At 39.9% G+C, this 121,896-nt stretch overlaps 3 protein-coding genes and 1 pseudogene across 5 annotated transcripts; 3 read left to right on the top strand and 1 right to left on the bottom strand.

The window, feature by feature from the left end:
• Positions 1-27,386: 27,386 nt before the first annotated feature.
• LOC123817548 lies at positions 27,387-29,532 on the top strand (annotated as a pseudogene).
• A 6,363-nt stretch (positions 29,533-35,895) lies between these two features.
• Positions 35,896-52,596, bottom strand: BTG4 (BTG anti-proliferation factor 4). The gene is made up of 5 exons (XM_045840420.1): positions 52,489-52,596; positions 39,801-40,005; positions 39,229-39,366; positions 38,433-38,631; positions 35,896-36,078 (listed from the first exon to the last, which is right to left on the bottom strand). The coding sequence occupies exons 2-5, from the start codon at positions 39,971-39,973 to the stop codon at positions 35,896-35,898; spliced, it is 693 nt and encodes a 230-aa protein (XP_045696376.1). The 5' UTR covers positions 39,974-40,005; positions 52,489-52,596.
• A 1,682-nt stretch (positions 52,597-54,278) lies between these two features.
• Positions 54,279-88,329, top strand: HOATZ (HOATZ cilia and flagella associated protein). The gene is made up of 6 exons (XM_045836583.1): positions 54,279-54,504; positions 55,347-55,385; positions 55,855-55,916; positions 85,590-85,649; positions 86,233-86,285; positions 88,266-88,329. Exons 1-6 carry the CDS (start codon positions 54,279-54,281, stop codon positions 88,327-88,329), a joined length of 504 nt encoding a protein of 167 aa, XP_045692539.1.
• A 3,450-nt stretch (positions 88,330-91,779) lies between these two features.
• LAYN (layilin) lies at positions 91,780-112,731 on the top strand. 3 transcript variants are annotated; one of them, XM_045838865.1, is made up of 8 exons: positions 91,780-91,992; positions 92,621-92,644; positions 95,105-95,402; positions 100,920-101,077; positions 103,985-104,017; positions 104,607-104,690; positions 106,646-106,748; positions 110,401-112,731. In XM_045838865.1, exons 1-8 carry the CDS (start codon positions 91,908-91,910, stop codon positions 110,756-110,758), a joined length of 1,143 nt encoding a protein of 380 aa, XP_045694821.1. In that variant the 5' UTR covers positions 91,780-91,907; the 3' UTR covers positions 110,759-112,731. The 3 variants fall into 3 exon arrangements, with proteins under 3 accessions (XP_045694821.1, XP_045694827.1, XP_045694822.1); XM_045838871.1 differs by lacking the exon at positions 103,985-104,017; XM_045838866.1 differs by lacking the exon at positions 92,621-92,644.
• The last annotated feature ends 9,165 nt before the right edge of the window (positions 112,732-121,896 follow it).

Consider the following 121,896-nt stretch of genomic DNA (forward strand, 5'->3'; position numbering starts at 1 on the left):
GTCCCTGTGCCCAAATGTGACTCTCCTCCGCCCTCACTAAGTCCCAGGATTTTCTCCTGGGCACCTCTCCCCTCAGTTCCAGCTCCCAGACCCCAGGGGGCTGGGAGCCCCACTCCTACACCCACCCCTGGGTATTTCTCTCCCCCTTTGCCACTGCTCCCATGCCTGCCCAGAATGTCCTGGAGTTCCCAACAGAAGCTGAGTGTCCGGTCCCGGAGGCTGCTGTCGCTGGCAGCTGTAGCTCCTGCAGGTAAGCCTGTGGGGTTATCTCTGACCCCAGGCTGCTGAAGCAGCGGCCAGGGCTGCGGAGGAGGAGGCCAGGAGAAGGCGGCACCTGGCTGGCGAGTATGCAGCAAGCCTTAGTCACCAACTGAAGCTCCTTCGCCAAGACCTTCGTGCCAGGCAGGAGCAGTGGGCCTCTTTCTGCTCAGCACTGCTGGCGGCTCAGCGGCTGCTGAAGGCACAGACAGGCTCCTGGCCTGCGAAATCCTCCCAGGCTGAGCAGAACCCAGCAGGGTGTGTACCTGGTGAATCTGAGTCAGACTTAGGGAGATATGCAGCAGGGGAGGAAAGAGTATGGTTTCATGGGGTCCTGGAACTGACAACAGCAAAGTGCACTTTGCCCATTGGGAACTGTCCCTCCCCCTGATTTCCTCCATGTCACTGCAGGGAAATCTCTCAGCTGGACGCTGTGCTGAGCCACCTGTCCTGGGTCCTGCTGCAGGAGGGCCACCGCACAAAGGCCTGGGGTGTCCTGGGCACAGGCACGGGGGCGGAGCTGCTGCAGCCAGGTGAGCCCTGCTCAGCCTCAGGCCAGGGGCCCCAGGAAACCTGGCCCTGCGTTCTGGGTGATGGGTCCTGGAAAAGCTTGAGTTCCACACCCAAGACACTGCAAAAGAGGAAAGGAGGAGGAGGACAAAACAAAGTGGAAACCCCCAGGATTGGGAGAGGCTTCCTGTGCAGTACTCTGCATGAGTGTCTGTGTTACAGAAGAAGGAGCCTCAGAAATGGGAGGAACAGAGAAGGAAACAAATCAAACCATCACAAATTATAAAAATTATAGCTTTACATGCAAGGTAATGCTTCCTGAGAGTAAAAGCTTGATGGATGAATGCAAAAGGGCACATCTGGAAATGCTGGACTTGCCTGGAAAGGGAAAGTGGGAGAAGGACCCCCTGGGGCACCCTGTGGGTATGCTGAGTTCAGGGAGTTCCCCCATCACATCGGATACCACCATCTCCCAGGCTTCTCCAGCTGCTGCCAGGCTGCAATATGGTGTCAAGTGTCATGCTTCGATGTGGAGTCCTGCCTTCAGGAGCACCTGCTATGGGGGCTGTGGTGGGCTTCTTGCCAGTCACCATCCAAGCTCTGGCCTGCCTCACTGGCCGCAGAATGTGTGTATGTGGTAGGGGTAGGGTGTTGAGCAGGCCTTTTCTTTCCTGCAGCTTCAGCAAGCCCTGAAGGGGGTGCTGATGACATCAATGTGAATCCCATCACCAAGTTGAAGGTCCCCGGCCCCAAGTGCTCAATGCTTCCAGCCAGCGGCCACAGAGGGTCCATACCCTCTGGCTACTTCATTCACCCTGACACAGGGCGGGTGCTGCCAGAGGCCGGGAATCTGGGATACGATCTGCAGGCAGCTACCCTGGTGCCCACCGCTGACTTCGGTTCCGGTAAGACTCTGATGACTTAGTAGCCCCAGCCACACCCAGAGCTCACTGGGGCCGTCTGGGGTCCCCTAGGGGCACAGCACAGGAAGCAGGGCTCTCTCCGTGCACAGTGGGGCTTGGTCACTAACAGAGCAACAAACGCCTTCTCCCCCTTCTTCACTGTAACATTCTTGCTGCAGAGGGCACCATGTTGCAGGGAGTAGCTAGGTGAAGAAAGCAGACACCCAAGGCCACTCTCTGTCCCTGCTCTGCAGGGGAAAGGAGGAAGGCTGGCATGTCAAGGGTATCAACATCTCCCTGTCTCCTTGTCCAGGTGGTGTCCGAACATCAGAAGCTCCCATTCTCCCCTATGTGCCCTATCCCACCTGTCCTGCCACAGGCTCCCTTCCAGCCACCTGTCTGCCTGTCCTGCAGCCAAGAAGGACCTCACAGCTTGGAGCTGTCATGACAGACCCCATTACCGGTATCGAGGTGCCTGTGCTGGCTGTGACTCTTCACCCCCAAACAAGGCAGTGGCTCACTCTTGGGGGCACGTACTGCAATCCCCTCACCAAGACCTTGGCTCCTCTAGAGCTGGGGGGCCCCATGGAGGATCCAGTCACAGGAGGCATCGCGCCAATCCTGGGAGTCGGGCTGGATGAAAACACAGGTCTCCTGACAGCCCTCGGTGCTGTCCTCCCACCTCTCCTCCCTGCCAGCCTGGCTCCCCAATCTCCCCCTTGCAGCTCCCTGGTATTCTGGTACAGGCTTCAAACTCCACCCCCAGCCCCACCTTTCCATCCACCATCTTCTGTCTGCCTCTTATCCCCACCTTCCCTCGCCTTCCTTGCTCCCCTCACCCCTTCCTCATCTCAGGTACAGTGCCCCAGGAAGGAAAAAGAGAACTGAGCCAGTTCTGCCATAGAACTAAATCAATGTCTTCAACCAAGAGGGGGCATCATTTCTCTTTCTGCCACCACCGTGTACTGCCCATCTGCTCTCTCCCTCCTCTGTTACTCACTCCGCCCACAGGCCCTGGATCTCCCTCCTGCCTCACCTGTCTGCAACTCTGTTGCATCCCCTTCCCACTTCTACCTCTCGGGTTCCCCCTTTCAGGTCAGGTGCTGGCACTGGGAGGGCTACGAGATGCCTCGGGAAACCTCATGCTGCCTGGTGACAACTTTGTGGAGCCGCTGAGCAGGAAGACAGTCCGGCTCCAGGGGGCTTCCCAACAGGAAGGCCAGACAGTGCCCCATATGGGAGGGGCACAGGCCCTGCTGGACACCAATGTGCTGGTGGCCCAGAGGCAAGTGATTGCAGTGCTCCAGTGGTGCCAGCAGAGGCCAGTATCAAGGGCACAGGGGCTTCTGGAGGCTGCCATCAAGGACATGAGACAGGCACTGGCCTTGAGCCTGCACCATGTCCTGCAGCAGGCTCGGAGACTGGAGAGACAGTTGGAGACAGCACATGGCATCGAGGCCAGTGGCGGCAAAATAGGTACATGTTGACCTGGGCCAAACGCTGACAGGTCCTGAAGTCCCAGGCCAGAACGACCTGGTGCTTCAGTGACCCCCAGCCTGTAAGCTCAGGGACAGGACTGCAGCCCCACACACCTGTAGCCCACACAGGGAAAGAAAGAAGGAATTCAGTGATTCCACGCCTGACCCCATGAATACTTGGCTGTATCCCTGTCCCTTAATCCCTTGCCAGTGTTATTGGATCTTACACTTTATGTTTGTAAAGTGCATATTCTCTTATTCCATAGGCTCCCCAAACCATAATAGGTACCCATTTTACATTGGGGAATCTGAACTTCAGGGAGTCAGTGAGTTGCCACGGTCCGTTTGCCAGGCCTAAAGCCTAAGTCCCCTGAGTCCTCAACTTTCTCCTCACTTTTACTCCTACAACAGCCTTCAGCTTCCCATTAAGACACTCAGGAATGGAGCCCACCCAACCTCTCTAGCTCTCCCACACTCTAACACAAGGAAGGCTGGGGATAGGAAGTGGGAGTGGCACCTTCCCAGAGCTTACTTCACTAGCTCTTTCTCCATGCTTCTGTCTGTTCAGGGCATGACAAAAAGATCCACAGTTTGGGGTCAGAACTGACATCAGTTTGAAGAACTGCCCCACTATCTATGAACTCTTTGACCTTGGGCAAGTTACTAAACCTCATTCTGCCTCTGTTTTACCATATTTAAAGTGAAGATTAAAATACATACTCTACAGATTGAGTGTGGGACCAAAGAAAATATAATTGGACCAAAGAAAATATAATTGATATGGAGTTCTTAGCTCAGGCTCTTTGGCACATGGTCAGTGCTCACAAATGTTTGTCCTCTTTTCTTTCACCTTTTCAATGTGGCCTAGAAATTGTTCTCTGTTTCCTCCAAATCCTGAGGCTGTTTAGTTCTTCCCTTCTGAATTTAAATTGCTAAGCTGAACCCCAAAGGAAACAATGGCAATAGTGGCAAGAAGGTGCTCTGGTCAGGGTTGTAGCCCTTTGAACCTGGACAGACCCTCCATGTGGTACTTAACCCTCAACTTCTCCTCCCTGTGCCCCTGCCCCCTGTGTTAGGAATGATGTGCTATCCTGGAACAGAGCTGTGGGTCCCAGTCCTGTATGGGATGGAGATTCCAGACCCTGAGGGCTCAGGGCTCATGGTGCCCATCCTGGGCATAGAATGTGATAGAAATGCTACTGATGTCACACCCCTGGCAGGTTCGATGGAAGATGCCACTGGCAAAGGTAGGAGGAAATTTGGGGCCTCTGAAAGCCCTAGGAATGTGACTTATTCCTGGGACAGAAAACCCAGTAAATCTCAGGAGACCTACACCCAGTCTATTCTTTCCCTCATGAGCCAAGAAATGAGGTTATTCTGATGCTTCTGCTAGGGCTGTTGCAACCCAGAATAAAAGTGTTCAGAGATTCCAGAACCCAAGGACCCCAAGCTGTTAATTCCCCACTGAGAAAACTGGGTCCTTTTAAATACCAGCACTACTGAAACTCAGCACCCAGCCCCACGTTCAGGGTCTGTGGCCACCAGAAAGCACTTCGATCCAGCTCAGAGGCCCTCAATGGGTAAAAGCAGTTCTAAGGGCTTCCTTAGCTTCCTCGCAGCCATGTTTCTCTCTTCCAGTAACTGTCCCTTCCTTCTTTCCCCATCACTGGCTACTAAAGCCAGTGGTGGGCTTGGCATCCCACAGGTCTTGTTCCAATCTCAATTGGGGCTCAAGCCATAGACCCCTTGACTGGGGAACCTGGTCCTGTCATTGGAGCTCACACAGATCCCTCTACCCGAGTGGTGGTGCCCATCGTCCAGGTGCTGGAGGCCCTGCCTCGGGGAGTGAGAGACCCAGGGCTGGTATGTAGGAGAAGTTCGTTCTACTCACTTAGCAACTACATGTCAAGAGTCTTCTATGTTCCCACACTGTTAGGTACTGAGATGGAAAGACAGCTAGGCAGGGCTCCTACCCCCAGGAACTGACTGGCCGTAGGTTCTTTCTGTGATCGCAGTTTCCAGCAGTATTAAGGGAGCACTGATGAGGGCCATCTAAATGGATCACGTGGAGGGGAATTCAAGGAAGGTCCCCTAAAGAGGCAACACTTGGGCTGAGACTTGAAGAAGGCATCAGAGAAAGGCCTCAGGGACTAGCACGTGCCAAGGTGGCAGGAGTAAGACCACAGATGTTCTGGGAGAATGAGGAAGGTGTAGGGGCAAAGGCAGCAGGTGAGGCCAATGAGGAAGGCAGGCAACAAATCGGAAACAACCCTGTGCGTGTGGCTGAGCCCAAGACAGGACTCTTTTCATGAAAGCCATGGGAACTATTGAAGGGTTCTAAGTAGACCTGGGATAGGATCAGACATGAATGTTTTTAAGACTTTTAAATTTGGAAAATATGGAAAAATACAAAAAGAAAATAAATTTTCCACAATCCTACTACATTTTTAAAGTATGTAAATGAAGAAGCAAAAGCTCCTTCTTCCCCATTCCTCACTCCATCTGCCATCAACATCCCACATCATGCTCACGAGCCAGATAGCACTCACCTTTCCTCCCGTCTCTCCCAACAAATGCAGTCTCTATCAACAGATTGGCACACCTCCTCTCAGACATCTCTATGCTTATGTAAGTGCACAAATAATCAGCATTCTAGAAAGTTCCCTCTGGCAGTGGTGCAGAGGATGGATGGGAGCTGAGCCAGACAAGCAGGAAGCCCATCAGGGGGCTTTTGCAGTAATTCAGCCCTTGGCACATCTCCAGGAACGGAAAATGATGTAGGGTCCTCACATAAGTATTCAGTCTGATTACAGCTTCAGAAACAAAGATGGATATGTTGTAAAAGTTCTCATTAAAAGCCAAGAAAGTTAAATTCTAGCCCCAACTCAGTTTCACAGATGAAAATGAAGGGGCCATGTGAGGAGGTGAGAACAGTTTCCCACAGCCATGTGCCCTTCTCCCCTGGCCTCTCAAGGAAAAGGTGGGAAGAGAGCAGAGGGACAGATGACTCTGGGGAATCCAGGTATTAGAAGGGAGGAAGGCAGGCCTGGGAGCTTGCAGAAGGTTCATCATTATTATTTTTTCATTTACAAAAAAGTCAACTGCCTCACCAAGTTTAGTCATGAATGCCCAGGGTGGGGGACAGCCATATCTTTAGCAGCTATGGGGATCTTCAGCCAGACCACATAGGGCTGTGAGGAGAAATAGCTTATGAGCACTAAACAAACTGAATGTGGTAGCTGGACACCCTGGAACGGGAGCTGAGAGCCCGGGAGCAGTACTGGCACCACCAGGAGCAGGAAGAGATGCGGCTAGCAGAACACTTGGGGGACCTCAGCCGGGAGCTCCTCTCCACTCCAGGCAAAGATGCCAGGCAGCAGGTGAGTCAGAAGCACCACCTCACAGTCTCCACCCACCTGTCAGGTCAGACTGAATACCTTACCCTTGGAAATGTGGAGCCCTCCTCTTCCCCTGACCACAGAAATGCAACCCGCATCTCAGGACAGACAAGTTCCAATGTTCTGCAGATCCAGGCCTTAGATTTCAGTCACACCTGAGTATCTCAGCAAGATGGAAGAGGGGAGGAAGGGCCAACATGAGATGACCCAGCCACCCCAGAGTTCCTGCTTTCCCTTCTATGGCCCAATCTTTTGTGCTTCCTGTCCTGTATAGCTGAGGGCCGCTGAGGACACCTGTGTGGCCCTGGAGTCCTGCTGCCTGCAGGAGACCCAAAGGAGAACCAGAGCCCTGAGCATGCACAACGGCCCGGAGCGGGGCCTGCTATCCCAAGGTGCAAAAGCATCCCCTGGGCCCAGATTGCCAAAGAGGAAACCTTCTGGGAGGGGTGTTACCATCCACAGCTGCCCAGTGAGGAGTGCCTTCTGCCCTGGGAATGTGCTCATTTCCCCGGCTTCCAGCCCAGCCCTGGTTCTGAGCTGGCAGGCTCCCCTGACTCTGACAAACTACTGTCTTTTCTTCTCCTTTCTACCTCCAGAGGTGGCCACTACCATGCAGCCTTTTTTTTTCCTGCCCTTGCAGTAGACAGAGAGGAGTGGGAACAGGAGGCACAGGTGGCACTGGGTTTGTGGAAAGTCCTGCAGAGTTTAAGACAGGCAGCAGAAAAGCTCAGACAAGCAGTTGGCCACCTGCAGGGCCAGGAAAAGGAGATATGGCTAGAGCAGAGCCCACAGGTCTGGAACCTACAGAACCATCACAGGAAGGTGAGTCTCAGAGGCTAACAAGAAGACCCATGTGGAAAGAGCACAACTTCCCACGTCATCAGATGTGGCTCTTTAGGGTGATGTAATACTCAGGGATAGGTGGGCCCAAGACACAGTGGATGGGCTGGGAAGGGCGTGGGAGGAAAGAGAAAGAAGCTCCATTTTAATTTGGGCATTACATTTCCTGAGTTCTAGGTGGTTCAACATCTCTCTGATGAGTTTCAGGCAGTGGTAAGGGAGAGACAGAGCTTCCTGGATAGGGCCCTCAGTCAGTTGCAGTACCAACGGGAGCTGAGCCGCCTCCAGCTCTTGCATACCCAGGTACTGACCTCTGGACATGGCCCAAGAGATCTGCATGTCTGCCTCTGATGGGGGTTTCAGAGGGAAGCTGCCAATGAAGCCACACAGGACAGATATGAACCAAGCGCACAACTCAATTCTATTTCATCCTAGATTGTTGCCTCAGGAACCCCTGTGTGTTTGGAGAATTACCCTGGAAACAGATTTTATGGATCAGTCACCACTTCTCTCAGGGGCCAGGCAGCTGCCTGCTCACTATTGATCCCATTCCTGAAGAAGCTCACTGCAGCAATAGTGGAAGCTCAAGGCCAAGGTCTCAGGTTGGAGGACCGGAGGCCAGGAGCAGGTAAGGCTGCTGCCAGTCTTGGTTATGTTTTGATAAGTTTTAACATTACAATTAGGGCTTCAGGCACCATAAGAGTGTGGCCAAGGTAGTTCTTTTGGAAGAACATAGAGAAACCCAATGTATTATACATTGCTTCATAAAAAAGTAATACAAAATTCTGTGGCTTAAAACAACAAATATTTATTACCTCACTGTTTCTGTGACTCAAGAATCTAGGTGCAGTTTAGTGGGAGCCTCTGGCTCAGGGTCTTATACAGGCTACATCAAGGGATCGGGCCAGGGCTGAAAGTCATCTCAAGGTTTAACTGGGGGGTCCAAGTTCACTCCTGTGGCTATTGGCAGACCTCAAGTCTTCACTGGCTATTGGCCAGAGACTTCAATTCCTTGCCACATGGACTTCATAGGGCAGTTCACAACATGGCAGTCACCTTCCTTAAGAGTAAGCAAATGAGAAAGGGCAAAAGAAAAAAAAGGAAGCCACAGTTTTGTATGCTGATCTTATCACCCTTGATTTACTCTGTTCATTAGAAGTGAACCACAGATCCAACCCACACTCAAGGTGGGGGGATTACACAGGGGAATGGATACACATGGGGAGATCATGAGGGCCATCTCAGAGACTGTCTGTCATACCTGATGACATGTCTGGCTCTTCTAGACTTTGGCCACAATTCTATGCCCTTACTTAAACAGTTATTTTCTCCCCTTCTGTTCAGATGCAGATAAGGTTGACATTATGTTGACCTTACCCCTCTTTTCTGTCCTCAAGAAACTAGACATCCAACCCAAAGCCTACAGAGAGGGAGCTGAACTGCAAGGACAAGGGCATCACAAACTAGGTAACCACCTTTTCCTGGTAGCCCATTTGGAGGTATCATGGCACACTGAAGGTAATCAGTGGTATAACCCCCAGGGACTAGGACCCCCAGAATCCTGCCTTGTCAATCATCCTGTTCTCCCCACCCCACCCTAAGATTCCCAAGGGACTTTTCCATATAAGGAATAACAAATGGGAATCAAAGTCCACTGTAATAATAATTTGGCCGATTCTCCAAAGGGAATTCCTAAAGGCCCTTTACAGCCCCACTAAACACTAAATCTAAATTTTGGGATTCTATCCCATTCCAGTTAGCCATATGTCATGAGAAATTAATGTAAAAAAAAAAAACAATGTGAGACACAGGGATAAAGAAAGAGGAGACAAAGAGAGAGAAGACCTTGTCCCCCAAATGGGACCCCAGAACACATTACCAATAGCACTCCTTGGAACTGTGAGTCAAACCAGAATGTGGCTGGCCTGCCCTGAAGAGTCAGGTCTATTCCAACTCACCCATCTCCCAAGTAAAAGAGGACTAATGGAAAATGAGTACCTTTCTTTCAGTTGACTATGATGTAGGCCCCTGCTAAGTACAACTCCATGGACATCCTTGAACTTGATTAGGGGTCAGCAAACTATGACCCACAGGCCAACTCCAGACTTCTATCATTTTTTTGTATGCTCCATAAGCTAAAAATGGTTTCACACTTGTAAATAATTACAAAAAAAGTCAAAAGAAGAATAACATTTCTATGGAGTGCTGTACAATATGCCATGTGCTATTATTCTAAATCTTTGCATATGTTAACACATTTAATCTTTACAACAACCCAGTGAACTAGATACCATTACCCATTTTATAGATAAGGAAAATGAAGTTTCTGAATAACTCAAGCAAGTAGTCAAAATTATATTGCTAATGAGGAGTTCAGCTGGATTCAATCCCAGGGAGTCTTACCCCTGAGCCCGTGCTCTCAACCTGCTTCCCACAGGACAAACTGTCCACACTATAAAGGCAGTGCCAAAAGGGAGATGCAGACCCTCTATTCTGGTGAGTTCCCGGGAAGGCAGATCACTGTGTATCAAAGAAGCAGGGGAAGGTTTTATAGGAGAATGAGGTCACATGATGATAGGGAACAATTAAACCCCAATTTTGCCTCTTGGCTGGCACAGCCTAACATATTTACTCTCTGACCCTTTACTGAAACAGTTTGCTGACCTCAGAACATGCCCAATCTTAGAATTAATTCTGTCAACCTGCGGAGGAAACTAATAAGAGAATAGGCATAGAGATAGCCTCTCCTTCAAGAGCTCCCACCACTACTTCAACCTTCTTTGTCTTACAATTACACTGACTTTATTATGTTTAAAACAAATTTAAATACACTGTGTTGCTTACTCTCAGAAGCTTTGTAAGACAGTGTAAGGTTATTAACTTATTTTTTAAGTAGATAAGAGAACTGATGTTCAAAGAAGTGTCTTCCCCAGGGTCTTACAGAACCTAGACCAAAACTCAGGTCTTCTGATTCATCATTCATCATTGTTTCCCACGCCATGCTACCCATGCCTTTTGTCATTGTCCTCTCAAAAACAAAATGACAACAAAAAATGTTTAAAGCACCAAGGCCCATTAGAGACAATTTTGTGGAGAATACTCCCAATATAGCTAACATTTACTGAGTACTTGCTGTGCACCAGACACTGTTCTAAATGCAATACATTTAATACCTCAAACAACCTTATGAAATTAAAGAAAATCTGTTCCTATTTTTTTGGAACCTTCACTCTATTGTTCTGGCTCCTCTGTACCTGTTGAATGAGACTCAACCACTTTTCCACGGAGATGGGTGGGAGAGCCTGAGTTACAGTGCGCACATACCACAGGATGATGGATGGGTGGTTGGATGGATGGATGGACAGACATAGAACTTTTCCTAAGATGAACTGTGTTGTGGTCATTGTTGTTAGTATATCATTACTGTATAGAAATCAGTGAAATCGTTGCTGGTTTCTCTTGATCTCGGTAGCCCCAAAAGTCCCTTTGCAAGATCTTCCAAAATCTCAGATAATGGAAAAGGAAGAACTGATAACTGTGCAACCCATGGACCTTTCTGGCAGAGAGTTTGTGGTTTACCAGTATGGCCTCTCCATCCTGCACCTCCTCATCCCCCAGCTGCATGTAAGTGTGGTTTCTCGCCCCTCTGTGGTGCAGTCACCATCGGAGCCAAGAAAACCAGGGTGACCAGGAAGGAGGGTTTGAGGTGATAGATATTCCTTAGGATTAAGCACCTAGAGCAGGGAATTTTCTAGTCTCTCCTTTAAGGGAGATAGGAGTTATTTTACCAATCTAAAGTCTAATCTCTCAAATGATATTAGTAATGCAATAAATTAAGCACTCAGTACATGCCAGAAAATGTTCTAATAATTTGCATGAAATAACTCTTTTAATTTTCACCAAAAAACTCCATGACATAGATATTGATACTATTATGTTTTTCTCATTTTTAAGTTAAGGGGGAAAGATACGCAATGGTTGAGTAAACCTACCCAAAATCACACAACCAAAAGGTTAGAGCCAGGTTAGAACCCAGGCATCATGGTCTGAGAGTCCTGATGCCACTCTAGCCTACCTCTACTTAGAAAAGTAGTAAACTAATTCCTGTAGTTGGCATAAATATCTAACACATTAAACATTATTTCCACTTTCCTATAGTGTATACTGAATCAACTTATCCTGTTACAATTTAAATTGATGTCCAATGCATCTACTTCCTATTGATTTGGTGGCGTTATGTAGCATGAGAATTTTTTAACAAAATGATGGATTTTATTTTTGTTTCTTCTGTCTTTTTTTCTTTTCAGACTCCAGAAGTTACCCTGCAGATTGCTTCTTGTCTCCCTGCCATGGAAACCTCAGACAATGCCTTCCAAGGTTCCTTCTTCTATCAGGTGCTGAAAATTGAGTCCCAAATGTAGGGTTTTAGAATTTTAGGGTATAGTGTAAAGATAGAGAAAAAAAATTATAAGATATTTTCTCTCTCAACTTGACATATTGCATTCTCCCTTAGTAATATGTCATTTAGCTAAGGCATAATAGATGTCACTATTAAGAGCTTTCTCTAATCACTGAATTGAATATGTCCTGGCTTATGCCCAGGGAATCCTAATGGCTTTGTGCCCGTTAATGAATCTCTATCATTGTCAAAGTCAGTGGTTCCAGATGCATGTTTCTCATAAGATTCATGGTTCCAACTTCAGGTAATTATGCACAATCAGCATCTTTCCACATAAAGGGATCTAAATTGTGCCTGTCCTGGGAGTTAATCAAAGATGTAGATTGGCAGTGCCTTGGTGGAAACTCTAAGCTACTGTATACAGACCTTAAACACTGATGACAATACATTGGTAAACGAGGATTGTGAGAGGAGGAACAGCAGTGAATGTCAGAGGACTAGGAAATGGTTTATATTTGATTAGTAGGTTGTTGGGGGACTTAGTAAGATCAAAACCTATTGATCTGTGGTGCTCTCCAGGCACTACTTCACGTGATCCTCAAAGCTGTCTCTGAAGTAGGCAAGACTTTAATTCCATTGTACTGATGGGATTCACTGAGTGTTTGTTGTGTGCCATGCAATTGGCCATGTGCCTACATGCATTACCTCATTCACAACTTGTAGCAAGCCACCCCTCAGGGGTGGGTACTCTTGTTATATACATGTTACAAATTAGGAAACTAAGGCCTGGAACTTGTCCACAGTGTCATCAAGAGTCAAAACTTAAGGCCAGGTATATTTGACCCAAACAAGTTTTTTAACCACTAGTCTGCTACCACCCACAGCTGAGCAGGGACAGGTCTCAGACTGTCTTGACTCCAAATCACCTAAGGCTTTTCCATGCAACCTACTGCCTCTTAAGAGAATGAATGAGGGATTTATTTCAAATCCATTAGGAGAATCTGACTACAATAAGGGCACGAAAGACAAAAAGAGCCTGGGAGCCCTGCAAGACAATGATCCTCAGTCTGTGCCTCCTGCATCAACCACTTGGGGAACTTGGTAAAAATGGAAATGCCGAGGCCCCACCTAAAGCCCACAGAACCAGAAATTCTGGGATAGGCTCCAAGAATAGAATCACTCCCATGTGATTCTTACTCAGACTGAAGTCTGAGAACCATTGCATAAGGAAGCAGTGACTAGAGGACATTGATTTTAAAAAAGAAAAAAACATATTTGAGTAAATTTGCTCTGAATTTCCAATAGTTTGTTTTCTGTAAGATGGACTAAGTAAAAGAAATTTTGGGAGACAGTAGATAAAATGACTTATTCAGAGAGTTGAGCTAAAAATAATTTTTACTTTGTCTTCTGAATATTCACTTTAGGAATTACCAGTAAGCCCAGGAGTACCTGACTTTATGATTTCAAAAGTTACTTCAGACTATATAAAACTAGAAAAACATAGAGGCAGTGGAAATGTTCCCTGAGGTTGATATCTCTGTGTTCGGGTACTTTCTCTACTCAGAATGATGAAAACATACTGTTTGTTAAGAGAGAGTGTTTGGCATCTGTGGGAAGTTTCATTCTACTGTTGATTCACTGCCTGGCCCACATCACTGAGGATGATTTCCACCAAGACTCCAATCCTGACTTTCTGAGGTCATTTTACAAGGTATTCATAACATGCACAGGGCTTTTTGCTCCTCTTCCTCTGTGACTCAGACCCATTTATTAGCATTCATTTCCCATTTATTTATTATCCTGGGAAATAAACATAGCATTTATTTCCCAGGATAATAAATGCTATAAGCTTCGCAACACTTCAAATCTACTGAAGTCCTATTGGTGGCCTTTGATTCCTACTGCCAAGCCAGAAAGGTTTTCATGATCAAATTTCCTGTGGCAGCATATGACAAAAGGCATGCACCACCCTGCGTGAATTCTGGAGAGAAGTTGTCTTCCTATGAGGACAGCTTGCTGTGGCTATTTCATTGTCAACACATAACCCTCACCATAATTGCAAATGACAATAGTAACCCATGGTGAGGGCAAGATGAAAAATTCCAAGCCCCATTTTCTTTCAACTATTATTTTAAGATTTAATAACAATTGCCTAGAAGCAGTACTGAACTGCCCCCATCACTTTCTCCTTGATCAGGGGTTGAAGGCCTATTTCAGGGAAGCATTCTCTATCACACTTCAAATGTCAGCAGCTTCCTGGGACAGTGAGCTGGACCAAAGCATCAGTGCTATTCTTCTGGGAGAGCAGCCCATCTCTGAAAGAGAAAGAGATCTTCTTTCTAAACTCATAGAAAGGAAGCATGAGTCTCACCTGGAGCCAGAGCCATCAGAAGAGGTAACTAATTTTCATTTGTATAGCACATGGTCTTGATTAAAACTGACTTCATCATAGAGTAAATGGCTCAGTGCATGGCCTTTTCAAATACTTCTGGCTCCCTAGGCGGTATACTGCCTTGACACTCAGCCTGCTTCTCAAACCACATCTGACAATATTTTTTAAATCCTGTATTCTGCAGGGAAGATGGTGGGTACCTGGCCCTTTGAATCATGTATAGGGATTGATTGCCAATGTGACTCCAGTTACTTAACTTCATGTCCCACTAACACATTATTAGCAAATGGAGTTCTACCTGTAAAACTCATGGAGACCCAGAGACTAAATTTAAATGCACAAGTATAGCCTATTTACCCAAAATTATAGTGTATGCTATTTCTATGCAAATTACACAATGGTATTCTTAATACTGTTATTTAAAGTACTTTTATAAAAATATTGTCTCAGCTTTTTAACTATTAATAATGAAATATCATAAAATTTACATCTATGATTTTAAAAGTATTATCCTTCATTAAAGGGCAATTAATTCTTGAGTTATAAACAAGAGCATATCTTTATTCATTACTTATATAAAAATTTATAAATTTCAAGGCCCTTTTACATATATTGTCTTATTTGATCCAACCAGAAATCCTGGAAAATAAGTAACATACATATTTTTAGTCACATTTCATGACTAAAGAAGAGATTCAGCAATTTTCCCAAAATCATGAAGCTGTTTGTAGTGGCAGATCTAGGTTCTAGGTCTCTTAACTCCTAAACAAATTCTCCATATACATTTGTCTGCAACCAAATCTTCAATAGTTACTGAGACAGAGATTTATTCTGTGGTTGTTGAATTGATGGTGGTGCTGGTCACCCAGACCATGGAATTCTGCTACCCTGTAACTCCCACAGATCACAGAGAATGGTCAGTTCCCTGTCCTCATCTAATAGCAGCATTTGATGCTTTGACGCATCTGACCTCTTTCTCCCCACACATTTTCTTCACCAGGCCTCTTCTGGTATTCCTCCTACCTCTCTGACTGTTCCTTCTCAGTCTCCTTTACTGATCCCTCCTCTTCTCCCTGGCCTCTTGATGTTAGAGGGCCAGGGTTATGTCCTGTCCTCTTCTCTTCTCTGCCTATATTCATTCCCCTTGGGGATCTTATCCATCCTTCAGCTTTAAATCCCATCCATAGGTCAATAACTCTCCAGTTTTTATTTCCAGCCCCAACCCAACCTTCTAGCTCAACTCCTGTTTCCAAATGTTTACTAGCCATCTGCACATGGATGTCTGACAAGTATCTCCACCTCAATGTGCCCCAAACCTATCTTATTTCTAAATCTGCTCTGCTCAAACCTTTTTTAAATGATTTTATTGTTGTTCAATTACAGTTGTCTGCATTCCCCCCCCAACTCCCAACCAAACCCACCTCCCTCCCTTGCTTCTGCCCTCGCCCTTGGTTTTGTCCATGTGTCCTTCATGTCCATGTGTTCCTGAAAACCCTTCTTCCCACTGTCCCCTCCCCCTTCCCCTCTGGCTATTTTCTCAGTTAAGAGCAACTCTATTCTTCTGGTTTTTCAGGCCAATGTGTTCCTTGAAACCTCTGTCTCTCTCTGTTGTATACATCCCACAACCAACCCACCAGGAAGCCCTGTTGCCCTAACTTCAGAATATATGCAGAACCTGAACACCTCTCATTGCCAACACTGTTACTAGCCTGGTACAATCCACCTTAATCTGCTTGGATCACTACAATGCTACCTGGTCTCCCTGAGTCCAGGCTTGTCCCTTCAGCCTTGCCTGTTCAGCCTATTCTCAACATAGTAGTCAGAGTGATTCTTTTTTTTTAATGATTTTTTAAAAGATTTTATTTATTTTTAGAGAGGGAAGGGAGGGAGAAAGAGAGAGAGACACACACACATCAATGTGCAGCTGCTGGGGGCTGTGGCCTGCAACCCAGGCATGTGCCCTAACTGGGAATTGAACCTGCGATGCTTTGGTTCACAGCCCATGCTCAATCCACTGAGCTACATACCAGCCAGGGCCCAGAGTAATTCTTGTAAAATGAAAATTGGATCTGCTCAAAATCCTACTGTGGCTCCCCATTTCACTTAGAGTAGAGCCAAAAGAGCCCAGTCCCCTTGTCTCCCACCCCCTCACCGTCTACTCTTCCCCTCATTCACTCAACTACAACCACACTTTCCTCCTTGCTATTCTTCAGACACACTACAGACCCTCACTCCCCTCTTAAGGGTTCCCTCTGCCTGCAACACCCTTTCCTTTAAGGTGGTGGTCCTTAACCAGGAGCAGAGTTTCCCCCAGAGGACACTAGGAAATGTCTGGAGACATTTTAATCATCCTGACTCTGGGAAGGGAGCTGCTACTGTCACCTAGTGGGCAGAGGCCTGGCATACTGCTATGGTACACGGGATAGCCCTCACAACAAACAGGAAAAACTATCCATCCCAAAATGTCAATAGTGCTGAGGCCAAGAATGCCTGGTTTAAGGAGTTAGAGCATGCCTGGCCCCTTTACCTCCCTCACGTCTTTGTTCACCTTCTCAGTGAGGCCTCCTCTGACAAGCCTATCTTAATTTCAAATCTCCTTTATCCTGTGTTCATCAGGTTTCCCTTATACTGCTCTACTTTTGTCTGTATCACTTCCTAACATACTACATCATTTACTTACATATGCTTGTTGCTTATTACTTTTCTTTCCCTGCTAGAATGTAAGCTCCACAAGAACAGAGATGTTTGCCCTGTTTCCTGATATGTTAAGCCCATGTACCCAGCTCATAGTAGGGTTTTGATATATTTACTATGTTAATGAATAAATAGATTTATATGGATCCTGATGCTAAATTTTCAAACATTCCAATCTACCAGAGCTAACTACAAGGCAGATAATAGGAAACATTTACTACACACTTGTCACATGCCAGAGATTCTGCTAAGAGGTTTATGTGCATCATCTCATTTCATCTTCCCCATGCCCTTAGAAGGTAGGCATTACTTTTATATATAACTTACAGATGAGGAAACGGAGGCTTAGAAGTATAGAAACAACTTGCCAAGACAGCAATAGTTATAGAGCTGGAATGCTAGTCCTCTGCCAGCCACCACCTATGAAGTTTTGTTTTATTTTAAAAGCAGAATTACATATGGTACTGTCAGGTCCACATTCTGGCTAAGAAGATCCAAAAATACTTGAAAAAAAATAGGAGCAAAAGTATTAACTCTGTCCTCCACACTCTCTACAGTACATTAAGAAAAACAAAGATCTTCTCCTCTTCACCAATATGGAACATTTCCTGAAAAGCATCCTTGCTGCAGAACAGCAAACCCCAAGAAAACCAAGAGATCAATTTGGGGGTAAAGATAAGGTGAGGTACCATTATGAGCTACAGCACTGAGATTGTACTTAGCTACATACATTGAAACTTGTTATTGTATATTTAGGGCCATATTTATAATTGAACATTGCAGAGCAAAGGGTGGAAATAAACGGTGGCATGATCATCAGCACTTTAAGAACTTTACCGGTACCAGCAGGTGGTGGGTCCTAGATATAAGAGTTAGAAAGGACCCAAGCAATTAGAATTTACCCCTCTGCCCTGAGGCAGGTAAAGTATTAATCCCAGAGGGCAGAAACTGAGTCTCAGACTTGCCCAGTTCAACCAGCTGGAAGAGGACAAAAAGTAGTTAGAACTTGGGTCCACCACGTTCTAATTCAGGGTTCCTTCTTCTATACCATAATGATATATACTGCTGTTTTATAAAAGGTTGTGTTTTAATCATAAGAATTTAAAATGTTATATATTTTAAAAAACAACAAATATTGGAGATATTCAGCTTTAGTAGATGCTACAAATCAGACTTCTAAAGTGGTTGTATAAATACATACTGCCACCAGCAATCGATGAGAGTTCTGGTTATCTTCCATCATTTACCAGCACTTAGTATCTTTTATCTTTTTTTATTTTAACCATTCTTCTGGGATGTGGTTTTAATCTGCACTTTCCTGGTGGCCAGTGAAACTGATCATCTTTCATGTATTTGTACATTATTTGAATGGCCTCTCTTGAGAAATGCCTATTCAGATGTTTTTCCCATTTTCTATTGCATTGCCTACTTAATTGATATGAATTCTTTATTCTGGAACAATTTTTCTTCATTCTATGGATTGTCTTTATATAAAAATAACTGCATATGTTCTCTTTGTTTTATTTTTTAGATCTAGAAAAAATGGTGATCTCATTTCAGTCTTCATGATTAAATGGCATTAAATATGTCAATACAACATCTAATGAAGCTCATAAAATAATTTTTTAAAGTATCTATAGTATTGCCCTGGCTGGTGTGGCTCAGTGGATTTAGCGTGGGCCAACGAGCCAAAGGGTCAGAGTTTCATTCCCAGTCAGGGCACATGCCCAGGTGCCAGCAGGGGGCGCATGAGAGGCAACCACACATTGATGTTTCTCTCCTCTCTCTCCTTCCCTTCCCCAATCTCTAAAAATAAATAAACTCTCCTAAAAAATATCTGTAATATTCATGTATGAATCACATAAGTGTATATTAAAATATTGGGTGATATATAACATGGAATATTTTTGCCAGTTTTTAAAATATATTTTATTGATTATGCTATTACATTTATCCCATTTTCTCCCTTTTATTCCCCTCTGCCCAGTACCAGCATCCCTCCCATTATTACATGTCAATGGGTTGTACATATAAGTTCTTTGGCTTCTCCATTTCCTATACTATTCTTAACCTCCCTCTGTCTATTTTGTACCTACCATTTATTTATGCTACTTATTTCCTGTACCTTTCTCCTATTTCTGATCCCTCCCCCTCTCCACTGATAACCCCCCATGTGATCTCCATTTCTGTGATTTATGCTGTTATCATTGTTTGCTTAGTTTGGTGAGGAGGGTTTTAGGTTCAGTTGTTGATAGTTGTGAGTTTGTTGTCATTTTACTCTTCATATTTTTTATCTTCTTTTCTTAAATAAGTCCCTTTAACATTTCATATAATAAGGGCTTGGTGATGATGAACTTCTTTAACTTGACCTTATCTGGGAAGCAGTTTATCTGCCCTCCCATTCTAAATGCAAGCTTTGCTAGATAGAGCAATCTAGGATGCAGATCCTTGCCTTTCATGACATTGAATACTTCTTTCCAGCCTCTTCTTGCATGTAAGTTTTCTTTTGAGAAATCAGCTGACAGTCTTATAGGAACTCCTTTGTAGGTAACTGTCTCCTTACATCTTTCTGCTTCTAAGATTCTCTTCTTATCTTTAATCTTAGATAATGTAATTATGATGTGGCTTGGTGTGTTCTTCCTTGGGTCCAACTTTTTTGGGGATCTCTAAGCTTCCTGGACTTCCTGGAAGTCTATTTCCTTTGCCAGAATGGGGAAGTTTTCCTTTATTATTTGTTTAAATAACGTTTCCACTTATTGCTCTTCTCCTTCTGGCACTCCTATGATTCAGATGTTGGAACATTTAAAGATGTCCTGGAGGTTCCTAAACCTCTCCTCATTTTTTTGAATTCTTGTTTCTTCATTCTGTTCTGGTTGAATATTTATTCCTGCCTTATGCTCCAAATTAGTGATTTCAGTCCTAGTTTCCTTCCCTTCACTGTAGTTCCCTGTATGTATTCCATTATTTCACTTTTCAGTCTTCACTTCTTCCTCTGTTTTGTGACCATACTCAACCATTTCTGTGAGCATCCTGATTACCAGTGTTTTGAACTCTGCATCTGATAGATTGGCTATCTCTTCATTGTTTAGTTCTATTTTTTTCTTGAGCTTTGATCTGTTCTTTCATTTGGGCCATATTTTTTTGTCTTGGTGCACCTGTTACATAATAAAGGGTGGAGCCTTAGGTAGGGAAGGGCAACCCATATTGCTGCATTTGTGGTACTGTATGTGGGGGAGGGATCCGAGAGGGAACAATACTGCTTGCTTGGGCTCTCGGCCAACTTTCAGTCACTTCCTCTATTACCCACAAGCAAATCGGGCCCTTCTGGTACTGATTCCCAGGTGGGTGGGTTTGTGTATGTTTTAGGATCCTTTGTGTCTCTCCAACAAACTCTCCTGTGAGGCTGTTGAGTTTCTCTAGCCACTGCAACCCCCACAGGTTTTTCAGTCAGAGATTTTGAGGCTTTATTTCCCTGTGCTGGAACCCAGGTGGCACAATCTGTCTTTCTCCCCAGTTGTTCCTCCTGGTTTATCTGCATGCAAATGTGGGACCACCTGGTTCACCAGCTGCTGCCTCACCTGCCCAGGTCCTCCAGCCACTGCCTTGCTGTGCATCCTCTCCACCCCAGCTGCCCATCTCCCCTCCTCCTACCAACCTGAATGAATGTTTCTTCTTTAACTCCTTGGTTGTCAGACTTCCATACAGTTGGATTTTCTTCTAGTTCTGGTTTTTGTTTTTTTTAAAATTTGTTGTTGTCCTTTTGGTTGTGCAAGGAGGCACAGTGTACCTACCCATGCCTTCATCTTGGCTGGAAGTCGAGAATAATATCTGGCACAGAAGATTAAGAACATACTGACATTTTCACTATGACTAAAAGTTCATTAGTCCACATATCTTATAAAATATTCATTAATTAATGATATTGACTGACTGTCCTTCTAGACATAAAATTTGTATATATTATCCTTTTTCTGGCTGACTAACTAAAATTATCTGTTACTTAGTCAAAGTAGTGTGCACAGTATTTGGTGACCAGGAATAAGAATACATAAAATACGGTCCATGTGGCATATACAAATTCACTTTGGAGGCCCTGGGTGGAACACCTCAAAGAGACTAGCAGTCATCTGAAACTAAAGTTTTAGGGTTAATTTGAGTGCTGATCAGGGGAGACACAACAATCACATAAATCAATGTAAGCCAAAGAGTTATTTTTAAAGCCAAACTCCAAATCAAAAGCCTGCTCGAATTAAAATCCAATGCCAGCAATTCAAGCTGCTTCTCACAAGGATAATTCTCTTTATTGTGCTTCAAGATGATTTTCACTAGGGTTTTATATAAGTTAAAAGAGGGATTTTTAAAAATATGACAATTGTTATTGAGTCTCAAGAAATGCAAGGAAGACATGCTAGTAAAGAAAACTTTAAACAAATACTTTGTGGGTAGATAATGAATAATAACTAATTAGTTATTAGAATGCAGTATCCAATTCATATTCAACACTTTTTAGCCCTACAAGTCTTTGGTGATAATTAAGAGATGTCTACACATGGCTGAGGATTTAATTCTAAATCCAACCAAAATATTAATGATAAGTTACTTTAGTGAAAATAAATTAAAATAAAAAACACTGTGAGACAATATAGCAAGAAGATTCACAATTAAGGTTATCCAAAAATTTTAAATTAAGCTATAGGCTCTGCTCAGAATCAACTTACTGTACCTAACTCCTTGCTTTCTACCATTTTACACTGACCTTGAGTTCTCCTTTCTTTGCAGCTAGAGGTTGGTCACTTAGTCATCTTAATTAGCCACTCAAGTTAAATTAGTAGATTTGCCATCAGCAAAGTAAATACCAAATTCATGAGCCTTAAAACTAATTAGTTTCATTTCTATCTCAATTAAAATCACTGGCAACTTCTAGCCAAGATGGAGGCATAGGTAGACACACTGTGCCTTCTCCCACAAGCAAAATAAGGACAACAACAATTTAGAAACAAAATAACAATCAGAACTGATAGAAAATTGAGCTGTACGGAAGTCCAACAACCAAGAAGTTAAAGTAGACACATTCATACAGACCAGTAAGAGAGGCAGAGTTCGGTGGACAGGTGGAGAAGGGTAGAGGCAAAAAAAACAGTGGCTTGTGGACCCTGGGCACTCAAGGCAGCAGCTGACAGACCCAGGTGCACAAAATGGCATTGGGTGGACCCTGGGTATGCAGGTGGCAGCTGGCAGACCCAGGCATAGGGTGGCAGCTGGCAGACCCAGAAAGGTAGCAATTGTGGACTGGGTTGTGGCATTCAAGATGGCTGACAAAGCAGCCCCACATTCGCGCACAGATAAACCAGGAGAAACTGGTGAATGAGACAGACCACACAACCCAGGGTCCCAGCTTGGGAAAATAAAGCCTCAAAACACCAATTGAAAACACCTGGGGAGGGTGAAGTGCAAAGAGAGACTCCCAGCCTCACAGGAGAGTTTGTTGGAGAGACCCACAGGGTCCTAGAACATACAGAAGCCCACCCACACAGGAATCAGCACAAGAAGGGTCCAATTTGCTTGGGGGAAGCAGGGGAAGTGACTGAAATCCAACAGAGAGCAGAGCAAGCACCATTGTTCCCTCTCGGACCCCTGCCCCACATACAGCATCATAACCCAGCAACTGGGTTGACCCACCCTGGTGAACACCTAAGGCTCCACCCCTCACTACACAACAGGCAGAACAGGCGCATCAAGGCAAAAAAAAAAAATGGCCTAAATGAAAGAACAGATCAACGCTCCAGAACAAATACAACTAAGCAATCGAGATAGCCAACCTATCAGATGCACAGTTCAAAGCAGTGGAGATCAAGATGCTCACAGAATTGGTTGAATTTGGGCACAAATTAGATGAAAAAATGAAGGCTACGCTAAGTGAAATGAAGGAAAATGCACAGGGAACCAATGGTGATGGGAAGGAAACTGGTACTCAAATCAATGGAGTGGACCAGAAGGAAGAAAGAAACAATCAAACAGAAAAGAATGAAGAAACAAGAATTCAAAAAAATGAGGAGAGGCTTAGGAACCTCCAGGACATCTTTAAATGTTCCAACATCCGAATTATAGGGGAAGGGGAAGAGCAACAAGTGGAAAAGTTATTTGAACAAATAATAAAGGAGAACTTCCCCATTCTGGCAAAGGAAATAGACTTCCAGGAAGTCAAGGAAGCTCAGAGAATCCCAAAGAAGTTGGACCCAAGGAGGAACACACAAAGGCACATCATAATTACATTAGCCAAGGTAAAAATGAAGGAGAGAATCCTAGAAGCAGCAAGAGATAAAGAGGCAGTTACCTACAAAGGAGTTCCCATCAGACTGTCAGCTGATTTCTCAAAAGAGACCTTATAGTTAAGAAGGGGCTGGAAAGAAGCATTTGAAGTCATGAAAGGCAAGGACCTACACCCAAGATTGCTCTACCCAGCAAAGCTATCATTTAGAATGGAAGGGCAGAAAAAGTGCTTCTCAGATAAGGTCAAGTTAAAGGAGTTCATCATCACCAAACTCTTATTATATGAAATGTTAAAGGGAGTTATCTAAGAAAAGAAGATAAAGAAAAAACATGTATAGTAAAAGGACAGCAAACTCACAATTATTAACAACCACACCTAAAGCAAAAACAAAAGAAACTAAGCAAACAACTAGAACAGGAACAGAACCACAGAAATGGAGATCACATGGAGGGTTAGCAACAGGGGAGTGGGAAGAGGAAAGAGGGGGGAAAGGTACAGAGAATAAGTAGCATAGATGGCAGGTAGAAAATAGGGGTAGAGAAACAATAGTATGGGAAATGTAGAAGCTAAAGAACTTATGACACATGAACATGAACTAAAGGGGGGGAATGTGGGTTGGAGAGGGTGTGCAGGGTAGAGGGGAATGAGGGGGAGAAAATGGGACAACTGTAATAGCATAATCAATAAAATATATATAAAAAATCACTGGCTGCCTTTGTAGCATGGATACACATAAAATGATAGTTGCCTGAAGAACAGTCTCTGAGGCAACTGTTCTCATGTCTCTTTCATGAACTGGGACTTCCTATACAGAGCACACTCCCCAGTCAATGCATAACTGTATAAGATTAAAGACTTCTCCAGTACTTGAGATGATATGATAAATATTGAGTGTGTGCCCTCAAGAACTTTACTGAGCTATTTACATAAATTATTAAATGAATTTCCCAGCAAGTAAAGTGATTAATTGTGCCAGATAACACTATTTAGGATCATTAGGCCAAAAACTCCAGGGCATCTAAGGAAGTTAGTAAAGAAAACGCTCTGCATCCCTGACCTGTGTGGCTCAGTTCACTGGGCATCATCCCACAAAGCGAAGGATGATGGTTTTATTCCTGGTCAGGGCACATGTCTGCACTGTGAGTTCAGTCCCCAGTTGGGGTGCATAAGGGAGGCAATCAGTCATTGTTTCTCTCTCTCACATCATTGTTCCTTCCATGTCTCTTCCTTTTCTCTCCATTCCCCTCTGTCTAAAAATAAAATTTTAAAAAATAATTTCTGCACATTTTCTAAAGATAATTCTTTTGTACTCTCAGTCTTGGCTGAGCAAGGCACCTATGAAAACATGATTTCTTGGGCCCGCCACCTGCTTCTATTAATACATCAACAGCTGTAAGCTTTTTAATTAAATCCTCACCCAAGGATATGTCTATTGATATTTTTTTGAGAGAGAGAGAGAGAAACATTGATCAGTTTTTCCCGCTTGTACCAAACCAGGGATAAAATACACAACCTAGGTATGTGCCCTGTTCTGGGATAGAACCTGCAACCTTTTTGGTGTGTGAAATGATGCTCCAACCAAGCCACCTGGCCAGGGCAACAGCTGTAAGCTTTTAGTAAACACATACTTTTTAATTAAAATAACAGATTACAGGGCAGGGATAATGTTCTCCTTCCTATTACATTGTATATTTATTGCTGAATCAAATTAACAGCAATTTAAGTTTTGAGATTTTAGTTATCTTTAAGGAATTAACTTGTATGTACACATATACACACACAATAGCCCACTGACCAGAAAAAGGATAAGGAAACCTCAGTAGATATAGAAGCCATATTTCACCAACTATTAACAAAAAGAACCCTTTCCCAAAAATATAAATTCATTGTTTTAGGATTTGGTTTTTAATTTCAAAAGTGGTACATAAATTTCTGTTTCCAAGAAGTTGAAGTTCCCATACTTTTCCCTACTCCTCCCACAAATACAACTAAAATCCCTGGACATTATATGTAAAGACAAACAAGAAAATTCTGGAAGGTATAGAGAAGAAAACAGAAGAGCCAGAGACCTCAGAACCTAAGCCAGAATATGGTGGTAAGCTCCACAGATTCTCTTTTTTCCTCATTTATTCCATATTTAGAAATTGGAAAAAAAAACCCAACTTATAAACACCAATGAGCACGGGCCAAAAGAACTCCACAAAAACCTGTTCTATCCAGCCAAAGGACTGAGAAAGGGGCATCCTAGCAAGACAAAAAACTTTTAGACAATGACTGCTTTACTCCAGCCAAATGTCACAGCCAAAAAAAAAAAAAAAAAAAAAAGCCAAGGTTAAGTGGAGAATCTAGACTTCCCCTTTGCCAGCCTGTAACAAAGCACCCAACTTCCTCCTGTGGTAATGCCAGAAAAGGCCAAGAAGAGCTGGTAATGTTCACCTTTTCATCCCCACAGGTCATCAACAAACCCCCCTCTACCCCTTGATGTCATTGGAGACCACATGGGAAATCTAGACATCTACCACCATATAGCAGAAATGAGCCCCTTCACTACCACCTTTCTCCTGGAGTGGCATTAGCAGAGGCCAAATGAAGAGTCAGAACTTTTACCATTGTCCATTGGTAATAAGGCCACCCTCACCAAAGTATTAGTGAAAACCACATGGGGAGCTATAACTCCCATAGCTGTCCAGCAGGTATGAAGAGCCCCTTCCTGAGGTGTTAGTGGAGGCTAAGTGGGGAACCTGGACTTCTTATCTCCCACCGGGCAGTAACAAGGCAGCATCCTCTGCTCCCCTTATGTGCTGCACTGGAAGGTGCAAAGGAAATCAGCTAACTCAAAGTTTAAGTAAGATTTCAAGTCCTATAATATCAAAAATGTAGCTGTTTCAGTCAAAAATCACTTATCATATTAAGAGCCAGAAAGAAAATGAATAGGAAAAGACAATAGATGCCAGCGTGAAGATAACAAAGATATTAGAATTATATGTCAAAGATTTTGAAGGAGCCATCATAAAAATGCTTCAACAAGCAATTATTAACGTGCTCAAAACAAATGAAAAGAGTAGAAAGTCTCAGCAAGGATCTATAAAACCACAAGCAAAGAAATAGAACACAAAAAAGAATCAAATGGAAATTAAATGCAAAAATACAGAAACCAAAATAAAAAGCTCACTGGATAAGCTTAACAGTAAAATGGAAGGAATAGGGTGGAGGGAGTCTGTGGATTTTTAGACAAGACAATAGAAATTACCCATTCTGAACAGAAAGAAAAAAGACTGAACAAATGAGTGTATAGTGCTGTGGGGGACTGTGGTACTATAACAAATGACCTAACATTCAAGTCAAAGTCTCAGCAAGAAACGAAAAAGTGGGCAGGCTATAAAAATACTCAAGGAAATCATGGCTGAAAACTACTAAAATTTGGAAAAAGGTATAAACCTATAGATTCAAAGAGCTGAGTGAATTCTGAACAGGATCAATGCAAAAAAAAATCCACACTGAGATGCATCATAATTAAACTTCTGAAAACTAAAAGCAGAAAAAAATCTTGAAAGCAACCAAAAAAAATTGACACCTTATTTATAGTCAAAAAAATTTTGAATGAGATTTCTCATTAGAAACCAGAGAAGTCAGAAAGAAGTGGCACATTTTTCTAGCACTGAAATGGAAAAGGAACCATCAATCCAGTGAAAATATTCTTCAGGAATGAAGAGAAAAATCAATACATTCACAAATAAAGAAAAACTAAGAATATGTCACAAGCCAAGCTAACCTGCAATGAAGGCTAAAGGAAATTCTTTAAAAGGAAAGGAAATGAAAGAACTCTGGAAACCTGGAAGGAAAAACATGGCAAGAAAAAAATAAGGATAAATACAATCAACTTTCTAAATTATGTTTGACAGTTGAAATAAAAGTTGTAATACTTCTGATGTGGCACTAAATATATAGAGAGGGAATACTTAATATAATTATATTAGAAAGGAAGGGGGATAATAAGACAAAGGGAATTCAGGTTTCTATTCTTCCTATGAACTGATAACATGACTACTCTAGTAGACCATGACAAGTTATGTACATAATGTAATACCTAGCAACCACTAAAAAAGCTATACAAAGAGATACACTCAAAAATCTATATTTTAAAAAATACTATAGATAGGCACTTCACACACTTCCAGGAAGACCACAGGCGTGCCCACACACATGGGGCTGGGGCAGAAAGAAGAGAACACCCATCCACTGAAATGGATGAGTTTATCATACCTTGAGTTAATTTCTTTAATTATGTTCCATCAGGGATCTGCTCTGCAGCTTACAATAACCAAATAGATTGGCTGTTTTGAGAACAGATTGGTACTGTGGAAATTTATAACTTGTTAGCAAACTACTTTCAAGAGAAATTTTTCCCAGCTCATGAGTCTTGAGCTAGAGAAACTATGTCATGGGCAAAAGGACAGTGACTCTTTAGTGCTGAACTCAACAGGGAGATTATCAAGTACAATCTGCAAGCATTAAACCTCAAGTCCTCTGTGGATGCCTTTGGAGGACCCATTTGGAGCACACCTGCCAGCCCCAGTGACTCTCAGCTTTGAGCTGGCTGTGCAGATGGATCTGTAAAACTATTTCACATCATCCTAGACAATATCCAGATTGAAAGAAATTTTGATAGAAAAGTCACAGCTAAAATCTCAGCTGGCATCCCTCTGGTACCCACATTGCACTGGCTCCATAGACTACATTATTGTTGTTTGATGTCAAATCAGGTAGTGGTATTCATAAGATGCCTGTGGGTAGGCAGTATATGGGCAAGTCTAATCAGAAATGTATCATATGGGTGTGGCCTTTTTGTGAGATGGTATTGCTAGAAAATGCACTTCTGGGACTCAGCTACCAGGATGGTTGTGAAGAACCATCTCGTCACAAATGCTAACATGCAGTCCATTGCCCTATCTGATCAAGAAGACAATTTTGTGATGAGCACAGCTGAGAGGACAGTATACCATTTTCAGGTGGTCTCTGATTTCCAACAGCAGTGAGAAGAAACGGGTGCAAACAAAGCCATTTCAGCATCACACTCACGGTGTGCAAACCATGGCCCTCAGCTCTACAGCACTGATATTTGGAAGCACTGACACACACTTAGTCACTCATTCTCTCATGGAAAAAAATTGAGGTAAAGAAATGACGCTACTCTCTGAAATATCACTTTTCCGCATCAACGTCTCTCCTGTTCAAAAGAGGCAGCTTCTGCTCTTTCAGTTTTTTCATCATTTGGATCTTTGGTGACTGGAATCTACATTTGCAACAGGAAGGCATGGGGATACCCTTCCACTCTCTAAAGTGCAGATCATTTACTGCACCTCAAGAGAAGTGTCCCGAGAACATTATTTGTAGCTGTATCTCCCCATATGGAAGTTGGATGGCCTATTCTGCAGCTTCTTGGGTTTTTTATCTATCAGTTAACTTATGAACATGACAACATAAGCCTCCAAAGGTTTTCCCAAAATGTCAGCATTTCCTCACTCTGTGCTTCCGATTTTGTTTCCCAGAGATTCGACAAAGCTCTTTGTAGCTTTCAATCAGGGGTCTCCCCATATCATTCCATTGTTGGAATTAGGCTTTAAGCATCTACATACTTTACAGCCTCACTCAGGGATGGTGGAGTACACATGTCTTTTGACAGCCAGTCCAGATGGAAATTGGACAGTTGCATCAGGTACCAGTGCTGGTACCAGTGCTGGTACCAGTGCTGGAATCCATGTGTACAAATAAAACATCTAAAACTTCACTATACAGTGCCTGCTTACAATTTTCCTGTGACTGCTCTGCCCATTGCTGCCAATACCAATAACATTGTTACTGCTCATTCTGACCAGCAGATATTTGAATACAGCATCCTAGACAGTATATAGAGTAGAGCCAGACCATCCAGGCGCAGGTGTTTCATCACTTTTGTCTCTAAAGGCATACTCCCACCACACACATCAGTTTTCATCTCAAGAGACCAATGCACATGCTTCTCCATGATGCCTACATGTTCAGCATTATCAATAAGTCACTGCCTCTTCCATATAACAAAACCTGTACAATCCACTTCCTTCCATGAGTGAATTACATGTCATCAGGAGGCATAAAATCCATGCCTTTAAAACTACTAAGACATATAAGCTCCTACTCTTCATGGATCTTTTGGATGAAAGAACACTGGTGGGTATAGAATGGCCTCTGGATGACATCATTGCTCAGCTCCCACTGCCCATTACGAAAGAAGAAATTTGGGATCTAAGACAGGGCACTCTCTATGTGTACATCCTTGAACTGTTCTACCCTGTTTTCACAAATCATGATGATAAAACAAAGTTATTCTCTAGGAAAAAATGTTATAGATAAGCCAAAATGGTATTCTAACAAATGTTCAAAGAATCCATAAGAAGGCAATGAAAAAACAAATGAAAAACAGAACAAATAGAAAACAAAAATTAAATGGCAAACTTAAGGTCTAACATAGCTATAATAAATATAAATATTCTAAATACATCAATTGAAAGACATGGATTGGCTGAAAATATGACTCAACTATATGCTTTCTGCAAGAAACTCACTTCAAATATAACAATATAAGCAGACTGAAAATTAGAGGGAGAGAAAAGATACCATGTGCTCATTAATAAAAAGAAAGAAGTAGTAGCTATATTAATATCAGGTAAAGGGATATCAGGGCAAAGTAAATTACCAGAGACCAAGAAGGACATTAGTGATAAAAGGGCTAATCTACCAAGAAAACATGGCAGTCCTAAATGTGTATTCATAAAATAGAGATATACCATTTGTAAAACAAAAAGTGACAGAACTGAAAGGAGAAATACATATATCACAATTATAGTTGGAGACTTCAGCACTCACCCCCATCAATTTATAGAACAAATAGAGAGAAAATCATCATGAATATAGAAGAACTCAATACCATCTATCAATCAATAGCACTAATTAATTTATGAAACACTATCCTAAAACAACAGTAGAACACATTCTTTCACATCCCCAATGAACATATATGAAGATAAATCATATCCTGGGGTACAGAACAAATCCAAAAGAACTGAAGATATACAGAATGTATTTTCAAATCAGGATGGAATCAAGTTAGAAATTACTTACAGAAAAATAACAAGTAATTCACAAAATAGTTAGATACTAAACAAAGTACTTCTAAATAATCCAAGGGTCAAGTAAGTCATCTCAAATAAACTTTTTAAAAATACATTGAAGTGAGCCCTGGCTAGTGTGGCTCAGTGGGTGTTGCAGGCCAGGTCCTCGGTTTGGGGCTTGTGAGAAACACCCCACTGATGTTTCTCTCACACATTGATGTTGCTCTCCTTCTCTTTTTCCCCTCCCTTCTCCTCTCTCTGAAAGTAAATAAATAAATAAAAATTTTAAAATACATAGAAATGAATGACCATGAAAAATGATCTTATCAAAGTTTGCCCTGGCCAGTGTAGTTCAGTTGGTTGGAGGGTCATCTAGTTACCAACTAAAGGGTTGCAGACTTGATTTCTGGTCAGGGCACATGCCTAGGATGGGGTTTGATCCCAGGTCCAGGCACATATGTGGGGCAACCAACTGGTGTTTGTCTCTCTCCCTTCCTCTCTCTAGAAGCAATGAAAAAAATGTTCCCTGGTGAGGTTTTAAAAAAAAAGTTTGTGGGACATAGTTCAAGCAGTGCTGAGGCAGTGCTGAGAGGCATATTTATAGCATTAATTTATAGCACATATATTAGAAAATAGGAAAAGTCTCAAATCAATAATCTAAGCTCTTACCTCAAGAAACTAGAAAAAGAAAAGTAAGCTGACTGAAAGGAAGCAGAAGAAAGACAGTAATAAAGGGCAGGAATCAATGTAATTGAAAACAGAAAAACAATAGGAAAAAATCAATAAAGCAAAGAGCTGTTTTCTTTAGAAAGGTCAATAAAATTGACAAACCTCTAGCAAGACTGACAATGGAAAAGAGAAAACACAAATTACCAACATTAGGAATCAATGCAGAGCTATCACTACAGACATCAACAAGATAATAAGGAAACAACAACTCTACAAAAAATAAAGTTGACAGATAAAATGGACCAATTCCTCAAAAGCACAAACTACCATAATTCATCAAACATAAAATAAATCATTTGAATAGCATTATAACTATTAAGGACATTGAATTCATAATTTTAAAAGCCAAAGAAGAAATCCACAGGCCCAGATGTCTTCACCATATAACTCTACCAGACGTTTAAAAACGGAGTGAACACTAATTGTACACAGAAGAAGAGGGGTGACTTTCCAAGTTATTTTATGTAGTGTTTGTAATGTATGTATATATTATATTTATTATTACCATGATACCAAAACCAAAGATAATGAAAAAGGAAAACTACAGACCAATATTATTTATGAGTATAGAGGCAAAAAACCCCTAAAATATTAGCAGATAAAATTCAGCAATAAAATAATTACACACCACAATCCATAGATGCAAAGTTGGTCCAATATTTTACAAAACATGTAATTCACATATCAACAGGCTAAAGCAGAAAAATCACAAGGTTATAACAATGGATGCAGAAAAAGCATTTGTCAGACTTTGACCATTTATGATTGTGACTGTCAGAAAGATAGGAATAGAAGGGAACTTCCTCAATTTGATGTAAAGAACATCTACAAAAATGGTAAATAGCTACTTCATTAGTGAAAGACTGACTGCGTTCCTGTAAGACTGGAACTAGGCAAGGATGCCTGTTCTCACTACTCTCATTCACACAGTGTTGAAAGTTCTAGCCACTACAACAAGGCAAGAAAACGAAACAAAGGCATCCAGATTGAGAAGGAAGAAATAAAGCTGTCCCTATATGCAGACATCATTATTGTCTACTTAGAAAATCCCAAGGAATCTATAAGAAGTTAATAAATAAAAAAAATGTTTTGAAGCTAATGAATTAATTAAGGTCACAGAACAAAAGATAAACATACAAAAGGCAAATGTATTTATAAATATTACCAGTGAACACATGGATAGATATCAAAATTTAAAATAACACTACCTATAACTACTCAAAAAATTAAATTATTGGTATAAATCTCAACTACATGTATAAAATGTGTATGCTAACAACTACAAAATGCTGATGAAAGAAATCAGAGATAATCTAAATAAATGGAGAGACATACTATGTTCTTGGATTGAAAGGCTTGACCTGACAGAGATGTCGATTTTCCCTAACCTGATATACAGGTTTGAAGCATTTCCTTTTAAAATTTCAGCAAGATTTTTTATAGATATAGACAAAACTTTATTCTAAATTTCTTATAGCAAGGCAGAGGAAGTAGAAGAGCTAAAAGAATTTTTAAAAAGAAGAATAAAGTGGAAAGAATCAACCTACCCAGTTTCAAGACTTACATAGCTACAGAAACCAAGACTGTGGTATCAGCAGAACAAATGCACAGATCAGTGAACAAGATAAGGACAGAAGTAGACCAACACATACATGCTGGCTGAATTTTCACAAACGTAAAAACAATTCAACTTTCAGCAAATGGGGCTGGAGCAAGTGGATACTCACACACACACAAAAAATAACATCAACTGAAGTCTCACTACCATACAAAATTTAATTCAAAGTGGATTAGATTTAAATGTAAAACTACAAGACTTTTACAGAAAAAAAAAAAACAGAAAATCTTCAGAATCTAGGGCTAGTCAGAGATGTTAGATGTGATGGCAAAGCACAATCCATAAAAGGAAAAACTAATGAAATAGACTTAAAATTTTAAAAGTTTTGCTCTGCAAAAGACCCTGTTAAAAGGATAAAAAGACAAGCTACAAACTGGAAGAAAATATTTTTAAACCAAATATCTGACAAAGGACCAGTATCTGGACTATGTAAAGATTCAGAATTTTTCAATCAAAATTTAATGATTAAAAATAAAAAAGCAACCTGGCTGGCATAGCTCAGTGGATTGAGCTTAGGCTGCGAACCAAAGCATCACAGGTTTGATTCCCAGTCAGGGCACATGCCTGGATTGCAGGCCATGGCCCTCAGCAACTGCACATTGATGTTTCTCTTTCTTCCTCCCTTCCCTCTCTATGAATAAATAAATAAATAAATAAAATCTTAAAAAAAATAAAAAAGCAAACAATCCAATTTTTAAAAGGGCCAGAAGGCATGCACAGCTATTTTTCCAAAGAAGATATATAAAGACAGTAAATAAGCACAGGAAAAAATGTTCAACATCACTAGCCACCAAGGAAATGTAAATTAAGACTACAGTGAGGTGACCCTATTGTTTGTTTGTGAGTTTCTTTTGTTTAAGCCATTCTGGTGAGTATGAAGTGGTAAAACCAAAGGCAGGCACAGATGTGGAGAAACTACATGACTCATACATTGCTAGTGCAAATATGAAATGGTGCTAGTGCAAATATGAAATGGTGCAGTCAACTCTGCAAAACAGTCTGGCAGTGTCTTATGAATCTAAATGTGCAACTACCATATGACCCAGTAATTGCACTTTAGGCACTTATCCCAGAGAAATAGCATCTTAGATACCCACTCTATGTATATGAATGTTTGTAACAGCTCTATACATGATGCCCCAAAATAGAAACCACCCAGTTGTCATCCTTCCACAGGTAAATGGTTAAACAAATCTTGTTATATGCATACCATGAAATACAGTAACAAACAAACTATTAATACATGCAATAGCCTGGGTGAATCTCCAGAGAACTATGCTTAGTGAAAAAAAAGCCAATCCCAAAAAGTTACCTACATATGCTTCCATTTATAACATTCTTGAGGTGACAAAGTTATAGAAATGGGGAACAGACTCTTAGTTGTCAGGGGGGTTAAGGGAGAGATGAGTGTGGGGTGGACGTGGTGGGGACTATAAAAGGGCAGCAAGAGGGGTACTTGTGGTGATGGAAATGTTCAGTATCTGGACTGCATCAATGTCCATATCGGATTGTGACACTATGGTTTCACAAAATGTTACCCTTGGAAACTGGGTAAAAGGTGCACAGGCTCTCTCTTTCGTAACTGCATGTGAATTTACAATTTCCTCAAAAAGTTTAATTTCTCCTGGCTGGTGTAGCTCAGTGGATTGAGCGTGGGCTAGGAACCAAAGTGTCCCAGGTTCGATTCCCAGCCAGGGTACATACATGACTGGGTTGCAGGCCATAACCCCCAGCAACCGCACATTGATGTTTCTCTCCCTCTCTCTCTCTCCCTCCCTTCCCTCTCTAAAAATAAATAAAATTAGAAAAAAAAAAGTTTAATTTCTAAAAAAAAGAGAAGCTGCTTAACAATAAATTCCAGCTAACCAAAGATGAAAATAAATTTCATGTTTAGAAAAGGTTATCAATGACCATTGAATCAGTTAAACATACAACTAAGAAAAAATTATAGGAATAATTGTTTTAGTATAGAACATAAATGTTAAACCTTGACATTAAAAACATCACATATTTGAAAATTGCCAAGAGAGTAAATCTTATAAGTTCTCATCACAAGAAAAAAATTGTAACTGTGTATGGTGGTGGATGTTAACTAGAATTATTGTGGTGATCATTTCTCAGGGTATACAAATATCCAAGTTAGGTTGTATACCTGAAAATAACAACGTTAATTGTCAATTATACCTCAGATTTTTAAAAAGGACATGGGAAGTAACAGGGAAAAAAATGAAGAGTTCTAATTTCTGCAGCTTACATTGCAACAAATAATCAATATTGTATGTATATTAAAAAATTAAGTTTTAAAGACTGCTCCAGCCTCCTGGTATTTTCCTTTAAAAAAAAAACACATAAGTAGTCTTTCAGGAAATAAAATACTTTGTGATAGAAAAGCTTTTGAATATTTCAACAATTCTTTGTTTCAGTTTGGATGTCTTTGTTTTGCTAAAATCAAGTAAAGTTAAACCCAAATATTTTAAGAAGTAGCTCCTGAAGTATGATTGTCTTATTGCATGATTTGGAGACAGAGACTTATGCCTGCAGTGTAAGAGGGTGCTGAAAGGGTGGTCACCACCTCCTGTCAGTGATAGTAATTTCTGGCTGGATGTGATCCATTTTTATTTGCTTGGTGCTGTGTTTTTCTGCTTAGTTTGAATTCTTCGTGATAAGTATATATCACTCTTATAAAACAAGTCATAGTGATTAAGCCTATTAAAAGGTTTAGAAATAAACTTTTTAAAAAAGAATTATTTTTCCTAAGGAGCAATTTCAAACAAGTGCTCACTGGCCTTACGAAATAGAGGTGATGGCAGAGAATCAAGTAGAACCAGAAACTATCATGAGGATCACTCTTCCCTAAATGATTATCTACTTTTTTTAATAGCTAATGAAGAAAAATACAAACTTTTAAGATTTTCTTGTAACAAACTGAACGAGGACTATATTAAAAACACAATACATTTATTTAAATTGTTACTTTTCAAAATTCACTGAATCTTATCACAGGTTAGTATCTTCATTCTGTCACCTTAATGGGTACATTTGTTAGTGTTACATAAAAGTTTATATGAAATTAAATAAGAATTAAAAGTACAGCTAAGAACACAGTCATGATTTGTGTGAGAGGATTCATCATCATACACACTGGTCCCTAATGTCATTTTTTCTGTTTCATGGTCCTCTCCACCTAGACTAGTTTCAGTTTAGAGAAAATAAAATGGTTCCTTTGTGCTTTGTGGCCCTGAGTGCCCAGCCATGGCTTTATCGGTTTGTATTGACCCAGTGGTACCTGTCCACCCGGCAAAGAGCTGCAGGCCTATGACCCTTAGGATTCTTACGCAGGGCATGAGAAGCATTTCCTAGGAAGCTAAGACGGCCATCATTCAGATTCTTTTTGCTGGGGATTTGGAACCAAGATTGAAAGGGCTGTTTCAAGTTTTCAACCTGAGGAAGGAAAAGAAGGAAAAGGGGGTAGTATAAAGATCTTCTATAAACTAATAAGCTAGTAAGGATTAAATAAAACCAATAACTCAACTTAAACCTGTCAAAAGTATAGGAAGTACAAATGAAGAGAAATAAAAGTAGATAATTCCGTTTGAAAAAATGGCTAGCATTTTGGATGTAACAAAGTCAACTTCATACTTTAACAAAATTAATTCTTATTCCAACTAAAATTTTTTAAAACACATTTATGCAAATTTCTACACATTTTTAACTTCTTCCTTACCTCACCCTGCCTCACTGGTGAAACCCAAAACTGTCTAATCATGATCTCTGGTACTAAGATCTAGAAATATCCACTTTAAACATCCCAATGACCAATGCGAATGTTTTGCAGACTATCCTTTGAAAGGATACTGCTCTAGAAGAATATAGCTAACCATAGATCTGACTCCTAGATGGAAGATGACCTTTCTAAGCATAAAGATAGAATTAAGGGCAAGTATTTCACTATATAATTTTTAACTTTTATACATATAAAACTATATATAAACTTATGTATGGTTTCAAAAACTATACAAGCTAAAGAAAAAAATATTTTCCAGTAATATGACAAGGAGTTAAAATGCTCTTAAAGTTTGAAGAGCCTGTAGTAATAATGGGTTGGCCAAAAAGTTCATGGGTGTATTTTTCCCCGTAAAATAAAGATACATTTTTCATTTTCACCAATAACTTTATTAATTTGGATATTTTGAGTATGTCAGCTATCTCCCATGCGGTATAACACTGATTGTTCTCAATTAATGTCTCAGTTTGATCACTGTCAACTTCAACAGGTCTGCCCAACCGTTGGGCATCATCCAGCGAGAAATCTCCAGCACAAAACTACACAAACCTTTCAACATGTTTGCTCAGTCCCAGCACCTTCTCCACACACTATTCCTACCTTTTTTTATGAATTCACTGGCATTTTTACCTTCCTTGAAACAGTAAGGCATACCATGTGAAAAATGTTGCTTACTTTTTTCCATCTTCAATATTAAAATGGCTACGCAAAACTTCACCAATTTTGATAACTGTTTTTAGTGCATGCTGATATGACATCTGTCATAATACAATCTAACAGAATTGTTTTGAATGGAATTAAAAAAACAACTTAAGTAAGCTGTGCTAGATATTCATCTTAACACACACACACACACACACACACACACACACACGAACAAACTTTTGGCCAACCCAATATATTTAGATCTCCAATGATAAGTGGATGAAAAACAGAAAATTCAAAAGACAGTAACTATCTTAAACATTTAGGGACATGGCAGGGGATTTTTTAATTTCCAATTTAATTAATAATATCTGTAATAGTATTGTTATCAAACTATTTTTAACTGAGAATACACAATTGTAGGAAAAATGGTAAACACTTTCACATAAAGCTGGTTAGACTACAAATAAACACAACTTTCTAGAAGGTACTTTGGCTGTATATTGAGAATGAGTGAAATGTCCGTACTCAATGACCTAGCAATTCCATGTCTGAGAATCACATTTCCAAAAATAATTTAAAATTCAGACATCTCAGTACAAATTATCAGCTTTTTTTATATCACAACAATGTAGAAACAGTCTAGATATCTACCAATAATACATTAACTAAGTAAATTACTAGTAAGGCAAATGAATATTAAAATTGTAAATATTTAAATTGCTTTAACAGTTTAATACATAAGTGGTTATTTTAAGAAAAAATACCAACAAGTATATGGATACAAAGTGTCAATGTTTTTCAAACTGTGGGTTACCACCATTAGCAAATCATGAAATTAGTTCAGGTGGTTGAAATCAATTTAATTTAATACAAAGTGTTGGGAGAATTGTACTAGTAAGAATAAGTATTGTTCATGAAACCTATTTCTAATACAAAGCAGTGCATAGCTTAAAAATAATTTTTTTTTTCAAAAAACTGCTCTAGTGGTGGGTTTGCAAACCTTTGATTATATCTTAATTTTCCAAGTTACCTATGAGTGGTACCTATATGACTGTTGTAAAAAATGCCCACTAATTTTAATATTTAATTCTAAAGAAATTTAGGTGAAAGAAAGGTCATGTTCAAATACTGTACAGAAAATGGGACTGCAAAAGATGGTACAGATCCTGAGCAGCCAAGGGAGGAAATACCTATAAAATAAAACAAACATTTTGCCAGAATATTGAAATCGTGATTTTAATCTTTATAGTGTCATTTTTTTCCATGTTTTCCAATTGCTGTTTCTTTGCTTTTACAGTGAGCATATTCTTTTTAGAATTCGAATTAGGATAAAAGTATGGAGAAGAACTGGAACACACTTTACCTTATAAATACTCTTTGGATTGCTGACTTTAGGAATTATCTGAGGTTCTTTGTGATAACTTTCTTCGTCGGAGGAAGTGCCAGAGGAGTGGTCTAGTGTGGCCCTGCTGACAGCATCCCGGATCCACAGGTACAGCTCCCACTCCTCCCACCTGCCTTTGAAAGAAGCCACTGTAAATGGATGATTTTTCTCACCATACCTAAGTAACAAAGGAAAATAAAGTATTCATTTGGGTTTCAATGTCTCACAGTTTTATCTCAAATCTTTTCTGGAGACAACTCACTAACTTAACAAAAACAGTTATTTTGAAAAACAAATTGAAGTGACTTAATAGCAAAGTAAGTTGAGAGACATAATCTTCAACTACTACACTGTTGTAATTAGTGGGGGTATTCTGTAAGAACTATTTCCTTCAATTAATTGCTCAGAAAAAGACAAAGACTAGTGTCTTTTGACCCAAATAATGGACTGAATTGCCTCATGATAAGTAACTCCTCTTCCTCCTTGATACTGCCTATAATAATACTTAGATATTATAATCTACTATTGGCAATAGGAGGCAGGGATCAAAATCAAATTTCAAGTATTATGCAAAATCTTTGTGCTTCCGACTGCTACTGGAAATGTGTGTTATCTAATAAAGTTTGCATCTAAAAATCTTAACCAACCATTGCCCTCTCTGCTAACCCAGGGTTTTGGAACATCATCTTTCACAAAGGTGTACAGAATTGACCAAACAACCTGTTTCCAGGTGTCAGAGAGAACACAAACTCTTACTTCCAATGAGACTACTCACCTACAGCAAACTTCAAAGGGATCTACCCATATTGTCATCTCCTTTGGAAGTCCCAGGTGAGCAAAATCCACATTACTCTCAGCACAAGCCCTTTGCAGAATGGGATCTTTATTTTGATTATTGTTTATCCTGATACACCTTTAAAAACAAGGAAAGGGAAACAAAGGCATGATGACAGGTGCTTTAGCAGGAGAATCATGTTGTAGGCACACTGCTGCAATACACACAGTTCCAACCTCGCCCTTGCCCTCCCCTGACCCTCCAGTTTTTACAAGTAAGAGTTGAAACATCAACTTTTCTCACAGCAGCTCAGAATGTGAGTTGCATCACTAAGTCACACAATTAGTTCACCAAACATTCACTGTATATCTTTCACAGTAAACACAAGTTAGAAATTGCTTAAGTTTGTACTGTAATATTGAACTCCACTATCACCTACGCATCTCTTTCTTTCAAGCCTATATTCAAACAAATACATTTGGATCCATAAAACTGGCATTACAGATAGACTGCCCACAAAATCATGGTCAATGCTTGTTGCTTTCCTTTCACACAACGGCACTGGCTCTTACCTGAAGGCTTGCCCTTTGGAAGGACACTCAGAGTGCCAGTGACTTCTGTAGGTTTCAAACAAGACGGTCATCAGCTTTTCTGCAAAGGTTTCTATTTGCTGTTTACTCAATTTATCATGCTTTTTCACCAATCTTGTGAGGAAGAAAACTGTTGTTGCAATTTCATCTCTCATGATTCAAGGAGAAAGAAAACCTATGAGAAGGTCTGTAACCATTAAAAGGAAGCAAGAAGAAATTAAATAGAAACAAGGGCCTAACTTACCAACATATAATTGCTATTTGGAAATTATAGATACCTTAAATTTACAGCAAATTATTTGCTACTTCTTAATGAGCTAAATAAGCACATTAATACTATCAATCAACAAAACAAAACACCACTTCCCCACCTAGGTAGTTTTTAACGACTTTCAAAGGAAAAACATCTTTTTAAACTCTAATATACTTAACAAATGAAATATTATGCAACTTAAGTAAAAGAAAAAATGTTGAAATACAACAGTAATTACACCAAGCACCACTTTTTAAAAACATATTCACAGAGAGCAAAAACATTTCAGGATACAGTATAGCTTTAAAATGTGGCTCTCAAGTTGCACACTTTAAGTAGAAGTTGAGATTAATCAAACATATTGTACTTGCCAGCAAAAATCCTTTAGCCCCAACAAAAAGTGGGTGAGAGTTAGAAGACCAACTATGCTTTAGGTTTCTGACTCGCACCCTCACCTGCTTTGCCAGTATGGGGCTGAAATTTATATAAGCCTGGGCCCCAAAGCCTGGTAGGTGTTTAACCTGACACAGGTGCTGTCCTTTAGGATAATCAGCTTTTTTGAGGTCCCCATGAAATTGCTCCTTGTCATATGTAGACTGGGTTCTTTATCTAAAGTGTTCAAAGATTTTCAAACTGGATTTGTACCTTCCATTTTATTTTAAAGTCTTACCTTTTTGACAGATTAAGAATCAAGCCTTCTCCTTCCATATCGTAATATCCTACATTCCAATAATTTCATCTCTAATTGTAACTACCAACATATTAAAGAATTTTGTCTAAAATCTTTTATAAAACTTATGACAACTTTCTCTGAGCAGTCATATGTTGACTACACACATTTTTTACTAAAATGCTTATTTGTAAAATAAGTGGAAGAGATCTCAGAGTTTACTAATCTCACTAGTTCTCAAAGTGTAGGTCACTGACCACCAGTCTAGATCCACCACGCCACTTGTTAAAAAGGCCAGTTCTTGGAACTTATCCCAGATCTGAGTCAATACTTCTAAAAGCAGGGCCTGGTAACCAGTATTTACCAAGCCTCCAGGTGATTCATATACCCACTAAAACTTAAGAATGTTCACACCTGACATGTAAGCCTTTAACACCCACAGCAAGTAGTCATTCAAGTTCATGTCAGTGAGAAAGTATTCATTCTCCTACAAGGAGGCCTGTTTCATTTCTAAAAAACTCCGAACACCTGGCAGTCCTCCCTCCCTCTGAGGAGCCAAATCCAGCTCTGTGATTCTCTGCCTATGTAGCCTAATTTCTCCCTCTGGATTGCATCGAATCCTCCACCACATGAAAACACTATAAATGCTAGCTTTTCAACCATCTCTGAGACTCCTCTGGGAGGGGCCACTCCCAGCTTTCCAACAGTTCTTTTAAAAATGCTACTCAGAGACTTCGCCAAGTTTGGCACTCACCTCTGGCTAAGCTTCAGGTGCGTCAGTGACCCTCTTTTAAAGTGTGGAGCCCAGAATCACGCACAGTGCTCCAGTGTCCTCTGCCATTACTAAACAGAGCAGGACTGCCACCTCCCTTGCTTTGAACACTATATTTCTACAACGCAGCTTCAGGTTGCATTTACCTTAGTGGCAGTAGCAGCATACCACTGCCTCACACTGAACTTGCAAGTAGTCTTTTTTTTACTAATGCTGTTGTTTCGCCACGTCTTTATCTTCTTGCATGGTATAATGTTCAAGAAAATGGGCTTCGGAGTCAGATCTGGGTGTGAGCTGCAGCTTTACAACTCACTATCTATAATCTTGAGACACGTGCTTAACCTCCTGAACTTTACATTTCCTGTCACTGAAGTAGCAACTTCCTAGGGTTGTTACTAAGATCACAACTATTAATGTGTTAAAGTAACTGATCCAACTACTAGTTACCTACCAGTTAGGAAATCAGTTAGTTACCTAGCAGCTGAGAAATCAGCTATAAAAATCAAGCACCGTGGATGAATCCCAGTCCTTACCTTACTAGAAACTTGGGGAAGTTTCTCAGCCTCTCTATCCTTGAACCTCATCTGTAAAAGGGGGGAGAAGTACACCTAAGGCTTTGGAATCAGACAGCCAGATTTGGATCCCACCTCAATTTACTGTGTAACTTAGGAAGTTGCTGTGTTCCTATAGCTTCTCTGTGCCTCAATTTCCTAATCTATATAAAGAGAGTAACAGTAGGACCCAATTTGTAGAGTTGTTAGGAGAATTAAGTGTAAACTACCTAGACCAGAACCTAGTACTCAAGACAAGCTCTGTAAATGTTAGATATTACTACCAGTTGTGGTATAATTTTCATACTACCGTACTGCTATTGTTTTATGAGGTTCTTAAGATTAAATTTAAAAATTATATGAAGCATTTAGCAGAGGGCCTAGCATATAGTATGTGCTCAAAAAGTGATAACCTTTCTTATTAATAAATGTAAGGTTATATTTATTATTTTATGATGTGTTTTCTGATGCTTTGTGGATTAAGTGGAATATAAAACCTAATTGCAGCCATACATGTCATATTTCATTGTATTAAACTCAGACCATCACTATAAAGAATTGAGATTATTTGTGACCTTGATTTTTGTATTCTAATAAATTCTTTTATCTTTCTGGCTTCCTGTTATCTGTAAATATGACAAGAATGTATCCTGTTATAAGTAGTGAATTAAAAGGTTTAAGGGGATAAAAATCAAGCAGTGTGCTTTTACAAAATCTAGTGAAAAACACATTAGAATATATTCTAGAAAGATCTGCAAGGATATATTTTTTAGTTATTTTGTAGCCTAATCGTTTATAATAATATTAGTAGTACTATTTTGAAACATGGGGAGAGACTAGGGGAATACAAATATTTACTCTATGGTATTATGAACTAAGCTTTTTAATGTAAGGAAAAGGAGATAAAAGTGTAAAATCAAAAAAATTAAGTAAAAAGTCCCATAATGTTAAATTTGAAATGGCAAGATTAATATGAACTTGTGATTTTTTTCTTTTTAAAAATGTATATTTTAGTTCTGCCCATTGAAAAGGTCTTGAATTAATAAATAATCCTAACATTCATTTTGTGGTCTCTAAATACACCTTAAAGAAAATCCTTGGAGAAATGGCAAATTTCAGTTCTAGTTCAGGTAATTTTTATACCAGAAAGCAAGGAAACTATACAAAACCAATGATCATGTCAAAAAACAAGAGCCTGCACAAGGCACTCCCAGTGGTCAAAGATAAGTCATTTTGAACTTTGTAATAGATATTTTGGTCCTTCAACCTGTTCTCCTCTTCAGGGTCAACACAATTATCCTCCAACAGATGGAACTATTGCATCAGATGCTGTTGGCTCACAGCTGTATCCCTCTTTGAGAATTGCTCTGAGAAACCAAGTTATCTTCCCCTCCCCGTTTGACAGGCTAATGTGGAGATACAAAAACCTGGCTGTCTTACCTCAATTTGCAGCAACTCTGAAGGGCCATCTATCTCCAGAGCTTCTCATAAAATAGGCTGAGTGAGGCCTCAATTGCTATCACCTCACTGGTCCATCTCTCGCTCTGCCCAGTCCTACCTTTCTTACTCCCTTACCAGTATGTCTCTCAAGAGGACTCTCCAGTAAACTTTCTGCGTGCAACTCCCATCTCAGAGTCTGTTTCAAAGAAATCCAATCTAATACAATTTGTAACAGGAATGTTTTAAGGAAGCCAACTCTAAAATGAAATTTTTGGAGATGGATTACTCATGTGCTGGCTGGAATGAAAACTTCATTGCTAGTGGTAGTAGAATATGGGTGTGGATGGCTTCCGGCATGCTGGAGAGGTGTGCTTGTCAAAACTCTTATCAATGATGGAGATGAAGTACAGATATCAGCAGGTATATTGGCTAGTGTAGTATCTTTGATGTTTAAGAGGCATGAAAATGATTATATAAAAACTATGGAAAGGGATGACTGAGTCATCTAATAATGACATGATTTAATAAGGCTAGTTCGATTCAGTAAGTATCTAAGTATCTACTAAATACCCAGAACACATAAAAAGAAAATAAAGGTGGGACTAGGACCCTAATGATCTTCCACGTCCACAGTGTCTTATCTAGTTCAGCTTTCCATGATATATTTCTTATACCCTTTACTCAACTGCACAGGTTTCCAAATTGCTGCAGTTTGGAATCACCTGAGTATCTTTTTAAACTACTGATGCCTGACTCCTACCTCCAGACATTCTGATTTAATTGGGGTACAGTACAACCCAGGCATCAGGATTTTAAAAGCTCCCCAGGTAATCCTAATGTTCAGCAAAGGTGGAAGATCATCAACATAGATCTTTCTTAGCTATCAAAGAAATTTGAATTTTATTTTACACTTTTGATTGCTTAATAATGCCTTAAGCTTAACAAAGATTATTATGAAATATTTGCATCTCATCTTATCTAGCCTTTGCTGGGATAACCTTTGCAAAGATTACTTTTTAAACTTCTATTGGAAATAACAAAATTGAAAATAAGATAACTACTCAGATATTACTGAAATAAAATTTGCTTCAGAACTAAAGACAACATATGCACACACTCAAATTTTTCTTTTTCAAGTGACTAGTGTTTGCATTTATAGTATTAAAGTGGTGTCAGGTATTTAATAGTGCTTTTATTATTTCATCTTCCCAGATAGCTAATGTTTTACTGGACTTTTGAGTTAGTGAATCACATTAGCTGATAAGGCTTTGAACCCTATCCTAGCATTAGTTTCTGCAACAGGCCCAGGCAGGCCTTGAAAGTATGAATAGAATAGTAGGGTAACAATGTACTTAGATTTCAGGAAAGAACAATCAAATAGAAACTAAACATCATGCAAGACTTCCTTCAGTTACTTGTTTATGACCACCTATTTTAATCACCTCCTACACATTAATGACAACTATGTCTTCTGTTATAGTTAACATTATTTGCTCATGATGATTTACTATGTACTACATATTAGACAATGCTAAGTGTGATGAATTTGGAAAACAACCCTGCCTTTTAAGAGGTTTATAATCTCAAGAAGGAAATCAGATATGTACACAAGTGACTGTTGGGATACGGAGTTTGAGAAATAGGATACTGAAAAATTATTCCAGGTTTCAAGCATTAGTAACCAAGACAATAATGTCATCATTGAAATAATCAAATTCAGCAGAAAAGCCAGTATAAAAAGAACAATGGCTGGTTCAGATGAGGAATACTGAGTTTTCCATGGCGATGAAACACCCAGGTTATGATGTCCATTGAAAGGATGTCAGAATTTAGCAGAAGGTCTAGCCTGAGTCAACCTAAACAGCCTCATACTTAACTAGAATAGAAAATGGCTGCTGAAATTTGAAGCCAAGTAACAGCTCTTTTCCTGTTTTTCTGTGGTGTCTAAAATTCCCTTTATAAGACATTTATTCCATAGATCAGGGGTATCAAACACATTTTCACGGGGGGCCACATCAGCCTCACGGTTGCCTTTAAAGAGCCGAATGTAATTTCAACTCAACAGTTAAGGAGTAGTTACATTTATACAATCCTAAAATTATTTCAGCCCTTTGTAGGCATCTGTGAGGCTGATGTGGCCCCCTGTGAAAATGAGTTTGACACCCCTGCCCTAAATTAAGACATTGTCTTTCCAGAATTTCCTTTTTTAAAATACCAAGTAAGTTCTCCATAGTAGAACAAAAGGATCATACTCCCTCTGGAGACATTTGGAAGATGGGAGGAAGACTGGGGGAGGCACCCCAGAAAATGGGAAACATGAGGCTTCTGGCCATTAGGAACAGAGGTGAAGACCAGAACCAAGGGGAGCATCAAAGACACTTTATTTTCTGTAACTGAAAATCAAATGGTACAAAACATGAAAATGACCCAAATGACCTTGTACAAGTAACAGTTTTAAGAATTGCATTTCTTTATATTAACATGAATTCAATTTGACTGCTAAAGTATCATCAAGCCCCACAAGGCTCATCAATAAAGGTAAACCTTGAAAATCTCATGCTAGCCCTGGCTGGCGTAGCTCAGTGGATTGAGTGCGGGCTGCAAACCAAAGCCTCTCAGGTTCGATTCCTAGTTAGGGCACATGCCTGGGTTGCTAGGCCAGGTCCCCAGTGGGGGCCACCTGAGAGGCAACCACACATTGATGTTTCTCTTTCTCTCTTTCCCCCTCCTTTCCCCTTTCTAAAAAGAAATAAATAAAATCTTTAAAAAAACACAAGAGGGAACAAAAAAAATAAGTAAAAAAAGAAAGAAAATCTCATGCTACATTTGTCTTCTTGATTTTACCTAAACTTCAGCTATAAAATAAAAATATTTTTGCCTATAACAGTATAAAATAGGCAAAATAATTTAAAATGTCATCTAAATTGAACATTAAATTCACTGGACTTTTTATTTCATTAGCTTCCCTTCCTTAATTTGCAAATTGCATCCATCTATTGGCTCATCCATCCCTTTGCAAGTGCGTGGCATTGCCAACGAGAAAACTATAGATGTGCTGGCAGAAATCCCACTTCTGACAGAAAGTATTTCTGTAAAAAAGCAAGTAAGTAGCACCATTTTGTATAGTGATGAACTATTCTACAGCCCAGGCATGAACTCAGTCCCATTATTGTCAAAGCACATATTAAGGAAGTTACATTAATTATTGACGCAAAATTTGCATGCAAAACTATTACCTAGTAAAATCATATAGCTATACAATGTTGATTTAAAGCCAGAAGAAATTAAATTTAGAGCTGCCTAAAATAAATTAATCTTAAACTATGTGATGCTTCTTTTTCATCAATTTACTATACACGTGCTTTATGTATGACAAGCATTTTTCTGACTTTACTTTTATTTTCTGTGTGAATTATTGAGCACTCATAATGTAAGTGGCATTGTGCTAGAGAATGCAAACATATGTATCATACATCAAGTTGAAAACCAAGATAGCCCACTAAAAGTAATTCAGGGTGTAAGAAAATGTATGTACAATACTCTGTGCTAAATAATAAATGTGTGTTACATATACCAGCACACTCTACTATTATAATAAAATGCACTTTTTTTTTCAAAATGCAATTAGGTATTGGAGAATAGTGTCCTCTTACCAATGGAAGATATTAACTGTAGAGTAAATGGACTAAGTGCAAAAGGAGTTAGAGAAGGTAAAGATCAAGATAAGCTAAAGGCACCAAGGGAAATTTTACCCAAAAAGCAGGATATCAGCTTGAGATTTAAACAAGCTATAAATAAGCTAAGAGTGGAAAGACAATGTTAACTTTAGTAAATGTAACTATGTCAAAATTTTGAGATGTACTCTACAGATATAAAGGAAATAAAGATAACAAATGAAAGCTATGTAACTTTTTAAAACTAAAAAGTGTAAATCTGCCTAGAAATAAAAGGATTCAGTGCCAATTAGGGAGAGTGAAAATAAGAACAAGAATAAGTAGATACAGAGTGATGCTTAAATGAGTGTCCTCTCTTCTGCTCCTTCTTGTGGACTAATAATCCTTCTCAAAATTTACTTCCTCTTGCCAGCACCTGAATAGGAGATGGATGCTCTCAAAGTTGGTCGTGAGCCTTCTGCTGTTACCATTCTATTCCCTCTTCTGTAAGAACAACACATTGCTGTTAGTCTTCTTCTCTGTCCTGAGTGAAACATAGCAGGTACTGGAGGATCAATTAAGACAACATGGCTCTCTTGTCCTCACAACTTCAACTATTATACCTTAAGAAAACTGTGAAATCTCTCTTTTCAGATCTGGTCTCTTTTCAGAGTTCCAGCTCCGCATACTTAATTCCACCACACTGTCCTTCCATTACCTAAAACTCAACATACCTAAGCACATCATAATTAAGTGCCACTTTGGTACTTAACATAATTATATGTAATATAAATATAAATAATATCTAAAGTATTATATTGTATATACTAATATAATTAACATAGTCAGCCCTCCATATCTGTGAGTTCTACAACCTCAGATTCAACCAACCATGGATCAAAAATATTCAAAAAAATGTTACATTGTTGCAGAAGTGTACTTAGGATGGTTGTGTCTATACTGAATATGTACAGATTTCTTTTATCTTGTCATTATTCCCTACACAATACAGTATAACAACTACTTACATAACACTTATGGTATATTAGGTATTATAAGTAATCTAGAGATAATTTAAAGTATACAGGAAAATGTATGTAGGTCATATACAAATACTATACATAAGGACCTTGAGCATTTGCAGATTCTGGTATCTGTCAGGGGTCCTAAAAACAGTCCTCTGGGCATACCAAGGGATGACTATACAATAACAATCTCAGTTATCCAAACCTACAAATTGTGTGTGACTCCAACTAGACCACAAATCCCTAGACTCTATTCTCTGAAGATGGTAAATATGCAACATGTTTACTCCTACTACTAAGAGCTCAAGCAACCTTAATTATAAAGCTTATTTTTAGATTGGTTTTTATTTACTAAAAGATTATTTTAACATTTTCATATTGAAAGCAATGCTATTGATCAATCAATAAATATATACAAGAAGCTAATTAAGAATCTGATGCACTCTTGCAAATGAGAGTACAATGACATGGAATCAGAAGCATAAAAACTGCTGGCAGTTCATTTAGCTAGAAGGAAAATCTCTCATAATTAAGCAGATTCAATGATGTCTGGTTCTTCAAAGGCACTGAGCTGACTGCAGTCTTGTCTTATTTCATCACATAAACTAGTTCCTAAATGTAGTATCATGAATGTTAATAATGACATGTATTGATTTATATAAAAATCAAGACATGATTGTATATTTCCTAAGAGAAAATATGCATTTAAAGAAAAGAGTTTAAAAAGAAGCTGATAAACTCCAATAATTTCTAATCAGCCTGATTCTTCATTTCTTCCTCCCTAACAACATGCTTCAAAAGCTGTGGAAAATAGGAAAAGTTCAGATGGTGTATTTATGTGTGTTAAAAGGAGTAAATTGTCTCCATCTTTTCTAATTCCCAGTTCCCATCAATTCTAGTCTTTTATTCAGAAATGGTAAATTTAGCCAATATAAATTTGACAAAGCTCACCCAAAAGGTGTTTGTTTTCTATACTCTTCTTGGTTTCCTTCTAATCACTAACCCCTTTCCTTGGGGCTCCATCCCTATCTCCCTATTCATCAAAAGCTCAGAAATTAAACAGTAAATAATTCCCCTGAAAGGTGCCTTCCTGGTGCTGTCTAAAACAAACATAGTCTTCTGTTTGGGCATTTTACACACCACAAGCATTCTTACTTAGATTAAACCATGGGTCTCCCTGGTCTCCAGGCATGCCTAGACATGAACCGTAAAGCAAATGAGATCCTTGGGGTTTCTCTAGTAACTGCAGGCCAAATCAATAGCAACCCTAAGAACAAGCATTCTAAAAAACAAGACAAACAAACAAAAAAATCCCCACAAAACTAGGCCACATACATTTTTTTTCCTCATTATTTCATTTTTTTTTAGTTGTACTACCTACAAAATAAACTGCATTTAAAAAAAATTATTTCAGTAGGCAATGCTCTTGGTGACTTTTATATCTGTTTTCTTTATTTTTATTATATTTGAAAAAGAGTTTTTAAAATTGATTTTAGAGAGACAGAAACATGAATTTGTTGTTCCACTTATTTATGCTTTCATTGGTTGCTTTTTGTATGTGCTCTGACCAGGGATCAAATCCACAATCTTGGTGTATCAGGACAATGCTCTAACTGACTCAGCTACCCAGCCAGGGTCTGAGAAAAGTTTTAAAAATCTAAATTTCAAGGCATCTACTGCAGTCTTCATGGGAAGAAATCCAACTCAGGGAAGACATGCAAGATCCAAACTGATAATCATAAAACATCAATCAAGGAGAAATATTAAAATCTTGTATAGAGTAAAAATGACAAACAATTTAATAGAACAGAATTATTTTTGTAACTATGCCCTAATCAAGACTTACAAGTTAACATATTGCTAATGAATGGAAAATATTTTGCTCCTGATTTTATTCATGTATGTATATTTAACTATAAAATACAAAATTGGCTCTACAGTTATCTCAAAAGAGATCAGAGGTTAATTAGCTCTGATTTCAGCATGTTGCCTGGTATGGCTTGGTTTATTGTACATTTTAAAGGAGTATAGGGAATTTATGTAATGTGTTCTACAATATTGTGCCTCTCCCAAAAATGAATAGAAATTATAGTTAGTCATAAATGAACTGTCTTTTGCAACTTAACTTTACAGGTTAATTTTTACATTAATGTTTTCTGTACTATACATTTTATACTTCACTTGGGTTTCTTACTCTTCATTTTGTTGCTCACAGAACAAATGATGGATTTGGCAAAGTATATGCTTTCATATTCAAAGGTAATGCTATAACTTACTCAAACTTATCCTTAGAAAGTTGTTCTGGTGTCTAAATAGTGTGAATATGGAATTTGTGTTGAATGATCTAGGTTACCTGCCCCATCTGTGTTACTAGTGGCATCTGCAAGACCATTTGCCAGGTTTAGGGAATCAGCCTATAGCTGGGAAGCTTTCTTTTGTGGAAAATAATTTGCGACTAAGCTTTCAGGGTCAACAATGAGTGTACTGTACTGGGTTCATGAAGACTATATGGAGGCAGGCAGGGGTAGCGGGAGCTACTCCCAAATGAGTTCCACGAAGTGTATATTCTTTATCCTCTTCTGATTCATTCCTTGGAGCAAAAGGGGGAAGGAGTAACTAAAGGAAACAATTATTAGTAGAGGTCTCCCAGAAATCCTCTGCAGCTGTCCTCTTTGCCGAATCTACTCCGCGTACACAAATAGAAACACATCTACGTCATCGAACATGAAATAGTGAGAAAGAAAATGGACCTGGTCACAGCACATTGTTCCTCCGTCCTTCACAGCCTTCACCCTGAATGTCCAAATTTAGTCTTGCTTCAAGGACCTCCTCGGTGTCACCTGTTCCATGAACCTTCTTTGGCCAATTATAATTCTCAGTGTCCCATCCTACCCATTTTTGTCTCTACCCTGCTCAGTAATTTATTGTACACCGTCTCGAATGGTAAATAATGTATTCCGTTTTTGTTATCACCTAGATTGTACATATGGAGGGTGGAATGAATGACCTTAGGTACTGAACACATAGCTGGTTTTTAAATAAATATGAGCTGGAAGTAGGAAGAGTTTGCTTAAAGCAGCCCTTGAACGTACAGAACTGTGGCCTTGGTCTCATGAGGGCCACGCTTGGATCCAACTGACAAGCTGGCTGGCTCACGATTTGACTCCCACTTCACCACCTGGCCCTCCAAGAGTGTAAGGAGAACGAAGGAGTGCAGATGAAACTCTCAAAGTCACCTCTCCGCAGGTCACGGGGTATCCAGGCCTATCTGCATCTGGAAAATTCAGCCTACATTTGGTGCCTGGCGAGCTGTCTTCCCTAATGGGGATGGGCATGAAAAGTTGGCTTGTGGGGCCCTTGGGGAGGGTGACGGAGGAGGAGCTCTTTGTCCCTCCTGTCAGATCAGGTAGAGAAACAGTTTGAGAATTCGTGCCTGGGTCCCAACTGGGGCCTGCCCCCACCCCCCGCCCCTTCTCTTGGCTTCCTTCCCTCCCCCCGCCCCTCCCCCGAGCCTAGCTCGCGCCCGCCCCACCCCTCTTCCCGCGGGGTTCCAAGGGCGGTTGGCTCGCTGCGGTCACGGTCACTCGGCCGCTCGGAGTTGCGGGGCGCACGCGGTTGAGAGAGCCGGCCGTAGGGTTTGGGCTGGGAACTGCAGAGAAGTAGTGTGGGGCGGCCCGCCTGGGAGTGAGGGAGGTGGGAACGGGCCCCTGAAAGCTCAGGGGAGAGGAAAAGGGAAGGGAACCTGAAGGGGGTGGGGGGGGGGCGCGCTTGGGGGTGCGGGAGGCTGCCGGGCAGCGGAGGCCAGAAGCCGGGGCTCCGCGGCAGAGGTGAAGCCAGCGGGCGGGAGCTCCGGGGAACCCGCTGGGGTCCGGGGTCCGGGGGGCCGGGCCCGGGGGCTGCAGACCCCCTTGGGGCGCCGCCCGCCGGCCTGGCCGAGCCACGCCGAGGGTTCGCGGCGAGTCCTGCGGGCCGGGCGAGGGTCCTCGGTGGGTCCGGTGCAGTCCTCCGGAGACCCTCTCCCTGGGCACCAAGCCCGGGCTCCGTGGGCGTCATCCCGGGTGAAGCGTGCGGTTGAGGCGGGTCCCCCTACCCCGCCCGCCGGCCGAGGACAGCGCACCGGCTCTGCGCACCGTCCGTCCGGGAGCTGCGGCCCGCGGGCACCCGGTGCTCGGTTTGTAGGCAGTGTAATTAGCTGATTGTACTCTAGTACTTGCAATCACTAACTCCACTGCCATCAAAACAAGGCACGGCCTCACCCGCCGCCCCTCCGGGAAGAGGACGACGCCCTGGGCGGCAAACGGCCCACCTGGAGCGTTGGAGAGCCGAACGCTGCGCTTCGAGGCCCGAGGCGTCGGGGGCCCGGCGCAGCCCCGCCGGCGTGCGGTCGGAGCGCGAGTCAGCCCCGGGGCATTCCGGCGTGCGGCTGCTTCCAGACACACTCAAACTGCGCCCCGCTCTAGGAGCTAAAGCAAGATTGTGCAATCCCGTGTTAAGGAAAGCGAAATATGGGGGGGGCGGTTAACGGCTTTAATGGAAAGATACAGACTTTTCAACAGCGGGGAGGAGCCCCCTGTGTAAGGTTGAATGCTGTATAGCTGTGATTCACTTTGCCTCTTTTCATTGTTTAGTAGGGCACTCACAAACCCACCAACTAACGTGAGCTATAGCGGAATCAACGATCGACCTATCACGATGTATGGGGGCGCCTACTTCACACTCGGTTTGTGGCGAAAGCAAACTTTTTGTTTTGTGAGTCTAGTTACTAGGCAGTGTAGTTAGCTGATTGCTAATAGTACCAATCACTAACCACACGGCCAGGTAAAAAGATTTGAGAATTCATCCAGATGAGCTGCCTGTGCACATCAGTGTGTTTAGGGGAGGCGGAATTGAAACACACTAATATTAACCGATGCCTATTTATTAATAGCTCAGCTAAAACAAATCAACCTATTAGCTGCTAAGCACACAACCTTTGTAATATATATGTACTTTTATATCTACTTTTTCAGTATTTCTTCAGACTCTTATCCAGAAAAATTTCATATAGATTGGGGAATCAGATTTTTCCCTTACCTGATCTCTGTCATTGTATAGACTTGTGATCACCAACTTTTGAAGTATCTATTCTATGAGACTTAATTAATATTTTGAAAGAATAAAATGCCATAACACCATAAACTGTGGGTTATTAGCATGTGTTCATTCCCTAAATTATGAGGATCATCGCAATTCCTGCCACAGAAATTACAACTTCCCTGTCGCCAAAATGGTTAAATTGTTCCTAGAGCGCCATAAAATCTCCCAGGAAAGCTATTCACACGCACTTGTTAATGTTTTTATAAGTAATTAATATTTTTATAAGACTGCATTAACAAAATTTTTCTTAAAGTATTTTTTCACGGAAGGATTGAGTCCACTTATCAGATGTACCCCTTCTTTCAATCATTCACACTGTTGCAGTCTAGGCAGCTCTTCGTGGGGCCCACTGCTAAACGCAGTTGTAATATAAATCCAGCTTCTTTCCTTAGCTTTGTCTTAAAGGATTGGGCCTGTGGGGTGGGGGCAGTAATAACAAAAACTATATACGTTAGTACCCATCGGTCCAGTTCAGACCTCTGGCTCCCCAATAGGATGCTAACTGCCTTATTTAATTCTCCAACCAAAGCAGACCCAGAACTTCCCTTTAAGGGGTGCTGAGGTATGCCAATCCGGTGTGGATGGGGGATTGGGGCGTTGAGGTAAAGATCAGAAGCTTTACTCGTATCCTTTGGGTGTTGGAAGCTGGAGAATGGGGGAGGCACGTAGAAGGCTCACTGTGATGGAGACCTGAAGGGCTTTCCCACTGATTCCAGCAAGACAAGACACGCCCCTAAATTGGTGTTTTGACTCCCATATCTGGACTCCAAGGCTAAGGCTGGTCTCCAAGCCTGTGATCACCGCAGAAGTGGGCTTCAAAGAGCCCACCAACGCGCGATGGACCCAACGTGTACGGAGTAAACTAAGGGCTTCTGGCCCGGTAGTTGCCAACTTGACCGTTTGCCGAGGGGCGGGGCTGCTAGAGGGGCAAGGGAGTTTGCAGAAGCGTCCTGAGTCGCCATGGAAACGAGGCCCGGAGCAAGCTCTAGCAGCGAAAAGGAGGCCTGTGAAATTTGTCCCCAGGGATTACTGGTGTTCAGCGGCTCTTCAGAACAGGACATGAACTTGGCCAAGCAATTTTGGATCACAGCGTCAATGTACCCTCCTAATGAATCCCAGTTGGTGCTCTCTGGAGGCAGCACTCAGCGTCTGCCGGTGGCCGGGGTTTCCAAGAGCGGTGCAGCTGGTGAGTAGCTGCCTCCTGTTGATCATTTCTGCCTCCACCATGACCAACACTGAAGACACTAGAGCCCTTCCCAAGAGAAACTACCAAACATAATTCTCTTAAAATTATTTTTTCAATTACAGTTGACATTCAATATTATATTAGTTACAGGTGTACAACATCACGAGTAGACATTTATATAGCTTATGAAGTGTTCCTCCCATAAGTTTAGTACCCATCTACATACTTATTACAATATTATTGACTATATGTAAGTGAAGTCACATGGTATTTGTCTCTGTCTGATTTGTCTCACTTATCTCACTTAGTGTAATACCCTCCAGGTCCATGCATGTTGTCACAAATTGCAAGATTTCATTCTTTTTTATGGCTAATATCCCATTATATATATGTATCACATCTTCTTTATTTGTTTATCTATCAAACCTAATTTTAAAATAAGAATCTTTCATTTGAAATGTGTAAAACCCTATATAAATAATCTTAAAACTTCTCAGCAATCTTTCTACTCAAAATCTTTGTTACATCTAAAAGTACATTTCAAAGTATCCCTTAAGCAATGCATCTATTGGGCCAAAGAGTATGGAATAATCTGGGGAAATGTTATATCTTGGTTTAAAAGATATTAAAAATAATTCTTTACAAAATTGAGTTCAAACATGCAATCCCTGGAGAAAGTTGAAGGCAGAGTCAACATTAGGAACCAAGTTCCCTGGCCTGTAAGACTTTAGTAAGGCCTAAGATATGGAAACTGTTACTATGTAATTTTTATAGGTATAAAAAGCTTAAATACTTTTAATGCTATGGTTTCCCAATGATTTCTATTCTTTTGTAATTTTTAGAGAAAAATTACTTGCAATCTTCTTTCCTTGAGAAAAACAGTAAGTACCAAGTTTTATGCCTTTCAACATCCTGATTCAGAGATTCTTCAGAAAATGGATAGTAAGTATAAGGACACAACTTTACCCTTCGGCATAACTTTCTGAATTACGTACCAAAACCTTGCTTCAGCAACTGCCCTATTTATTTGAAGGAAAATGTCTAAATTCCCATAACATGTTGAATAGGAATGTGGAAATTGGAATCTCTGATACTGCAAATATGTTCTCTTTAGAGACCTTTTCTTGTCTCTGGACTCAGGCTTACTTATCTTCTAAGATTAGATGTTCCCTGTAGCCATAGCTAATTAATTCCATCTCCAATTGTCTATAAATCTGGTTTATAAAGTTTTAAGATAATATGCATTTATGTTTACCTTCACACTTTCAATCTTTATGCAGTTTTATATAAATATTATTGTAAAATCATTATAAAATTATTTCAGATTGAATTTGACTTTATTTTCTTTAGAGGCTACAGTTGACATAGCTGAAACCCTGAAGATTGAGGAGAAAGAAAAGTATCTCCAAAAGGTAGGCCAACATTTCAAAAGGTCATCTGATTTTCAGTAAACTTTTCTAAATAATCCTAATTATTCTTTTTAAACATATGTATATAAAAATTATCTATTTCTGGTATGTTTGCTTGAACAAATGGAAAACCTTTATTAGAGTTTTAATTGAAGATTAAGAAATTCTATTAAACTTTGGCTGTTCTCAGCCTCTGCAAGAACCCAAGGATATATAGGAACAACAGAATTAAAGGGAAATGGAGAAAAATAGATTCACATACTTTCCATCCAATAAGGCCCCAAACCATACACAATGTTCTAAGAACAGAAATATTATAAGATCAGGAAAAGTTGAATATAATTGACCATCTTAATAGGTCAAAATTAAATGATCGGAGGAATGAGTCTGCCATCTGGAACTATTTTCATAAAATTAAACACATTGGTGGTGTGAAATCAACTGAATATGTCTGTTTTTGGCAATATCCTTTGTTTGTTTTTCATGATGCAGCCACAGCCTTTAACTCAGCAATTAATGCAGTGATTTATAGAATATTTTATTAGTTAATGGATAAATTCCATTTCTGTGACTGTTCCTGCACTATAAAGGCAAAGACAGAGGATTCACTTTGGCCTAAATATCTTTAATCATAGCACATACTGGCAAACTCTGAACGACTTATCGGGAATTCTGCATAAATTACAGAACAATGCATTTGAGTTTGCTGATTATGTTAATTCACTTTGTGGACTCTTGGTGATTCCTCCAAACAAATTAGGTAATTAGAAATAGTCAGCATTTTCTTCTCTTAAGAGGGTATTAGGTGCTGTGTATTTCTGCTAGGACTTAAAGGGAGGGAAGGAGCCTAATTTTCAGTGAGGCAAAAATCATCATAAATCAACTTCTTCAGCACTTTTGGAATTAAAGTTTCATTTAAGTTCATTTTTGGAAGGGGTTAGAAATAAAAGGTTAAAGATAAACTATTATCGGATTTTTTATCTTTTGTCAAACAGATAAGACAATATGGCATGAGTTACAAGTGAATGTTCTGCTAATCGACAATTATATCAGCAGTCTTAGAACTGGTTTCTTTGCCTCAGGTTCTTCTATAAACTTATTAACTGTTTAATTCCACAGGTATTTATTGAGAACCTGCTCTGTGTCAAGTGCTGTATTAGATGCTGGGAATACAAAGATAAGATGTGGTTCCTGATCTCAAGGAGTTTACAACTTAGTGGGGGAGATAGCCAATTAAAGTCAAGAACTGTGATATATTATTATGATAGATGTATGCACATGACACTATGGAAACATATTGAAGGTCAATAAATCAAGCTTCAAAAAATCAAGAACTCTTCTCAAAAGAGCTGGTTTCAAAGTATGTATAGAGTTGACCAGACAGAGAATATGCAAAGCAATTCTCCACACTACACTGGTTCTCTTCCTAAATCCCAAATCCAAATATGCTGCTCTCCTACTATATTAGTCTGTTGAGGCTACCATAACAAAACACCACAGAATAAATGGCTTAAACAAAACAATTTTATTTTCTCATAGTTCTGGACGCTGGAAGTCTGAGATCAAAGTGCCACCAGAGTTGGTTTCTGATGAAGCCTCTCTGCCTGGCTTGTAGATGGCCACTTTGTCCCTGTGTCCTGACATGGAAGAAGGAGAACTATGGTATCTTTTTCTCTTCTTATAAGGACACTAGTCTTATATTAGGGTGCCACCTTGATAAGTTCATCTAACCTTATTACCTCCAAATACAGTTACACTGGGAGGTTAGGGCTTCAACATGGGGATTTGAGGGGGATACAGCTCAGTCCACTCACCTACTGTCATTTTTTCCATGGCTCTCCATTTCTGCAGGATCAAGACCAAACCCTTCAACATAGCATTCAAGTTCCTTTGCAATCTGATCATGACCCAGCTGACTTCTCCTACCACTCCCTTCCTTCCCTTATACCCCACACCACCCTCAGTGTAACCTACCCTCTACAGTTGGTTCACAATCACAAACCTACCTCTCTCGTAGGATTTATCAGTTTCTTATCTGGATTGCAGGTAATCAGGTAGGTTTCCATCTTTCCGACTAGATTACAAGCACCATAGAGTAGTGGGCTTTGGAGACAAAGTGAGTTTGGAAGTCTAACTCTGCCACTTACTATTTGTGTAACTTTGAGCAACCTATTAAACACCTGTAAGGCTCAGCTTCACCAGATATAAAAGGAGGAATGGTAAAAATATCTACTTCATAAAGTTGATAAGATGTAAAGCATCTGACCATAGTTTCCCCTCAACAAATGTTAACTTTCTTCTGCTCTATGAGTGCAGAGTTCATTCCTTACTCACTTAACCCCCATGCCTTTCCAGTTACTGAAATTCAAATATTTGTTGACTGAATAAATAAATGCATAATTGAATTAATGAATGATGATATATGCTTTATACGATAATAGCTCCATTTTCTTTAGCCTTTCCACATATATCCATCTAGAAAATTTTCTAGGCTGATAATTTTTGCAAGAATACTCCCAAAAGCTAACCTGTTTGAAGGTCTGCTTTAAGACCATTTTTAGCACATCACCTCTCAGGTGTGCTTTTGTGTCATGGCTCTATATATGAGGAGAGAAAAGATGACTACCTATAATTACTAAAATATAGAATCAATTTTGGGGTACCATTGTTTTTCTAAGTCTATAGTACTGTCTCTATATTGCTGCCATCACTATTCTAGAATTTTTAGCTTGATGGCAGAAAATAAATGGGAGTGGCTCTTTTTAACTAATAAAGCATTTACAATAATCTATTTGATTTAAGAGAAACTTCTACATGTTTTGAACACTTATATGATAAATAAATTCCTGGAATAATTTTCATTTTAAAATAGGAAAAATATTTCCCATCAATTCCCTGAAAGGTTTTCTTTTTCTTCCACTATCTTTTTAAAATTAATAAAAATCTAAAAATTTATTTTCCATCTCTTCTAAAAGTACATTTATAGCTTTCTCCCCTCAACTGATACTGATTTTTTAGTTATTGAAATTTTTTGAAACTTTAACATTACCCTCCATTTTGGAGTATTTTCCAGGTATACATTATAAATGCTTTGGTTAGTGGACAAAATGCTATTAATCACAACTTCTATTTCTGTGATGGATATCCATGGCATAAAATCAAAAACAATTGAGTCTGTCAAGATTAGATGGCTTACTCTGTCCATAAAGGAGACCTTATAGCAAAATATGGGACCATTATTCTTCCTTTAAGAGTTCTAAAGTAGTCTGAAAACATTACAATAAATGAATAGTCAGCTCATTCTTTGAAATCATAAAACTAATTTGCTTTCTAGTTTTGCCACCTTTCAGAAAGCTCTTTAGATGATTATCTCTATGAAAAGAATTATAAATGATGCATTTGTTGGGAGAAGGAAGAAGAAATTAGAGCAGTATTTTAAAGCATATTTATAGATGACATATTTGGAAATATTCATCTGGAATCAAAATTTTAACATGAGTGAATATGCAATATTTTTATAAGGAAATTATTTAATCTACATTATTAACGTCTAAGATAAATCCTCTATTGGGAATGAAGTTTTAGTCTGTCCTATCACACAATCTTTCAACCAATGTGGACCATAATGTAAGTCTAAACCAAAAGTGAGTTTGCTATATGTCGCTCCCGTGAACCAGAAACAAATTGTACTATGATAAGGACACCTTTAGAAGAAGAATCTAAAAAGGTTGATGTGGTTTATTTTCAGGCACTGAATCATGAAAGTGGATATAACTTTTTAATGTTATCCTATATTTTCAATGTACAATAGTAAGAGGGATACTCAGAATCACTATAAGTCAGTGTCCTGGAGCCAAACCAAAGATGTAGGGAACTCAGGTAAAGAAAATCCTCTTGGCATCAAATTGATCAGGATGAGCTTCCCAGACAAACCTAATTTTTTTCAGTAACAGTGTTATCTGGCTTTGTTTTAGTTTTACTATCCCACCTTAATGTAATATTAAAAGAGTCCCTTTCCCCACATAAAACAAATACCATTAGGAAGTAGTGGATTTCTCCTTCACCAACAAAATCTATCTAGTCTTTTAAATTCTTGTTGTTCTTAAGTTATCAAAGAATTCAAGTGGAAGAATCACAAAAACAGTCTGTGCATTCACAATAACAAGCAAATGATAGCTAAAAGATAATACAATATAAACATTAGTTACTCTTGTATTATCTACAGTACCACTTCATTTTCAAACATATCTAATCTAATCATAGAGAACATGTTTAGTTGATAGATGAGATTCTCCTCTTAATCCTCTTTAGTAACACCTATAGTCCATGAAAACATACTGGTGAAAGGAGTTAGATTTGGGATCAAGTAACTGAATTCATTACCCTAGACAGACCCAGCCATTGGGTAAGGTCATGTCCCCAGATGCATCTCTTCCTTTTTTACCCAAAGATCTGTATACTTTATCTTCTAGACATATTCACCTTAAGAACTAAAAACCCTAAGGTACAATTGGACAGGGACCCATACTAATTATCTGTTTGCAATGATTGAATTAAACTATTAAAAGCAGAATGAAGCAAAAAAAGGGGGGGAGGGGGATCATGACCTAACTGGTGTGGCTCAGTGGGTTGGGCATCACCCTGCAAACCAAAAGGTTACAGGCATGATTCACAGTTAGGGCAAAAGCCTGTGTTATGGGCCAGATCCACAGTTGGGGGTGTGGGAGAGGCAACCAATTGATGTCTCTCACACATCAATATTTCTCTCCCTCTCTTTCTCTCTCCTTTTCCCTTTTACTAAAAATTAATAAATAAAATCTTAAAAAGGATCACGTATTTCTTTTTTTTTTCTAATCCTCACCCTAGGATATATCCATTGATTCTAGAGAGAGGGGAAGGGAGACAGAGAGAAAAATAAATGTGAGAGAGAAACATCAATTGGTTGCCTCCTATACGTTGTGTGTGCCCAGACCAGGGGTCAAATCTGCAACTTTTCAGTGTATTAGACAATGCTCTAACTAACTGAGCCACCTGGCCAGTGCAAGGTCATGTATTTTTTAAATAAATGCAGAGATGTAAATTTTATTTCACTTACAAAAGTCTTATTGTTCAAATTAGTAAATACCTTAAAAGCAGCAGGACAAGTCAAATAGGATTTATTAAAGAACTGGATTATTCTGTGGATCATGTGACTTAGAAAAGAATAATGACATACCTGAAATCCAAAATACAGTGTTCTTTTTTTCCCTTTGTCTCTATCACAGTCAAGATGAAAAATCATGGGCAAGTTATAGGGTAGCCAGATAAGTAAGTTAAGCAATTTATGTATCTATATTTACTTCATCATTTTATCATTTTTCTGTGATAAGTCATGTTAGTCACATGAAGTGTGCTCAGGAATGCCCTCAGAACCTGAGGTGATGCAGTCATTTGTCTTTTTGGCTCGTAAGATTTTATAGTTTCCCTAAGCCACTGTGATGGTAAAATTTGCACATTCACTTACTACCTACAATTTATTTGTAACATCAAAATCCATATTAATGGTGCTCTCACAGTCAATGATGGACGTCACAAACAGTGAGAATTTAGAGTTGCCCAAATGCACACATTTCTAGCTGAGGATGAATGAGATGATGCTCTGCCATCTTGTTTCAGCTCTTCTACTACAAACAAGTTTCCTTTTTGCAGCTTATTTAGTGCCACGTTTTTAGCTTTTTTAAAAATTATTTTGCTGTTAAAAAAAGTCTTCCAGTGCTGAAATGCTGTCTAGTGTTCCAAAGTGCAAGAAATTGTGATGTGTCTAGTGGGAAAAATATATGCATTCGATAATCTTTGTTCAGACATAAGTCATAAGTGATGCTGGCCACAAGTTCAATATTGATGAATCAACAATGTATTTTAAATAAGGTGTCTTTAAATACAAACACACATAAAACAAAGTTATATATTGATCCATTGATGAAATGTGACCAAAGGCAGGCAGGAACCTAGGATCAATAGTTCAGTATTTGCTAATTCAATGTTGGCAGCAACTTTATGAACCATAGCTACTGCAAATGAGAATTTACTGTACTAAAATTGGTTAAACTGTAGTTTCATATACAAACTCTGTCACTGTCTGCTTCCTGACACACCTCCCCAGCCTCATTTACCACCCCCACCCTTTAAGTGCAATTCACACTGTAACCCCCTATAGTTCTAAGAACCCACCAAGGTGTTTCATACCTGTGACATTGAGCCTCCCATTTCTTCTACCTGGAAATGCCTTTCTCCCATCCTTCCCATTTAGCTAATGCCTACTTTTACTTAAAAACTATTCAATGTTCACATTCAAGTCTTTTCTCGCCCTCACATATTCCCCAGTCTGAACAAAGGCCCCTTCCTTTGTGCTTCCCTAGGACTCTATGCATTGCTGACACGGTGCTGTGGTGTAGTTGCTGTATTTCTCCTGAAAGCTCTACATTCTTTAAGGAAAGGGATCATTACTTCATTGACTTTATAGTCTCAGGGCCTGACAAATTGTAGATGATCTCCTAACCTATCAAATAAATGCTTACGAATGAATAAATGGATGACTTAACTCGTCTGGACAAGGATCCTGCAAGATAGCCCAGTTCCTCAAGCTAGAAGGTACTCATTTCATTGGAGGGCAGTTCAAGATAGGATTGACCAAGGCCCAGAGGCCTCACAGACTCATAAATACTGAATGGACATGTAGTCAGTTGTACAAAAGGATGTACAAATAATAAACAAGAGTGAAAACACTGTCTGTAGGTCACAGGATAAAGTCACAGCAGATGAGCATTATATATTCTTTTATGGAAATACCAGGAAAAGGCAATAGTTAGAAATTTAAGGTCATGGTGCCAAGTTTCAACAGCATGTAAAAGAAACTTGTTATGGTAATTAGGATACAGGGTCAGGCATGGAAAATAAGGCAGGACCACTGTCACAGAGTAGCTGGGGTACTAGACAAGAAAACAAGACAAGGAACTGAACACGGGGAACAAGACAACATTCCATACACTACAACTTTGATAGCCAAGTGAGACACTTGGCTATACGAAAGAAAGCAAAGTCCTAGAAGCATATACTCTTCCCCCAAACTACAGTCACATTGCTAAACAGTTGGGTAATTCCCTGAAAACTACTTTAGAGCCATCAATATGTAAGACAAACAAATTGACATAACTGTGGTAATTTGTGGTGGAAGGAAAGAGCAAACCAAAAAATATTGTTCAAAAATCATTTTACAAACAGTTGATTCTGTTACCGAGATAAACTCTATTGAATACCTTTTTTTAAAAAGGTATATTTCCATTGTAACAGTAACTCAGTAATTTATTCAAAATGACCTACAAGTTATTTAGGACAGCACAGTGGTCCCCCCTTATCCACAGAAGATGTGTTCCAAAACACCCAGTGGATGCTTGGACTCAGATAGTACTGAGCCCAATCTATACTGTTTTTTCCTGTACATGCATACCTATGATAAAGAGTGATTAAAAAATTAGGCACAGTAACAGATTAACAACAGTAACTATAACTATTAATAAAATAGAACATTTATAATAATATACCATAATAAAAGTTGAGTTAATGTGGCCTCTACCTCTCTCAATATATCTTATCTTTTTGGAAGGAGCACCCTCAAAAAATATATTATTGTACTGTCCTCACCCTTCCTCTTGTGATTTTGTGAGATGGTGCAATGCCTAAGAGATGAGATAAGCTGAGGTGAACGATGTAGGCATTTTGATTCCATAAGGCATTAGGCACTAGGCAACAATAAGGGTTACTTAAGCACAAGCAGTGCAACACGATGCCAGTCAATCTGGTGACTGAGACAGCTAAGTAACTAATGCGTTACCATATGCTCCGTGGGTACGCTGAACAAAGGGATGATTAACATCCCAGGTGGGACAGATTGGGAGGCTATGAGTTTTCAATGTGCCACTCAGAATGGCACACAATTTAAAACTCATGAGTTGTTTATTTCTGTGATTTCCATTTAATATTTTCAGAACAAAGTTGACCACAGGTAACTGAAACCATGGAAAACAAAACCATGAGTAAGAGGTGGGGCTACTGTATATCTAAACTTTGAAACTTTTATTATAAAGGATAAATATTTAGAGTACTAGTAAGTAAAAATAGAAATTAAAAAGCTTTGCTAGATACTGGAACAGAACAATGAACACACACACAAAAAAACATGTTTTAAATATACAAACTCTCCTTACATGAAATTTGCAATCTAACCAAGGAGACAGATTTTTACAAAATAATTATATATGATGTTAGGAAAACATTGAATAAGGTAGTATTAATCCAATCAAGGGAATCAGGGAGGATTTCTGTAGAAATTAATCTGAGATTGGAAGGAAGCATAGGCATTAATTAGGCCAGGAGGATGGGGGTAGAGGGACCATTGGGAGAACCTTGCAGGCAACAGAGACAGCCATGCAAAGACCCTGTGCTTCAAGAAGGGTTTCAGAAGCTGAAGACCAGTGTGGTAATGTGAAGATTAGGCCATAGTAAGGACAGTAAGAAGCCACTGAAGGGTTTTAGGTAAGGGGATGATAATAGCAGGTTTATTTGAAAACATTCAGAAGATTGTAATATGGAGAATGGTTGAAAGTGGCAGAGCAGAAGAGGGGAAACCAGAGTACAGGCCAGTGCAATCATCAGCCCGGAGGCGATGACAGCTTGGATTAGGAAAAATTAGAGATATTTGAGAGATATTGAGCAAGTAAAATAACTAGGGCTTGAGTCACATATTGAATACGGAAGGTGAGGCATATCAAGGTTTCAAAGATAGTGCATTGTTTTCTGGATTGCTTAACAGCAAGGATGGTGCCATCTTCTGAAACAAGGAACATTAAATGATGGTCAAGTATTGAAGTGTTTTTGGAGGAAGTGAGGGGTTAAATATTCAGTTTAGACTTACTGAGTTTGAGGTACCTTTGAGATAAGCAAAGATAAGACAATTTGAGTTGTCAAATAGGCCTGTGAATATATGAGCTAAAGAAGTACAGGCCAGAGATCAGATAGAGTCATATAGAAGAGGAATCCTCCACCCCCTCCTTCTTACATCCCATAGGGCAAGACAGGAAAGATACACCTGAAGGATGGAGTCAATCCCATTCACCAACAAATCATATCTATGTAACTACCAACATGATGAAAACCTTAATTATTTGTTCCCTAAGGACAAGTCTTGATAATTATTGCATATTGAACCATCAGTAGTGTGTAAATCAGTCATATATAGAAGTATCCTTAATATATATCTATAGTTTATTGAATTTTAAAATGTAATGCTCATCTTTTTAATATTTTTCATTTTTTATTTTAATTGTTGCTCAAGTACAGTTTTCTGCCTTTTCACCCCACCCGAGCCCACCCCCCAGCCCTACCCACCTCCTTCCCGTTTCCATGCCCTCCCCCAGTTGTTGTCCATGTGTCCTTTATGCTTGTTCCTGCAAACCCTTCACCCTTTTCCCCTGAAATTCCCTCCCCTCTCCCCTCTGGTCACTGTCAGCTTATTCTGTATTTCAGTATCTTTGGTTATATTTTGTTTGTTTGTTTTTTTGTTTAAGTTCCTATTAAAGGTGAGGTCATATGGTATTTGTCTTTCACCGCCTGACTTATTTTGCTTAGCATAATGCTTTCCAGTTCCCTCCATGCTGTTGCAAAGTGTAGGAGCTCCTTCTTTCTCTCTGCTGCATAGAATTCCATTGTGTAAATGTACCTGAGTTTTTTGATCCATTCATTTACTGATGGGCACCTAGGTTGCTTCCAGCACTTGGCTATTGTAAGTTGTGCTGCTATGAACATCAGGGTGCATAGGTTCTTTTGGATTGGTGTTTCAAGATATAATCCTAGCAGTGGAATTGCTGGGTCAAAAGGAAGATCCATTTTTAGTTTTCTGAGGAAATTCCATACTGTTTTCCATAGTGATTGACCAGTCTGCAATCCCACCAACAGTGCACTAGGGTTCCATTTTCTTCTCAACCTCTCCAACACTTGTTGTTTGAGGCTTTGTTTATGATGGCCATTCTGACTGGTGTGAAGTGGTAACTCATTGTGGTTTTAATTTGCATCTCTCTAATAGCTAGTGATATTGAGCATCTTTTCATGTGTCTCTGGATGCTCTGTATGTCCTCCTTGGAGAAGAGTCTGTTCAAGTCCTTTGCCCATTTTTTAATTGGGTTGCTTGTCTTCTTAGAGTGCAGTCATGTAAATTCTTTATATAGTTTGAAGGTTAAACCCTTGTTCTGAGGTATCATTGGCAAATATGTTTTCCCGTACAGTTGGTTCTCTTTTTCTTTTAATACTGTTTTCTTTAGCTGTGCAGTAGCTTTTTATTTTGATTATATCCCACTTGTTTATTCTTTCCTTTATGTCCCTTTCTCTAGGGGACATATCAGGCAAAACACTGCTGTGTGAAATATCTGAGATTTTCCTGCCTATGTTCTCCTCTACAACTTTAACGGTGTCATGACTTATATTTAAATCTTTTATCCACCTTGAATTTATTTTTGTGTATGGTGTAAGTTGGTGCTCAAGTTTCATTTTTTGCATGTAGCTGTCCAGCTCTCCCAACACCATTTGTTGGAGAGGGTATTTTTACTCCATTTTATGTCATTGCCCCATTTGTTGAAAATTAATTGACTGTAGAGACTTGGGTTTCTTTCTGGGCTCTGTTCTGTTCCATTGGTCCATGTGCCTGTTTTTATGCCAGTACCAGGCTGTTTTGATTACAGTGGCCTTGTAATACAATTTGGTACCAGGTATTGTGATCCCTCCTACTTTGCTCTTCTTTCTCAAAATTGCAGCAGATATTTGGAGTCATTCATGGTTCCATATAAATTTTTGAAGTGTTTTTTCTGTGTCTGTGAAATATGCCATTGGTACTTTAATAGGTATTGAATTGAATGTGTAAATTGCTTTGGGGAGTATGGACATTTTGATTATGTTAATTCTTCTGATTCATGAACATGGTATACGTTTCCATTTGTTTGTGTCTTCCTTGATTTCTTTCTTCAGTGTCATGTAGTTTTCTGCATACAGGTCTTTTACCTCCTTGGTTTATTCCTAGGTATTTTATTTTTCTTTTTGCTATATCAAATGGGATTTTTTTCCTGATTTCTGCTTCTGATATTTCATTGTTAGTATACAAAAATGCCTTTGATTTCTTAATATTGACTTTGTATCCCACTGTTTTGCCAATTCATTTATTAGGTTGAGCAGTTTTTTGGCAGAGTCTATAGGATTTTCTATGTACACTATCATGTCATCTGCAAACAATGACCGTTTTGTTTCCTCCTTTCCAACTTATTTGGATGCCTTTTCTTTCCTTTTCTTGTCTGATTGCTGTGGCTAAAACTTCCAATACTATATTGAATAGAAGTGGTGAAAGTGGACAATCTTGTCTTGTTCCTGATCTTAGTGGGAAAGCTCTAAGTTTTTGTCCATTGAGTATGATGTTGGCTGTAGATTTTTCATATATGGCCTTTATTAGATTGAGGAATGCTCCCTTGCTCCCTCTATTCCCGCTTGGCTGACTGTTTTCATCATAAATGGGTGCTGTACCTTATCAAATATTTTTCCACATCTATTGAAATGATCATGTGATTTTTGCCTTTCATTTTGTTTATGTGCTGTATTATGGTTATTGATTTGCAAATATTGTATCATCCTTGCATCCCTGGGATGAATCCCACTTGGTCATGATGTATAGTTTTTTTTTTTAATGTATTGCTGGATGTGGCTTGCCAATATTTTGTTGAGGATTTTAGTGTCTATGTTCATTAGCAATGCTCACGCACCACTGACTGCCATCAATAGCTGAGTATGGGCCCAACACTCCAGCGCCATCCATTTTCAGGGCTAGTTGATTCAGCAAGTGAGTTGTTCCATACTCCTTAACAGATTCTGACTTCCATGGCCACTGTCCTGTGTAATGCTCATCTTATGTTCACATTTTTCTCAACATTAAAATTCAGATCTCACTTTTTGCTTTTTTTAAAAATAAGTGACTTTTAAAACAACATTAAAGCAGTTTTTAAAATCACATACTTTTACTTTCATGCGTTTGTTTTTTGAAGTTTTATCTTTATTGTATTTTTTCCATTACCATTTAGTCCCTTTCCACTTGTCTCCCTTCAGAATCACCACACTGTCGTCCATGTGCAGCAGTCTTTTTTCCTTTTTGCTCAATCCCTCTATCCCCTAACTCCCCCTTCTCTTGCCAGTTGTCTCTGCTCTCCATCTATGAGTCTGTCTGTTTTGCTTGTTAGTTCCACTCATTAGATTCCACATATGAGTGAAATTCTATGGTCTTTGTCTTTCTGTGACTGGCTTATTTCACTTAGCATAATGTTCTCCAGATCTATCTATAATGTTGCAAGGGGTAAAATTTTCTTCTTTTTTATGGCCCAGTAGAATTCCATCATGTAAATGTCTCATAGTTGTTTTATGCACTCATCTATTAATGGACACTTGGGCTGCTTCCATATCTTGACAACTGTAAATACTGCTGCAGTGAACATAAGTGTGCTTCTGTTCTTTCAAATTAGTGTTTTGTGTTCCTTCAGTTATATTCCCAGGAGTGAGATTGCTGGGTCAAAAGGCAGATCCATTTTTAATTTTTTGAGGTATCTCCATACTGTTTTCCACAGTGGCTGCACCAATCTGAATTCACATCAACAGTGCAAAAGAGTTCCCCTTCCTCCACATCCTTACCAGCACTTGTTTGCTGATTTATTAATGATAACCATTCTACCAGTTGTAAAATTATATCTCATCATAATTTTAATTTTCATTCCTCTGATGATTAGTAATATTGAGCATATTTTCATATGTCTATTGGCCATCTGTATGTCCTCTTTGGAGAAGTGTCTATTCAGGTCCTTTACCCACTTTTTAACTGGGTTGTTTGTTTTTTGGTGTTGAGTTTTGTAAGCTCTTTATGCATATTGGACATTGACCCCTTATCAGATGTAGCAGTGAATATGTTCTCCCATTCTGTGGGTTGTCTTTTTATTTTGTTGTTTTCCTATCCTGTGTGTTGTTGCACTTGTTTTGTGTAAATGTTTTCAAAGAAAAGCTACATTCTTCAAGTAATTTTTATTGGTTTTCCATTAACCATATGTAACAGAAGAAAAAACATGTAACAGAACCAAGAAAATACATTTTTTCTTCTTCAAAACAGATAAATTCATATTTTACTGAAACCTACATTTAAGAAAAATCTATCACCTCTCTTTTATGTAATGACTAATACATTTTTCTCATTTTAGTAAGCTGTCATTTTTAAAATGAAAATGATATGTCAGAGCTGGGAAATGAGCCAGGATCAAGCAATTTCCAGGAAGAATGGAAAGGTGCTTATATATGCATTTTTTGCTGCAAGTTAGCATTCTTCTCTCTGATTAATAATCCTCTAACATCTTTCATCCACTCTGATAGATGACTGTGTTAGGTTTACCTTCTAAAAATCAGATTAGTGCTAGAGAATGTGTTTTTACTTGTTTTATTATTCAGGCTATCTTTTAAAGTACATTACAGATGAATTGAGGTCTAACAGTTCTATATCTTATTATAATAGCTATACATTTACTAAATGGAAACTATAGAATCTACATAGCAGATTTCAATTAGTAGACACAGGGGATGGCAGTAAACTCATAGAATATAGTCATAGTTGAAGCATTCTCTTATCAGAATCAACAAGCTAAGGCAGTTTACATACTGCCTTTTGGAATCAAGCCCAAAGTGAGAGTTTTTACTAGTACATAGCTTTACCATAAACCAAGAAAAATTCTTACTTTTCTTATGATTGCATTTGTAACATAGAATAGAAATAGAACCTCCTAAGAATTAAGACTCTGGAGAATAAGAACTAAAATTCCCTAGTAATCCTATGGGACATTTAGCTCCCAATCATTGACATAGATTTAAAATTTAAATTCAGGAGCCTCAAGGAAATAATATGAGATAATGTTCTCAACTTCTATAAAACCATAGAACCTTGATTCTTCTTAGGTAATTTTCTAAATTTAGAATGTAATTTCCATTTTATAGTTAATTGGTAGTCAAAAATCCTATCATAGATATTTAGTGTACATTAAATAAGATCTTAGAAAGCTCATCAGTTTGTAAATATCATTATAATTCAACTATTCTTTACCCATTTTTAATATTTTTCAATTACAATTGACATTCAATATTATAATCATTTCAGTACTACATATTGATTAGACATTTATATAACTCATGAGGTAATTCCCCCCAGTAAGTCTAGTACCCACCTCACACCATACATCATAATTACAATGTTAGTGTCTATATTCCCTATGCTTATTCTGTAATTGCCAATTTGTACTTCTTAATCCCCTTACCTTTTTCAACCAGCCCCCAAGATCCCCTCTCATCTGGCAATCATCAGTTTGTTCTCTGTATCTATGAATTTATTTCTGTTTTGTTTGTTTATTTTATTTCTTAGATTACACATATAAAGTGAAATTATGTGGTACTTGTCTTTTTCTGTCTGACTTATTACATTTAGCATGATTCCTTCGTCTATTGATGGGTGCTTGGGTTGCTTCCATATCTTGGCTATTGTAAATAATGCTGCAATGAACATAGGGATGCATATTTTTTTTTCAAATTAGTGTTTTGGTTTTCTTCAGGTAAATACCCAGGAGTGGGATTGCTGGGTTATATGGTAGTTTCATTTTTAATTTTTGAGGATCCTCCATACTGTTTTCCATAGTTGCTGCACCAATTTTCCATCTCACTAATAGTGCACAAGAATTCCCTTTTCTCTACATTCTTGCCAATACTTGTTTGTTGGTTTATCGATGATAGCCATTCTAACAGGTGTGAGATGGCATCTCATTGTGGTTTTAATGTGTATTTCTCTGATAGTGACATTGAGCATCTTTTCATATGTTTATTTACCATGTGTATGTCCTCTTTGGAGATATTTCTATTTAGGTCCTCTGCCCAGTTTTTAATCACTTGTTTGGGGTTTTTTTGTTTGTTTGCTTGTTTGTTTGTTTTGGTGTGAAGTTGTGTGAGTTCTTTATATATTTTGGTTATTAACACCTTATTGGATGTGTCATTAGCAAATATCTTCTTCAATTCAGTAGGTTGTCTTTTTGGTTTGTTAATGGCTTCCTTTTCTGTGCAAAACCTTTTTAGTTTGATATAGTCCATTTTGTTTATTTTTTCTTTTGTTTCCCTTGCCTAAGGAGACATATCAAAAAAAATATTACTAAGTGCAATGTCAAATAGTTTGCTGTCCATGTTTTCTTCTAGTATTAACAGTTTCAGGTCTCACCTTTAAATCTTTAGTACATTTTGAGTTTATTCTTTTATATGGCATAAGAAAGTGGTCATTTCATTTTTTGCATATATATATCCAATTTTTTTCAACACCATTTATTGAATACACTGTCTTTGCCCCTTTGTATTTCTTTACTCTTTGTCATAAATTAATTGACCATATAGGTGTGGGTTGTATTTTGTTCCATTGATCTAAATACCTGTTTTTTGTGTTGGTACCATGCTGTTTTGATTACTACAGTCTTATAGTATATTTTGATACTAGTTTGAATCTTTGAACTCTGTTCTTCTTCCTCAAGATTGCTTTGGCTGTAATTTATGCAATAAAAAAAAGAAAAAAAGGATTGCTTTGGCTATTCAAGATAAATTTTAGAATTATTTATTCTAGTTCTATGAAAAATGCCATTGGTATTTTGATAGAGATTGTATTGAATATATAAATTGTTCTGGGTACCATGGACATTTTAACAATGTTATTTTTTCCCATCCATGAGCAAGCTGTATGCTTCCATTAATTTGTATCTTCTTCAATTTCTTTATTCAATGTCTTATTATTTTCCAAGTACCAGTCTTTTACTTCCTTGGTTAAATTTATTTCTTAGTATTTTTAATACACTTGTAAATGGGGTTGATTTCTTAATTTCTCTTTCTGATGGTTCATTACTGGTGTATAAAATGCAACCAAATTTTTAATATTAATTTTATATCATGCTACTTTCATTTGTCAGTTTTAATAGTTTATTGTGAAATCTTTATGGCTCTTTAGATTCAGTATCACATCATCTGCAAATAATGACAGTTTTACCTCTTCCTTGCCATTTCATTAGATGTATTTTATTTCTTACCTGATTTCTGTGTCTAGAACTTCCTATGCTATGTTAAATAGAAGTGGTAAAAGTCAGCATCCTTGTCTTGTTCCTGATCTTAAGGAAAACAACTTAAACTTTTCATCAGCTGTGGATTTGTCATGTATGGCCTGTATTGTATTGAGGTATGTCCCCTCTATTCCTACTTCTCTGAGAGTTTTTATCATAAATGGACCTGGATTTTGTCAAATGCTTTTTCTTCATCCATTCATATGATCATACGATTTTTATCCTTCATTTTGTTTATGTGGTACATCATATTAGTTGATTCCTAAATAATGAACCAACATTACATCCCAGGAATAAATCCCACTTAATCATTCCAGGAAAAAAAACCCACTTGATCATGATATATGACATTTTTAATGTATTGCTGAATTTGGTTTGATAATATTTTGTTGAGGACTATTCTTTACTCATTAAGCTTCTTTTACAAAATCCTACATGATACCATAAAATAAGCAAATTAGCATTGAATGAAACTGGCCCTAAAGTGGATTAGCTAACTCTGCTGTGTGTTCCCATAGTATATACGTTTTCTACTCAAATATAAGCTTTTCTGTGAGAGCAAAGACTCTGTCTTCTTCATCATAGTTAATCCTAATTAATTCTTCATTTTCAAAATGAAGAAACTACTTGTCAGTGTGTGTGTGTATGTTAGGTGTAAGTGTACAGACTCTCTAACATGTGTTTGAAGTAGAACAGCAAAAGAAGCACAAGATATGGAGTCAAACAGAACTGAGAAGTTAGTAGTTGTTTAAGTAACCTTCAGGAAAGTTGTTAATTTGTATGTGGTTGAGTTCATTCTATCTGTAAAGTAGTAATATCATCTACCTCACTGTGTTAGGAGGACTAAATGAGTAATTTCTCACACTGGTCTGATATCTAGCAGTTACTCAATGAAACTTTGTTTTTACCTTCTTTGCTTTCCCTCTTTTTTTTCACCCATAGTTGAAAAATAAAATTTAGTAGGTACAAAATAAGCTTTAATATTAAATGAAATGCTTTGACTAAAGTGGTAAATTTTGAAGAGTGATGTGTAGATTACTGGAGGCATGGTCAGACAAGTATCCACATCCTATTAAAAGAAACAGTCAGGATTGGCTTACTTGTGCTGTTAAAGAGGCTCTCATGATATTTTCCCTTAATTCTCCTTATTAATCAACTGAAGAAAGAAAAATTACCACTGAAGATATATTTTACAATTTCAACCATGGATTGAAAATGTGTGGCCAAAGTTGATTTAACACTTGCAGGTGAATAAAAGTAATTACATTTATTGTAATGCCTCTCTTTAGATTAAGAGGTGAGTGTGAATGATCCTGAAGGTCTGGATCAATGGTTGTCAAACAGAACCCTATCAAAAATCAACTGGGAAAGGAATATTTTTAACTATACACACCCTTTGCAATAGTTCTTGAAAACTTAGAAAAAGACTCCAGTATAGAAGTTAATTTACTGAAGCCAAAGCACTATGAGAAGTGGTAAATTGTACAGCAAGTAGACCCAACTCAATCCAAAGCAAACTCAACTGATGAGCTAAATGGTGACTAAAATTGAAGTGATAAATATGGCCCTAATCTTCATAAGTACTATAGGTCTGGTTTGCTTGTTTATTTTGTTTTGGGGTTTGAGTAAATGTTTATTTTTTTGTTTTAATATTTTTTTATTTTTCAATTACAGTTGACATACAATACTATGTTAGTTTCAGGTGTACAACCCAGTGAACAGACATCCATATAGCCAATGCAGTGATCACCCCAATAGGTTCAGCACCCATCTGACACCTTAGATAGCCACCAAAGCGTTACTGACTCTATTCCCTATGCTGTACTTACATCCCCATGATTAGGTTGTAAATGCCAATTTGTGCTTTTTAATCCATTCACCATTTTTACCCACACCCTCAAACCCCCCACCCCTAATGAGCACTATGAGAAGTGGTAAATTGTACAGCAAGTAGACCCAACTCAATCCAAAGCAAACTCAAATTGTTCTCTGTATCTATGATCCTGTTTATGTTTTTGTTTGTTCACTTATTTTTGTTCTTTAGATTCTCCAGATAAGCAAAATCATAGTGTTTGTCTTTATTGTCACAAATGGAAAGATTTCATTCTTTTCACAGCTGAGTAATATTCCATTGCAAATATGTACCACATCTTTTTTATTCATTTGTCTATTGATGGGGATTTAGGTTGCTTCCATAATTTGCCTACTTTAAATAATGCTACAGTGAACATATGTCTTCTTGATTTAGAGTTTTGGGTTTCTTCACATAAATACCCAGAAGTGGAATTGCTGACTCCTACTTGTCTCTTGTTACAGTCCTTGTTTTAAAGTCTATTTAAAGCCTGGCATAAGTCTTGCTATTCCAGCCCCCCCTTTTTTTCATTTTTATTTTCATGAACTCTCTTATTCCATCCCTTTACTTTCAGTCTGTGTATGTCTTTCAATCTGAAGTGAGTTTCTTGTAGAGAATATATGTATGGGTCTTGTTTACTTATCCATTCATATACCCCATGTCTTTTGATTGAAGCATTTAATCCATTTGCATTTAAAGTAATTATTGACAGATATGCATTTATTGCCATGTTATTATCCATATTTTTCTTTGTTTTCTTTCTTCTTTTTAAAGAAGACCCCTTTAACATTTCTTGTAATACTGGCTTGATTGTGGTGAATGTCTTTAGCTTTTTGTTGTGTGGGAAGATCTATCTGTTTTTTTTATTCTAAATAATAACCTTGCTGAGTAGAGTAATCTTGGTTGTAGGACCCTGCCTTCCATCACTTCGAATATTTCTTACCAATCCTTTCTCGCCTGTGACATTTCCATTGAGAAATTAGCTAACAGTCTTATGGGAGCTCTTTTGCAGGTACCTAACTGCTTTTCTCTTGCTGCTTTTAAGAATCTCTCTTTGTTTCTACTCTTTGCCATTTTAATTATGGTGTGTCTTGGTGTGGGTCTCTTTGGACTCATCTTGTTTGGGACTCTCTGCACTTCCTGGATTTGTGTGCCTATTTCCTTCACCAGGTTAAGGAAGTTTTCTATCATTTTTCCAAACAGGTTTTCAGTTCCTTGCTTGCTCACTCTCTCTTTTCCTTCCAGCACCCCAATGCTATGCAAATGTTGGTGTGCTTGAAGTTGTCTCAGAGGTCTCTTAAACTACCCTCATTGATTTTTATTCTTTTTTTCTTTTTGTTGTTCTGATTGGGTATTTTTTGCTACCTCATCTTCCCAATTGCTGATTCAATCCTCTGCCTTCTCTACTCTACTGTTAATTTCTTCTACTGTATTTTCATTTCAGTTATTGTATTCTTTATTTCTGACGGGTCCTTTTTTATGTTTCCTAGCTCTTTGTTGAAGCTCTCGGTGAACTGATCTATTCTTCACCTAAGTTTGTTGAACATCCTTTCAGCTAGTATTTTGAACTCTGAATCTGGTATGTTGCTTGTATTTATTTTGTTTAGTTCTTTTTCTGGAGTTTTCTACTGTTCTTTCACTTGGGCCATGTTTCTTTGTCTCCTCATTTTGGCTGCCTCCCTGCATTTGTTTTTATGTATCATGTAGAGCTGCTATATCTTCCAGTCTTGGTAGAGTGACCTAATGTAGTAGGTGTCCAATGGGACTCAGTGTTGCAGGCTCCCTGGTCACCCCAATATGGCACTCCAGATACAACCCCCCCATGTGGGCTGTGTGCACCCTCCTATTATAGTTGAGCTTTGATTACTGTTGGCACATCAAAGTGAGGGACTGATTGCCCCAGCCTCCAGGACAGTTGACTTCGAGGACTGGCTGAGACACAGCAGAGAAGGTGCTATGCAGGGGCCCACCCCACAGAGCAGGACCAACTTCAGCAGTGTTCCAGTGCCTGTTGAGTCTGTCCCTTGAGTGTGATGGTCATAGAGGTGGTTAGGTGGTGCTTCAGCATGGCCTGACACTGTCCACTAAGTACACTAACTGTCTCTCCTCCCGAAAGGTGCAGGTCAAACTCAGCTGCTGCCTGTGCCCTGTCCTGACCCACCCAGCATGAGCTACAAAGTGATTTGCAGATGGTCACCACTTGTTCAGGGCTTGGAGGTGCCCAGGTGAGGCCAAGCTGTGAACCGAGGCCAAGCTGTGAACCAAGGCCAGCTGCTGCTAATGCCTGGCTTGGGGCCACTTAGACTAAGGTATGTGGCACACTGAGGCCAGATGCTAACTTGTTTGAGAGATTTTAGGAAACTCTAAAACATTGGCCTACTAGACAGGCCATTTGTATGGAAAAGCCACTGAAAGCAGCTTGACTGAGCCCACAAGTTGAGGGGAGGAGGTGGTCTCGGGGAATCACCAGGGCAGGGCAAACAGTGTGAACCAGGTTAATGGAGACTCAGATATGGCACCCACCTGCTGGCCCTACAGAGGGTAGAGGGGACCTTAGAAAAGGAACAATGGCCTCTGCCAGCAGTTTTGTTTCACAGAAAGCTGCCCCCAAGCTCTTGTCCCAAAGCCAGGCGATTCAGTTCCTCCACATATGTCCCTAAGAGCCTTTCCAGTTGCTACCTCCATGCTAAGAGCTTAGAGCAGGTTAGTCTGAGTAAGTCTATTTGCCAGGCCCTTTAAAAGGAATGCCTGGGACTCCAAAGCCCTCTGTCTCACTCAGCCACAATCCCTGCTGTGTTTTATAGCCAAAAGTTATGGGGTCTTCTCTTCAGGGCACTGAAACCCTGGACTGGGCAGCCTTGTGTGGGGATGAGACCCCTTTATCTCAGAGGAGACTCTGCAGGCAAGATATCCCTCCCAATTTCTACCTGTCACACATGGGTATGGGACCAGCCCATTCTGTATCTCCACCCCTCCTAAAGTCTCCACATGGTTTCTTCTCATAACCTTAGTTATAGGACTTGTGCTCAGCTAGGTACACTTCAGGTGGTTCCCAATGGTGGTTGTTCTGTAGTTTAGTTGTAATTTTGATGTGGTCATGGGAGGATGTGAGTACTGTGTTTACCTACTCTGCCGTCTTGACTGGAACTGTTTTGTATTTCTTAAAATAGTTTGTTAAGTTTTTTTTTCCTAGAAATTTGACATTTCACCTACATTCTCAAGTCTATTTGGTGTAAAGAATTTATAGTGTTTTTAATCACCTTTTAATCTCTGCTCTAGTTCTAGTTATTACCCATTTACATTTCTAATTATTTGCATCTTCTTAAGTAACTATGCCAATGGATTAGCTATTTTAAGATTCTTTTCAAAAAAGCCAGCATTTAGCTTTATTATCCTCTACCATGTTTTGGTTTTTATATCATTTGTTACTGGTTTTTATTACTTCTCCTTTCAAACTTGGGTTAGTTCTTATTTTCCTTCTAACTTTCTTCTCTTTTTGCTTGTTTCTTAATTTTCCATTTTATCTCTTTTCTAATATAATCATTTACAGCTATAAATCTCTCTCAAAGTATTATTTTAGTTGCATCTCATAAACTACATAGTGATTTCATTCTTATTCTATTTTAAATATTTATAAATTTATATTTTGACTTAAAATTTATCTCATTAACTGTTTTTAAGTAGCTTTTTTTGAGAGAAGTTATTTTATTTTTTCTATTTTTGTTTGTTTTATTTATTTTCTATAGTTCATTTTTATTGTATTTTTAAGTATGCTTCTTAATTTTCAAATACATGAAGTCTTCTTAAATTATTTTTTTTATTTCTACATTGGGAAACAGGTCCTATCTTCTACTAAATTAAGTTTACACACAGCTATTTCTGTGTCAACATCCTCTACACGAAGCCATTCAACTGTCCTATGCTGCATACCTCCACCCCAGGTAGGCCAGGTTTATCAGCAGCTTTAAGCACTTTTAAGCTCATCCCAACCTCCATATCTTCAATTATTTTTAATTGGACTGATTTTTTTCATCACTGGGCATGTTTTTTGTATTATGATAATTAAACTAGCCCACTGCTTTGCTAGCTTTCTCCCTTTGATTCACCTTTTAAATCCTCAGACTATTTATTTTGGAGCTTCTCTAAGGCTCTAAAATTTTTACATGTTTTAAAATTTTAAACTTATACTAAGATTCAGCAATGGGTATGTGTAAATATTATCTTCCTTTATGTGCTGTCTTTCATATTTCCTGGTGTCTGTACCAGGAGCATATATTACATTTATATTCAATGAAAGGAATGAAGAATTTTAAAAATTTCCCATTTTAATTAATATATTTTCCCCCAGTGCTTCTTAGCCTGTTTTCATCATGTTTTTTGTTTTCATCATGTTTTTTGCTTTCAATATTTGCTCCTCTCACTATATACTAATATTTTTGAGAACTAACTATATAGCATATAAACGACAAGCCCTTTACTCACATTGTCATTTAACTCTCAGAAAAACTCTATTGGAGAAGCATTCAATTACCTCTGTTACAATTAGGAAACTGAGCAGAAATATGTAAGTGACTTTTTCAAGGTCACACATCTAAAATATAGTAATGTCAATTCGAACCCGGGTGTGTCTGACAATGGAGCCAAGGTGCCTAACTACTATGTCATACTGGTTTCAAGAGCTTCTAGATCCTAAGTATTGGGATGGTTGCCAAGCAACTAAGCAAAGAGCTGATTTTGGAATCAATTCAACACTGCCATGAGATATTTTAAAATTAAATTTAGTGAATTAGCTTTTAAACTATGGTAATCAAAATAAAATTTCTTCTGGTGATATAATAGGTAATCAGAGAAACAAACACTACCATATACTATTTTTGATGAATGTTTTAGTCCAAAAAATGGCAAACATAAGACAAGGAAGAAATGAATTTTTCATATAAGAATCAGGTCTTAAGAAGAAAGGACCTTTCTTTTAAAGTCTTGTGTGTATTAACAGCTTTTTTTATACCTGAAGATTTTGAGGAGAAAGTTTATGATACACAGGAGAATTTGTGGACAGAGGAATTTTCACTACATAATTCAGAGCAAGTAATAGCTTAGATATCACTCCTTGTTTCTCCTTTTTCCTTCAAACTCGATTCACCAATTCACCCACAGGTCAAAGGTTGAATCATCAGAAATCTTCCATTTCTGTATAAAAGAGATGGGCTATTCATCCTTTTCTCTTTTTTCCCTCTCTTCCACATTTTGAAAGCATTGAGAGAAAAATTTCCTTTCATCACCATTGTCACCACAGTATAATAACTACCATTTTTTAACTACCCACCACATGCCATGCATTATGTTAAGCAACGTTTATGTTACCTTCATTTTTCACAACTTTTCCTATAGACAAGAGGCCCAAGATTCAGAGAAGTAGTTCTTTGATTTACCCAAGATCACAAACTTCTAACCCTTGAGTTAGTGATTACAGTTGGAGGGAGGAAGGAAGGAGCAGGAGGAATAGTGAAGAAATTACTTGCCATTGATCACACAGCAGAACTGGGGGTCAAACCCAGATGGATTTGGCTTCAGTGATCTATGTTTCCACCCCAGTTGTTTGGCTTTGAATAGCTAGAAATAGAGAACTAAGCAATTTAACTCTAGAAGTAACACTAAAATTCATTATTATTGTAGGAGACATTAAATTTATAAATTATCATATTCTAATTTCCTGGAATCAACTTTTATTAGGTAGTTTATTTTTTCAAAAATGGTATATAAATATAATAAGAAAATATTCAATATTAAAATATTATAAATTCTCACCTCTGTTTTATATTATTTTTTAAATTAATATATTAAAATATAAAATGCCACTAACAGACACAATGAAAACACTGTGATTAGGAATGAGAATTCTTTTGTTGTTATGGAACTAACAAGTAAATCATTTATCCCTAATAATAAGGTAATTTTAAGGATATTTCTCTCACCAATGAGTGTATGTAATTATCCTGGCAGAGATTTCTTATACTAGTGGGCAATGACATAGTTGTTTATAGTAGTTTTATTGTTCATTCCCAGGAAACATGTCCAGGAAGCAGAAATCAAATCATATTTGAAAGTTTTGTTTCTGGTGCATTATACTACATTATAAAAGTTAGTAGTCACTAAAATCCATTATAATAAAAAAGGACCTGAAATAAAAATAAAAAATGAATGAACTTTTTATTCTTATTTTAGAATCTTATAACTAAATATCTGCCTACTTTGATATTAGAAGCATGATAACAACAAAACTTGCCTATGGCTGCACAGGAAATGATCATGTGATTTTGTTCATAGAGATTGTAAGAATTAAAGTTGCCCCTGTTTAATATCACTTTTGAAAACTTTTTTTTTTGCTCAGGCTAAGAATTGTGTATTAGATAGTGTAATGATTTCATTTAGACACCATGACTCAATCAATTCAAATTCAATTCAACAAAAAATAATTGAATATAACATACAAGGCACTGCTAAAAGCTGAGGAAGTGTAAGAAGGTAAGACTCTGAAAGAGACATGGTAGCAACTATGAGATAAAGCAGGGAAAGCAAGATCGATACCACAATAAAGATCTAAAGTACTGTAGGGGAGCAACTGATTCTAACTGAGTACATGTTCAATGGAAAAGTTGGACATAAAATTAACATTTAATACCGACACTGAAAATAACCCAGATCTTTATCTACAGACATTTTATTCTGTCCATGGCAAGCTGACAGGTATTATAAAATTTAGCTTAGTTTCAAAAATACCCTGAATTTATTTCTTTCTTTCAATAACTATGATATGTGATGCCTAATATTCAAATAAAAAGTGTCCCAAAATAAATAAAATAAAAACTCTGTAGGCTCATAAAAGATCAGATTAAGACAACTTGAGCAGAATGATGCAAAGCCAAAGCACCAGTACTCCAGTCTGGCTGCTGATTATTCCTGCCCTTGCATGGGCTCCTCCTCTCCAGTGTCTCGGAGCATGCCTGAGGGGTGAAGCTTCTCTTGTAGGTATCTGGACTGAAGATTCAACTTGAGGAATCACTTAGCAATGCAGCAATGCAGCAGCTTTGGGGCTTTGCACACCCTGTTTCTTGTGCCTGCCTCAAAAGCTCTTTCTTTTCTATCCTGTCTCCATTGTTATCTGGTGACCACCACTTTCAGGTCCAAGCTTAGACCTGAAAGGTCTAAGGAGGTGTCACAGGAGGTGTCCTGTGGGACATCTTCCCTGAGTTCCTCTGACAGTCTGAAACTAAGGGTCCCTCTTCAGTTCTCTAATTGCACTCTATACTAACCCAATCATAGCACATTGGAACTATTTGCTTTTTCTCCACAAGTCTGCAATAAGGAAGTGTGTTTTGTTCTGCCCTTGCATGGCAATGTGACATCATAGATGCTCATTATGGATTGAAATGGGTCCCTCAAAAAAAGTTGTGTTAAATTACTAACCCCTGGTACCTCAAAATGTTACCTTTTTTGGAAATTGTATATAAAATGAGGTAAGAAGTTAATGCTGGATTAGGGTGGGCCCCTAATTCAATATGACTGGTGTCCTAATAAGGCAGCCATGTGAAAACGGAAGCACACAGGAAGAAAGCAATGTGACCATGAAGGCAGGGATTGGAGTTACCACCGCTGCAAGGCAAGGAATGACAGACTGCCAGGCAACCACCAGAGCTAGGAAGAGCTAAGGAAGGATTCCCCCACAGGTTTCAGAGGGGGCGTGGCCCTGCCAACACCTTGGTTTTTGACTTCTAGCCTCCAGAACTGTGAGACAACAAATAAGTTGTTTTAAACCACCCAGTTTGATACTTTGTTACAGCAGCCCTGAGAAAATAGTTCCATGTTCAATAAATTTGAAGGGACCAGTGGATGACTTACAATTTTTATCTGGTGATAACGAATCTATGTCTATACTCAGTTATTTCTTGCTTCTAATCTTTTTTTAAATCATTTTTTATTTTTCAATTACTGTTGATATACAATGTTATATTAGTTTTAGGTATACACCCCAGTGATTAGACACTATATAACTTACTAAGTGATCATCCCAGTAAACCTCATACCCATTTGACACCATACATAGTTATTAGAATATTATTGACTATATTCTCTATGCTGTACTTTACATCCCCATGACTATTCCGTTACTACCAATTTGTACTTCTTAATCCCTTCACCTTTTTCCCCCAACCCCTAACCCTCCTCCCCTCTTGCAGCCATCAAAATGTCCCCTGTATCTGTGAGTCTGTTTCTGTTCTGCTTGTTTTGTTTTTATATTCAATTGTTGATAGATATGTATTTATTGCCATTTTATTTTTCATACTTTTGATCTTTCCTTTTCTTCTTATAGAAGACCCTTGAACATTTCATGTAATACTTACTGGTTTGGTGGTGATGAACTCTTTAGGTTTTTCTTGTTTGGGAGGCTTTTTATCTGCCCTTTAATTCTAATGATAGTATTGCTGAGTAGAGAATATTGGTTATAGGTCCTTGCTTTTCATCAATTTGAATATTTCTTGCCAATCCCTTCTGGCCTGCAAAGTTTCTGTGAAAAATCAACTCACAGTCTTATGGGAGCACCCTTGTAGATACCTAACTGTCTTTCTCTTGCTGCTTTTCAGAATCTCTCTTTGTTTTTAACCTTTGTCATTTTAATTATGATGTGTCTTGGGTTGGGCCTCTTTGGGTTCATCTTGTTTGGGACTCTCTGCACTTCCTGGACTTGTATGGCTGTTTCCTTCACCAAGTTAGGGAAGTTTTCTGTCATTATTTTTTAAACAGGTTTTCAATTCCTTGCTCTTTCTCTCCCCTGGCTGGCACCCCCATGCTATGAATGTTGGTATGCCTGAAGTTGTCTCAGAGGCTTCTTACAGTATCCTCATTTTTTTTTCTTTTTTTGCTATTCTGATTGGGGTTTGGGGTGTTTTGTTGTTTTGTTTTGGGGTTTTTTGCATACTTATATTTAAATCACTGATTTAAATCTTGGTTTCACCTACTCTATTGATTCCTTGTAAATTATTCTTCATTTCAATTATTGTATCCTTCATTTCTGACTGGATATTTTTATGGTTTTCATGTCCTTTTTTATGCTTGGAGTTCTCTCTAAGTTCATCTACTCTTCCCCTAAGTTCACTGAGCATCCCTATTACCAATGTTTTAAACACTGCATCTAGTAGATTGTTTGTCTCCATTTTGTTTAGTCCTTTTTCTGGAATTTCACTTTGTTATTTCATTTAGGACATGTTTTTATGTGCCCTCATTTTGGCACCCTCCTTGTGTTTCTTTCTATGTACTAAGTAGAGTTGCTACATTTCCCAGGCTTGGTAGAATGGCTTCATGCAGTATTTATCCTGCAGGGTCCAGTGGCACAGTCTCACCATTCATCCAAGCTGGGCCTGTCAGTTACACCACCAACCCCCATGAAGGCTGTGTATACCCTCCTATTGTAGTTGAGCTTTGATTGCTGTTGGCACAACAAGGAGAGGTATTTAATTGCAGACTGATTGGCTGCAAGGACTAGCTGAGACCACCAGGGAGGATCAGCTGTGCCAGAACCTGCCTAGTGGAACAGTACTTATTTCAGTGGAATTCTGGTGCCCATTGACTCTTCCCCTTGAGTTTGTAACTTGTGAATGTAGTTGTGAGGTGCTTAGACATAGTCTGAAGATGTCCACCAGGTGCACTGGCTCTGGGGCCTCCCAGGAGGCATAGGCCAAGGTCAACTACCATCTGTGTTCTGCCTGGAGCCACCAGCATAAGCTACAAAGCAATCTGCAGATGGCCGCTACTTGTGCTGGCCTTGGAGGTGTGCAGGAGAGACCAAGCTGAGACCAAGGCTGGATGCTGGTAGTGTGAGGCCTGGAGCCACTTATCAAGAGGTATACGGCATGCTGGGGCCAGATGTTGCTCATTGGAGAGACTTCAGAAAAGTCTTAAGGATGAATTGTAACAGGCCATTTGTATGGAAAAGCCACTGGAAACACCTTGGGTGGGGTGGCGCAGGGTGTCAGGGAATTGCCAGGGCTGGGTGAACAGCGATAGCCAGGTTGCTAGAGAATCAATTTTGGCACCTGCCTGCTGGCTCTGTTTAGGGGGTGGTGGCAGGCTCAGAAAAGGAACAATGGCCTCTGACAGTACTTCTGTCTAGGATAAAACTGCCGCTCCAGCTCTGTTCGTGATGCCAGACACTTCAGTTCATTCCTATATATCCCTGGTGTCTTTCAAGCTGCTGTCCCAGTGCAATGACTCAGAGAGAGTCCAAGTAAGTCCATGTGATGGCCTTTAAGAGGAATACCTGGGATTCTGGAAAACCTCCATCTCACTTAGCCTTATTCCTCATTGGTTATCACAGCCAGAAGTTATGGGGACTTCTCTTCCTAGCACTGGAACCCTTGGGCTATGTGGCCTGATATCAGGTTGAGAACCCTTGATCCTCAGGGGGTCCTAGCAGCCAAGATATCCCTCCTGATTTTTAACCACCACAATGGGTATGGAACCAGCCCATTCTGTGTCTCTACTCCTCCTGCCAGTCTCATGAGGCTTCTTTACATCTTTAGTTGTAGGACTTCCATTCAGCCAGATTTCAGGCAGTTCTGAATGATGGTTGTTCTATAGTTTAGTTGTATTTTTGATGTGGTTGTGGGATGTGAGTACCACATAACCTTCATTACCATCTGGACTGGAAGCTCTTTCTTCTAGCCTTGATCTAAACAGAACTTCTTTCATTTTATTTGGCCATTTGAAGCTACAAGTTTTATTCACCAGATTCTCCAGTTTTTCTTTTGTTCTCCAATCCTCCAGATGAATCCTCTGTCTGGCTATCTCCAAAACTGAATATAACTGGATTCTATGAAAAATAACTTTGTACCTATATTTGCCTCTTTCTATATAGTCTATGTCTTGATAAATCTTCATGACTGCATTAAATTAGTTTTTTACACTTAGGAAAACTGAGAATATACATGTCTCAATATCTAAGACTCTTTTATAGGCAAGCTACTAGAATGAGCCCTGTGATCGTGGACTTAGGTGGCGGCATGTTTGAGCTTGCTGATTTTGTGTCTTACTAAAGATACAATTTCCATTTAATGGAAATTTACTGTGGTGGTCAATAGCTTGGGCTTCATTGTCAAATACAGCTGGTATCAAATCCCATTCTGAACTTAACAACTTAGGTAAGCTATTTATCCTTAGTAAGCTTCAGATTCCTCGTCTGTAAAATTGGATAACAGTCATCAAACTTACGAGTTATTATAAGAAATAATGACATAATGTATATAAAGTTCTTAGCATAGTTCATGTATTAAAGTCTTAATAAAAGCTAATTATTAGATACATAAGAAACTCCCTTTTATTTGGAATCAAAATCAAAATATTTTGCAGATCAACATCCTCTCAAATAAAAACTGCATTGTGTTACAAATTAAAAGTGTAAATCTATCATGGAAAAAATATTATTAAATTTGGCCCCAACATACAAGAAGAAAAATGGAAAAAATTCTACCTGTGGTGGACATAAAACTTTATTAATGAGTAAAAGACTCACCAGCTTTTTTTCCCCTCTTTAAACAGGCTAAAAGGAGAGATGAGATTCTCCAACTCTTAAGAAAACAAAGAGAAGAGAGGATCTCGGTGAGACCAATAGTGAGGCATTTGGATAAATCTGTCTGCTGGGGACGGGGCTGAACTGTGGCAAATTCTCAGAGATTGACCCCTTAAATCTAGATGCACATGGCCCAGAGCCACTTATATACCAGAGAGGAGCAAAGTGTAGACATCAGATAATTTGGCAATCCTTGGTAAATCAAAGACATCCTCAGAGTGTGCTAGCTCTGCTGGCAGAGAAATGCGGTGTTATTGTCAGTGAGCTTATTGTCACCCATTGTAAAGCTGTCCTGTATTAGGGTTACTGCAGTACTAATGTTTGTTTTACCATGATTGCTCTTACTTAGATCATGCAAAAACAAATGCTAAATGAAGAAAACAAACTTAATAAAAACAATAATAGCACCCTGTAAATTTATGAATATACAAACACACTCTCCTGAATGAACCCAAATCCCTAATCTGGAACATTTCTGACCTCACCATCTCCAGATGGAAGAAGCTAGTCCATATAGATTCTGTGATAATTTTACCTCAGATTTTCTTTCTATTAAATTTCAATCAGTGCAAGAAATAAAACAGTTCCTTTTTGATTTTTTGCTTTGTTTAGAAAGAACTTGTCTCCCTTCATCACAAGCCAAAGACCAAAGTACACAAAGCAAAGTAAGTATACTTCTGTCAACTATTATCACTGTTCTATTTTCCCCATAAAGAAGCATTTCTTTTTTCTTACTGACTTGGCCCTCTACACTCAAATTTCTAAAAACCTTCCCACTGATTTAGGAATTTCTTGCCTTATATAAAGTTTCCCCTCATCTACATTAAAGCCTGTGATGTATGCAAGCATAAATTAGTGTAAACAGGAAAGTAAATCAACCTTGTATCTCTGTACTTATTCTCTTCCCCTTCTTTCTCAATCTGGGTTACTGTATTCACCTGCTCTCACCCCTCAGCTCTCCTCTCCCCTACCCACACCTAGCCCCACCATCTTTGGAAAATCAACAGGTCTTCTAGATTATCAATGCTGATATCACCAGTGGCATATGTAAAGTTGTTAAATCTAAATTCATGTAGCAAGGGCTTTACCCTCACAGTGATAAGTGAATAGTCTTATCCCTGGAATAACGTTAGAGAAGGACCAGGCACATGGTTCAGAAGAGCTCAAAGGAAACTAACTACCACTAGTTAATCATTAAGAAAAAAATCTCAGTTTTTGTATTATGACTGAAAACTAATGTGGCTAACTCAACATTAATTTGACAAGTATTTATTTGAATAATACCTTCAGGAAAAAAACAAAGTAATTTTTGTTCTTATCTCATTGGTATTGAGACTGACTTCCTTTAATGTTATCAGATGTTATTAAAGAAAAATTAATACATCTACCCTAATTTTTAAAACTTTGAAGAAAATGAAAAGATCATTCAATCACCTGGCTATATCATTTATATAATGTTCAGCAACTTAATCACTCTCATTTTAGCCAGATGATTAAATTTAACTTCTAAGGATGACACAAAACTAGTTCTATCAAAAGATTCACTTATATCTGATTCAAATAATGCATGAAGACTGCTACTTGAATATCATCAACAGGTATCTCTGGGGGCCTTTGATTTCTGTGCATATTTTTGCAGGACTGATCAGAACATTTCTGCTACTATCCATGTGGGTCTATCTAAGAATAAAACATTATTTCACAGCTCAAACAGATAATTCCCTTAATGATTTGAATTCTTAATTTCTCTCACATATCAGCTTGCTAATTCTCCCTCCCTCCTCTGTCCTGAAACCTTGATTTTCATCCCATTTCACTGTGATATCTTCTTCCTCTGAGCTTCTTATAATGTTATCATCTTTTGGCAATTGATCAAGCACTACTTTGGCTCATATTTTATAATTATTCTACTCTTATTATCTCTTGAGTTGTCATTTAACTTGTCACATATCTCTAATTCATCTATGATGGTATTGTGAGCTCCATGAGAAATGGGGTCACCCAAAGTGCCTAGCACACTGCCTGCATGTAGGGATTCAGAAAATATTTGTAATGAAAAAAATTAGTTTAAACATATGTGATATTAATTAATTTAGAAAGAGGTGTTTTCTATACAAACTTTTTTAAATTTTGAAATATTTTAGACACATTGTAAAATATTATTGCCCTCTTTTTCCTCCCTCCATTCTTTCCTGTCTGCCCAAATCCCCACAGGTACACAGATACACCCTTGCTGTCCCTTCTCCAGCAGACCTTAAGATAATCCAAGTCCCCTTCTGTCAGAAAGAACTAGAAAATATGCACAGAGTAAGATTCGAGTAGCAATGTGTTTATTATCCACCCCTGGAATATTTGCATTGTAAAGAGGGCTGACTAGAAAGAACAATGGGCAATCCAAAAAAATCAATCACCAATGATGAAATCTCCCAAGTTTGACTCTTGGGTGAGCAAAACACATTTAGGGTTAGGAGTTCTTCTCCCATGCCCTTCAAGTCACACTTTACAATGGAATAACCATGTCTCTTGCACATAAGTTTATACTTGGTTGCAAATATCTAATGCATAGTCATAATCTAAAACAGCAAATCTTTATTGGGGAAACTTTTAAAAGCTGTTTTCCTGCTACTTTGAGTTCGCAACTACAGAGTTCTGTGTTTTGGAACTGATTTATGTTACTGCCAACAGGAAAGTGATTCCAGAGTCAAATAAAGAACAAGAAGAAGTCAAAGCCTTGAACTAATTTGATGGACACATGGTAGTGGATGGCATACTTCGATCTTCACTTTTGAAACAACCTGCTCTTACATCAGGACCATTGGGGTCATTAATTAAAATAGGCAGAGAAATAAAAGTTTAATATGCAGACTTCTTGGAACCTTACCAGTTATTGAATGCTTTATCTATGTTACTTATTGGGAACTACTGTATGTGACGGCACACAGTAGTAACTGTCTCTCGTCTTTCACAGTTTCAAACTCCTACTTTCCTTATTTTCATTTGTTATTTCCAGAATTGCTAGATTTGATCTGTATTATGAACATTGGATAAACAAGAAACAGGGCTTTATGTGACCCAATGTGTAGACCACCAGTAAAAACAATAGGGAAATAAGAATGAAAGGGAAGTCCTACAAAGTCTTCTTGCCGTTAAAGAAAAAAATCTGTTTTCCAAAATTTGGTTTTTTTCAGTTTCTGGAACACGTCTGAAGTGAGAAATGAGTTGTTTCTAGTTCTGTGAAGAGCTGCCTTAGTGTTCCTATGTCTTACACACATATACAATCTGGTGCCAACCTCCCTCCCTACCTTTGGTGTATATTGGAAAAGAGAAGGTTAAGTATCTATCCCTTCTGCATTGTCCAGCTAGCATTCTCACTCAGAATTGTACACTCTGCTCCAGTGCTCACAGTTCTATTTATGACCACTGTTCACTTTGCTTGGCCTCCACCTGCAACTCCTAGACATAGCCTCCATTAGCTGCAACTCCTACTCCACAGCCCAGTATAACTTAATCACAGGGACACACCAAACTGCAGGGAGGCCAGGAAACAGGCTTTAAATGGGGGGTGGGGATGGGTCTGCCTAGTTAAAATTCAGGACTCTAACACAAAAAGAAGTAGAAAATGGATAGTGGTGGAAAACTAGTAGTTTCTGCCACACTATTTGAAGAAAAATGTTTTGAACAGAAGGAAGGCAGACATAGGAAGAAGGAAGATTAGAAAGTTATAAAATGGGAATCTCATCTCAGCACTATTGAGAATAAAAGGCACCCTATCAGGGTGATGTGTTTGTCTGCTGGATAAATATCTATAATGAAGATGGACATAGCAGGCTATCAAAGCCTAAACTTTCAAATCATGTAACTAATTCTCTTTGTTCTGATTCCACACTCACAGAGGAACCTTTTTCTTAATGTGCTCAACATTAAATGCAAACATCAGTTTAACTGATGATTATATTTCTCAATGTGTGAATATATTAGTCTCTTAGATTGGGTTTGAGCTCGTCAAACTAAGGATTATCTTGGTTTAATTATCTGGACCAAGATAATTAAACCAAGAAAAATTCTACTTTGTGAGCTTTCTTGGCAATCAGCCTTCCCCCAGTAATCCTTGTCTGCATTACCAGGCGTAATGGTTAGGTATTACTGCAATAATACTGTGTGACAAAGTGGTCTAAAACAACACGTATTCTTGCTCACACATCTGTAGGTAAGGTGGGGGTGTGGCTGATCTAGACTTGGACAGAAAGCTGTGCTTCAGGCTACAGCACCTAGAGCAGGTCTGGTTTTCACTACAAGTCTGTTGATTGGGGCAGCTCTGCTCATTGTATCTTCTTTGGGATAAACATGAACCAGTGGAACATCTAAGCTATGTTCCTGTTAGGGAGTGGCAAAGCAAGAGAACAAATAAAAACATGTGAGGCCTTTTCCAGCGTGGGCTCAGAAACTTCTGGTTCATTCTGTTGGCCAACAAGTCCCATGGTCAAACACAAAGATAAAAGGTAGGGACACATACTCTGCTCCTGTGGTAAGAGGAAGTGCAAGGTCACATAGTAAAGGGTATAGATACAAGATATGTGAAGAATTTGGGTCGTTGTTGCAATCTAGTGCATTAGGTTGACCACATACCTTAACAAAGTCTATCTGGACAAGGGCCAGGGTATTAAAGGGAAAACTCAGGGCACAATTTAACTAATTGGACCAAGGTAACAGCTTCTCTAAGTTGTAATAGATGTTGTAGTGTTGGAAATAAAACTTTTGCAACTGACACTAAGTGACCAGCTATCTGCCCACTTGAATATCTATTTGCCTTACCAACCCTTCACAAAACTCAGGGTAACTTTTAGTGTTGCCAAGATTTAATTGAAACTTAGGCAAAAAAAATAAAAATAAAAATCTTGAAGGCCACACAGACGTTAAGTAAAGAAAAGCAGGACTGGAAACTATCAGATGCCAACTCAAGAGCTGATTTTCACCATAGCAGCTCTCCCTTTGTTTGGATAATCAGGAATTTCTAGAATGAACGTTCAATATGAGATGTTCTAATTAAGACATAAAGACTGGCTGTAAGTGAACTTGCTGTAAGTTCCTGCTGATGCTACTGTTTTCTACTGCACCAGAGCTTTCCCATATTATCAGCTGGAACTGAAACAGGCCACTCTGCTGCTCACTGGCCCCCATCCCCACCCACATTCAGGCCTCTTTGTCTGGAATTGCAGTGGTTCGAGCTGAGACCAGACCCAGAAGTCAGTAGCCCAGATGGAGCTTCTCCTAGGCTTCACGGAGCGGGGAAAGCAAGGAAATTAGACCCACCTTCTGTCACTTAGTACCTTAGTTTTGGGGTAGGAGGCTCATGTTATTATTGCCTGAATATATTTGAAAACCTTTTGCTTACTATAGGAAGCAAATGGAAAACACAACTGCTGTGGGAGTTCAGAAGAATGAGGACACAATGAAGGCTAGATTGTTGAGGAAAGCTTTTCCAGAGGAACTGGTGTCACTGTCACAAGTCCAGGGCTGAAAAATCACCCCCCACATCCCAACATGTGCACTGCAAAAGCAGTACAATGTTATTTCCTTGCTGAATTTAGAGGCACCCTTTGGCTTCTGGTGGAGCTGCTCTCCTCTCAGCCAGACCTCCACTTGGCCTCTTTCTCCTGACGCTATCCACACTGTCCCATAACGCGCCTGGCATGTGGCACACCGCCTCCCTCAGCATCTCTTCTCTGCATCTACCGTTCCTTTCTCAGGAGCAGCCCTGAAAGCCTGCGCTTGCACTCTATCCCGCCTTATGAAGGTCTGAGCTCCTTGCCTCTCCGGTTAGCCCATTCTGCAGAGCCTTGAGCGCCGAGTGAATTCAACTATGTCCTCGGGAGTTAGGGCGAGATGTGGTTCCATGTTTAGCCACAGTGCTCTCTTCATTAGATTTCAGAGAAGCCAGACTAGGATTTTCCCCCAGCCCTGAGCCCTAAGCAAATGCAGGATCTCCTTGGGAAACTCCCTCCGCTCCTCTGCTCGCTCCCCTCGGGAAGGCCCGGTGTCTGGCGCCCAGCTCGAGGGAGCAGGCAATGGGGGCGGGCCAGCCAGAGGGGCTGCCCTCCCCGCAGTGACGTCCCCGGGGGGCGGAAGGGAGACTGGCTGGCTCCGCGCCCTCCCGGCCTCGTCCGGGTGTCGGCCCGTGGGTCCTCCGGAGATGCTGCTGTTGCGGTGGCAGTTGTGCACACCGCTGAAAGTCTACCGGCTCCACCGCTGTAGCGTCCAAGTGTCCGAGGGCGCACTAGAGCCAGGACATGCAGCTGAGAGCGGCGCTGCAGGCCGTGTTGCTGGCCGCGCTGCTGGCGGGGCTCCGAGGGGCGACGGGTCGCCTGCTAAGTGGTAAGTATGCTGGGGCGGAGTCTGGTGCCCTGGAGGGCTAGGCTAACGCACCCACTGCACCCCAGACTCTGCTGTTCTCAGGGCTGAAGTGCCTCTTTGGCCTGCCGCGGGATAGGGGTGGCAGAGGGTGGCGTCCCAACCCTACTAGTGGACCCAGCCCTTCGGCACGCCCTGTTTCTAGGGGAGGAATCGCCCCGTGGCTGAGACGCGTGACGATTCCCTGCCTATTCTGGGTAGCTCGAAGTCCATTCCTGCCCCAGGTTCAAGGGAATTCAGGGGACGTAGACTAGGTGGACCGTGAGCAAAGCTGCCCTAGTAGGCACCCCTTCCATTGAGCATGGCGCAGTAGACCCCGGGACCCTCCCTCACGCAGGAAGAGCTCACCAACCCCCTGTCTTGCCCCCTGGGGACGTCTTCTGACCCCAGAGACGGCGGGTACAATAGGGATTCTGGATCGGCAGTGCCTGTTGCTCTTGGTCTTTTGCGGGAAGAAGGAGGGATGGCTGAATGCAGCACTCGAGATAAAAGCGCTTAGAGATTGAAAAGAAGCCTAGTTTGCACGGGACAAGCCCCGCCTGACTCAGAGAATAACTCTCTCTGCTTCCTTCCTCCGGTCGAATCTCTGCAGCCCCGGACTTGGACCTCAGAGGAGGTACATTGCTTTGGCTTTTCGCATCTTCCATTTGTTCTGCATGTCAGGGGATAGAAGATCAGTGCTCCTTTCTTGGGTCGGCCTTGCAGGCGACAGACTGGCCAAGGGGGACAGAGGACAATGAAAACCTGCATTCCGTTATCTTGCTTGCGCAGCTGATTGAAAAATTCTAAAGTTATTTTCAGGATGGGGTGGGTAGGGGGAAGTATAGCTGAATTGGGCTGCTTGGGTTCTGCTTTTTTTCCGTGGGGGACAGAAGTCCTCCCGCCCTCCCCCTTCCTGCAAATAAGAAGAGAGAGACCCTTCCTGGAGGCAACCAGATGTGCCCCTGGGCCTCCTTCCAGCTCCAGCTCTCTCTCTGGACTCACCAGTTAGTTGACTGGGGATGTGTGGCCAGGCTGGACCATACAGGAAATGCCTTTGAGGTGTTATGTTTTCCCTTTATAATCCAACAGTGTTCAGTGGGGACTACCAGTAAATTCAACTCAAACTTATGTTTTGTGGGTTGGGGGGTTCTGGGGCTACTGCATTTGTGCTCTGCTGGCTGTTTGGAGCCATCTCTAAGGCTCCTTCTCCCCGGACAGGAGCCCGGCCACAGCCTCTCTGTCCAGTGGTGCCAATTTCTCTACAATATCCCTTTAGTGAAAATGTCCCATGTCTGAGGCCTGTCTCCTATTTCTTTGGCAGGCCAGTCCTATTAGAGTTTATTTAGCAATAGCAGAATGACAAGAAAAGAAGAAGATGCAGAACTCTTATAACTTGTCACTTACTGAGAATTTCTTTACCAAAGCAATGAAAGAGAAAATAGAAAATAAGAAATCACAGGAGCTTTCTGGATTATCTGTATGTGCTGTGTTCCCATTCACACTGTGTTCTAGACAGTACTGAGAACAAGGAATGCTGTCTGGCTCCCTGCACAGCCGCAAGACAAGTTAGGAACATGGGAACATTCTGTGAGGGCTGGGAAGAGGTTCCCAACCCAAAACCCTTTATCTCTTGCTTTTTGACAGCAATTCACACCCATAGCCCACATTCTGGCTCTCCGCTGCAAGGTATTCCCCTTGTTGAAACTGGTTTTCACTTTGTGCATCTGGATCCAGAAACAAATCCCATCTGCTCCTGTGGGCTGGGAACTGGCATTTGTTTCCATATTCCCAGCGCTTACCACTGCTAGGCACCAACTGTGCACACAATACAAGTTGATTAAATGAAGGAATGATGAGCAAATGTTCCAGGTACAGCAAGGCTTCGGGCATCCAGGCACAAGTTAGGGGGGTGTGCAATGGTGAACAATTTGTTATTTGCTCCTCAGTAGATTCCTATTTATTTGTCTAAGAGGATCTTTCACCCTTCATGTGTCAGTCAGGTGAAACACATTATGTGGGCTCCCAGTGCAACCTGTGCCTCTAATGGAGCAGGGAGTGGGCAGTGTGGTTCAGTGGTTACCAGCATGACTTTGTAATGAGATCCAGGCTCTGACTTGGGCAGTGCTGCTGATAGCTATCTGACCTTAGCCAAATTACTTAATTTCTCTAAGCCTTGGGTTTTTCATCTGTAAAGTGGAGCATAAACAATATCTACATCAGAGTCTTGCTATGAAAATTCAATGAGATAAATCATATGTGTAAATGTAAAAAACCTTAGCACAGTTCATGGCACATATTGGGAGTTCAGTGAGCCTTAGCCATCTTTAGGAAAGATCAGTAGCAGAACACCACATGGATCTGATGCTCGTAGCTTCTGCTTATATCACAGACTGCATGAATTCTCAGTCCTGCCACTAGGCAGAGGGCTCCAAGGTAGAAAAGCCTATGCCTAATTTCAGAATGCTTCTCTTGCCTGAGGAAGCACCAAACAGAGATACCTCATTCAAAGCCACACTATTCCCTGACATTCCATAATTGCATGAAAGTGATTTTTGTGCTTTTAAGTGAAATCGTAAGTTTTCATTCACCTCTACTTTTTTAAAAAAATTTTGGTTCTTTGTTTTAATTAGAGAGAGGGGAAAGGCAGAAGAGAGAGAAGGGAAGAAATACCCATGTGAGAGAGAAACATTGATCAGTCGCCGCTCGTCCACGCCCCAACTGGTGACTGAACCCACAGCCCATGCATGTGTCCTGACCAGGAATCAAATCCACAACCTTTTAGTTTACAGGAGGACTCTCCAACCAACTAGCCACACCAACTAGGGCCATCTATCCCTCTTTTAAAGGATAGTCAAAAGTGTGTGTTGTTCAAGGATCTGTAATAGAACAAACAAAAATTGGAGTTCCTACACAATATAGTGTAACTGACTGCATCTCCATGTTGGAAGAGGTATTAATTTGCTCTGAGAACCCAAACTGACATTACGACAGTCCACTGGTGAGGAATCAGAATTGCATCCCTAGGGATGGCTTCTTCTACATACCCTGGTACATGTGGGGAGCCCTAAAATAGGTTGGCTTCTTTTTTCTCTAGGGCAGCCCATCTGCCGAGGAGGAACACAGAGGCCTTGTTATAAAGTCATTTACTTCCACGATGCTTCTCGAAGACTGAACTTTGAGGAAGCCAGAGAAGCCTGCCAGAGGGATGGGGGCCAGCTAGTCAGCATCGAATCTAAAGGTGAACAGAGACTGATGGAAAAGTTCATTGAAAACCTCCTGGCATCTGATGGTGATTTCTGGATTGGGCTCAGGAGGCGCGAGGAGAAACAAAACAACAGCACAGCCTGCCAGGACCTTTACACTTGGACTGATGGCAGCATATCAACATTCAGGTAAATGTGTGGAACCCACAGCAGCTAACTCACTTGACATAACTAAAAAAGGAGGCAGGCTACATCCATGGTGCCAGGTCAGAGAGGGAGAGGAGAAGGCCAACCCTGGCAACAGCCCTGAAGAGATGGCTACACGAGGTTAGCACTGACCAGAGCAGTGTGGTAAAGGTGGTGCAGCAGCCTTGATCTGGACCTGACTCATATCCACAGAGCTCCTTCAACAGGGTGCAATCTGAAAAGGTTGTTTCAGTTGCATGCAATGCTTTGTGTCAATGGTTCTAGCTATCTGGCTTTTTGGGCTAGAACTCCACTGAGAGATTAAAGGTCTGTGGGGCTCCAGACCACAGGGAATCAGAATGATGTGTAAGAAATTAGAGCCAAGATCTGATTCCATAGATTGGCCAAGAGAGCACTTAAGGAAGGTTGCAGTTTGTAGAACCCTCCCAAATCCACAGCATCAGGACTCACTCATTTCACACCTGACCCTGGCACCACGACATTGCCATAGCCTTCCCCCACACCAGGAAATGCAGTTGCATGGACAAACATCAAAAATATAAGATTAAAAGGCAAACGTAAGACTGAAAAAATGTTGTAACAAATTTAACAGAGTATCTTTTTATTAATTTAAGTCGAAACACTAAAAGTTTATATAAGTTAATAAAATCCTAAAAGATAGAGGAAAACAACCTAAGCAGACATTTCAGAAAATACAAAGTCTGACTGGTAAACAATCATATGGAAAAACAGTTTAAACTCATTACCAATCAAAAGAATGAAGGTTGAAATATATCTTTTTTTATCTATTACATTTAAGACAGTATGGCAGCATCTATCATACCCATTATGCTGATCACATCCCCATCTTCCTCTGAGTTCCAGGAGTACCTCCTTTGGGATTCTCATGGGTATCTCCTCCTGGGAGAAACTTTAAAAAGGAAGATTAATAAGATGATCTGCACTCCCCTCCACTGCAGCTGGTCCCAGGGCCACAACGGACACTTACTCATCTCCCTCCTCTACTGTCCAGTCCAATTCCCCTCACCCTCTGCTGAGGGAGAGGGAGGCCCTAGTCACCTTGCACTCCTCAGGCCAGAAAAATGATTGCACTTTTCCATTTACCATCAAAATTGGCACATAAGTACCAACAGGTACCCAAGTATGTAACCTGGGTGCTAAACTTATCTCTCTGCCCATGTGTGTAACAGCAAATGTTCTTCCCATGATTAGGGTCAGTCACTCTCTGTCAAGTTAATGGGTCCTCTTCTTGCCTGCTGGTCCCTGGACATAAGGATCCCAGAGTACCCAAGTGACAGCCATAGCTCATAGTTCAATAAGGCTCTTGCTATATCTTGTAATGGGTACCCTTTGGGTACCAGGACCTTTAAACTCATAGAGCCCAGAATTGCAGAGACAGGAAGTACAAATTCCCCAAGTGACAGTAATTGGGACTATTCCTGCTTCCACCTCTAGTCTTGCAAACCCATGTATTCTTACTCTTGGAGACACAGGGTGATACTAAGGTCATTGATTCAAAGTACACACTGCATCTTGGAGGATGATGCCCTGTTCGTACAAAATACTGCCTCTGAGCTAGTGCTTCAGCTGTGTTTTCAACAACTCTTCCATATCTCTGCCAAACTGGCTGCTTCAGGATAGTGCAATATACAATAGAACCAGTAAACCCATGGCCAGGTGCCTCCTCCTTCTCCTCCTTTGCTGTAAGGTGGGTCCTTTGGTCTGATGAGATGTTGCACAGGATCCTATGTTGGCAGATCAAATACTGTGTAAGCATTTGGTAGTGATGCTGACTACCAAAGGTAGTCAGCCCTGAGGCAGAAAAGGCAAACTCACATCCAGATTGTGTGTCAATTCCTGTTAAAGTGAATCACTGAAAGGAGTCCAATGTCATCAACTTGCTACCAAGTGCCAGGCTGGTCTCCTAGAGCTGATAATCTTTCAGAGATTTAGCACTGGTCTCTATTGCTGGAGGCTAGATGTTTGCCAGCTGCTAGAGCACCCTTGGCGAGTGGGGGCTGATGCTGTTGAGCCCAAGCATAGCTTCCATCCCTGCCACTACAGCTACTCTGGTATCTATTGTGCCAGTACTTGGGACAGCTCCTCACAGGCTGGCTGACATCAGCTGGCTCAGTCATGTTGTCCCCCTCATTGTTTAGGGCCCCTTCCATCTAGAAGCTTTCTGGTGGTCTTTAACACATGATAGAGTCTCATACTCCATGCCTATTCTCATAATGTCTTTTCATATCACTGTATCCAATAGCTCCTTGTCCCCAATCTTTTACTTTCTCCTTTTAGAAAGATTTTTTTCCTCCTGATCAGCTGGCCAAGCTCTCCACTCTATCCCTGAGTCCTTTCATATTCTGACCTCCAATAACTACCAAGTAAGCTCTGGACATTGGGAGGATGTCCCCTTAACACTTGGTTTTTCAAGGCCACCTCTGAGTAGGGCTGGAGTGCAGCTATTGTTCATTTGGTGCTATACTCCCTTACTTGGCTGACCTCTCCACAAACCAGGCTTGGGCTGCTTCTCTCAGCTAGTCATGAGGGATCCCTTATACAGCTGTAGGTGTCAGCAGAGGAAGAGGCTCTGGTACAAGAGTGGTAGATGTCATGAAAGCCTGTTCTACCTACAGTTTGGTAGAGCCTACTCACACAATGCCCCTCAGTCCTATGTATACCTTTTCCATCTCATAGTGGCTTAATTCCAGGCCTGCCAACCTGTGACTGTGCTATCTGACAGTGCCTTACTTGTGATGGGCAACTTGGATTGAATGGTCTGATGCTCCTTGCATAGTTGCAAGCCACGTGATTCTTTCTCAGCTATAGATGATATGGCCTTGCTACAGAATCCTAGGGGTCTTTATTATGATTCTTCCATTGGGGCTTGTCACAAATTTGATATGGCATTATTTCTCCTACCACTGATGCCTCTGATAATATGGTTTATTTGATCCTATGGCCCAAGTAGCAAGTCTGTTTGCACCACACAGCCTACACCTGCTTCAGAGTCCTTTTCTGCCCACTCAAAGCCAGCAGCCTTTTGTGTCAGCTGGTATAAGGGACAGAGGTGTATTCCAAGGAGTAGAATATGCCACCTCTAAAGGCCAAAGAGTCCTACCAGGTGCCATGCTTCCTTCTTCAAGTTACTGCAAGATGCTTTAAATTACAGCATGAAATCCTTTCATTTGAAAAGCCCCTACACATTTTCATGAAGTGGCAGGTCCCTGAATCTTCATAGAGTTTATCTCCAACCCTTGGGTCACACAAATTTCACTAAGAAGGCCTCCAATATACTAGCTGCTTCTTGCTCATCTGGTTCAATTGGCATGATGCTACCTATACAGTGGACCAGTGTTATTTTCTGCAAGATGTCTAGACAGTCTTGGTCTCCTCACACCATATTAGAACAGAGGGCAGAAAAATTAGTGTAGGCTTGAGGGAAAACTATAAATGTGTGCTGTGGTCCATTCCAAATAAATGAATACAGTTTCTGATTCTTTTTGTGATAAAGATGGAAAAGAATATGTCCACCAGTTCTGCATGCTAGGTACCAAGGTAATATTAATGTGCTGTAGCAAAGACACCACCTATTGCATAGCAACAGCAATTGAGGCTTCTACTTGGTTCATTTTACACCACTTCAGTATTATCCTACAGGATCTGACTGTTTTTTTATTTTTTCAGGAGCCAGACTAGTGAATTAAACAGAGATATATGATGGGGGAATGCCATTGTTGCATTCCCTAGGTCTTTAGGGAGGGCACTGCTTTCTGCCATCTTCCCCTAGGTAAGATATTGTTTTTATTTATCATCTTGAAGAGGGTGGGGAAGAATGCAGATTCAGAGGCTTCCACTTGACCTTCTCCACTATTACAGCTCTTGCCCTATAGACTTTCAATTTATGTACTTGGGGTCTGGGGGATAACCACTGGGTGAGTACCTCTATAAGCTAGCTGGCCCTGGGCCAGGATTCCACTTGATACCTGGCCTCAGTATGCTCCCACTCTAATGGGTAGCCTTGATAACACTCAGGGTATCAATGTCAATTTGTTACCTTGTGTCTAACAGTCTTTATAATAGTTGGGTATTCCTGTTTTCCAAGTGTATGGTTACTTGAGTAAATGGCCATAGGTTTGTTTGAGAGAACAGGGGAAATTATTACCACATGCACATGCTGTGGTATTGCAGAGTACTTGGAATCTAGCCTCTTCCTTCTATCAGTGAGTTCTGAGCCTGAAAATTGGCTCAAGACCAGAAACCAGGTACCAAGTATAATATTCCATCTATTCTATCATTTGTGAAATGAAATAACCTAAAGTCATAAGGCCAGTGGGGAGAAGAAGAGGCCAGTCAGTGTAGGAGGCCCCCAATGGAATTGCAGAATGGCCTGGAGGTAACTAATGAAGTGCAGGGCCCGGCCCCAGATAGGGCAACCAGCTATCCAGGCAGAGTATCTAAGCAGTGTTGCAAGGTCAGATGTTATCCAGGCATATAAAACCCTGTGGGTACAGCACAGGTTTTTGGTGGGTGGCAACACAACACTCAAGCAGAGCTGTAGTGGGGTGCTATGAGGAGACCTATCTCTTAGCTGTCTCCTAAGGAGGGTCTCTGACAAGAGCAGGCAGAGCAGCAGGGCCTAGCTAACAATCTGAGCATCAGGGCAAGGTCTGAGTTCTGGAAGAAAACAGCTCAGGCAGGTTACCAGGCAGACTAGAGCCCAGCCATGGCTCAATGCATGGGATATATGCTTACAGCACTTAGACTCTCCATGGAATCTACAACCTGGCACCCACATATCCACCTGGGTGGCAGTACCAGGTAATTCCAAGTACCGCTGTATAGTGGAGCTAAGGCTGCTAATGCACCTCATCCAGGAGTTAGAGAGACAAAGAAAACAAGTAGTGGAAGCTGACAGAGCAGCCTGATGAACTGGAAACCACTGAAAAAGGCTACATGGGCCTCCTGCTCTTTCTTTTCCCCCCTCCCTCACTTGTTTTGACAACCTCTACATTTTGGAAAGTCTTCCAGGGCTAGGAAGGTGCTTATATTCAATTAAAAAGTGTGAGGAGATGATAGCAGGGCAAGATCTGGATGAAATAAGTCATGCCTCTTCTCAATGCATCTGATTTCTAAACAAAGAAAAACAAACCCAGTTATCAAAAAGCAAGAAAGAAACAAGATTGTCCAGACTGGCGCTGCTAGCTGCCTTTTCTAATAATTGCTTTGCAGACATCATAGGGTAATGCAATTCTCCCTCCCTGCAAAGAGGTTATGGCAAATGTCAGATGATTGATCATGTTGTCCATATTAGAAAGCATGTGACTGTTCTTACTGGCAGTACTTCAATTCCTCCCTCTCTGTATCTTGTTCTGAAGCAGACTCTTAAGTTCATGACTCTGTGTTTTCCCATCATGGAATTTAATTGGAAAACACAGGCTTTGAAGTTTTGTGGTATCCTTCTGCCTGTTGTCTCCACTGTTGACCCCTTTCCTACAGGAACTGGTATGTGGATGAGCCTTCCTGTGGCAGCGAGGTCTGTGTGGTCATGTATCATCAGCCATCAGCACCCACCGGCATCGGGGGCCCCTATATGTTCCAGTGGAATGATGACAGATGCAACATGAAGAACAATTTCATTTGCAAATATTCCAATGGTAATGAATCCTCTCCCAAGTCCTGTGGCTGAATCTCAGTTTCCTGTCTCATTTCATAAGCAGCTGCTAGTTCCAAGCATTTGCTATGTGATCTCTGAGAAAGTTTGTTGCCAATGCCAGCAATGCAAAACACTGGGAATTCTTATAAAGGTACATGTGATGACCCTTCCTGACTGAGGAGGAATTCCAGCAAAGGAGTGGGGCATCAGATGCTAAGAGAAGGGATGAAGAAAAGAAAGGGTCTAATTTATGGATAATAAACCAAGAATTGTGAGAACCTTAGGAAATAAAAAGCCCTCTAAGGGGACAATTACAAATTCTTACTCTTTCCACATGTGATGTTGGCTGTAGGATCTTGGACTAAAGAAAAAATATGAAAGGAAACTGGCCATTGTTCCTACAAGTCTTCCAAGAACCCTGTGAGATTATTTGCCAGGACTTTAAGGAAACCAAATAATGACCAGAGATGGTAGATGATAAAATACACTTATTTCAGTGGCATTATGCAAAGAACAGACATGTTGATGAGCTGAAACTCCCAGGTCACCCTTTATATAAACCTTGCAAGTTCAACTGACACTTGCTTCTAGATCTGTTAAGAGTATAGACTCTATGATAATGTAGTCATATTCTGCTGGAGTTTCCCAAACTCCTCCACTATAACTGACTTGGATCTAAACTTGACATGATTTTTGTTCTGTCCCTGATGTTTCTCCCCTCCATGAAGCCAACTGCTTGGCTCCAATTCTGCATCCTTTCCTGACAGGAGTATAATAACTGGTTATATCTAGTTGGTTACTAAATAATTCTATCATTTTTAAATTGTTTGAATTGACTATGCTTTTGCTGCAGTTTTTGCTGCTAGAAGGTTTCTTTCTTCCCACCCCCTCAAGTGACTGCTATGCTCCAGAGACGTAGCCCTCCCCACCACACAGAGTTGCTGTAAACAGGACAATTGCAAAGATAGAGGCTGTCTTAGTGGGTCATCTTTCAGGGCAATGACAGCAAGAGAGATATTCAAGAGAATAATTCAATAAATGAAATATATAATAATATTTGAGTGGAGGTTATATGGGAATTCTGTGTACTGTTTTTGCTAATTTTCATAAATCTGAAATTACTTCAAAATAAGAAATTTAAAAAACATTTCCTCTGGGTAACCTCCCAGGGACCCTCAAAACTAGATTAGGTGTTCCTCCTCTGAGGATTGTAGCACCTCACACACACAATACTGTCACTGCTTATTTACAAGTTTGTCCCCTTCTCTACATGGTTGGTGAGTCTGGAAACATACATGTTTGACCAATTAACCCCTGCACTTGATCAATTAAGGTCATCCAGTGTGGTTCAAACTGGATGGTTCACCACTCATTATGCCAGAGTATCAAAAGACTGGTTGAATAACATCTAACACTAGATTTGACCCCAGTACCACATAGAGAAAGTAGGTGGCATGCTAACCAGATCTGAACACTTGATTACTTCTGTCATATGCAGACAGCACAGGCAGATTCAGTGAAAATCAGAGACAAGTCATTAGAGGTAATGCATTGCAGATACACTGCAGGACTGAAGGAAATGCTGCGTTAATATGCTGATTACTGCAGGTTTACACAGTGGACTGAACCATGGAAAGACAGAGAAATGAATAGATCATGTAATGTTGAATATACTTATATTATAATGTAATATCACAAAATCAATATTAATATTATTCTATATTTCCATATTTTATGGCCAAACTGTAGAGTGTAAGAACCTGAGAGGAATTGGGACCACTTCTCATTTGCGATTTTATCTCCATTACCTAGCACAGAGTTTGTCTTTTTATGATTTTAATTTTCATTTGAATTTATTTAATTTTAATTTTTATTTATTGATCTGAGAGAAACAGAGAGAGAAATATCGATTTGTTATTCCACTCATTTATGCATCCATTGAAGTATCTTTGTCAGCTAATCTCCATGTAGGTCAGTTTGCTTATGTACAAAATCAGAATAATAATAGCACATACCTCAAAAGGCTGTTATCAAGATAAATTGTGTTTGTTTTTAAAAACCACATAGAACATGATGATGTTTCTGTCATGTAACATGCACTATATACATTTATTAAATGAACAGATTTGCATCACCTCTACAAATTCATGAACTTATGAGAAGATGATTGAAAGTGTTCTCTCTGAATAGCTTTGACATCCTGGCCTTAGGACTGTGAATTCTAAAATTTTGCCAGTAAGGACCTCATCCCTGTGAGTCCCAGAGCATCTGATTAGCATAAGAGTAACTGCCAACACAAGAGGTTGGCATTCTCCCAGCCAAAAGTGAAAACATTAGTTACAGGTTATCTGTGCAACCTGACTTTCCTGAGGCTCTCTGAAATATTTAAAATGACTCAGGGTTCTAGATCACCAGTCTGTACTGAGGGGCTGGCCAGTGGTCTACTTAGCCCCCCAACTACTTCCACAGCTTGTAGATCAGTATTTGTTGCTTTCTAAAACATACCAAAGGGAATTGTTAAAATCTTTTTGATTGCTTTAAAATAACTCCAACTTGAGTTTAGTAGAGTAGGAGTAGGGATTATTGCTGAAACTAAAGTAGCCATATGTTGATAAGAGTTGCAGTTGAGTGATGGTACATAAAGTTTCATTATTATCAGTCTTTCTATTTTTGTGTATATTTGGAAATTCTCATATTCAAAAATTTCAAAATACTTTTTAAAAAAGAAAACGGTGCCCAAGCAAAATTGGGGGAAGGCTAGTCTTTGTGCACAAATGATCCTTTTGACATAGTATTTCCATTCCTGCCATCAAATGAGCAAATAAATGGAATCTGCGATCCGACTAATTTCATTCAGATGGCATGGAAATTTAATTATTATTTTTATTTTTGTTTATTTTTGCTACAGAGGAATTAACAGCTCCTTCTATGGGGCCAGGAGGTAAGCCTGTCTTTTGAAATTTGGATTAATTGGGGCTATTTCACAGCCCTTCTTCATAGGGTTAGAACAATATGATCTTCAGACCAGATTATTCAACAGAAAGATTACCGAACACTTAAACAGGTATGTACCACACACAGACATAATAAATAGTTCATTAATCTCATTCTCTACCATTGTCTATTTCTCTCAAAGCTGAAAAGAAATAGTTACAAATTCAGTTTGAGATGTTACTTGTCATTATTAACAATATGAAAGGAATAACTCAATCTAATTAAACAAAAGCACCGATGGTCTTAGAAGTGACTCATGGACTCTTCCCCTTATAAGGCACCTGGGTACTGCATGTGTCTTGATGCCAGCCACCTGCTGGTTGTTTCAGGACATGATCCAGTACATGTAAAGGTAAAGACAAATAAGCCTCTATGCCAGCAGATTCTACTCTTTGCTTTTCTATGTGTATAAATGGCACTTGTCAAATTGCTACTGCCTTTTGGCTCCCCACCTTGAACCTGGTAGGACCTCAGAGAATATCTGGATTATGATGCTTCCTTTCTCCAGGTTCTCAAGTCCATGTATCTGTCTCCAGGTGAAAAAACAGAGCCAGCCACACCTATACTTCCAGAAGACACAGAGAAAGAGGATGCCAAAAAAACCTTAAAAGAAAACAAAGGTATAAAGAAAACTCTCCCTGGAAAAACTGATAATGGGACCCTCCTGACCACAAACTACCCACAGTTACATTTCCTACTTTCTTCTTTCCACAGCTACTTAACAGCAGAACTAGACAGGGCATGTGTGACTCTGCAAAACTGCATTAAATGTTAGATTTCATCAGCAAAGTATGCAAATAGAGGCATCTTAAGACAATCAGGTAAATTATCTGCATGAAGATAGAGCCTTGGGGTACAGGCTGAGAAAATGGATGCAGAGAAGTAGGAGCAGACAGACCCAGACTGTGATGCATAACATCCATGTTTAATATTCATTTGTGAAACAAATAGAGGAAATTGGTAAAAACATTTTAAAAGTTAAATCATAAAAGATAAAAGGAAATGGGCGATAAATTAGAATGTTAGTGGACTTTCAACCTTGAGTTCCAAGAGGGAGAGCTAGGTTTTTGTCACTGAACAACTTTTAAGAACCACTTAATATCTCTGTGGTTCAACTTAATCATTTAATAATAGAAGTAATAATAGTTTTTTCACCTGCCTGAGAAACTATCCATAAAATAAAACAAGATATTGCAATACTGCAATTCAGTTCTGACACTAGCCACCCCACTGGCACAGACCCTACAGGTAAAGGGCCAGACCCTATCAAGTTGGCCCTCCCTGCAGACATCAGCCACAAGTCCCAGGGTCCCCAGGACAACTGCACTTCTAACCAACTGGCTCTAAATCCCAGGGATGCCCACAACCCCCTCAGGTTCATTAATTTGGTAGAAGGACTCAAAGAACACAAGGAAATGCTGTACTTATGACTACATTTTATTATAAAGGATATAAATCAGGACCAGCCAAATGACAAACACACATAAGGTAAGGTCTGCAGAGGTCCCAGACTGGGAGCTTCTGGGTCCTGTCCCTGTAGAATCATGCTCCTGGAACATCAATGTGTCCACCACCCAGACAGCACCATTGAGCTTTGGTGTTTTATTGAGGTGTCATTACATGGGCCTAGTTGATTTGACTGTTGGCCACGTACTTGAACTCATTCTCTAGGCCTCACTCCCTCTCCACCAGCCCCCATTCTGAAACATCTCTGTCAGCATAAACTGATATGGTCTGAGGGGCTCATGAGTAGCAGTCACTCTTATTACCTGACAAATTCCAAAGATGTAGCACCCCTCCCAGGAATCTGGGGCAAATTTGTTATTCTACAACAGATAATACGCATATGTGAAAATATTTTTATAAAAGTACACAGTGCTATGCAGAGATGAGTTCCATTTTTATTGCTTTTTATTATTATGGTAATATTTAAAGTATAAAACCTATTTAAAGTAGGCTTTATTTTGGGCTTGTGTGTGTGTGTGTGTGTGTGTGTGTGTGTGTGTGTGTGTGTGTTTCTGCATAGAAAAACAAAGCAACAGCCTCTGGTTGGATGGTATGAAAGGGGTCAGTCCCCAATCCTTGATTCCTCCCCAAGTCCCTTGAAAGATAATTCCCTGACAGAAGGTTCTGCAGTCTGATTCATGTGCTCCATGAGACTTGCTCTTTCCTGGTAATAACTCAGACTTCTGGCTTCCTCCTTTTTCCACCCATCTCCCTCACCCCACCATGGGAACTACCGTTTTCCATTTTCATCTTTACAGTCAAAGACATCAATGCTGCCCAAGCAGCCTCTTCTACATTAAGGGTGAGGAAGGACAAGAAGAGAGAATATCTTTTGTATGGACAAAAAAATGAGTTAAAACTTCCCTTCTGATATCTACAGGAAGCCCCAAAATTTAAACTTCTTTTCTCTATTACCTAAAATAATAGGACAGGTAGAAAATCCTCACTTTTTTGAAACTACATGCTCTTTGCAATACTCTGTGTTGGGTACATTGATTATGCTTTTTAAGCCTATTTTGAACCATATAAAAACATCACTAATCCTGATAAAGTGCATTTTTCTTTTCAGAAGCTGCCTGGAATGTTGCCTACATCCTAATCCCCTGCATTTCCCTTCTCTTCCTCCTTGTGGTCACCACAGTTGTATGTTGGGTTTGGATCTGGAGGAGGAGGCAAGTAAAACCTTTGTTGTGTAAACCTTTGTGTCTTCTGAACTCTGCAATTTGGACATTACCCTGTTTACTTAATTAAAAGCCGTGCCAGGTCCAAGAGCTATCACAGCAGATTGGAGAGTAACTTCTTGGCCATGCTCAACTAATATACCAGTACTAAGCATTTGTGCTTAGTTGTGATTGAGAGTAATCTTGCATTCTTTAATTTTTTTAATGACTTAAGGGGTGAAACTGTGTTATTCTATAACCACTCATCAGTGAAGTGCTCTTATAAATGCATACTCTAAAAATTTTTGCTCAGTGAGTGAAGGAATGAGTAGTAACCCACATGAAAAACATCTCTTTCAAATCATTCTGGCAAACATCTGAAACCAATTCAATTTATTCAAAATGAAATAGCCACATTTGACTTTTCTTTTAATTAAGTACACAGTTGTAGATTGCTACAAAACAGCTATATTAATAGCCTAGGGCAACACTGTTACAGATCTTGTGCCACCCTTTTGAGATGCCCAGAGCTCTTCCCAGCTCCCGTTTTATTCCCCATTGTCATGGTACACATAAGAAGGCTGGCAGGCCCACTTTAGAATGGGAAAACCAAGGTCCAGTTTAAGATTTGACACCCTTGGATGACCAATTTAAACTGAATTAGTAAGATTCTAGTGTAGAACCTACTTCATTTGATAAAAACTTCCTTATAGAATTAAATCAGTTAATATATGCAGAATGGGCATATAGTAAGCATTTAAGAATGTTAGCTCTTACTATGATTATTTTTATTAGCTGATTCCTTTTAATCTGAAAACAAAATTCAGCTCAAAAATTACAAATGCATTTTAAAACTGCTTATGCTGCAGTTGGTTCTTTTATTTCTTTTTAGGATATTACAAGAGATTTTATTTTCTATTTTTTTCTTTTAAATGTTTTTTATTGATTATGCTATTACAGTTGTCCCATTTTTCCCCTTTATTCCCCTCCACCCTGCACCTCCCCTTCCTGCCACCTGTGTTCTACCCCTTAGTTCATGTCCATGGGTTGTGCATATAAGTTCCTTGGCTTCTCCATTTCCCATACTATTCTTAACCTCCCCTGGCTATTTAGTACCTACCATTTATGCTTCTTATTCCCTGTACCTTTTCCCCCATTCTCCCTCCCCCTTCCCATTGATAACCCACCACTTTATCTCTATTTCTGTGATTCTGTTCCTGTTCCTGTTGTTTGCTTCATTTGTTTTTGTTTCTGTTTTTTTTTTTAGGTTCGGTTGTTGATAGTTGTGAGTTTGTTGTAATTTTACTCTTCATATTTTTTATATTTCTTTTTCTTTTAAAGGGATAAGTCCCTTTAACATTTCATATAATAAGGGCTTGGTGATGATGAACTCCTTTAACTTGACCTTATCTGGGAAGAACTTTATCTACCCATCCATTCTAAATGAAAGCTTTGCTAGATAGAGCAATCTTGGATGTAGGTCCTTGTCTTTCATGACTTTGAATACTTCTTCCCAGCTCCTTCTTGCCTGCAAGGTTTCTTTTGAGAAATCAGCTGGTAGTCTTATGGGGACTCCTTTGTAGGTAACTCTCTCCTTTTCTCTTGCTGCTTATAAGATTCTCCCCTTATCTTTAATCTTGCATAATGTGATTATGATGTGCCTTGGTGTGTGCTTCCTTGGGTCCAACTTCTTTGGGACTCTGAACTTCCTGGACTTCCTGGAAGTCTATTTCCCTTGTCAGACTAGAGAAGTTGTCCTTCATTATGTTTTCAAATAAGTTTTCAATTTCTTGCTCTTTCTCATTTCCTTCTGGCACCCTGATAATTCAGATGTTGGAACTTTTAAAGTTGTCCCAGAGGTTCCTAAGCCTCTACTCATTTTTTTGAATTCTTTTTTCTCCATCCTATTCTGGTAGACTGAACCAATTTCTTCTTTCTGGTCCAAACCATTGATTTGAGTCCCGGTTTCCTTCCCATCACTGTTGGTTCCCTATATATGTTTCTTTATTTTACTTTTCATAGCCTTCGCTTTTTCCTCTATTTTGTGACCATACTCAACCGATTCTGTGAGCATCCTGATTACTAGTATTTTCAGCTCTGCATCTGATAGGTTGGCTATCTCTTCATCACTTAGTTGTATTTTTTTCTGGAGCTTTGATCTGTTCTTTCATTTGGACCACTTTTTTTTGTCTCCTCATGCCTGTTACATAGTAAGTGGTAGAGCCTTAGGTGTTCACCAGGGCAGGACAACCCACTTTGCTGCGTTGTGGTGTTGTATATAGGGGAGGCATCTGAGAGGGAACAGTGCCCCTTGCTCAGTTCTCAGACAGCTTTCAGTCACTTCCTCCACTATCCACAAGCAAATCGGACCCTTCTGGTGCTGATTTCTGGATGGGTAGTTTTGTGTGTGTTTTAGGACCCCGTGGGTCTCTCCAACAAACTGTCCTGTGAGGCTGAGTTTCTCCTGTTGCTGCAACCCCTATAGGTTTTTTCAATCAGAGGTTTGGGGGGTTTATTGTCTTGCACTGGAACCCTGAGTTGCATGTTCTGTCTCACTCACCAGTTGTTCCTCCCAGTTTATCCCCAAGCAAATGTGGGACAACCTGCTCTGCCAGAAGCCACCTCACCATTCCTACAGCTGCTGCCTTTCCTTGAGTCCCCTCCACCCCAGCTGCCTATCTCCACCCCTCCCACCAGTCTGGGTGAATGTTTCCTCTTTAACTCCTTGGTTGTCAGACTTCCATACAGTTTGATTTTCTGGCATTTCTGGTTATTTTTTATTTTTTAAATTTGTCGTTGCCCTTTTGGTTGTGGGAGAAGGCACAATGTGTCTATCTCTGCCTCCACCTTGGCCAGAAGTTGCAGTTGGTTCTTGATTTCCCTTCTTTAATCTATGTATGTAGCACCTCACCGAGATTTGGGAATTGTGACTCTGAAACTGTAGTCTATTTCACAGGTAGTCTATTTCACTTTTCTTGCACCACAGACCCCAGTAGCAGTCTGGTGAAGTCTATGGACTCCTTCCCAGAAGAATATTTTTAAATGCATAAGATAAAATGCATTGGATTGCAAGGGAAACAATTATACTAGTATAGAGTTTAGCAAGAAATTTCCAAAAAATGAATGTGATACAGTAATACATGTACTTCTTTATTAATGCTTCTTTATTTAGTGGTGGCTATAAGTATAATTTTGAAGTAGAGATGAGAGTAAAATATTTATCTGTTATAACTGATGTGATATGAAAATATGTATGATCTTTGTTGTTGATCAAGTCCAAGATATTATTAATTCTATTCTGATTTATTGCCTACAGTTAAGATTGAAGGACATGCTAAATGTCACTTGGAGAAAAGCTTTTTTTTTACTGTGATATTTGTCCCCACCTAGTTCTATTCATGGACCCTCTGGGGGCTCTGGGGATCCCAGGATAAGTGTCTCTATTCTGTGTTCTAGCAGCAGTGAACAGACAATCACTTTAAACATACAACATTTCCTGTTTTTTACCCCACCACACCCTGAAGCCCTGACATGTTAAGTTTAGCCAGGTGACAAGTGCAGGTGACTAGCGATTGCCCAGGATGACTTCCTCCTCCCCACCAAAAGGCTCAGGGATGTTCTCAGTCTGCCTGTCTAAAATATTCAGCCCTGGTTTCTTTCCTAGGAATCAGGAGCAGACCAGCCCCAGCACAAAGGAGCAGCACACCATTTGGCCATCTCCTCACCATAGACCGGACCTGGAGGTTTACAACATCATACGAAAACAAAGTGAAGCTGATTTAGCTGAGACCCGGCCAGACCTGAAGAACATTTCATTCCGAGTGTGTTCGGGAGAAGCCACTCCCGATGACATGTCTTGTGACTATGACAACATAGCTGTGAACCCATCGGAAAGTGGATTCGTCACTCTAGCGAGCATAGAGAGTGGTTTTGTGACCAATGACATTTACAAGTTTTCTCCCAACCAGATGGAGAGGAGCAAGGAGTCTGGATGGGTGGAAAATGAAATATATGGTTATTAGGACAAATGAAACACACTTAAACTTACAAAAATGGGAGAGAAAAGAGAAGCAAAATTCTTCTATTTTCTATAAAGAAAACACTCATAAGGCCTATGAAAGTGCTGTTACCAAGTCCTGGAAGGTGAGCATGTGATCCCAAATAGCCCCTATTAAATTCCCAAGTTGTGGCTATATTCCTTTTTCTTGGCCTTTTACCCAGGCCTATCTTGTGAGAAAGCACCTTGCCCAGGGTCTGGACATAGTAGAAAATAAATATCAGTTGGTTGATCATAGCCAATATGCAAGGGACAGCGCTTTCATTGACAGGGATAAGGCTGTGGCTATGGGACTTGGGATACCTGTCCCAGGTTCCGTTTTTCTTCCCAGCCCATGTACTCACAGAGAGGCAGGAATCACAGCAGATTTCAAAGCCTACTTGTGCTAGCATCCGGCTGGCCTGCACATCAGCAATGCTTGTATCTTATTTTTTCAAAGAATCAAATCAAATCAAAAGCAGGAAGCAAAATGTTAGTCAGTCTGTGTCTGCAGCCCTTCCTCTGCATGTGGCCTCATGGGACCTTTTTTCTTCCTCCTGACATCCCAACTTGGAAATACTTTAGAAACAAAAATGAAATTTGAATTTGGCTTCCAGGCTTATTTGTGTTCCAGCCCTGACACTGCACATTGTTCTGTTGGTGTGTTTGTTTTAGTGCAGCATCAACACAATGTTGCTAATAATAATGACGATGACTCTTCTCTTTTGTTTTAGGAACCTATTTCCAATACTTTTGGACTCAAATCCAGAGAAAGGTTTCATGGCCTCACACCAGTCATCTACCATTTGAAGGTCTGAAGGCCATTATTTAAATCACCAGCAACCTCTCTCTATCAGTTTAATATTATTTTAACCATTCCTCATATATATTATTTTTAGAGTTTGTAGCTTTGCCTCACATGTGGATCCCCAAACAAGACAAATTAACTAGTCAGGGTCAGGGCTGCATAGAACACAATGGATTGTAACCACTGCTCAGTGACCTGTCCTGCTGGGGGGCAGGGGGCAGGGAAAAGGGTGGACACAAAAACATCATTTATGCCTGCTTCAGGAAAGTGTATTTGGTGGAGTTACCACATTTCAAGCAAAAATGGTGACCATGTGGTCTGAAGGACTAATTCGTTGCTCTGAAATGAAGTCCCCATCTTGCTACACACATCTTGGCTCTGTGATCTGTCCCTTTATCCTCCCCTGTGATCCTCGACTCTGGCCACTAATAGCTGAGAACCCCAGGAGGGCAGAGGTCCCATTGGCCCTATCAGCACTGTACCTCCTACACCCTTGCTCTGTGCAAGACAGCACCTTGCACAGAGTACACAGTCAACACTGGTTGAATGGATGAACAATTCATCTTTCAGACTGATCTAAAATAGCCTAAATATTTCAAAAGTTCATAGGACCTGTTTTTCACACTCCACCTGGGTGAGGGTGGTAACTGAGTTATTTTAGTTTGAATACCACTCCTGCTAACAGAGGAACACGGAAGAGTAGTGACAAGTAAACAGAGCTGGTGAATTGTTAACAACTTGCTTTAATTATGTCACTTAAACATGAAATGAGGACCTATTCTTAAGGTTGTAATTTCAGTGACCCTTTCAGCATCTTGTCTTTGTCATTCAGGTGTTATCTGCACTGGAACCCACAGATTTCTTCCTTCTGGATTTGCATGCAGCCAGCCTTACCCTGCATTTAGATTATTCAATTTCTTTTCCTCCTCTGATTCACTAGCCTGAATTTATCCAACTCCATTGCTATCTCTAATAATTGTGCTTCACTTATTTAACAAATTTTTATCAAAAGTTTTTGTTCAAATTGAACATCTAGTTTATCTAGTTATCATTTAAAAATTTAATAAACCCATTTTGTCATTTAAAAACCCAGGCTCTCTCCCCACGCCCCCAACTCTGATACACACAAGAGATGAAATGTATCTATCAAATAATTCCTTGGGTCTATCCACTTAAAAAGAATTTATTGAGTATCTACTCTGTGCCATACACTGTGTTAGATGTGGCACACAGGCCAAGGCTTGAATAAGTTGGGTTGAACAATAGGTTACATACTTTTCTCAACATGCCAGCTAGAAAGACTTTTTTCCCCTCATGTTATTTCTTCATTCTTTTATTCACAAAGTTTAATTATACCTACTTTGTGTCAGGAAACATGCTAAATGCTAGGCATGTGATGATAAATAAGGCAGACATAGGCTCATCTCATGGAGCTTGCATTCTAGTGAGGAAGGAAGACACATCAAAACATAAATGAGTAAAAGAGAATTTGCTATAATTTGTTTTTAATTGTGTGCAACTCTTTCTACTCTCCTTCCCCTTCCTTTTCTTTCCTGTCTGTTCCTGGACACTTCAGTCCTAAAGCTATTAGGTAGACCAGAGGGAGGTAGGCATCCATGTCCAAGAGGGTGCAGGGACTTGGTAGTTCCTGACTGGGTACCAGGCATGAACAGGGTGAGAAAGGTGTCCATACAGAGGGCATACCTGGCTCAGATGTGGCCTGAGTAGGTGAGGAGGCCATCCATGCAGAGCATGGGCCAGCAGCCACAGTGGGAGGTTGGTTGCACAAAGGGGAATTGGCAAAATAGGTAAGCATACTAAGGGTAAGAAGTGCCAGGTATATTGCTATCAGAGATGAAAGTTCCAGATACAAAAAGGGTGAAAACAGGAGTGGAATTCACAGTATGAGATTAAAGTTAGAAATATTGGTGTGACCTCATGGTTTTCAATACAGAGTATATACGATGCCTGTCCAGAAAAAGTCTAGCCATTGTTAATATAATGAGAATGGTTTGCACAACATCAGTGTAAACTAGCAGCCCAGGAGAGAGGACTGGAATGTGCATGCATAAACAATGATGACTTCACTGTACTAGTCAGTGGAGGCAATAGATGCTGTTGAGTGAGGATATGTACTGTGTGGCCATCTCATTCAAAATGACTGAGTGAGTAAAAAGCAACAAATCTCTATCAAATTGTGCATTAAGCTTGAATATTCCTCCATGGAAACTCTTTGGATGATTCAGAAGGCCACAGCTATGGGCAAGTGGTGATTGGCAGCTTCATCATGACAACATATCCACTCATCCATCACATCTTGTGCAGAGTTTTTTGGGAAAACATCAAATCATTCAGGTGACTCAGCCCCTCTTCAGCCCATATTTGGTGCCCTGAAACTTCTCTGGCCTTCCCAAAACTAAAATTACCTCCCAAAGGGAAGAGATTTCAGACCATTGTTGAAATTCAGGAATATGCAATGGGGGAGCTGATGACCATTCTAAAAAAGGATTTTGCAGGGTTTTGAACAGTGGAAGAGATGCTCACTGGGAGAACTGTAAGAAGTACCAAGACGCCTACTTTGAAGGGGACTGAGGCATCATTGTCCTATGTACAATGTTTCTTGTATCTTCTTCAGTAAATGTGTCTATTTTTCATATTACATGGCTGGATACCTTCTATACAGACCATATATATATATATATATATATATATATATATACACACACACACACACACACACACACACACACACACACGTGTGTGTGTGTGTATACATATACATTCAAATCTAGCACTCATATCTTGGCTTCTAAGTTACATTCTCTATGAAAATAAACCAGAACTTCCAGTCAAGATGGCATTGTAGACAGCCATGCCTCACCTCTTCACATAGCCACATCAAAATTATAACTAAAATATAGAAGAACCATCATTCAGAACCATCAGGGATTGAGTTGAATGAAAGTCTGACAACTATGGAGTTGAAGAAACCACATCTATCCAGACTGGTGGGAGGGATGGAGATGCAGAACAGGCTGGTCCCTCACCCATGTGTGGTGGATAAAAATTCAGGAGAGATATCTCAGGACCAAAGAGTCCCAGCACCACACCAGGCCCCCCAGTCCAGGGTTCCAGTACCAGGAAGATAAGTCCCCATAACTTCTGGCTGCAAAACCCAATGGGGATTGAGTCAGTAGAAGAAACTTCTGGAGCCCCAAGCAGTTCCTTTTAAAGAACCCACACACAGACTTACTTACTCACACTCACTCCCTCTGAGCTCAGGCTCAGAGTAGCAGCATGAAAGGCACAGGTGGCATACAGGGAGGAACTGAAGTGTCTGGCATCAAGGCAAGCAGAGGCCATTATCACTTTTCTAAACCTTCCCCCAACAGAGCAACTGAGCTGACAAGCCAGTGCCATATCTGAGACTCCATCAACCTGCCTAACACTATTGACTCACCTTGGAGATCCCCAGAGACTCTGCCCCACAAAACACACCAGCCCACAAAAGCTGCTTTTCCATATGAATTGTCTTGGCTCATGCTGAACAACTTCCTAAATCCTATCAAACAAGCAACAGCCAGCCTCAGTGAGCCCCCACACCTGGCACTATCAGCAGCCAGCCTAGATTCATAACTTGGCTTCACCTAGGATCTCCAAGCCCAGCACAAGTAGCAGCCATCTCAGCTTGCTTTATAGCTCAGGCAGGGTGGCCCAGGCAAAACACAGGTGGGGGCTGACCTTGGCCTGCACCACCCAAGAAATCCCAGGGACAGCACACCCAGTAGACAGCTACAGACCATGCCAAAGCACCACCACCTTGTCCCTGCACAGCTGATCCTCCACAGATGGTGGAGGTTGGTGGTCAGTTGTCACAGCCAACTTTGCAGCTGACTGGTGGGTAAATCCTCCTATTGATGTGCCAACAGCAATCAAGACTCAACCACAAGAGTAGGGTATACTCAGCCCAGATGAAGGGGACACTTTGATTATCCAGCTTGGAGGGCAGGGGAAGCTGTGCCACTGGACCCTACAGGACAGCTAAACAATTAGGCCACACTACCAAGACACAGACTCAAAGCAACCCTACCTAATACATAGAAACAAACACATGGGAGGCTGCCAAAATGAGGAGACAAAGAAACATGGCCCAAATGAAAAAAAAAAAAAAAAAGATGAAAACCCCAGAAAAATAACTAAACAAAATGGAGATAAACAATCTATCAAATGCAGAGTTCAAAACACTGGTTATAAGGATGCTCAAGGAACTTAGTGAGGACCTCTACAGCATAAAAAAAGATTCAGTCATAAATGAAGGATACAGTAATAGAAATAAAGAACAATTTATGGGAAACAACAGTAGAGTGGATGATGCCAAGAGTCAAATCAATGATTTGGAACATAAGGAAGCAAAAAACAACCAATCTGTTGAATAACAAGAAGAAAAGAGAATCCAAAATTTGAGGATAGTATAAGCAGCCTCTGGGACAACTTCAGGAGGTCCAAAATTTGCATCATAGGAATGCCATAAGGAGAAGAGAAAGAGCAAGACATTGGAAACATCTTTGAAAAAATAATTAAAGCAAACTTCCCAAATTTGGTCAAAGAAATAGACCTGCACATCCAGGGAGCACAAAGAGTCCCAAATAAGATGGATGCAAACAGGCCAACTCCAGGACACATCATAATTAAAATGCCAAAGGTTAAAGATAAAGAGGGGATCTTAAAAGCAGAAAGAGAAAAGCAGTTAGTTACTTACAGGGGAGTTCTCTTAAGACTGTTGGCTGATTTCTCTAAAAATACTTTGCAGGCTAGAAGGAATTGGCAAGAAATGTTCAAAGTCATAAAAAGTAGGGACCTATAGCCAAGATTGCTCTACCCAGCAAAACTATCATTTAGAATTGAAGGGCAGATAAAAAGCTTCCCAGGCAAGAAAAAAATAAAGGAGTTCATCATCACCAAACCATTGTTATATGAAATGTTAAAGAGACTTATTTAAGAAAAAGAAGTAGATTAAAATGATGAGCAATAAAATGGCAATAAATACATATCTAACAACAATTGAATTTAAAAATAAGCTAAGTAAACAAGAACAGAGACAGGATCATAGGTACAGAGAGGGTTTTGATGGTTGCCAGATGAGAGGCAGGTGTCGGGGAATGGGTGAGGAAGTGAGGAGATTAAGAAGTACAAATAGGTAGTTACAGCATAGCCATGAGGATGTAAAGTACAGTATAGGAAATTAAGTAGCTAAAGAACTTATATGCCTGATCCATAGACATGAGCAATGGTGTAGGGATCACCTGAGGAAGCGGGGATTGCTGGGTGGAGGGGGCAGTGGAAAAGTCAGGACAACTGTGATAGCATAATGAATAAAATATAATTTAAAAATTTTTTAAAAATCAAAAATTCATAAAAGAAAATGCAAACTACCATTCTAAGGAGCATTTGAATCTTGTTTCCCAGCAATTGTCCTCAGTGTGGCTCAAAAAAAATCTTACAAAAATTTTTTAAAAAAGAAAAGGAAAGAAACCAGAACTTCTTGAAAAAATGGCTAATTCCCTGGCCAGAACAGGTAAAAAACTAGATTAGCTCAGCAGCGTCTGGCACAAAACATAAATAAATAAATAAATAAATAAATAAATAAAGCCTCTTTTTATTACAAAATCTTTTATTACAAAATCATAAGCAAGTAATTCTGTAACATAACAATATCATACTCAAGCACACCATATGACATTTTAGGGGAAATGTTCAACTTAAAACTATAAATTATTACACCCATACTATTACCCTACCAACTATGCTCAAATAGGCATTACTTCTGTCTGATCCTGTATTACAGGCCAGCTTGTAGTGGACCACACTGGCCCAATGTGGGACAATTTGAGCATCAAAATAAATAATTGTAGTGATGGGTTATAACCTACTGGATAAATAGGAAACCATGAGTCCACACTGATATAAAAGAATAAATTGACATTTTGATGAGGTATGGAATTTACATAGTTTCAAAGCATAGTCATACCTTGGTACTCATCAACTTCAGAACTCATCAAACCCTGTACTCGTCACATTTTGAAGATAAAAAATTATTTCAGCCCCAACACTTGCTCAGGACTCATGGCACTTGCTAGAGTTTGTATGAGTCATAACATGCCACACAAGAGAAAATGCTTCTTCTTTCAGTATTCATCAATTTTAGCACTCACCAGGAGTTCCAGGATGAATTTACAACCAGTATCAAGGTACCACTGTATGTCCCCCACAAAATGCTCACTCATTACACTGCATGCAAACACCACCTTAAATCAAATGATCAATATGAACATTGTCAATAATGGGACAAACTGAAATTTCATACCACCTACTCAGTTACAGTGAAATGAACACAACATCACATTTGTAATATTTCTGCCAAAGATGCATAATCTGAACCTAATTATAAGGAAGCATCATGCAAAAACATTCTATAAAATAACTTTATACTTTAAGTCTCAAGGTAATGAAAGTCAAAAAAGATTGAGGAACTACTCTAAAATGAAAGAGACTACAGAGACTTAAATAGTAAAGGCACTGTTTCATTCTGAAGAGCCCTTTTTTCTATTAAAAAATCATTAAAACATCTGACCAATCTTGGGTGGGGTCTGAGGACTAGACAGCAGTCATGTACTGGTGTTAGTTTCTTGATTTCGATGGTTGAATTGAGGTGATCTCAGAGAACGTCCTTGTTTGTGGGAAATACGCATGAGAGTATTAAGGGATGATGCAACATCAGGTTGGCAACTTACATCTGCAGGGGGAAGGTTCTTTGTGCTGTACTTGCAACTTTTTACTTAGTTTGAAATTGTCTGAGGGAAAGCATGTGTAAACAGTGGTACTATAATTATTAGTAATATATTACTGGCAGTATGCCGATGTTATGGTTGAAAGCGTTTGATCCACACAAAAATGAATCATTAAAGCTGTCAATCAGTGCTCTGCTGCCCCCTCCACCCTGGCTCAGGCTCAGTGCCCACTCCCCACATTGGTCATGTCCTTGAAGGTTACAGTGAGCCATGATGAATACTTTCTGATTAGAACCATCACCCTCCAAAAGTCAGTTCAGCCATCCCTTTCCTCCAAGATTTCAACTTGTTCCCTTGTGAATACAAACACACATGTGATCTAGACTACATAAGCTCTAAAGTGTCTTTTAGCTCTAAAATTAGTCAATTTCAATATGATTTTTTCTAGCTTATTGTTGAGCATGTCATGCCACTTGACATCCAAACTTGTAGTAAGACACACCGAATGGTGAGCACAAACTGTAGAAAAGTGCCAAATGAAGGCCTAGGAAACAGCACACCCAGAGATGGAAAAGCAACAGAACCAGCTTCTCCATTTTTCTTTCAAACAGCAGTTAATGGTTAATAGTTGCTAATTAATCTTGAGCTTTTTTTAAATCCTGAGCTTGAACAGCAGAAGAAATGGTGTCTGAATGAGTCATCAAAGCAAGGACATCAGGAGAAACCAGTTCTTCAAAATAGGAGACAACCAGGTTAGGTCTTAAAAACACATAGGTTTCAAAAATATAAAGCTGTTCAATATATAGTATCACAAAATAAACACTCATGTTTTCTGGGGTGGGTTACATCTTTTAATTAGTAAAATTTAGATCACTTTAGGGGTAGCAAAATTTAGATCCTTTCAGAACAGCTGAAAATTTGTGCTGCTCTGTTCTTATTTTTTCACATATGACATATTTGGCTCAAAGCAAGGTCAAGCAGAATTCACAATTTCTTGACAGTGTTGGTGTAGTTAGAGGGAGAGACCAATGATCATTCAATGCAATGCAACTTTTGCCAGAAAGTTGGAAACTGCTTCATTTTCACCACCAGGTGGCAGTGTTAGGGTACCATAGAAATTCCTACTACTGTTCATTAGTGTCTGGCAAGTAACTTCCTGCCAAGAAGGGAATGGGAAGTAAAAATGCTATAAGGAGAAATAAGTTAGTATAAAGAAGTCATTAGGAGGACTTCTGGCAAGATAGAGGCATAGGTGGACACACCGTACCTCCACGCACAACGAAGATTAGAACAACAATAATTTAGAGGCAGAATAATATCCAGAACTGATAGAGAATTTATCTGAATGGAAGTCGGACAGCCAAGAAGTTGAAGTAGACCCGTTCCTCCAGACTGATAGGAGGGGTGGAGAGGAGCAGCCCAGTGTGGGTCGAGGCTCGTGGAGAACAGGGAGAACTGGGCACATAGGGCAACCGGGAGTGCGTAAGGCATCCAGGGCACGTAGGATCACAGCGGGTGAACCCTGAGTACGCAAGTGGCCGGGGGCGGACCCAGTGAGGTGGAGATTATAGACTGGGGCAGAGCACGCAGCCCAGGATCCCAGGGAAGGGACTGAGGTCCCAGGAGAACGAAGCTACCGCCATTGTTCCCCACCCCCCCCACCCCTACATACAACATCACAATCTAGCGACTGGGGTGCTCAGACCGGTGAACACCTAAAGCTCCACCCCTCACCATAACCGGAGTGACCAGACCAAGAGAGAGAGAGAGAGAGACATGTCTCAAACAGGAAAACAGATCAATGCCCCAGGGCTCATCCTTTTGAGCAACCAAGAGATAGCCAATCTATCAGATGCACAGTTCAAAACACTGGTGATCAGGAAGCTCACAGAATTGGTTGATTTTGGGCACAAATTACACGAAAAAATGCAGGTTACCATAAAAGAGATGAAGGAAGATGCACGGAGAACCAATAGTGATGGGAAGGAAACTGGGACTCAAAACAATAGAGTGTACCAGAAGGAAGAAGAAAACAACCAAACAGGAAAGAATAAAGAAATAAGAATTCAAAAAAAATGAGGAGAAGCTTAGGAACCTCCAGGACATCTTTAAACGTTCCAACATCCAAATTATAGGGGTACCAGAAGGAGAAGAGGAAAAGCAACAGATTGAACATGTATTTGAACAAATAATAAAGGAGAACTTCCCCATTCTGGCAAAGGAAATCGACTTCCAGGAAATCCAGGAAGCTCAGAGAGCCCCAAAGAAGTTGGACCCAAGAAGAAACACACCAAGGCACATCATAATTACATTAGACAAGGTAAAAATGAAGGAGAGAATCCTAGAAGCAGCAAGAGATAAGGGGACAGTAACCTACAAAGGAGTTCCCATCAGACTGTCAGCTGATTTCTCAAAAGAGACCTTGCAGGCAAGAAGGGGCTGGAAAGAAGTATTCCAAGTCATGAAAGGCAAGGACCTATATCCCAGATTACTCTATCCAGCAAAGCTTTCATTTAGAATGGAAGGCAGATAAAGTGCTTCTCAGATAAGGTCAAGTTAAAGGAGTTCATCATCACCAAGCCCTTATTTCATGAAATGTTAAAGGGGCTTATCTAAGAAAAGAAGATAAAGAAAAAACATGTATAGTAAAAGGACAGCAAACTCACAATTATTAACAACCACACCTAAAGCAAAACCAAAAGAAACTAAGCAAACAACTAGAACAGGAACAGAACCACAGAAATGGACATCACATGGAGGGTTAGCAACAGGGGAGTGGGAGGAGGAGAGAGGAGGGAAAGGTACAGAGAATAAGTAGCATAGATTGTAGGTTGAAAATAGATAGGGGAAGTGTAAGAATAGTATGGGAAATGTAGAAGCTAAAGAACTTATAAGTATGACACATGGACATGACTAAAGGGAGGGATATGGGTGGGAGAGGGTGTACAGGGTGGAGGGGAGTGAAGGGGGGAAAATGGGACAACTGTAATAGCATAATCAATAAAATATATTTTTTAAAAAGTCATTAAAATCCTGGATTCTGGGTCTTGACCAGTGTGACTCAGTTGGTTGGACATCATTCTATAACAGTGTACAGCCAAGAAGGGGGTCCCAAATAGGGATTTGGAATGGGGTCCAGAACTCAAGGTGTCCAGGAAATATTAGGTTGTCCTCACCCCTTCCCCCCACAGGTGTGGGTTGGGGGAAGGGACACATGGAGCAAGAACATACAGAGCTGTTTTGTACAGGAATGGCTTTGCAGCTAACCTCCAGCATAGTCATTTAACATATCTATAACCTTTAACTGGTTTCATAGATATGTTATAGATACATTAAATAGCTGTGGCCATCCTTTGAGCCAGGGGGATGGAAGTGACTTCCACCCAAAATGTAACTGGGGGGCAGGTCCCCCAAGTTACAGCGCCTGTGTGAACGCTTAGAGAAGATTGGCTCCATGACATGGGGCCACACCTGCCCAGACTCATGATGGCAGCCCAGTAAACTTGGAACAATACAGGAATGCTTGCA

This window comes from Phyllostomus hastatus, unplaced genomic scaffold (genome assembly GCF_019186645.2).
Source record: "Phyllostomus hastatus isolate PE091 unplaced genomic scaffold, TTU_PhHast_1.1 phas_contig_113, whole genome shotgun sequence".
Lineage (NCBI taxonomy): Eukaryota > Metazoa > Chordata > Mammalia > Chiroptera > Phyllostomidae > Phyllostomus > Phyllostomus hastatus.

Excerpts from the sequence above, each read along its gene's own strand:
- HOATZ (XM_045836583.1), top strand. The coding sequence starts at position 54,279 with ATGGAAACGAGGCCCGGAGCAAGCTCTAGCAGCGAAAAGGAGGCCTGT. Across the intron at positions 54,505-55,346 it reads TTCCAAGAGCGGTGCAGCTG|AGAAAAATTACTTGCAATCT; the intron begins GTGAGTAGCTGC and ends TGTAATTTTTAG. Across the intron at positions 85,650-86,232 it reads AAAGAGAAGAGAGGATCTCG|AAAGAACTTGTCTCCCTTCA; the intron begins GTGAGACCAATA and ends TGCTTTGTTTAG.
- LAYN (XM_045838865.1), top strand. The coding sequence starts at position 91,908 with ATGCAGCTGAGAGCGGCGCTGCAGGCCGTGTTGCTGGCCGCGCTGCTG. Across the intron at positions 101,078-103,984 it reads CATTTGCAAATATTCCAATG|AGGAATTAACAGCTCCTTCT; the intron begins GTAATGAATCCT and ends TTTTTGCTACAG. Across the intron at positions 106,749-110,400 it reads GTTTGGATCTGGAGGAGGAG|GAATCAGGAGCAGACCAGCC; the intron begins GCAAGTAAAACC and ends TTTCTTTCCTAG.
- BTG4 (XM_045840420.1), bottom strand. The coding sequence starts at position 39,973 with ATGAGAGATGAAATTGCAACAACAGTTTTCTTCCTCACAAGATTGGTG. Across the intron at positions 39,367-39,800 it reads TCCAAAGGGCAAGCCTTCAG|GTGTATCAGGATAAACAATA; the intron begins GTAAGAGCCAGT and ends TTGTTTTTAAAG. Across the intron at positions 38,632-39,228 it reads CCCTTTGAAGTTTGCTGTAG|GTATGGTGAGAAAAATCATC; the intron begins GTGAGTAGTCTC and ends TTTGTTACTTAG.